Here is a 130600-nt window from a genome sequence, read left to right on the forward strand (position 1 = left end):
TTTGTTCAGTACGGGAACTAGAGAAGCGAAAACATGTGATACAGGCCTTGAGTACGCTTTTCACGGTACGACGAGTGGATAAAATCCAAAATTTTTGGCGAATGCTGGCCATTGTGGATTGAACACCAGCGTGAAGCAAACGTCTATGACAAGAATTGATAAGAGACCGAGTGAGTTTGTGCTTAGCTGGAAGCAAAATTTGATGTTTAAAATCAAATGACATTTTTGACTCTTGAAGTCGTCCGCCAACACGAAGGAGGGAGTCAGAATGAATGAATGGGGTAAGACTTCTGATTCGGCTGTTAGGCAGCAATGGTTTGTTGGCCTTCAATTGACATATGTCCTGATGAAAGGCTTCAATTAAAGAAATGCCTGTATTAGATTTAGCAGAGGCGTCGAAAACTACGCACAATTTTGTAGTTGTCGAGTCGGGCTTGAAAACTGGGTGGTGTGGTATATGAAAACATTTTTCATAAGGCTGACTGTCAGGTACAGGAGACATATGACCAAGAGATTCATACTCGTCCATAAAGGCTACGTATTGAGAACGCAATTCAGCATTAGTAGCAAGTCTTTTTTCCAAAGAATGAAAACGCACAAGTGCTTGATGACGAGATTGACCCAATAAATCGAAATTATCTTTTTTAGGTAGTGCAACCGAGAAGCGGCCGTCTTGTCCTCGTTGTACATTATCAAGATAGTGTTTTTCAATTTGATGCTGCTCCTTAGTTACGCTATCTTTGAGAAGGACTTCCTCAATTTTCCAAAACTTCTCTAATTGTCTGGAAATGTCATGAGTTGACACACAATTTGAGCTAACGGGTTGCTCGCATGAATTGAGAATGTTAGGCGCGATAGCTCCCCAAACAACCCAACCCAGTTTGGTATTTTGAAGAGTGCATTCATCAGCTAACTGAATTTGACCACAAGCTTGGATAGAAGAATAAATAGCAACACTGAGAAGCAGGTCGACTCCCTTAGAAACATGAAATTCAGGGTCAGCTAACTTAACATTGGGTGGAATATTGAAGTTTTGTAAGTTGAGCCCAAATGGAGGAATGCTAGGGGTAATTTTCTCAGTTAATATGCAACTGACTTCCTTCGACCACGTTCGGTCAGGAGAATGTATGAGAACAGCAGCAGTACACACAGGTGCTGAACTGGTACCAGACACAGTGTGAATGGTATTATTAGAATACACAGAGTCAAGGTCCAATTGAGAAGCAAGAGCCTTGGAAATGAAGCAAGCATCACTACCGGTATCAAGCAGTGCGCGACATGAAATAACTTGATTATTTTTACTCAAAATATGCAATTGCGCTGTGGGCATGATGTTAACTCGTTGTAACAAGCTAGGTGAGTTTGAATGCGCACAGTTTGAATTGCTGATGGCTTGTGAACTTGTCGACGAGGTCGGAGTGACAACAGTTGTGACACTCGAAGTGTCAGACACTGAAATTGATGATGCTTGACTGACTGGACGAGTCAAGCTAGGTGTGAACACAGCTGGGCTAGGTATGTCAGACTGCTTTGACTCAGAACAACAACAATTCGATGAGGACTTAGAAGCCTGCTGACGATTTGGTTTACGAGTGTGAGCATTATTTGAAGAAGTATTTTTCCCTACAGTTGGGGAAGATTTACTATTATTGAAATGCAATAATGAGTGATGGGCCTTGCCACAATCTCTGCAAGCACCAAAACATTGGTGATCCTTACTGAAAGGTCGAAGACAGTTTCTACAGAGATTCTTTTGCTGTACAGCGTTTAGACGAGCTGTAGGCGCCATATTGAGAAATGTATTGCAACGAAAGACATTATGATTGGTGTCATTGCAAAACAAGCATCCAGAATACTTGACAAAAGTTGAGGACGTGCTGGGACGAGAATTATTGTTAATTGAATTATGACTAGGCTTACCATTGCCAGACTGGTTGTTGACCAGTCGTTGCGCAGATTGCGCATGACTGCCGAGACCAAAGGAGACATATTGGGAAACCTTGTGCTGTTGCTCCATAAAGGTCCAGAGGTTGTCTAAGGAAGTCTTGTCCTTAACGGAGTTTGACCGCTCCCAATCACGTAAAGTATTGGCATCAAACCTAGAAACTATGAGATGCATGAATAATAGATCCTTTACCTCGATGTCAAGTTCAAGTGACTCTAACGCTGTAATATTCAATTTTTGGTGATCAATAAATGTTCGCCATGATTGTGCAGATTTAGAGTTGAGTGATGGTGGATTCATGATGGCTGAGATATGGCTATCAGCAATGAGTATTACGCTGTTGTAGCGTTGAGTAAGCAAGCTCCATGCTAGCTTAAAATCTCCCGGTGGGGAATTGGCGATCCGATTCAGAGCTTCGCCTGAAAGAGCCTGTTTAAGATACTGATACTTAATGCTAGGTTCTACCGAATCATTGTTTACAATTATACTAGAAAATCCAGCTTTAAAATCGAGCCATTTGTCAAAGTTACCATCGAAGGTCGGAAGAGGTATTTCAGGTAATCGAAAATTACTATTAGTGGGTGCGGGTTGTGCAACAGGAGCTGGCGCAATATTGGCGTCAGTCTGGCCATGTGCTTTTTCAAAGTTATGTATGTGTTTGTTTATGCTAGCTGTTACAGAAAGAAATTCATCTAGGGTAGCAAAATGCTCCTCGTCATTAAAATTATCTGAGTCTAGAGATTCTAGCTTGTCTTTTATTTCAATGTATCTGTCCTTCAAATCTTGGACATCAGTTTGCAATAATTTCAATTCATAATAAGCATCCTCAGAAAGAGGAGCTTCAAAATTAAGTTTCCTTGCATTCCAGCGCAAATGCTTTATCACATCTCGCCGCTCAGCCATGACTGCCTGAAGGGCAGAGTTGCTTCTAGTCTCAGGCATATTCTGAGGTAAGTTAATTTATACAAAGAATCAATTTAAATAACAAAAAAGAGCAATTAATAAAATTGATGCATAAATACAATATGTCTGGGCATCACCGGCGTGCGTCCTCTTCGGTCGGTCAGTGCGCTGTGTTACGTTCAAGCTTGAGTCAGTGGCAACGAGTAAGCCCTGCGCGCAGCCGAGCGAGTAGTCCGCAGCCAGTTCACAGTCCCAGGAATTAGAGCAGGTTGTACCCGACACGAACACAGCGTGTCCTGGAGGGGTTGCCCAATAACTAAAAATGACTCACAGTGAATTAGTATAAGCACTACAATGGTCGTGCACTATGCTATACAAGAAATGTGTATGCAAGTGCGAATTTACAAAAAACGCAACCGAAGGTTGGAATTTTCGCGGTCGACGGTAAGTGTAAGTTATAGAGGTCGTAAAAAACAAACGGAATTTGAACCAAGATGGCCGCAGGCCAAGATCCGGCTGAGGAGGACCACCTTTATGAGTAATTTGGGTGAAATTGAAGCGTAACCTCCAATCTTCTAAGCGGACTGCAATGATTGTGACATTAAGAGTCGTCAAGATCTGAATTGCAACTCTCAATGAGACCACCCAAACTGTCCTCATAAAAGACTCTGGTAAGCAAAAAGGAATGATATTTAAGAGAGTTATTGATCAGCTGTAGTTGAAATTGAATATATGAATTTATAGTACCATCTTGGAACAGGTAGGCTATAGTACCATCTTGGAACAGGTAGGCTAAATGACATACAAGGATTAGAATCATAAAGAATATTATAATGATCATGAATACGTAACAGACCTTCTAAAAAGTGTAATTTGGTTTGTTTTATTACCTTAGAATAGTAAAGCATGTACATACAATGGTGGGTCCACACAGTTGGACAATTATGTTGACAAATAAAAAGAGAATTCAGAATCTTCAAAATACAATGTTTTGAATTTATTGTAGAACTCCTAGTCACAAAAATCATGTAATTAATGAAAATCCAGCTGTTGCATAAACAAACAAATATTGAAAGTTTTCCACAAGACAAGAGAAATTGAAAAGGGACCGCGACGAATAATTGGGACCGCGGAAAAGTCTAACTTTAAATATACGACCTCAAAAAGTAAATATAAAAAATGTAATTTATAAATGTTTCTAAAAACAAATGTAAATGAAAATGGTTGAACAATGAATCGGTAAGTGCACAGAAGCACAGAACAAAATACTTAACTAAGAGGTTAGATGTCTTCACCAGCTGGCTTAAAGAAAACCAGTAGGATTTCTGGAAGGTCTGCGATGCCCATGGGCTGGACACCAGGTAGGCGTCGGCGTCAAATTGGACCAGATACCCGGACAGAACCGGCAACAGGACGGCAGGGAGCCGTGGAACCAAGTACCAGGGCGGCGTCGGCGGCGAACTGCGCTGAATCTTCAGAAGACCGGCAGTGAGACGGCAGGGAGCCGTGCAGAAGTTGAATCCACTCCAAGTGTGACCAGCAGCAGGCAATGATGGTAACAAGGGCGCTGTACTAAGCGTTACAACTCAGTAGGTTTGTTACAGATGGAGATAGAATTGAATCCAAGTCGGTAGGATGATGATTACAGATGTCATCACGGCAGGTGTTGCGCGATAATGCGTAGGCTTGTGCATGGACAAGATGTTGTTAGAGAAAACTAGTAACTCCAGGCAAGTGAATAGATCACAAATGTAAATTGTTGTGGTGATATGAACGAAGCACACAAAAATTCTGATAAACCACAATGGTGATGATGATAGTTCAATGAAGGTGTACACACGGCAGGCGCAATGTAACTTAGCAGCATACAAGTAGATTGATAGCCGCGACCCAATAAAGCAATTTCAAACATGAACAGTTCTAGGTTACAATGAGGTGGCAACTGGTGGCCAAAATAGTGCGCAATAGTCACTGAGAAAAGAAATCACAATGGTGTAGATTTCAAATGATGAGAGGAAATTACAAGGGTTGATGTAATTCCAAGAAGAATTGTCATGGACAAGCTTCTTCAAATCCTAGATGCAGGATAAATTGTAACCTTGCTTAGTAACTAGTTCAATGCAGAAATGTCTGATGCATAAATAATGTTTTTAATGCATTGAGTGTGATGGAACTATATATTTTCTTGATGATTGAAAATTGTCAGGTGCTGACAAAAATGTTCTTGCAAGTGAGAGATTGCAAATAAAGTTCATGATGAAACAAATAACCTAACATGTATCATTGGACACAACTAAAATTGAATACAGAAAATAAAGTTCTTCTGAGCCTTCTTCTAGTAAAAATAGTTCATTCTGGATATTATCGTTGTTGGATCAACAGTTCTTCAGAATTAGAAGCACAAATTTGATAAATGTCGAAATTCGAAGTTGTGGGACAAAGCACATTGCGTGCGAGTAATGTCGTTCAGTTACTTACAAGTTTTTTGACACAAATAATGATGAACGTTGAAAACTAGAATACCACATCGAGAATAGATATTTATGAATCGATGAGACACATTTTCATGCGAATTTGTCACCTTTAGATAAAAAGGGATAAACTTGAAACTTGGAAATACACTTTCTTTTGGCCATTCCATCGAGACGAGCAGGTAGGAAGAAGCCTACAAGGAAGTGTACCAACTGTGAAACAATGAACCCACCAGCAGAAAAAATGGCAAATATAAATGAATAATGCCATAATAGGCTAAAGTAGGACTAATGCTGAACTAAGTATAATAAATCTAATTGATAAATCGATTGAAAATGACAAACTTGACGAATAAAAATTAAAACTATCAAAATCGACAGGGCAAATTGTGAACACAAGCACCAGCGCTCCAAGCGGCAGCAACCAAAACAAGTGGTGACACACAGGCACCAGCGCTCCAGGAGGCAGCAACCAAAACAAGTGGTGACTGCAAATGCCAGATTTAACAATGACAATACTGAATTGTCAATACGTAGAATTAGAAATACAAAAATACAAAATAGATAGCGCTATCTCTCTTTACAATGTTGTCCCGTTGCCAGAATATTTTATTTTTACTTTTGACAGTGACTGTACAAAAGTAAACAAACAATTCTCAGCCGCCATTTTTTTTCTTCATTCTATCAAAATACTTTAGTACACAAGCCGTATAATAGGTTTAAAATGTATTTTTGAAACGATAAAATAATTTTTAGACATCACCATATGAGAAACACAAATAAAAATACCTGAAATGACATTTTAAAAGTTGATAACTAACCATCCTAGACTTCATCCATGCTTCAATTAGCCTACACATATAGGTTAGACTTACTCGTACCGGTATAAATAATATTGAAAGGTTATTTCGAAATTATTTCCATTGAGATTACTTATTTTGAATAGTATTTTTATTTTTATATATCGTTTTTAAAATAAATTGGAATAAAATACCTACCAAGTAACTTAATTTATGTTGTTTTGAAATTCAGATTAGTGTATCACAGCTTTTTAAATTAGCCGCCATTTCAGGTTTTATAAAAATGAAAATCTGATCTCAGTTATTGATGCAAGTTTTTTAATCAAATTATGGAAAAATATTTTTCTTGATCATTTTGACATTAAATTTGTTATTTTATCGAGGAATAATGATAATTATCATTAGATCAAATTTAATGGGATGAATTGAGTAACAGCTGTGTACACTCAGTGGCAAAATGGAGAGACTTGGCAACGTTTTTCTCCTATCTTTCTCCACTGCCATTATAACCTGGACCTCACTATATTACCACAGTATACATACAGTACGGAAACTTGGCTTTACCCTGACGCCAAAATCCGCCATCTTGTTAGGAAGCGCCGCATTGTAATAGTATTGATGGTAGATTCGGACACAGAGAAGGATCCTGTTCTCTGTGATTCGGATTACTTCAATGATCCGGATCAATTGATCTCATTCACTGCCACGAGCCAATCAGAAGACCAAGATTGGAACTTCCCAAGGTCACGTGACGTGTTTAGTATTGGGGTCATGTAAAAAGCATTGGTTAGATAGGCGATTGATTACAAGTTTTCATTCTGTATATTCTGTGATATTACAATGCGGCGCTTCCTAGCAAGATGGCGGATTTTTGCGACAGGGTACTAGCCAAGTTTCCAGCGGCGCGATTTAGGAAGGGCAGGGGGGCCTAGCCCCCCCCCCCCCCAGGAACAGATATATATAATGAAAATGCGGGTCTATATATCTACACGAATCCTTAGAATTTCATACTGATTTAAAACTGTTTTTAAACAGCAGTAGTATAATATCCTCCTACAGTATCAACAATGTAGCAAAATTGCCTTGAAAGTATATGGCTACGGGTATGGAGTAATAAAGAATATATTTTTCTCTGAGGTATAGTTGAAGCTTAAATATAGAATGGGTACAATTATTGATCAGGGCACAATAAGTGAGTTATTGCATAAATTTCAACGTGAGAATAACAAGTTGCAAGATGTCACAGTGAAATCAAAAAAGAGGGCACAATCAGACAATCAAAAATGTACATATACAGAGTTGGTGAGAATTATGGGAACAGCATAATGTTTCTTTAGCTTTCTAAATGAGAGTTATTTTCCAATTAGAATATGATCCCCTATGAAATTGTCATTGTAAAAAAAGTTATCTGTTGCCATGATTTTTAAGAAATCTGTTTCAGTGTATTCGTACTTTGGGGCCTTTCTGTAGGCCTATATTTCTAATAAATATTTCATGATTTGATAGCTAATAAAGTATATGTTTGTATTATTATGTATTATTATATTGATACTTCAACCACATTTGTATAAAACTGGAAAAATGAAGGATATATTAAAACATCTTCGAATCTAAAATTTATGGGGAAAAACCAAGGACCCTCTATCCTTTGGGGGTATCCCCCCCCCCCAGTGACAAGATACCTTTACATGCTTTACTGCATACAAAATTAAAATTACTTTTGACTTGGGAGGGACATGCGCAGCAGAGAAGGCATACAATGGCGGCAAAGGTGCCGTACTGAACCAGTCAGCATTCTCTTATTTCTAGTGAGTATTGAAGCGCTCATTTCAAACTTAAGGAATTTCTCTCTGAAAGCATTCAGTCGACTGACTCTAATCGACAAATTGGCAACTGCGCTTCTACCTATGACTCTATCCATCACTACTGTAATTGGCTGATCTCCCTCCATTTCTCTGCACTGCATATTCCTCTAAGTCAAAAGTGATTTTGTATGGAGTATAGTTTTCCAATGCATGGGCGGGCGGAGGTAGAAGGGAGCCCATTGTTCATGCCTGCACTGCTTTATTAATTATAGAATACCAGCATGACTCAAATTATAGCAGCATAGGATACAACTATAAATTAACTATACTACCTATTACTATTTCTCCTAGTATATCCTATTACTAGGAGAAATAGTAGTATAGTGTAGTATTATAGTACGGTACATTATAAAATACCAGCACACTGGCTCTGGAACCTTACAACTCAAGTAGCTATGCAATAACCTAGGTGATGAAACAACATTCAGTAGAATGCTGAACACGATATTGCCGAAATTGAAATTTTTAGCTTTTTCAAGAAATAACAAGGCAAAATTGAAAGTTCATATATCTAACCGTCAGATGTGATTAGTAAAGCAAGATGAATAAGTACTATACATTTCAAAAAAGAGATAGTAAATGAAACTTTCAAAGTTATATTAACAACAGAGTAACAGGTAGATGTTTACAAACGTCATTTTGGATGCTGAGAGTGTATACAATGTTGAGAAACTAATAAAAATAAACAGTTCACAAAATAATGCAAATGAATAATAATAATGTGGACTAAAAGACTTACAACAATAAAAACCAACATAAATGAACTAATGGCACAGAGTGTGCTAGTGTTGATACTCACAAACTTACAAACCGAAACTGGAACTCGAATGGGCAATGATCTAAATTTAACAGCAAGCAACAACAGTTTCTGCACTTGGCTCCTTAGCGTTGTCTTTTTTCTCTGCTCAATATAGTTCTTTTTCTGTCAAGTAAATTTTCATTTCTTACATTTTTATTTTCTACTCCTCAGCTATTTTTGATGCTTTCACATAGAGAGCATTGGTCTTTTTTCAGGATAATAAAACCAATGTTTAGTCTTTTTCAAGATAAAAAAACCAATGTTGTACTCGGTATTGAAATGTTTCTTATACTTATGCTCCTTTGTGTAATTAACACCATTCTCTATACAACTTGATTTGTACAATCGGTAAATCTCAGAAAGACTCAGGTCGCCGTCTATAGATTCTCTTTGCATGTTATCACAATGATAGTGCCTCTCAATCCTCGCAAATGAGTTGATGTGGTCATGAATACTCCTTTTGTTGATGTTTCTTGTGTCCCCCTCTTAGGTCTTCTACAATTTCAGAAGAGATTGTCTTCTTCTTCACAGTTGTCAAGTAAGTTGTGCTGATGTCACAAACATCATCACCATGTGCTGGTGTAAGTGTTGTGTCACATAACATTTCCTTACACACTTTGATTTTCTGCCAACAACAATGATACGGTATTTATAATTCAATGATCATAGGGAATTGTCTTTTTGTATGTATATTCTGGAACTTCTTGAATCCATAGTTTGTTATAACTTACATGAAGTGAAATAAATATGAAAGCTCTTTTGTATGAAATAAAAGCACGCATCTTTATTATCAACGAAATGATAAATTGGAAACAAGAATCAAATTATCCATTTGATAGGATGGGTATGAGAACAACCACTTCATTGCCTAGCTTCGTTAGACACAAAATCTCGTTTCCGGTTAGCAATTAGCATCAGAGGGAATTAGGAAGTAATCTAGAAGCTTCTGTCTGCCAACTGCATCTATTTTCGATGGACATTTCAATCTGCATTAATTTAGCATCACATCCAGGTTTCAGTTCCAGTTTTCTCACCCATTAGTCTTCCTGATTCTGTTTTATAAGTTTCACCTTGTTCAATTTAATTTTCTTCACATTTCTTGTCCACATGCTCTCATCTCTTACCCTCTTCCTTGAACGTCTCTTTTCAGTTATCTCCTCATCACCTTCAGCAACTAACCCTTCTTCAACAAGTCCATTACCAGTTTGATCATTGATTTAATTGTTAATTTTAATAGGTACGGTACATCTTCTCCATAACCATTTTCTGAACTTGAGTCTGAGCTTAAAAAAAACTAGAATTTGGCTCATAATCCTTACCATTAGTGTCTTTAACAGTAAGTTCTACATGATCCATGAAAGAGTTATATTTTCTGTGTTCAGTATATTACATCTATCCATATCATTTTCTGTGTTCAGTATATTATGTCTATCCATATCATATTTTCTGTTTCAAATAATAATTCACTAGCAAAATCTGTTTCCAAGTTGTCATTTTTCACAACATTATTTTTAAACTAAAAATGTATCTGTGTCTTCATCATAGTAGGAAATATTATCAAGTAGCATTAAATCAGACTTATTGTTTGGTGCAATTATATTTTATCAACATTGGTAGCACAAATTATATTGTCCCATATTGGTTGAATTGTTGTCCCAACATTGGCTTATTGTTTTTACACACGGTTGGCCAACGGCTAACAGTTGGCCCAACCAACAGTTTCCCAACTTAGGGCCAATGTAGATTTAATTGTTAAATCAACAGAGGGCCCTTTGAAATTTTATGGTTGGCCCATTGTCTTTTGCTTCCTTAGATCAAATGCAAAAGAAATGAATTTTCATGTAAATTACCACTTTATTATGAACTCAAATAATAATAGTAGCCTAAATCACAATCATAGCTTATGCTTTATTATGCAAATACAGCACATCCAAGATTTTAAAGGAAAACAATAACAATATGTAATAAAAAAATAACAATAACAAAACAAAAACAATATGTAATATATAATTATTGCTTTTTATAGATCCACAAAATATATACACCAGCAAAAAAGAATGAAAAAGTATCACTGTGGATATTGTAAATGGACAGGCCATGAATTGAAATCAAACCACAATAGACATCAGTAACACAACAACAAAGCATTACTTTGGATATTTAAACTGGACAAGTCATAAGTTAGAACACAGTAAAATACCCATACATAAACAAGAAACAAATGGACTGACAGTTTCAGGGTTCCCACCCTTTTTCACAAGTGAATTTCATGGTTTCAAGTATTGTTATTAAACACGTTAACTGCCATGTCAGTCACCGGTGCCTGACAAACTCACTCTCTGTTCAGGCCATGTCAGCTACTGGTGACTGACAAAAACATACAAATAGCAAACGATCTCTGTGCGCCAGCAGGCACTTTTACAGTGTTGTTCTCTATTAGAGGTGACTGACAAGGCTCCAACCAAGATATATTCTAAATGGCCTGCTAATTTTTTGCCTGTGACAAAATTTATTGAATTTTTTTTATGTTATGGAATGAAACACAATAAAACCACAATATTATCTATAAATGATCTCACTGTTTATTGAATTAATCATTTTATGTAGCCAATAAAAGGTTAAAACAACATTATTGAATGAGTAAAAGGTATTGAAAATTATTATTTATGTTGAAAATTGAAACATTTTATACAGAAATTGTTCATTTCAACACTGAAAGTCACAAATAGCTATAAATTGTAACATTATAATATTGATAGAGACAAATAAATGGAAAATTATCAATAATTATTATGAAACACTTCTAACAAAAATACGAGTACACAATAAAATAACACAATAAAACCACAATATTATTTATAAATGGTCGAACTGTTTCTTGAATTAATCATATTATGTAGCCAATAAAAGGTTGAAACAACATTATTGAATGAGTAAAAGGTGTTGAAAATTATTATTTATGTTGAAAATTGAAACATTTTATACAGAAATTGTTCATTTGAACACTGAAAGTCACAAATAGCTATAAATTGTAACATTATAATATTGATAGAGACAAATAAATGGAAAATTATCAATAATTATTATGAAACACTTCTGACAAAAATGACTGTTTTTATTTGTGCTCAAAATTGAAACACTCCAGACAAAAATGAGGGTTTTTTGGGCACTGTGGACAGTAGGTGACAACTTGCTTGGTCTTCTTTCTTGCATACTCTCTGTCAACTTTCTCAACATTCATTTTATAGCATCGAGAGCAGTATTTTCGCGCCTTTCTTACAGTTCCTTCTTTCTTTTGTAATAAGTGCTTCTGCCTTCTATTTCGTATCGCTGGTTCGCATACCTGAATTGTAGGTGTAGTGAGGTATTTGCACAATTGCTTCCTAAAATCAACTATCCCCATCTTGGACTTAGTCGTTTCTCGGTAGATTATGTACGATTGAGCAAAGATGTGGTCAATAACAACTCTACTGCCATTTTCTATGCCATTTCACAGACTTCCTTAGTGGGCTGGAGTAGGCATTCATTTGATCTGATAGGTCTACAGATCCTTTGGCTTTGTTATAATCAATCACTATTTTAGGTTTTATGATCTCTTTTCCTCTTTTGACAGTTCTTGAAAATCCAATTGAGTGTTTCGTTGACAGTAAACAAACGTCTCTCTTATCCTTCCATTTCATGCAAGTCATACCATCCTCATTCTCTTTAGCTCGAAATTCTCCCTTGTTTAGGCTTCCATTTACAACATCCTTGGGTAAATGTTTTCGGTTTTTTCGTAATGTTCCCACTAAATGAGTTTCTTCTTCCAAGAGCTTTCTTCCTAAATCTACACTGGTATACCAGTTGTCAACGTAGAGGGTATGACCTTTATTGAGGTAGTTGGCCATTAGAGACATAACAACATTGGTGGGTGTTGTAAACTCAGTTTCGTTTTTTTACCAGTGTAAACTTGTATCTTTTGAGTGTACCCTGGATTGGAACACAATTTAAACACCTTGATTCCGTACTTGTGTCTCTTCAATTTGATATATTGGCAAAAGATAATACGTCCTCGAAATGGCACTAAAGACTCATCGATGCACAGATTTTCCCGGGGGTAGTAATGATTTGAAAAGTTCCGATTCAAAGCATCAACAAGATTACGAATTTTGAACAAACGGTCTCCAGCAGGTTGCTCTTCATTGTTAGAGAAGTGGACCAAACGCAGCAAAATTTCAAACCGATTTCGAGCCATCACTGTTTGTGAAAATTGTTGACAAATTAAAGGATCAGTCGACCAATAATCAGCTAGTTTTGGTAATTTCACAATTCCCATATACAATATCAGGCCGAAGAATCTTTCAAATTTGGTCGAAAAATTATTGTTTGAGTGACTTAAGCCCATATTCCAATACACAAAAAATGGCCAATTTCTATAATCGGCCAAAATTTTTCTATATATGGCCATTTTTTGTGTATTGAATAAGGGCTTACAATCAACAATAAATTTTTCATTTTTCGACCAAATTGACTGATGCATGATTTTGGACCGCCTTGACGAGCCGAGAAGAATGAAGTGTAGTACGATGAAATCTGAGCATTGCGTCAAAAGTTATGTGTTTGAAATGTTGATCCTTGAGGTTTCCTTAAGTCGATAAACTCGATAAACATACAGAAAAAAACAGGAGAACCAGCTGGAGTTTGCCTAATGAACCATTGTTATTCTCTGTCAAGGTTGGTTCACTTCCTAAATGCAAGACATTAACGGAAGTCACTTCCAAATCCATATCACCTCAACCTTATCCTCTCCATTGGTGAAATGTTTTGAGTGTTTACTGCAACGTATATACAGTAGCATTCAAAAGGCTAATGACTGCGTCAAACGTTATCTCGCTGTATCAATAAATAAAACCAATCACATTTGAGAACAATCGTTTTGAGATTAACAATCCACATAGTTTATAAAGGAAACAGAAGATGATTGTATCTGATAATAGGTATTGTCAATTTTTTCTGTGCATTCTAAAACTAAATTGTCAAGTTCAATTAGGATATCCTGGTATCTACCTCGATCAAGTTTTTGACACTATTCAAGGTGTTGATCATTATTATTTTACTTTAAACTATTTCGATTGACCTTTCACTACTAGTATAATATATCAGAGAAAACTACTATAATTGAAGTATATATATATATATATATATATATATATTATACTACTACTTCTACAAACTACTGTATTCTGTGATAATACCTGTGAAATAATAGCAGTTATTTTGTTTTGTGATATTTTTCTAACCACCTTTTGGTAAGATTTAGATAACACTTCAGTTGGTTGAGATTATGGACAGAATTACAGGTTTCAAATGAGAACCTGACTTGATATTGTCAAACCCACTTTATTTAAACAATTTGATATACTAAATTCGGTTGTACCTTTACCAATCCCTACAAAATTGAAATCTTTAATATTGAGCTGCTGAATTGGAATATAGTTTGAGTGAAGCCTCACGATTGGCCATTGGCTGTTGATCAGTGGAGTTGAGCTCGAGATTTACTCATTGGCCGAGTAAAAAATAAAATCAGCCAATGACAGTCGAGCTGAAGCTTCATTGTTCAACAGCTAATAGTCACTATATTTATATCTGCTGCTCAACGTTTAAGCTTTCAGTTCACTAGAGATCGACAATAATGTTGTAACAACTGAAACTAGTATATCAAATCGTTGTAATAAATTAGTAGTTATGACAATATCAAGTCGTTTTCATTCAGTACAGAAAATTTTCACAGCAACTTATGACGTTTAAGTTGTTTCCATTCAATATGGATATCTAACACAATCAAAATAACTTTTCACTAAGACTTCTCTTAGAAAATAACTAGACGATCTTTTCAAAGAAGAATGGAAATCGATTGCATTTTTCATTGCATAAATCACTTGATTCTTCTCGGCTCGTCAGGCGGTCCAAAATCCAAATGCATCATAATTCAAATTTGGTCGAAAAATGAAAAAATTATTGTTGAGTGTACTTAAGCCCATATTCCAATACACAAAAAATGGCCAATTTCTATAATCGGCCAAAATTTTCTATATATGGCCATTTTTTGTGTATTGAATAAGGGCTTACACTCAACAATAAATTTTTCATTTTTCGACCAAATTTGACTTATGATGCATGATTTTGGACCGCCTTGACGAGCCGAGAAGAATGAAGTGTAGTACGATGAAATCTGAGCATTGCGTCAAAAGTTATGTGTTTGAAATTTTGATCCTTGAGGTTTCCTTAAGTCGATAAACTCGATAAACATACAGAAAAAACAGGAGAACCAGCTGGAGTTTGCCTAATGAACCATTGTTATTCTCTGTCAAGGTTGGTTTACTTCCTAAATGCAAGACATTAACGGAAGTCACTTCCAAATCCATATCACCTCAACCTTATCCTCTCCATTGGTGAAATGTTTTGAGTGTTTACTGCAACGTATATACAGTAGCATTCAAAAGGCTAATGACTGCGTCAAACGTTATCTCGCTGTATCAATAAATAAAAACAATCACATTTGAGAACAATCGTTTTGAGATTAACAATCCACATAGTTTTATAAAGGAAACAGAAGATGATTGTATCTGATAATAGGTATTGTCAATTTTTTCTGTGCATTCTAAAACTAAATTGTCAAGTTCAATTTAGGATATCCTGGTATCTACCTCGATCAAGTTTTTGACACTATTCAGGTGTTGATCATTATTATTTTAGTTTAAACTATTTCGATTGACCTTTCATTAGCTTATAGATAATATCAGAGAAAACTACTATAATTGAAGTATATATATATATATATATATTATATATATATACTACTACTTCTACAAACTACTGTATTTTGTGATAATACCTGTAAAATAATAGCAGTTATTTGTTTTGTGATATTTTTCTAACCACCTTTTGGTAAGATTCAGATAACACTTTAGTTGGTTGAGATTATGGGCAGAATTTGTACCTTTACCAATCCCTACAAAATTGAAATCTTTAATATTGAGCTGCTGAATTGGAATATAGTTTGAGTGAAGCCTCACGATTGGCCATTGGCTGATGATCAGTGGAGTTTGCGCTCGCATGTGGAGTTTACTCGCATTGGCCGAGTAAACACGAAAATCAGCCAATGACAGTCGAGCTGAAGCTTCATTGTTCAACAGCTAATAGTCACTATATTTATATCTGCTGCTCAATGTTTAAGCTTTCAGTTCACTAGAGATCGACAATAATGTTGTAACAACTGAAACTAGTATATCAAATCGTTGTAATAAATTAGTAGTTATGACAATATCAAGTCGTTTTCATTCAGTACAGAAAATTTTCACAGCAACTTATGACGTTTAAGTCGTTTCCATTCAATATGGATATCTAACACAATCAAAATAACTTTTCACTAAGACTTCTCTTAGAAAATAACTAGACGATCTTTTCAAAGAAGAATGGAAATCGATTGCATTTTTCATTGCATAAATCACTTGATTCTTCTTTCAACAATTCTTCTGTTATTGGGAATAAACGGATAAATCGAAATAAGATTAGCCACTTGCCATGATCATTGGAGAAGATAAGAAACGTCTTTATCAAACTGAACAAAAACAAAAACTCTCAGGAATGCAATTTGATGCAACTATTGAAAAAAACTAGTTGTTCTTAGATGCGCTTTACTTTTTCAATGAGTATAAAATGCAAATTTTTCCAATCCATCAAGATTTTTTCATCTAGGTTTTCAGCTATTAAACCAATTAACAAGCTTGGAATCTCTGGCACGTGTCAATTACATGAACGTTGGGAGAATTTTTATATTAAATGAATTTTAAAAAATAGGATGAACACCAATTAATTCATCAATTATATGGAGCAGAAGATACTTGAAGTCTTTGTCAGGGAAAATAAATGCGAAGACAAGAAACTGGTTTGGTATACGATAATTGCACATAAATGATCACAATCCTAGTAGGATAAACGAGTTTGTGAATCAGATTCCTTAATTGCTATCAGAGTGCAAGGGAATCCCCTATCTCTCATTATTTTCTGAACGGTTGGGAACCAGTTTCATGGGCAAATTGATCCTCAACATTTTGCTCACTTTCCTCTATTAAAATGTAACATTATTCGAGCTGAAAATAATATTTAAACAGAGGAGCATAGTATAATATTTCTCAGCAGTCAAGAGGAATCCTAGTGGGAAATTCACTAGGCCTACTTGTAGGTGATTAGGGTTATTTTCTATTAATAATTTGAACAAGTCATTTTTGATGAATTAAAATAGCAAAAAAGTAAAGAGCCGGCAAGTTTTCTTTACTTACGAAACGAACCGTAATATTGTAATAAATATCTCTATAATATACAACTCTACGAATTGGAGAAAATCATGTCTGCCTACAGATCTTTTGATTTGTATTCTGCACAATATAGACTCAACGTTTCAAGCTGGTAGGTTGTAGATAAAATTATTTATTGTTTAGCCTAGTTATTATTTGGGAAAATTCGGATCCATTTTCAAAATATAACCAATTCCTGTGAGATAAACTTGGAAACGAGATGAAATTTACATTTTTCTAGTTAATTACTTTTTTGTTTTAGCGTTTTTATTATGATTGTAATTCTATTTAAAGAAACATCTTGTAGACTATCTATCTAATTGAATAAATACATGTACATAATATGAACATCTATTACATTCCGTATGCATAATACCCGGAAAAATATATTATTCGTCTCAAAATGTATTCTCAGTATGCAATACTTCAATATATGAATTTATTCGTAGTCTATTCCTCAAAGTCCTTGGATACTGAAGAAGACGAGAACTGTTCTCCATTCTCGCAGAGAGACAAAACATTACCTTCGACCTTCTAAGAATCGATTACATTAAAACTGTGGGTAAAAGTGGAAACAAAGAAGTGAATTGACTATTTTCACTGTCAGGGTTGAAGGCTGTACGCTCCTAGCTCCCTCTTATCAGATTGACTTACACTTACTGTAAGTAGTATTTAACTTTACCTATCGCGGAACAAAATTCATTTACTTTTTATTTATATCCATACAGTACAGTGCCTACAAATGAGCATTGGTTTGAAACTCCTATAATTAACAACAATGAGTCAGAGCATTATAAGTCTTGCGGCTTTTTCCTATGACGTAAGAACTCGTAAGTTTCTCGGTTGAAGGAAAATGTTAACTGTTAATTGAGTAAGCTTAGGTAGACTTGAATTACAATTCGATTAAATTCCTGGATTTGAATTTCTAATGATACTTTGAATTATTATTCTGTTAGGCTACCTATTGTAAAACGTGCTTTTGTACTTAGTTTCAATGTGGCACGATTTCCCAATACAGAATTAACAAGGACGTTGTTTTTTGCATTCAGGAACTTATTCTGTATATTTATTGGATAGAGCAAACAATATAATATCTAGGAAAAAACTGGCTATCGCCTAAAACTTCTTCAATTTATTATTATTATTATTATTATTATTATTATTATTATTATTATTATTATATTATTATTATTAAACGAAAATCCAAATTAAATGCTGTAATTCTTCTATTTCTTAATTTTGATGAGCATTTTCAGTTCATTCACTTATCCAGTAACAGGACTGGACAGTAATAGGCCCGGTAACTAACTTATAGCACAATACGAGAAAGTTCCTGAATATGTCTAAGGGCACTAGCTTTCAGGGAGAGGGCGAGAGGGGGCGCTCAAACATAGAGGGAAAAGCCCAACAAGAAAAAAATTGCCATAACTTTTTGTATTGGCTGGAAAATTAGTGACTGAAGAAATCAGTGTCTAAAAAAATCTTGACTATTAATAAATGAGTTTTCAACAACTCATTTGCAATCAATGTGAGTGAAACTCTCAAAAATGGATTATCAGCTAGTATCTATTTCGTAATTTCTTGCAAAAAACTTGTTTCCTATAAAACACACTAACTAAACTCTTCATCTAATTAGCAGTGTTTATGAGAGATTCGAACTTATAATGGTACTAACGATGTTTCAGTATTACTAGAGTGATAACAATTATTTTTCCTCCACCTACTGTCTAAAGTACTAACTTTACTCGCTGAAACATAATACTAAAGTGTCACTTTTCCGCTCTCGGGAGGAAAAAACAGAAAAACTCCCTAGGGAGTAAAAGTGACTACATTTAAATAACATGGGAAGCATCTCTATATTAAAAACTTGCTTGGTAATAGCTTAGAAGGTCTAAGCTCAGATGAGAAAGCATAATAGAGGTGTATGTCATTGAGTCAACTGGAATCAATACCACAACCAGAAATTTGATCAACTCATGAAATATATGTTTGTACTAGCCGTCAGGCTCGCTTCGCTCGCCATATCCGTCTAGCGAGGGGGCTCCGCCACCTGGACCCCGACTGGATCGTCCGAGAGTGAGATCAGCATGCTCGCTTCGCTCGCCTGCATTTTCATTTGAGCATTTTTATCATATGTTAGAACAATCCTGTCGGGGGTCCAGACTGAACGTCTGGCTAAATGGATATGGCGAGCGAAACGAGCCTGACGGCTAGTAATATAATATTCCCAGGATAGAAGTAGCAGTGCCCAATCAATATTTCCGCGATAAATGCATTCAAATCTTCAAATTGGTGCCAACCTAACAAAGTCAACTCAACTTAATGCCAAACTGACAAAATTATTAATTTAGTTGCCAGTTAACAACTGTTTCGAAGAGGTACTCTATCATGATTATAGTTCTATAGTAACATATGATATGGAAATTTCAATTATAATTAAGAGATTGGGAGAAGAAGAATATACATGCTAAAAGACGAACTTTAAACCCTTAAAAACAACCTTTAGAGTTAAAATATTGCCAAAAGATTTCTTAGTGCGCCTCTAAAGGGCCAACTGAACATACCTACCAAATTTGAACGTTTTTGGTCCGGTAGATTTTTAGTTATGCGAGTGAGTGAGTGAGTGAGTGAGTGAGTGAGTGCCATTTTGCTTTTATATATATATAGATGATATGATATTCTTAATATTAGTAGACGATAAAAATTTATACAATTTTTAAAATATTTTATTCTATTCAAAATACCAACCAACAAATATTTTTGATCTGCAATTCAAATCTGAACCGCGTGATCTGGAGTCATCCATTTTTGGAAGCTTCCCAGCTGATATGATTGTTACAGCTTTTGCCGATAGATAGCGCAATCGGCAGTGGCAATCGGACGACCGGTTTTTAGGTTTTAGATTTTAGGTTATGTTGTTAGGAAACATTGTCACCAATACGTAAGTTACTAGAATGATTTTATTTGCAGTTTCTATAAAAAAATGTAGATGGAGGAAAAATGTTGTGTACATCACGAGCGAAAAATACTTTTTCTCCCTCAGGAAAATTGTTGCCCTCGGCTTCGCATCGGGCTTCAAACTTTTCCTCAGGGAGAAAAAGTCGTACTTTTCACTCTAGATATACAAATAACTATTATTGTGGTACTAGTAGGCAAACCCGCTCCGCTTGCCTTATCAATTTAGCCAGGGTTCTCCGTCACCTGTATCAATCACGAATGCACCAATATGCATTCAGCTCGCCTGAATTTTTCATTTGAAAATGATTCCATTCCGATAAAAAACGAGAAACAATATAGTTTCCCATATCAGGGGAGATGATTGAGATATTATGAAAATTAAAATATTTGTTGTTTTTTTTTATTGAGGTAGACATCATGTGAAGAGCTTACAACATGCATATGCTTCACAGGTCAACTTGAAAAATCTGCTAAAATACTTTAGAAACGTAAAGATAAATTCGTAAGTAGAAGCTATCTAAAACTTTCACGCAGCCCCGCCCCTATGAATCGAATTTGAACTTCTCAAGTTCAGTCGTTCTCAGAATAAATAAAATAACCTCTTATCGTTGAATACACTTCTTAAAAAAATTAAATGATTCACTGTGTAATATACTATCAAGTACCTGTGATATATACCTAAATACCTACCAGAACTTTGTAAACATTACATAAACGTAAAATAAACCATGAAATTGGCGTAAGAGTAGCTGAGTTAGTAGTCGACTCTCCAAAGCCAAGGAGCTGTCCGATTGGTCGATGGGTTGATAAGTCGCCATTTTACGTTCACAGCTCACAACCAATAGGAAGCAAGATACTTGAGAACGTCACATGCATAGCCCTTCCCATATTTGTTGGTGTCTTGAGTTAGTTCTGTCTTTCTTCGCTACGTATATTTTTCTCTAGAATTCACAAAGTGAACAAACTAGTAGCCCATATCATAAAGTAGAGATATTCAGTAGTATATTTGTCCACGCCCAAATATAACGCGGAATAAGATTTTTTTTGTTTCTCACCCAAGCAGGTTCTGTAACATTTGGATCATTATCCACAAAATGTTAATTATCGAAATTATTACACTGTAGACTAAGATTCATTTGAGCATTTTCAAGTGAGTGTTGGAATGTATATGCTTATGCTAAGGGTAGATAAAATGAATGTAATAATTTCTAATGTATGTAGTATGACGTCTTATGATGGATAATCAATTTGATTTGATATATAACTAAACAATTAAGATAATTATGATGCTGCTTCATACTATGGTGTTCAACTAATCAACATGATAGGCCTTTATAGATTAAAAAAAATAATATGTTCTAGGAGGGTATGTGTTTATGTTTATGTTTATGAAGGGACGGATTCAAAGATCCAAAGGTTCAAAGAACCTCACACGTTAACCGAAGCTTATTGTGGAAATTCTCTTGGAAGGTAACTCGAACTCTAAGTCTGGGAGGAAACAATAATTTGTTGAATCAGCCAAGGGGCGCCGAATTACAAAATCCGACCTTGCCAATAGTAACCATTCATTCTACTATTCCACATGTACTCACCCCAAGTGCCAAAGTACATTAATTTTATAAAGTACAGGAAATATTTTTCACAACAGAATTTCTCATAATCGGACCTCTACAGTACTAACTAAGTATAGGATACAGTATTTATTGCTATTGGAGAAACACCACTGAAAATTCAGTGTTGAAATAATTTCTGTAGATAAAATTTGCTTTTTAAATCTCAGACTTCAACTTCCACTCTTCAACCAGTATCGTTTTCCAGCGATTCTATCATTTATATTCTGATGAAGGATAATTCAGTATTTTATTTCAATAATAACAATAATAATAATACTGAGGGTGAAGCCCACATAAGCTCTCAGGCTTTTGCGTGGGTAATGAGTGAGAGGGATGATGATGAGAGATGAAGACTACTAAAATATCGTACGAACAAAAATGGATGTTTGTGTGTGGGGCTTAACTAGGCTTTATTTCGTGTGAAAATTACTCCCCAAAATGATGAATTATAGACGAAATAGATGCTTATGGAATATGAATGGAATAGATTCACGAACAAAAATTTACGTAGGATGTTGGAACAATAAGAGCAATGACATTCAATTCATCAGATTCACAAACACAATAGCGAAAACATACAGCAGTAAGGTGAAGGTTAATCTATTGGAAGTTGACTTCCATTGTGACTTCCGAGATTTCCTGAACGAATTATTGTATTTTTTTAATCATCATTTAATCATTAGTGTCCGACCCTGGCTCCAGATGAGAACGATCAACATACTATTTGATAATGACTCCTGGTTCCTTATGTCCGTGTTACAAAACAAATCACCTACCTCATCGACATAGGTAGAGAGAGATTCAACCCACTAGTTGTGGGTTGAATGCACAACTTGTGCATTCTATTTTCTAGATGCGTATAAATAGTTCTAAATCGTATGTAATTATCCTGAAATAACATTCAAGAATTTCAAATGTGGAGAAAATATAATTTCATACTCATTTCTTCGAAAATATGCGAAATGCCAGTTTCAGAGTCATTAATTTGTTAAAGAATTTATTAGGCTATATTATGCTATTACCAATCGAATTATTGAAGCTAGAGAAGAAGATTATGTTATTATGATAAGAGAGGCATTATTAATGAGCAGCATTCACTCGTGACCAGGAGAAATGAATTATACAAATTTTCATTATTTGTTATTTTCGAGTAAAAATGGACTGAATTTTAGTTGAGTGAAATCATAACCCTATTTCGGGCTTTTAAAATGTTATCTAAATTTGGGAGAGAAATAGTACATGGAGTATCCTTAGTTTTTCTCTCCCAATCAGTGCTTTCTTGTGAAAATAATAAATAAATCCATTTTTTCTGAATGAAAATAGGGCCACATAAGTTCTTGCCGCTTGTTCGTAGGGGAGTGTTGAATAACGAGATCAAACAACCATGCACTCGGCGGGATTCGAACCAGGCACAGCGACAGCAGACTAACTTTGCGAAGCTCCAGACCACTAGACCTCTCGGACTCTCAAGAACTTGATATTTTTCATTCAATTTGATACTGAACTGGATAAGATAAGTATGAATAGAGTAAATCATTCCTCATCACTGGTTTGAACAAACTAACCCTGGAAATAGGTGAAATAGATACGAACCCTTCATCGGAAGACTATTCAATATTTTATCATCGAAAGCTATTTTCACCACATTGTACTTGCCAAATTAGTGGCAGTATTGGGTTATAATATTGCATATTCAATAAATAATTCTCATCATCTCATCATCTTACGTGCAAGGATTATTGCCTATTCCGACTTACAAACTGCTTATACAGTAGTTAGATTGTTCAAAAGATTTATGAAAATTTACATTCATACACAACATGTATTACATTTATTGCCATCTTTTACGTGGCCTTCCAGTTTTGATCTTTTAACTTCTGGTCTATAATTTAATACTTGAAGTGGACGCCTTTCTACAGACGTTTCTTTGTAGACCCCCCCTTTCCAAAGCCCTTCTTCCAAACTCCAATAAATCGACTTGGTAGCGGGTTGGAGATAGATATTAGAAGAATAAATCAGTTTTCAAAACAAGTTTTACTCTAATAGTAAGCGAGTATTAGCATGAAGTATTTTGCATGATTTTAAAGCGCTACGTGGTGGCAATTTTTGAACTAGGGCCTGCGGTGTTTCGCCCCTGCAGTGTTATACTTTGGAACTTTTCTTTTCTAGAATGGCACTTTTTCCATTGACTTAGCTGTGTGCCATTCTTTCTTTATTTTTCTAACTGTCGACCCTCCTTGACCATATTATAACTTCTTTTTTCTAATTAACTTTTGAAATCTTCGGGTGGACAAGACTTATTTTATTAGCTGTGATGAAAGCAACTTGTCTAGGGAAGTAAACCTTATAAAAATCGTGTGAGTTTTAGAGGTTAGAGTTAGAGTGCAGCGAGGAGTCGTCCTTACCATTAAACTTAACCTGCGCAGCGCTCGTAACGCGGCCAGTGGATCAATCTAATCACTGACAAATTTACAAACAGTCTCGGAAATCGGGCCGGAATTTTGGATAATACAAAAGGATTGCTAAAGAAAAAACTATTTGGAATTGCGGATATTTTAAAACTAGCTACGTGGAATGTTAGAGGATTGTAAAATAAATGATTCTCTCCAGTGATTATGATGCACTACAGTGGCATCTCAAAAATCGTACATTAACAAATAGTCATTGTAAGGTATTCAGGCTAATATCACAGAGAAACAACTACGAGTACTTATTTACATACTGAAACATACAGACTGGTTGTCTGTGTTAATACTGAAACGTTTTCCTATCTTCAGAATAATTCAATTTGTGTCATAGGCTACTCTCATAGAACATCAATTATACTGATCACAGATCGTGAAACCACAATTTTTTCAAATTTCTAAATATGTCTCCTGCAGAGGTTATGTAACTTTCACAATACACAACCCGTTATTCCTATGGGAGATCATGACCTTGGTAGGTCAGGTTTCCACAATTATTCTGAATACTACGCCGATTTCCTTCCAGTTGCATTCACAATCTAATTGCGGTTACATAAATGATCTATTTATAGACTTGGGCCCGTGAATATTGGAAAACAATAATTTATTATTTTCAGCATTCAAGACTTGATGCAAATTATTTCGATCCCAACCTGATAATGTTTCCTTTATTGACATCGTGTAACTAGAAAAAACAGACACGATTAATAGAAAAAGTTGGAGAATGATAATTGGAGCATTCTCTGTTATTAGATGAAAGATAGCATTTGGAACTCTTCTCGGGTTTTTTTTGTAAGTTCAGTAACAAAATCATTCATTCCAGTTTTAGTGAGAATAATAATTGAAAATAGATTGGAATACTGGAAAAATAATTGAGTCAATGGATTAAGTTCCCTTATCATCCAATTAGCGCAATCTTCTAATCTCAATAATTCTATTATTTCGAATGAAAATAACGGTGAAAATGAACGTGAGGAACTGATAATACCATAAGCTTGACGCTTTTATTTAACTATACTCTCTATTCTTTATTTTAAGTGTTAAGATGATGATTTTTGTAGGGAAAATCTTTCCCTACTGGTCACGAAATGATTTTTTCTGGTCACGAATGTTTTTTTCAACTGCACTTATTCCACTACAAAGTTCACCTTTAAAGACAATAATTCTTCACATGGAAAGGAGCTTTCCATATTGATCTCTTTTCAGGTATTGTCGAGTTCAATAACAAAATAATTTATTTCAGTTTTAGCCTATCAATTTGTGTCTCATCTATTTTTATTTCCAACTAACCTGGATTTCTGGAAGCTCTGAAGTTCAAAGATTCCGTAGAGTACAAAACGTTTTAGGGCTAAGCAACATGAAGCTCTGTTCTTTATTTACAGTATAGAGATGATGGAGTTTCATAGGGAAAATCATTCCATCCTGGTCACGAACTGTATTTCAATTTGTCTGGTAACAATTTTTTTTTTCAATAACACTTATTCCACTACAAAGTTCACTTTAAAGACAATATTCCTTACATGGAAAGGAGCTTTCCATATTGATCTCTTTTCAAGTATTGTCGAGTTTCGTAACAAAATCAATCATTTCAGTTTCAGCCTATCTATTTTTCTCCAATCTATGTTTATTTCCAACTTTCCTGTCATTTTGAAAGCTCTGAGGTTCAGAGATCCCGTAGAGTACAAAAAGCTTTAGGATCAAGCCACATGAAGCATTTTATCAGTTGCTTTTGCACTGGCGACGGATGAGTCGGGAGGGTAGGAAGGTCTCCGATTGGCTGATTACCGAACGCCAACCCAAACAGCTAATAATCAGCCAATCGGAGACCTTTATGCCCAACCGACTCGTCCGTCGCCAGTGCAAAAACGCCTGATAAACGCTTCATGTGACTTAGCCCTGAGAGATCATAGAAAGCACACAGTAGAGCACAAACTTCCATCCATTGTTTCGTGTTCATCTTTTCTACGCATTGAGACTCAAAACTTTTATCCATGAGATAGTTCACTGAGGTGTAGGATGTGACTGTGTCAACATCACTCTTCAAATCAGTAAACCACCACAAATTCTTGTTCTTCATTCCAGTGGAGGCGTTTTCCAGTCGCATATATAATCCAGATTTAGTGAGCTTGCCATAAATATCGTTCCCTGTCATAGAGTGAACGAAAAATAACCCATTTCAATTTGAATTATTTCAAAAGTAGTGCTGTCACCTTCCAAGAGGAGAAGCTGGCTTTCAAAAGTCGATTAGAAATTGAAAACAGAGTATTTGCAAATTCGCTATGTTTCAAAAGGTTCTTCAGCTCCAATTGAAGACAGGACACGAAATACGTAAATAAAATAATTCGAGTTACGAATGATAAGCCCACATTTAATTTGGACCGACGCAATAGATAATTATTATACCATTGATTCATAAATTTAAAAACTTGAAAATAACAACTCAAAGAACACAAAAATAAATATTTATCATAATACATATAAATCATTCATGCTATCAGAATTCATTGCAATGACGTAATTTTGGAATATCATTCGAGTGTTAAAATATAGGCGAACTCAAATTATACGAAAAGGAAAATGTGAAAACCAGTGCAAGATATGAAACCTAATATGGAAAGAATATATTTATTATAATACCAATGAACCATTCGCATTAGCAAAATTCATTGCAATGACATGCTGCTAAAATCTCATTCAACTGTGTATAATAAGCTCATTTAAAGGATACAAAAAGGAAACTGTGCAGAAATAAGTCGTAGATAGCTGTTTTTCGTATCAACTGACGTCAGATCTGCAGAGGATCAAGTTACTAGACGGCGATGGTGGCATTTCATGCCTTGTCATCTCCAGAAGAAAACCCACGAGCCAATTTCAAGTTTCCAACCTGAAAAACAATCTGCTAAATGCACTGCACAACTCAAGGTCAACCAATAGTCGTTTTTGCGATGAATTACTAATTTATTATACTGCGTTTTCTTCAAATCCAACTATCCTTTTATTTCAGGAGTCTTGTTCAACTTTTTTTTGTTTTAAATCTCAGATTTAGTATTATAGCTGGAAGACTATTTTGCGTTGAATCACGATTTCAGAGTCAATTTGAGCGTGACATTCGGTTCATTGAATTCGCCGTTTTTCTGGCACAATATTAATGGTGTTTTTTCGGCTGCCTGGAATGACAGTTTGAACACCCTTTCCATTGACATCTGACGGCAGAATGATACACTGCGGTCTTTCGTCTTTGTAAACATGTTTACAGTGCTTTGAACTTTTGCAAACTGGGGACACTTTTTGGGCGATTCAACTCGTGGCAAGATGTAAAATAAGGTGTGCACAAATAACATTGTGCTAATCAAGCAATGAGGAAAAGGGAAGGGGACTATTATAATGGAGAAAATAGAGAGGAATAAAGGATGTACAGGGGAAGAAATAAATTAATGGCAGGGAGTGACCAACGAACGAAGGATCGGCAGGAGCTGACAATGGAAGAAACATAGAGAAAAAGAAGAGAGTGGGAAATTCAGTTAGTATTCCATTATTCATTTCAGAACAGCACGGAAAAGAAATACTAGACAAATTATTGGTGTTTGAATGCAATGATAACCATTTTTCTTCAGAAAACATCAATTCATTTATTAGAAAAATCCACACGTTCACAGAACTATTTTTCATGATTTTATCTTTGGTCCACGAACTACAACACCTATTGTGCATGAATTATGTATAATAACTTACTCTCAACCTCTTTTGAATGTCAACCAAAATTATTATTATTTTCCTCAACTCGAGGATTGTTTCTGGAAACTTGTTTCAGACAATCTGAGATCAGGTAACAATGATATGTAAATAATATCACCATTTGTGAAAAACACGAAAGAACATGGCTCCAGATTCTATCACAAGCCACGTGTTTGCCTCACAATTGTCTCTCTCAAAGACTAATTCAATCCCAATTTTAGATTAAATATTTGAGATTGTCATGACTTGATGAATCAGGATCTAGATTCGTGATAATTTTCCTGGTTGTAGCCTATTTCTTTTCAATTGTGGAATGTATTATGTTAAGAACCTGGTATGTAATTCACGTGGAAAAACATGAATCATATAATTATTAGTGAAGCATTCTGTGATGAGAAAACCCGTGTTTCAAGTTACATTTCGGATTTTCCTCACTTCACGATTTTTCAAGTTATCCTTGAACCTCTGCAAGGGGGTCGGCACTCCTTCAAGACACCCACAATACTTGTTAGACAATTATAATTATTTTTTATCAATATTTGCAATTTTCCTGTAAGCTAGGGCGAATACCTGTTATTATATTTCCAGCTTATCATGTATAATGAGATGCCTTTATATCTTAAAAAATAATCCGTCTATGTACGAGTATTAGTATAAGTAATCCATGGTTACAGAAAAATCAGTAAATTGAATTATTCATTTCATCACACTGTTATATTGAATGAGTTGAGTAATTGAAAATTAATATCGAATTGAATTACATTACAGATATTATGGTACTGAGGCAGGGAATAATGTTTTATGAATGGAAGACAAAGAATAGAATAGTAATGAATTAATGAATGAAACTTTTACTGAATAACTCTGATGATAAGAAAGAGTTATAAAAATGATAATAAACGATCAATCAAGCCAAAAAAAATGATTCAGATTACAAAACAATATCGCATTAATTTCAGTTTATCATTATTGATTGAGAATCCAAGAAAAATTAAATCACAAAACCATTATTAATCTGTATAATATCTTCATCAATTCCAATACTATTTTTCATTGCTGTGGAATGTCATAATACCACAGTAAGTTTTCCTTCATCGTCTTTATAGTAAGCACTTCAAAACTTTATAAAAACTTATGCAGAGTGAATAATAATACAATTGACCTTCATATGAATCTTCTATGACGTTTTAGCAAATGATTGGAAAATTCAAATTGAAGTAATAGCCAGTTATGTTAAACAAATACATTGTGAATTTGTTATGTACTTTATAATAATCAAGCAATAATTGTTTCCAAGAAATAAAAGTAATGCTTCTAGAAGTGCTCAGCCGTATTGGAGAATTTCGCAATTTTCTGATCAATCTCCATATTCAAATTGAAATTTGAAGAATTTGAGGTCAAATCTCAGGAAAGTCCCAAATTTTGAGTTGAATGAATCCGATCAAGGATATAAAATTTTATCAAGTACCTCACCTGCTAGTTGCTGATATTCCAGCAGGTTAGAAAAAGGAAGAGAACATTCATCTCTCTTCATAGTTCACAGATTCAATCCACATTTCTTTCAAACTTCAACGGTGTAAAACGCAGATTATTTTTCTATTTTCCCTCCCCAATTCCCATCACCTCTCGATATCCTTACCACTTCCCCTCCATCCATACTTCATTTGAGTAGCAAATAGAAATCCCCCTCCCTCAATTTTCGAAGCGTATCCACATTCTTTTAATAAGTGAACTGACCATACTACATAAATAAAAATGGTACCCGCTGCGATAAACAAGATAACAAAAACTTTCCAACAATACTGAATAGGTCAATGATTGATCGGGAATCTTGGTATCGGAAGAAAACAGAAGAATTTTCGCAAGTCATTCACAAACTATAACGAAATTAACAACAGCATACCTATTTATACAACATTATATACATGATATGTTTGATAAAAGAGTACCCAACTATACATGGGCAACACTATATGTATGGTAAGATGAGTTCTTTTTCACATCACTTGACAAAAATAGCGTGGTCCGTATAATAATCATGTATCGTATATAGTTACGATACATATACATACGTTTTCCATAGGTATAATAGTGTGTATGTTTTCTCATCATGTTGGGTGAGTTTTTACGGAAGCCCAACAAAGGCGAACGCATGAATTTTCTCGGTTATCTTTTTAGTCGTGAATCGCTGCTGATAATAATTGATAGGAAGCGGCGGTCAATCTAGGAGGCAGTGGTCGCTCCAAAACTGTCAGTGTTCCTTGTTTAGTGACATCATTTGTTCCCACTCAAATAATGCTGACAGATTGAAGTGAATTTCACCATGAAGACGGACAATCGACCGTGACCGTGACAGTCATCATCATCATCATCGTCATCGTCAGGATAACCTTGAACTCAACGACCTTCAAAGGTGTCCGACGACAAGAATGAGTAAAAGGACTTTCTGTTGAAAACAAGTGTCTGTTGCTGAAATTGTGTTTCAGTCCACTGATTTCTTTTTCAAGGAGATGTGAGGCAGTGAGGGTGTGAATTTCCAACTTCTATCGATGATTTTCTTTTGTTGGTTCTCATTTTACGTGATGAATGTATAATGATAGAAGTTAATTTTCAATAATTATTTTTTAATTAATTTTAAGGAAAGCTAGAAGGAGAACTCAAGGAAAGTAAGCTCATAAGGAGAAGAACGGTAGAAAAAAAACGGTCATGATTCCTGTTCCCAACGGAGTTCCTTTCTACTGCTGTTTCGAAAATAGCTTCATTAATAATCCTATACTATTAAACGAGCAACTTCTGTTTATATGTTTCGATGTTTAGATGTTTAGATGTTTGTATGTTTGTATTTCACCGGATCTTGAAAACGGCTCTAATAATTCTCACGAAATTCAGAGCATAGTAAGTTTATAATATAAAGATTCGATTGCACTAGGTCTCATGCCTGGGAAAACTCGCTGAAGGACATTAAAAGGATAATTATAATTCATCCTTGGAAAAACAGCTGATAATAATTTTTTTGTCGTCTGTTGGTGATGAAAGTGAGTGAGCGAGTTCATGTGTGTAGGTCTGTGTCAAAATTATGACTCAGCTGTTGACTTTTGCAATCATTCAATCAGGTACTTAGTGCCGGTTGTAAAAAAGCCGGGTTATTTTCAATCCTGATTAATTCCAGTAGATCCATCTTTTTGAAATGGTCTTCTCTGATTTCGTTCACGTGAAGCTAATCAGGATTAATATTTTACAGGCTATTGTGCAACTGGGCCTTTGTGAGGGGAATTTTTGCATTCCTCTGGGAATTAATCTCAATTTACTGTGATTAGATAGAACATTTCTGTATGAATGTTATTATAATTTCTTCTATCGTAATACATTTTTTATGCTTTTGTACTCCAGAGCTAAGCTCGGTCCCCGATATTATTCATTTATTTATACATTGATACATAGGTTACAATATAATTCTCAACTATGAATGATTGGGAAAGGAACAACAGGCTTAAAGCCCAAAACTGTTCCTCTTCCACATTTAGATAGAAATTGTCCAAAAATAGGTTACGTTTACACATCATGATACACAGCCATGATATTTCAAATAATATCTCATGAGATTGAAACGGTTTAATCTTTGCTGATTGCTGGAAGTAAAATTTCATTGTGAAATGAAGTAAATGAATTTCATCAAAATGGAACTCTCTCTTTCTGAGAATTTCCCACAAAAATTGTCTGGGTGGAAATCGGAATGTAATATGAACTACCGGAATCAAGAACTGCCTGTTCAAGATTTAAATTGATGATGAAAATGTGAATAGTGTACAACTGTAGGGTTTTCCTTTTGCTTTTTATCCATTCTCCTCCGTTTTCACTCTTCATGATAACAATCAAAAGTAGCTACTTCTTTCTTGTTCATGGCCCTACTCTCTGCATTGCAGCCAACTTCTCCACTAACTTCAGTTTTCCTGTTATTTTCCAATAATCTTCATCAGCTTTTCCTCACCCTCTTCTTCAGATGATGTAAGAGAGAACTTCAAGTTAGATAAGCTTAGAGAGAGCTTCATCTTTTTTTCCATTAGCTGTATTCACGATAACTTGTGGCTTAATAGTAGTAGATATTCTTCCAAGTTTATGAATATTATTGAATCTTCATTCAAGTCCACATTATTAAATAGTTTTATCGAACAAACCTCGATTCCTATCTTTCTAATTAATATTATACAATTCCCGATTGTATGTCATGACTATTCAATTCATTCCACCCAAGTAGAAAGATCATTCTCCTTAGTGAGGTCAACGTTATAATGGCAGTGTTTGATGAGCACTGGTATTGCTATCCTTGTCTATCATTCAACAAAGCGGATAGCGCTATCTCTTTCTTGCTTTGCTCTGTTGCCAGATCGTCTTTTAACAATGTAGAATTAGTAATTAACAATATATTTCATCTTAATTATGGAAATTCATTATAAAATTATTGAAAAATATATTTCTTGCTTAATAAAATATAATTGATTATTTTAAACGAGAATGAACCATTAATATTGAATCAATAAACCTGTATCAGCTACCGTCTATAGAAGGCATTGACAAGACAGAGGATTGGCAACGTTTTCTCCTATCTTTCTCCACTGCCATTATAACGAGGACCTTACTATACTCTTTCATACGTTTCTCTACTACTCCATGATTCTTCCGTTACTGTCCTGACCAATGCTTCTTCATTTACCTCTCTCGAATGGCCATGAATTGCGATTGATTTTCCATTTTTATTCTATTCAATCAATCATAACTTCTGGGACAGTATCTTATACCATAGGCTAATCAAACAGATCTGTGCTTATACTCACTCCCACTCTACCAACTCCTTAACCTCTTTCTAGTCCTTCTTGCATTGCATTTTATAAGCTCCGGTGTCCACTATTCACAAATGCTTTGCTATAATATTATTCTATCCATCAAATTAATATCATCTGAAAAGATCTCACTCTCACTTTGCACAAATACAGAAAGTTTACTCTGCACAGGATTTCTGCAAATACATGTGTACTTGCTTCTACCATTTTCTAATCCTGAATCATTCAACTAACTAAGAACTGAACATTTTGTGAAGTGAAAACTACAAGACTACCTATCTCGGAGTATGTGTAAGCTTATCTAAATTTGGGAGAGGAATAGCACAAGGTTACCTATTTTTTCTCTCCTTATCGTGTACTTATTGCCTTAATCAATAAAAAATATATAATAAATAAAAATGTATAGTTAACTTTAATGTATAATTTACCCAGTCGTTTCTCCATGATTATTCAGCTGAATCTTCACCTTCCTCTATAATTTCTTAATCTTTCTTACATTGGATTCTTCAGTGCTACTATTTACAAATATTGCTCAGCTATACATTCACTGCGTTCGTACCTGTCCCTAACAATGCATGTAAAGTAGTTGGTATTCTACCATACTTTCATATTATCTGCTTTTCCAAATCACGAATTAATCAATAAACAAATTCAAACAATAACTAATCTAATCATCCAATCATACCATCTCACTTCTACTCTCCCATACCGTTCTGCAATTATCCTTCTTCAAGAAATACTTGGAGCTACATTCTGCACTCACCTGTCTTCCTCCAACTTTTGATCCTTCCTGCATTGCATTCACCGAATTTCAGTCTCTATACTAAGTTATTCTCAACTGTTCAGCCATGATTATTCCACTGCATCTTCACTTGCTCCTACCAATTCTTAATCTTTGTTGCATGGTATTTCATCATGCATACTACATAATATAAAAGAGTATAGTACATAATAGTAAAATAGCAATTAACATAGCACATGCTTTCATTTATTACTAGCAGGTAACCCATGCTCCGCAAGGGTCTATTTTAAAACTTGACCAAGTAGAATCTTGAAGAGTTTGAAGTAGGCCTACAAACATCCTCGTTAAATTAATATGCAAAATTTCAAGTTTATTTTAGTCCAGTAGTTTAGACATGATGATGGGTCAAACATAATTTTCCTATCCCGTACCTGTATAAGTTAGCTCTTTCCTTTATTGACCGAGCGAAGTGAGGTCTAAGATTCAAGTCACACACAGAACTACTAGTTAATATTTAGTTACCAATTTCAATCATCTGTTTCGGAGAGGTAGTCTCTCTATATTATAGCTCTAATAACGGGGCACCGAGCTTCGCTCGTTATTTAGTTATAAGCTACTGATAAACAGAACCAGTTATAAAAATATAAACAGTTATACAGAAATTGCTCACTTAATATAATAGGATATCAACATATTATATACATATAATATGGTATGTACATTGAAATTGAAATTTAAAATTGAAATTTGGGCTTGAAGTCATGGAAGAAAGACCATCGTCTTCTTTCTTCCATGTTGACATCGTCTTCTTTGAGTTGACATGTTTTTATACGAACAAACACAACCCTACTCTCGCTTATTATAAATATAGATGTTCTATTCCAGATTATTTTTGTCATAATAATGTATTTTTGTATAATAAATATATTTATTCAATCCATACTATCCCACTTCCACTCTTCCATATACATTTCTGCATGGTGAAGTTAAATTCTACACTCACCTGTCCCCACCCACTTCTGATCCTTTCTGCATTGCATTTACCGATCTCTACCTTGTTATTCCCATCTATTCAGCCATGATTATTCCAGTGCATATGTACTTGCCCCTACCATCTTCTGATCCTTCCTGCATGGCATCTACCTAGACCCAGGTCGGTGCCAACAGAAGTGAGTTGCCAGATGAGAGTGTCTGTACAAGTGAGAGAGAATGAGTGTGTCAAGAGACGCATCACAGAGGTGGGAGCGACGTCTGGCGGAAGTGGGACGTAAACTATTGAGGCTGTCCGTTCATCCGTTCGTTCATGTTCATGTCAGTCAGTCTTGCAAGAGTCTTGCCGGTGATCGGAAGCGGTACCAACTTCTTGTAAACACTAAACACAGTACACCATCACTATATACAGTACATCGCGCGAACATCTGCAGGTTTACACTGAACCTTGAACCGCGTTGCTCTACAAATCGGTCGACGTTGAATTTTCAAAACGGCCTTCTTCTGTTACACCGGATACAAGAATTGGAGAAACTGCTGTAAGTAAACTATATTTATCTAGATCTATGTATACATTGATCTGTATATAAAGAAACACATTCCAGGTCACTGAACGCATGCTAGATGATATTTTTATTCGGAGTCCATTTAAATGCGTGGCGGCCTAGTGCAGGTGTTTGATCTCGATTTATTTGTTATCGAAAGTTTGGTTGTTGTTGTTGTTCTTTTCGTAGTTACCTGGGTATTAGAGTGAGGTGTTTGTTTTCCAAACATCAATCAAGCTTCTGAACTTGATTCATGCTTTCCTTTGGTGTGATGTTCCTTTCGTGATAAGGATCACGAAACGGCAAAGACCATGGACAACTTTCATTCTATTTTTTGTAGGAATGTTTTTGGAGTTCATATACTGGTCACTGGCTTCTGAATTATGTATTTATTTGTTCTGCTGTCTATTCTCCTTTGATTTTTAACCATTCTTTGATAGTCCAGAAAGTGATTTTCATTAATACTTTCGCGTCCTGGTTTGGTCGCTGACACTGTTTTTGGACATCTTTCATCTTGAAACGAACAGTGAATCAAGAATATGAATTGTATCAGTCACAAGTATTTTTCTTTACACACTTTTTTATGTATTTGAACACGACATGCAGTCAATTTATTAAGTAAATAATTAAAAACTTTTACTTACTGACTGAAGCACTTTCGACCGTCTAGCGATCATTTTCAACAGTTACTAAATTGACTGCATGTCGTGTTCAAATACATAAAAAAGTGTGTTAATACAAAGCAGCTCGGAATGGATCAAGAAACCATCACCTTTATTTTTCTTATTTTTCTTTGTAATAACTTTTTATTTAATGTATCTCATCCTCACAATAAGATTTGGGTGTACATTCAATTATTTACGAATGCTGTTTACTATTATTCATGTACACTATTAGGTAGAATAAAATGGAAATGGGTCTCCAAGGTACATGCCGATTAATGAATGATGAAAAGACAAAAAATGTGAGTTGCAGAAATTAGTGAAATATCCACGTATCCTAGGATATCAGGTTACTGATTTGTTCTCATGGCATTTTGCAGGACCCTTCAATTGCTCTCAATCATTTATGAATTCTAACCATATTTACCACGTGATACTTCTCCCACTCTCCTTTATTATTATCTCTTCGATCATCTATAATCGATATCTCTTACCTCCTCCTCTTATAACTCTCATTAATTCTTATCATCATATTTATTCTGTCTTTCAATTGAGGTGCTTTTTCCAATGTTTTCAATGATTGCAATTTGGCATAGTGAAGAACTGAAGGCAGGACTGATCGTAAATTAACTTACTGTTAGATATATTTATTTTTGGATACTGTATATGTTGGTTATTACAAGATTAAGTAACAAGCCATACTCAATAAACAAGAACAATACAATTATTTTAATTGATTGATGTGATTATATTCACATGATTTATTTGAGTTGTATGCATTCACAGTAAATTAGGAGATTTAGACGTTAAACTGTCGGTCCCGGCTGAAGTATGACAGTCGTGTTGCCCATCGACGGCTTGAATGATATATTCAGGCGAGGTGGAACTTCCGTCAGGAACTCCCCTCCAATAAAAGCCATACGTATATTATTTATATTATTTAGGAGATTGCATTTCAAATATTGCTGAGTATGTATTATTATCATTTAGATGTCGCAAACTAAACATACTACCGTACTATAAATTCAGTTTTTGATTGAAGCTTTCAAAAATTGAAAAACTCAGAACTGCGTAGAATATCTATCAACCCGTATAGTGAAGAATTTCGTTATAAAACTGGCTACTGATAAAATTAATACGAAACGTGTCGTATGGTGACAGCTACGAATGATAATAAAAATATTGATAACGGTTATGGCAATTCAATGATGGTGGTGATGCTTTTAATTGTTGTTGTTGCTGATGAGTTTGATGATGATGATGAATTGAGTGATGTTGCTTGATGGAAATGCTGTTTTTGATTGTTAATGATGATGACACGTTGTTTGATAGCACGGTATACATGAGGCAACCAGTTAGTACCTGATAGAAACAAGTAGAGCGTGCGGGCCAAGATAGCAATCACACAGCCTGCTCGATCATCGGCGTCGAAAGACAGAGGCAGTGAATGTGATGATGATAACTGAATGAAAGTTTAACGGTTGCGAGTTGGATGGTCCAACGCCCAGTGCAGCACTTCCGTTTTGCTGGCCCATGTCCAAATAATCACTTGCATACTGAATACATTCGATTAGTTTGGTGGAATATAACAATATTTGCTCTTTTATCGTGGATGATTCTTGATTAAGTCTATGACTTTTGCGTGGTAGGAGGTTGTGGTGAGGGATGATTCGAATGATAGCAAACCTGTGCAGCGATAGGAGACTGAGATTGTGACGCTCCAGACCACTAGACTATGCCAACTTTGATAAGATATTGGACTTCCGTTTGTTTATCAGGAAATTAGTCTTATTCAATGACAGTATTCTAGATTGTAGAAGAATTGGTTTTGGAGAAATGCTTTCCTACAATCTCTCATATGCATGCATTGATGTAATAGCTGCTAATCACACGATAGATGTGCATTGATGTAAATAGCTGCTAATCACAAGATAGTTTATGTGCATTCATGTAAATAGGTGTTGTAGCCGCTAATCACATCTTAGCATAGATTGTACTTTTCCATGTGTGATTATGAAAGTCTAATACTAATGGGATTCATTGATTGAAACATTAATTGAAGATTAATACTTTAATCGTCTCTGTTCGTGAGGTTTATTGGTAGTCGATCAATTATTGGCAATCCTCATTTCACTTCTAACAAGTCTCAGACAAAGGGATTAGACTCAGACAGATCTATGCACTTTTCTTCAAGCATAGTATAACATCTCAATCCCTGAACACAGCAAAACACAAACATCCCAAGAAAATGATTAAGTTGGATAATGATTTTCAATCATTAAAACAAATCGGTTCAACTCATCATTTTCAAGTTGGCTGGCCAACAACAACATTGTTGTTTTTGTCTCTGAATACTGAAACACGTTGAAACTTGCTTGGTAGTCTGGTACCAAATAAAATGGTTGAGAGTCACAAATTCAAATTATTTATTTGCATTTTCATAAGTTTACAATATTAATTAAAATATGTAAAGAATTTCTGCATTGTCAGATACACATTTTTAAAAATATTCAATTTTATAAATCACAAATTCATAAAATACTTAATAAGACACTAAATAAGTTGAGTAACTATTATAAGGCTACATTTTTGAATCACAGTACCGCGTTGTTTCAAATAGGATTTGTTTTTCCAAATAAAGAAACCCGATGAAAAAATTTGAATATGATCCAAAATCATTCAGCTTAATCATTTTCTTGGGACATTTGTCTTTTGTGCATTAGCATTAAATCAAAGTAGCAAGATTATTATTTTAAAGGTCCTACATTTTAAAGAGGTATATATTTTAGGACGCTGAATTCAAATTTCAGGTTCCTGATCACGATTTAATCAAATTTCAATTATTCACGAGACGGATCTACCCAGCTCGCCGGCGTTGAAATCTATTTCGGCGAAATTTTTCCACTGATGCCAGTTTTGATCGTTTAGTGAATAGCAAATTGGCAATATCCGGCGATTTAGCAATAGCAAATCACTGGTAACCGGTTTATTTAGTTTCGAACATTAGAAATCGGAAGCAAGGCTAACACTTGCTGTCGGTCAGTTACCTGTGTGCACGAAATTAATTAAAAAGAAAATTAATTCACGTGATCATTCGGACGGGTTCTGATGGCTGGCGTATCCAAGCACCTTGCGGCGTTTCATTTGTATTCGATTGTATGTCATAGATGCCGATTATTTATTAATTTACACTGATCCTATACAATACATATTCCATGATAACAGGTTTAACCATAGTGTGGACAAATCGTTCAGTAAATAAATGAATGGATATGTACAACTGTGGAATTCTGATATATAATGTGTGCTCAAATCGTGTAGTAGAAACATAATATGAATGGGTATGTCAAACTCTGATATGAGTATGCCACTAAGCATTTTTAATTGATTTTTGAAACAATATACAAGCTCAAATAGATGTTGTTATCTATTGTATACAGAACACAAGTACTAACACAGTAGATTAAGTTAACAGAAACAAATTTTACTCTTATCTGTTGTCTATAAGACATTGGTCTTACTTATAGGTACTTGGAGTTCCCTGAGAAGCATTGAATTCCAAACACATTACAAATAAGCCAATCTGAGAACTCAGATGAGAATTGGGAAAGTGAACGTTTGGGGTTCAGTGGTTTCGAACCCAAAACCTGTCAATTTATTGTGATCCTTCCATTACTCGTGCACCTTTGAGACCGACCCGAGCTTTAAGAAAAAGCTTATTTTTGTTATGTTCCACTATTATTTCCTTGAATATTTCACACACGATAAGAGGCATTGGCGATTATTATGTTGTTGGAAACAATCAATTATCATGAATCAAATCTTTTTGTCCACAATCAATCTCACTCCAGGTGTTTTGTAAGAATATAATGTTTCCTTACAGATCTCTGAACATTTGCAGGATTGATAAAGATTACTGAATGGGAAAATACCAAAATACTTATGTGCTCTTAAAATAATTCACCCATCATAGGAGACATTGACGATTATCAAGTTGTTATAAACAATTAATTATCATGAATAAAATCTTTTTGACCATAATCAATCTCACTCCAGGTGTTTTGTAAGAATATAAAGTTTTCTTATAGCTCTCTAAAATTTTACAGGATAAATGAAGATGTAGATTATAAGCTGGAAAAACCAAAATAATTTATGATCACGTTGAAAAGGATACATATCCAAATCTCATCCACATCCTCCACATTGTTTCAAACCGGTATTGTTAAATCAGATTTCTACTCATGTTGCTGATGTTCTGGAGAGATTAGGGTAGATGTTCGAGAAGCCAGCACAAGAACAGCTATAAATTTAACGAGAAAGAGCCTCAAAGTAATCAAATTTCGCTCTCCTCAAACATACTAACTCATTCACACACTCTCTCACTCACTCACAAACTCACCTACGCACCCACACCTACCATCATTGCAACAACTGATTTGCTCATTGCGCGAGTGAACGATATTTTGCGTATCCCGCTACTCGGGAACTGGTTCTGTGCTGAATGCGCGCAAATTGCAAACTGGTTCTCCAAGCAGGGACCTCTATTCTGCTGAAAATTTGCGTGTTTTCTATTGGTCGGTAGATCTATGAATTCACTTGTTGAATGGATTTGCGGTCAACGGTCAGTTAATTAAGTAGGGGAATCACAGTCAATTCTCAGAATTCATATTTCACATAAGGAAAATAGCTGGAACTTATCCCACTTTTAAAATTGAGATTTATAATTTTGTATTTATAGGCCTACTCAAAATCACTAACTAACTCAGTCGTCCACTCTTTGGATTTGAATCAAGTTTTTCCTTTGACCATCACTTTTCACTTAACTCTTCACTTAACATTGCAAGAAGGGTCAAATAATAATTATTATTAAACGAAAATCCAAATTAAATGCTGCAAATCACCCTGAAGACTTCTGCAACCTCGAATATTGTCAACAGCATTTGAATGAACGCTATATCTCATTAATTTCCATATGAAGATTCAAATATTTTTTATATCAATACAATCTAATTGTTTCTTGCATAAAACAATATTCACATATAAACACATGGGCTTCACTTACTATACTAGGCTGTTTGTTCCTATGCTGAGAGCCCAGCCATGTAGGGGGCGTTTGACATTGTTATCTGTCTTCGGCATAGCCACACTCTCAAGACTGGGTGCATATACCCACTAAACTGCCTACGGCCGGGACACACATAACCGCACCGAGCTCGCGCCGCGGTACGGCCAAGTGTCGGACGTATGACGTACTACGGTCTACGGCGAGTGAGAAAACAAATGCTTTCAAACGTGTAGTACAATGCTTTCAAACATAAACGCACCGTGTCAGCACCGTCACCGTGTTTGTTACCCGAGCTGTGCCCGCGCCGTCACCGACTATAGTGAGGTCCACGTTATAATGACAGTATTTGATCAACTTTGGTTTTGCTATCCTTGTCTATCATTCGACAAAGCCGGTGGTACTATCCTTTTCTAGGTCCACAACGATGCCAATTATGTTTTTGACAGTGTAGAAATATAATTAACTAATTCAGAGAATCGGCATCGCTATTTTTCTATCTTTATTCACTGCCATTATAACGTGGACCTCACTATAGTTCAGTTTACTTTTTGACTGTGACAGTGCGGGCTCGTTTAACATAGAGAGTGAAAAACTTATTGAAGAGATACGGAATTTTCCAGTTTTGTACGATCAAAGTGACGAGAAATATGGTTGAACGTAAAAATAAGTTAAACCAAAAGTGAATGTATAACCAAATAATAAGTTAAGCCAAAGGAATATAGACATAATATAATAAATAATAAAATAAACAACAAAAAGTATAAAAGAAGGAACCCGTGACTGTGTCTTGAATTTTAAATTTAAAACCAATTACGTTTAGATACATAGCAGAAGATAACAATTTTACTGCTGATACATATTTCCGATACATGATGACTGATTGTGGTATTGTTATGCACCGAAATATATACCAGAACTATGATTCTCATCTTCTGTGTCTGCAGGTAAATATATTAAAATTGAAAAATATAAATTTAAATCGGATGTAAAAAGGTTTTAATAATTAACAATAATTTAACACATTCAGAAATCAGACCACAGTTGCACTACAGAACTGAGACACTGCTTCCGCTCGGCTGTCGCACGGATATGTGTGCTCTCCTACCATCATCACCGTGTCGCGGACGAAGCTCGGCCGTACCTCATAAACGGGCTCGGTGCGGTTATATGTGTCCCGGGCCTTAAAAGTGTTCCCCCAGAATAAGACTGGAATCCTCACAGAGAGAAACTGCTCAAATCTGCTCATGTAATGCGCCATCTGGGGTACAATCTTATCAACAATTCAAGTTTCTGAGGTTGATTCCTAGTTTTCGCCTAGAATTATTTTATGTTGACTGTTGAGAGTGACTCTCATTGACTCTGTATATGTGGCTAATGACGTTCAGTTTTGAAACATTCAATAGTTGAGGGGATAATTTTGAACTATGTTATTTTACATCATACAGTTATCAATATATATCACAAAAGTCTACAAATAGAGAATAGATTCTGTTAAAATACAAATCGTTTTCACGCATTTACCATGTGAGATTTGATTTCTTCATGTCGTTGAGAAAACCTCATACAATCCAACGAGGACTTCAAATACAGTGTTGTAGGAAAGTAGAAGAAATGCCCACTTCAACAACATAACCAGACATTTGAAGCTAGATAAGTAGGTTGGGCTTAATAGGTTGAGTACTTGATCTAATTGCACTAACTCGCAGCCTTCTTGATTATATGTGAGTACAGTAGTCAAGTGTTATTGTAGCAAGTGAATAGTAGAAAGTGTCTGTTGGAAGACAAAGCTCGACCTTCCACCCATTCGGACAGCCGAGGAAAGGACTAGCCAGCCTTTTATTATCATTATCATTATTATTATTATCAGACACAGATTAATCAAGGTCCGTGACTGTGGGTGCGCGTGCCAGTGTCAGCGAGTGATGCAGATATTGTTACTCTGCGCAAAGTGAAAGGAAATCAACCAACGGTTGATTATAAAAATGAACAAAGCTAATATAAGACAGTACGGTGTTGATGACAATGTTGTATGTTCTTATAGAAGATTGAAAGCGCAGATTCACTCGCCCTAACCAGCGATTAAGTATTCGAATTTTCGATAGGGAGAGTGCGTTATTTCTCACTTACAAGAGTACTTGTAGTTCTGTGAACAGTAGACCTCGCGCAGTTATAAACCACTGTCTCCTCTAATAATGTTCATCAGAGTAAATTTTGTCCTTTCCTGTCGTGTCGGCGAGATATCGGTGTATAAACATCTATGCTGCTATCATCAAAAGCTTACCGAGTTGAAATCAGAGAAAATTCGGGAGAAAATACTATGCTACTTCAAGTTATCAATTGCATGCCTCACTGCATGCAATTAATAGTCCACACAACAGCTGTGTTTTCAATAAGTTACATTGATATATTGAATTGCATGCGTCATTGCATTCAATTTATAATCCACTTGACAGCTGATTTATGATGAATAATTCTGTTGTCTGATTTTTACTCTAATATTGGCGTATGAAGGCGGCTCCTTTTTCTTTTATATTACCCTTCGAATGCAAAATTTCCAAAAACCTTGTATATACGTCAACGTGAAATTAAAAAAGGAACATACCTGTCAAATTTCATGAAAATCTATTGCTGCGTTTCGCCGTAAATGCGGAAAATAAATATAAATATAAAAACATAATTATAGACATAAATAAAGAGAAATGCAAAACCGTCGACTTGAATCTTAGACCTCACTTCGCTCGGTCAATAATTTTATCTGGGAATTACATTTTACTACGCCTATGTCCACAACGATTCAAATTTTATTGTTCTGTAAATCTTATCATATTGGGATTGATGCTAAAAACAGTGTTCTGTCTATGAAACCGCTCTTGTTTATTCATTGATTCTTCAACCTGATCTGTTTCTCTGTGAAAGACATGCTTTTCTTTTACGAAGTCAGGATCAAATTATGCAACCAGCTTTACAAGGTTTTGAGTCATCCATATTTCAATTACATTTTTGCATTGAATTGAAAGTTGTCAAGTTATTCATTTCCACAAATAGAGAGCATTATTTTATTAAATTATTCCATGCCTACATAGAGTACTAACAATATTAATTATGTGAGTAAAACATTCATTTATAGATCATCAATAATCAGTATAAATTCTATTCTAATTCAATTAAAGTGATTAATTTTTATTGTAACATTATTAAGCACTCCATTGTCCAGGTAAGGGAGGAAAATCAAGTCATAATCATAACACAATGTAAATTATTAATTTATTTGATTAATAAATGAGTTGTTCAATTAACTCCAATAAATTACGGAAAAAAACACTTTGAAATATTGTTATCTCGCACAATACTACTTTAAGTTCTGAATACTACGAATATGATCATTAGATTTCCAACAAATGTTTGTTCAATTTGATGTGGTATTTCTGCGTTTCTGGAGTATCTTAAGCCTACTCAACATGTCAATGTTTTTTATAGCTCCTATACCTCTTTCATACTAGTCTCCATAATTTGTCAAATGTATCAAATCTCATACTTCTGACTGAATTGATTGATTGACTCAATTGTACTGGAAGAATTCTATCTAAAATCAAATTTCCCCCTTCAACCTGATCAACTCGAATATAATCTCTCCGAGAGAAATTTCGATAGTAATCCTGAAAGAATAATTGTCAATTCAATGATAGCTCATAGTTCTATAATATCTCTATGAGTTTTCTATGAAAACTAATGTTAATCTACCAGGAACTTAAACTAAGTCGGTGCTTGATTATTCAGTATTTACCAGCTCTTCTGCTTGAAAATTGCCAGCTACTTTGAAGAAGAATAGCCGTTAAATTTTTTCTGCTCCTCGTGAGAATATTTAAGCTATTTATTCGAGCCAAGGACGACTTGCAGTCTGATTTAACTGAGAAATTATAATCGGGTGCTGTCATATTACGCAATTCACTCGTATTGTACGAAGAGTATAATACCTGTATCAATATAATAGCTATGTGGCCTGAAGGCTCTGATTATTATTTTATCACAATTCGTGTCCACATGAGAAGTTAAACTAGTCTGTCATTGGATCTGTAAATTACTACTGTCAATATTTCTTAATTTATTGATTCCAAATTAATCTCATTTCTTTTGTTATGATCTGTATTTTTTAATTTATTGATTTCAAATCTTAATGATCAACGTCATTCTTTATCTGACTTTCATGATTCCATTTAAATCATACCACTCCATTTATTATTAGATTTCTTGATTGATTGAAAGTTTGATGTAAAAAGTGAATTTTTGCTCAATAACAAACTCATTGAATTACATGTCGAATTATTTACTTCAAAAAAACAAAAACTATAATTCGTTGAGAGCAATTAAGATCAGTTGTCAATGAAAATTAGCGAGATTATTAAATAAAACTGAATGATGTGTTAGCTTTTTCAAATAGGCTACTCGTTTATTAACATTAAGTTGAATGAAGAGATATAATATAATAATAACAAGATAATACAAAAAGTAGCAATCATAATAATATCAATAAAACAAGGACTTCAATTTGATCATCCTTCAGCTCCTCCATATTGACTCTAAATACTGGGAATCTGCTTCTCTTTCAAGTTTATAGTGCAACTGAGTTGAAAATCGGAATTTGGGCTTTGTATTTTTCATCTTATGCTTCATTATTTCCTATGACAGTAATCATGAAGAATGTTTAAAAATTTCAATTGAAAATGTAAATTCCTCATACTGCACCTAACCCATCAATTCCAAACAAAGATTCAGTAATTCCGATTGTTTGAGGAATTTTCTATGGTATAAAAACATTCTGATTTGATGGGATGACGAATATCTTGGACAGCAATTTCTACAATAATCTATTATCATATCTTATCTAGAGACAATAGGAAGTTCCAATTGAGAGATTTCTCACGTTCTGTCAAGTGACAAACAAATTTTCAATTAGACTCCAAGTTTGACCCTGACTTTGACTGCTATTTTCTCGGCCAATGAGAACTCCTCAAAAACATTACAAAGAATGACCAATAAATTAGGCAATTCATTGCAGCATTTTCTAAGCTTAATAGTTTTTTCTGCAACTATTAAGTAAAAAAAATATTTACAACGCAACGTCCTACAAATGAGTTTTCCACGTTCTGTTTTCGAAAATAATCGAACTTTTTGTTTTTAATGACCTTCCAACTACTGTATTTGAGTTTAAATTGCTGAATTTTCAACAATAGTCAGTTTTCATTCAGTTTAAAGCCGCGTTTACAACAAAGTTACTAACAAAACGTTAATTAGAGATTAGATTGAACATAACTTATCATAATCATGATGAACATATGTGTTTGTCAAGTTCCATTCAATCTAATAAGAACCTATAGAGGAATAGAAAAGAGAAATAGAATCTATAAGGATTAAGTTATTAACATTTTGTTAATAACTTTGGTGTAAACGCAGCTTTAGAAATTGATTTTGGTTCTAGTAGCTTACAACTGGAATATGAGGAGAGGATAATTATTTTTGTCCGAGCAACATTATACTAAAATTCTGATAATTCATAAGAGAAAAACATTACAAAGAATGACCAATAATTTGGCAATTCATTGCTGCATTTTCTAAGCTTAATAGTTTTTTCTGCAACTATTAAGTAAAAAAATATTTACAACGCAACGTCCTACAAATGAGTTTTCCACGTTCTGTTTTCGAAAATAATCGAACTTTTTATTTGAGTGTAAATTGCTGAATTTTCAACAATAGTCAGTTTTTATTCATGTTTATTATTTATTATCATATTTATTATCTGTGCATGTCATTGATGAATAAAACTTTTATCAATTATCCGAATTTTAGTATAATGTTGCTCGGACAAAAATAATTATCCTCTCCTCATATTCCAGTTGTAAGCTACTAGAACCAAAATCAATTTCTAAAGCCGCGTTTACACCAAAGTTACTAACAAAACGTTAATAACTCAAACCTTATAGATTCTATTAGATTGAACATAACTTATCATAAACATGATGAACATATGTGTTTGTCAAGTTCCATTCAATCTAATAAGAATCTTTAGAGGAATAGAAAAGAGAAATAGAATCTATAAGGATTATGTTATTAACATTTTGTTAATAACTTTGGTGTAAACGCAGCTTTAGAAATTGATTTTGGTTCTAGTAGCTTACAACTGGAATATGATGAGATGATAATTATTTTTGTCCGAGCAACATTATACTAAAATTCTGATAATTGATAAGAGTTTTATTCATCAATGACATTCACACATAATATATTATAGAATAATATTGTTCACCAATGAATTTAAAATTGTTTGTTTTATTCTAATTTATATTTTCATAGATTGTGATTTGGTGTGAAAATTGGAATGCTCATAACCTATGAATAATATTTGGACAATTTGAAACTAAAAATAGGAAATTGAGGAGTTTTAGGCAATAGAATAGCCTGTTTTTTCTTTTCCGATCGTTGTATTGTTTGTGCTAACCTAATAAATAAATCAATGAACAAACTCATTGTTCTAAGAGAGCACCCTCTGGCAATGTGTATCTTTGAACAGACTTCTATAATTTATTTTGATTTTTGGCACATTTCTGATGATATATTAAATGCACATTAAGATGATAGCATTCCACGATGTAAAAATTTATTTTCACCTTTTAAGCAATGATAAAAATCCAACTATATTGCACTCTATCAAATTACTGTAAGTAACATCCTGAACTGATTAACTGTTCAATAACTACTTCCGTATATTATTAGTGCTCTATTATGATTATTCAAACATGTATTCCGCTGTTGATAATTGCATGACCTGAATTGCTAACAATGACTTGGAAGCGTTATTTCCGTCAATTACAGGCCAATTGCATACTTGCAACAATGCAACTGCATTTAATATCCTAATATCTCCAGTTGCTAACAGTTTCGAATTCATCGTTCAGTATCAAAAGTGATTCCTAAAAGATGATTGGCTGAAGGTTGTTGGGTTTTCTTGTAAGTTTAAACACAGCAAGGAAAGCAGTAAAAATTATTTTATTGCTTTCATCAATAATTGTTTCATGTTTGGTAGTTAATGTACGTTGGTAATACACTATCCACATCCATTTAAAAATGTGTGTTTCCAGGGAATTGTGATTTTCAAGTATATTCCGTATCAGAATAGTATCGATTGGTCATGAGGAAGAAATCGATTACTGATGGAATAACGACAAAAATCTATTGATACCGTCATTGTCCATGAACTTAAAAACGATTTGAACAGTGAGAAGTGTGAAAAAGCTAGAGTTTGTCCATTAATCAGATGTAGAAATCTAGTTAAATTAACTAATAGCAATGTAGTTAATCTGAACAACCCAATGCAATCTTCATCTTGGATGCCCCGGCCTAGAGGATTATGACAACTTCATATAAGCAACTCTTAATAATATTAATAAGAACAACATGAAACCTTTTTTATTTAAAAATTACAACGAATGGTTTCGACCAAACTCAGGTCATTTTCAAGTTGAAGTTGTCAACTTCAAAAGGGTACTACAAGTTTTCATATTGTTCTTATTAATTTGTAAAAAAAGTACCTAGCTCATTCCAGTAAAGTGTTTTTTTTCTGAATAATATTGTATTTTTTTGTGAAATATTTACTTTTTTGTTCACTTCCAGACTTTTAGCGAGAAATAATTCTATCAGAGGAAGACCAAAAAATAGGGTAGTGGCTATGCTAACGTAAACCACGTGTCGCAACCCAAATGCATCGAGCAGTCTCATTGGACATTGACTTGCATGTGACATTCTCAAGCTGCTTGATTCCTATTGGTAGTGAGCTGTGAAGGTAGAATGACGACTAACCAACCATTGACCAATCAGACAGCTTCTTGGTTTTGGGGCGTGGACTACACTCCTACGTCAATTTCATGTTATTGCCCTGAGGAGTGTATTCAACAATAAGAATGCAATTTATTGAAAGTTTTACAAGAGTAATATCTTCTTCTCAATTCACTAGTTATGCCTGGATATGACAAATCCAATGATAGAAATATTGTATTTACAAATTAGAAATAATCCATACCTAATATTGCTTATTGCCATTCAATCTTGTCCAATGTTTGAGAAGAGAATACAAGTCTTGAAAAATGTTTACAACATTTGACAAGACTTTTGAGTCTTATCATGCCTGAGTATTATTAAAGAAGTTGGAAGAGAAAAAGACCATTGAAAATTTTCAATTATTTTTATTTTAATAATAAAACAATAGGATATTGTCTAAAAATATCACGAATTTTATTAAAACGTTACAAACATGTTTCAATACCTATGATTATCATCTTCAGTGTGATAGTTCAAAACTTAATCATTTTATTTTAATTGCATCATGTAGAAAGAGTGTTTCGATTTGTCAAGTCGTTATGAAGTGAATTCATAATCCATATGCTATTATTTTTTCCTTATTATTGAATTAAATGAAAAACAAAATAATACGTCATCATCCTAAGGAGGAAATCCAGAGATGAATCATACACCGAGCTCTAAAGTAACAGTAAGTTATATACTAGATGAAAACAAATGAGTCATCCCTCTATATTGATCATCATTGTCACAAATTGAGACAATTTTATAAGAAAGATCTTTGTAATCCCACCTCTCCGTGATTGACAAGAATGATTTCAAGAATGTTTTGATGAAATGAATTTAAAACGAACTTAGAATTCAAAACGAACTTCATTATTGGATTGAACCAATTTAAACGGCTCAAGTTCCTTGAGATAGTCCCTTCCTAATCAGCTAATTTCTAATCACAAGTTCTTAACCAAATATTTTCAATACAGAATATTTCATCACCAAAATTTAACATGGATGATAACATGAATGGGCCAAACATCCGAGAACCATCTAGAACTGTGCAGTTGTAATCTATGAGACGTGCTTCTAAGTTAGGTTTCTTGTGATCGCCCCCACCCAGTAGGCCCAATAGTTGTAGGCCAGAGCTGCAGGCTGCAGCCCTGCTTTCTATTTGTTAAAACGGTAGACAAATGCTATTTGAACATCATCAAACAGAGGCGAGTCATCGAACCTTAATTGTAATGTGTGTGATGTAATGGCACAGACAGCGAGCGCAGCGCAGTGCCAATTCACTCCTACTTTCTTTCTCGAATTCTTTTTCACAATTTTTATTCCTCCTCTTCATTTTACATCCATGCTCCTGTTATACAAACTGGATTTTGTGTCCCCACATGATTTCGTATTCCCTTACACCGACAGCTTTTCACGTCATTTCAATGGATTGTGATATGAATGGATTCATTCTGTTTTGAGAAATAAAGTGATAAAAAATAACCCATTTATATGACAATTTGGCAAAAGGACAATTTTGGGCTCAGCATGATGCCCCTTTTCCGATCATTCATAAGATTTGTTTATTTCCAATTTAGAATTGAAGTGAAAAGTATAAGGCTCAACTCACACTTACGCGACTCAGGTCGAGAGAGACTCAACTAGTCGAGAGCATGTGTTTTCAAATGGTGACAGTCGCGGAGACTATAGTGAGGTCCACGTTATAATGACAGTATTTGATCAACTTTGGTTTTGCTATCCTTGCCTATCATTCGAAAAAGCCAAGTACTATCCTTTTATAGATCCACAACGATGTCAATTATGTTTTTACAGTTTAGAAATATAATTAATTAATGCAGAGAATCAGCATCGCTATTCTTCTATCTTTATCCACTGCCATTATAACATGGACCTCACTATAGAATCGACTTACTGGTCTGAGTGTCACCATTTGGAAACACATGCACTCGACTAGAGTCGAGTCTCTTCTCGACCGGAGTCGAGTTGAGCCTTACAGTACGGTGCCACATTATTTCTCAGAACTACAATTTGAATAGCATAAATTTAACAGTATATTATTATACCTTATATCATAATAACTGGTAGACTATATATTTTTATTGAAATCAATTATCTTCGATTTATAGATCGAATCATTTTTAAGCATCAATATAGTTACTTTTAACATATCATAGAACAATCATTATGCTTTTCAATGTTTTCGGTAGAGGCTGAAATCAACGATTGTTTTGAAATCATTTCATTGAAACATTCTTGAAATCATCCTTGTCACAATACAAAGATCTTTCTTCTAAAATTGTCTCAAATTGTGATAATGATGATGATCAATATGAAGGGATGACTAATTTGTTTTCATCTAGTACATAACTCACTGTTTCTTTATAATTCGGCGAATGATGATTCATCTCTGGATTTCCTCCTTATGATAATGACGTATTATTTTTATTTTTATTTAATCCAATAATAAGGGCATATGAATTATGAATTCACTTCATAACGACTTGACAAATCCAAACACTCTTTCTACAGGAGTAAAATGATGCAATTAAAATAAAAAAATTTAATGATTTTCTCCTTAGGATGATGAAGTATCATTTTCATTAATAATTATAATAGAAGTGATCTCAAGGATAATTGGAAAGAATTGAGAGTAGAGAAGATTCTAGTCTCACATGTAATGAATACTACAGTGTGATTAGATACAGAGTAGGGGATACATTGTACTCCCTATCTTGGAAATGTTACACCAAATTGGAAGTTAAATTAAATATAGAGTATAGTGATGAGATTGATGATAATCAGAAAAACATCAAGCGTCTACCACCCTCTGATATCGGTCTGAAATTACTGTAACTTACAAGTCAATATGTAATTTATGTGTTTGTATGTACTGCCATTAACCGTAATGCAAATTCAGGGTGGTTTCATATAGGAAAGAATACTTTAAACAAGTAATATCTTATGATGGTTACACTAGAGCTGAGCAGAAGTCATAGTGTACTGTCAAGTGCGATCATTAGTAATGGATAACTTTCAGTAAGTTAATGAGACTCGAGGATCAAAACTTAATCAAACTTGATCAATATCAATCGAAACTTGAAGATGAATCAATAGAATTAAGAAAAATCTGGTGTGGCGCACTCACACAACTTTCCTTGCCGTTATGAGAATTGATCACCTGACGCTAGTGTTCACGCGCATCTCAAGTACTTATAATCAAAGATCTGAACCAGCTGGTGACAGGACAATAACACTGGAGACACACGAGGTCTGCTATCTCCTCATAGTGAATGATTTAATATAATCAACAGTTGCCAACAGTTTGCAATTGAATAATCACATTTTCTCGAATTTCGAGCTTATTTTAAATTTTAGTTTAATATGTTACTAAACATTAATTGTAGAGATTTCCATGTTTAATCTTTTCTACTTGAAATTTTTTTGTTTAAATTGTATCTTAAGCCTGATAATTGGAAATCTAAAATCCAACTTTGCATAGATGGGGTGGAGCTCCTGAAATGTTTACAGATATGGGACTTGTGGCAGTTGATAGAGCTTATCAATGACTATATTAAGTATAAATTTGATCAAAATCGTTGGAGCCGTTTTTTAGAAAATCGTGAAAAACCCTGTTTTTGACAACATTTTCGCCGCCATCTAAATTGCATTTGATCGAAATTGTTCGTGTCGGATCCTTATATTGTAAGGACTTTAAGTTCCAAATTTCAAATCATTCCGTTAATTGGGAGATGAGATATCGTGTACACAGACGCACATACACTCATAAGGTGCGTACAGATTTACGCGCCGCGAACATGAGCAATTCACTTTTAATCAGCTGATGCCAAGCTTTTTATATATTTATATCTTATACCGTTTCTGTAAAAATACAGATATAGTCAGCTGATTAAAAGTGAATTGCTCATGTTCGCGGCGCGTATATCTGTACGCACCTATACACACACACATACAGACTAATACCATAGAGAAACAATAGCGTAAGTAGATATCCAATGGTATAGGGAATTTGTGTCGCAACTTTTACTGTTATCTCAAGCCGATTACTCTCGATTATTGTAAATTTTTACTGTTTTGTTGGGGTGAGAGTGTATGAACGGCACAATTTGAGAGTCTACCAGCGACACAGAGCTGCATGGGAAAGAACAAAGTGAACTATCGGCTTGGGATAACAGTAAAAGTTGCGACATAAACGCCCTATACCATGGGATATCTACTCATGCTATCGTTTCTCTATGCTAATACCCAAAAACACTTTTTTGGACTCAGGGGACCTTGAAACGTATAGAAATTTAGAAATTGGGGTACCTTAATTTTTTTCGGAAAGCAATACTTTCCTTACCTATGGTAATAGGGCAAGGAAAGTAAAATAGTGATTTATTCACTAGAGAGCCACCTTGGTTCGAAGAGTGACCGGCAGAGTGCGTTGACCGATGGAAGTTCCCATCAACTTTTTCTCTAATTTGCTTTCAAGATATTCGCAGGAGGTAAAGAGAAAGTACGCGTTGTGAGGAAGAACATTATTATTCGCGAAGGAATTCCATCAGCTATCGTATCATCATAATCCACCCACCTTTCAACCGGCATTCTTCGTCGTTCTTTCCAGTGCTCCATCGTATTCTTTCTCTTATGCTCCATCACATCAATGTACTGCTTTGCTTCAATGGTCGTTTCCAACTTCCAAGAGTCAATAACACTTCAATTTACTCATATGGAAAGCGGGAATATTGCAAAAAAGTTGCATGTTTCCTAAGGTTCAATAATCCAATTCGACCTTCCCACACATACATACAAAAATCTATTTCCTCCACAACTTTCTCCAGTTTAGCTCAATTTCGTAACTTCCAATCTTTCTTGAGTGCAGTAGAAGATGACGTTGATCATTTCAGGAAGTATATTACAAATGCTGTTGCTGAATATGTCAACTAGTTCAGTGGATTCTTCATACTTGATGAATCAATAAGGGCCATATTATGCTAACACTACGTTTAACGCTAAGCCACGTTTACTTGTAGATATGGTTCCATTTATCATAATGTGTTTCATACGCGGGGTTTTAACTAACAACTGACATTTCTCCGTTTAAACCGAGTATTGCATATGGGCCTAAGATGATTACGGTGTATTTCATTATGTAGTATTAAAATGTTATCCTACATTTTAATAGAACTTCATGATTTACTTTTTAATTTTTACAATAGTGGGCTACTTTTATCTTGCGTTTAAATTCTGTACGCGTTTCAGGATGCTGAGCCCAATTTTCATCAGGCAAGAAGTACCTTATTGATACTGAAATAGAATTGGGTGAGGATGAAAACTCAAAGGACAAATCAAATATAGTTTTAGGATGGAAACCTTAGAAGAGACATGCATTTCAGTTTAGTTGAGTTTCTTTTTGATTGCTCACGATTTGTGCTAACATAGAATTATACAGTCGATTTCATATTTTTTTATATATATTGTGATTTTCCAACGTGAACGTACGCGTTTCAGGAAAAAATTATATAAAAAATCCATAGTCGTATGAGACGTTCATTGAATGTCGAAAAACGGTTTCCTTCAAACCTTACTTTCTGTCTCACTTTCACCACTTTATAGGGATTGCTGCACGTTCCTTCATTGAGATAAGTATGCCGTTTCACCTCTATTTATTGTGCAAAAATGCTCTCCAGTAAGAGAATATAATATTGTAACACAATAATAATCACATTTCTCCAGCATTGCCATTTATTCTACTTTCAACCAATTGCTTATTATGTTCTCTCATCACTAGGATTCTAAAAGTAGACTAACAAAATTTACCTCAAGTTATTGTACCGATATGCTCTCCAGTGAAAAATAGATAATTTTTACATAATAATAATCATATTTTTTTAGCATTGTCTTTGACCCAACATTTATTTCATTGTTCAATATCATGTTCCTTCATTAGGATTCTAGAGATAGACTACCAAAATACACCATACAAAATAATCCACTTATTCTAGAGAATAATATCAATCTCTTCCCAACACAGGTCCAGGTTCTCGTATCTCATGACTCCAATTCTATAGTATGGAATAGTATAGAATATTATGTATAGTATAGAATGTATAGTATAGAATAGTATGGAATAGTATAGAATGGTGAATACCATTCAGAGATAGCCTAGATTGGTCCACGTTCTAATAATGACTCATGTGTCTAATTGTAGAGATTGATACGAATCTCATCTCATCTCTACCCAGGTCTAGTAGTTTCGTGTCTAGACAGAGACACTGGAAGGTATGCTGACCTCTCAAGTATTTGTTTACAATATTTCCACCAATCCTTCCTCAACTTAACGGCACTATGAGTTCAATCACAACAAACAACTAAATTATCCGTGCAACAACATTCTAAAAAATCGATACCTCCCAAACATGCCGCGAACAGTACAGCACACTCGAAAACAAGCCTAATGCCTGCACGCGAAGGTCGAGACCACACTTTAAATTACAATTCGCCTCCAAAACGATACAATAAATGCGAAGTCACCGACTCAGAAGGAGACTTACGCTACTTTTTGTTAGGCTAAGTAACGTTAGGCCACACGTTACGTTAGGCAGCTACATTGTGTAGACCTAGGCTAGGTGCTCAAGAGTTATGGTTATGACAACACTACTTGCATAGAAGACTACACTTTCAAGGTCAAAGCATGACCTCCAGGCTCACTGCGACGGCTCATTTCAACAGTTTACTGTTAGGAAGAAAACGACAAGTGAAGTGATGCGACAGTCTGATGTAATTCAACATAGCTGCATGCGACAATAATTCAGTAAATTGACAATTAACGCTCAACGAATAATTTTATTAATAATAAATGAATTCTGTTGTGGTGTTTAAAGTGAGTTAAAGCAGAGAGAAGAGGCGAGAAAGAAGAATGGTTTATCTTCAAATCTTAGAAATTAGTCTGGTAGACATATCAAGTTAATAATAGATCTCTGCAATTAAAAAAATTAAAGTTTCTGTTAAAGGTTTTTCAAGCTAATTGCAATTGGAGGAATTAGAGAAGATGTAAATAACAAGATCCAGATTGCGATTGGAGAGCAATTCATGAGCTTTCAACTATTGAACTCCGTAGTCAAGGTGGATAAAATCAAAATCAAATGTAATTTATTCACCAATATTAACAACAGTGCTAATAGAGCAGTAGTACAGTTAATCTGTCGAAATGGGATTCAAAATCGAACGATTGAGCATCAGTAGTTGGCTACTTGTGATAGATCAAGTACAGTAATTGGTTTCAGTGCCGAACTTGAAAATCATCGACCTTGACCTATTTGCAAGGATTGTCCCCTAGCATTGGAACTACTTTTCAACCTCACCTCCATCCGGTTTATTCCAATAAGTATTCAATCCAAAATAATATATTCAAATCAAAATGTTTCTGTAGCTGTTCAAAACAAAGTAAAAAGCAAAAATTCTAGGATTAACTGAAACAGATGAATTAAAATGACTGTTAAATGAAGTACTTCAATTATAATAATAAATTATTCTTGTCAACATAATGTAAAAATAAAATGAGTAGCCTGTCATATTACAGCCACAAAGTAGGAGAACATCCTCTTCTCTGTGTTACAGCATAAATCAAATCATATATCACCTGTATATACTTACAAGAATCTTTTGCATTCAATAACACAATAAATCCTGCTTGGAAATGATGAAGAGTGACAATCAAGTAAAGTATTAATAGAAGGTAACTATTTTCTCTGAATCATGCATTACAATAGAAATATAAATACCATCACATTTATTTTAGTAATTCTATAGTCTATTGATTTCTATTTTCAGCATTGATTGATGCTAGTATACCCAACTCATAATTCAAAACAAATGACAAATAGCAATAATCACGGATATGGAGATAACTATGCCAATTTATTGTTGCCCGTTTAAAGGTAATTGAATCCGCATTTGAACATAGCTCACGTTTTTCGTGAAAGCCTATTCGTCACGATCGAAAGTGCATCGTGGGGTTGAGAGCTTGAGGCAAGCACTAAGCACTAAGCACTAAGCACACCCACTTCGTGATGGGCAGAATGCTACTTTGAACTTTTTTCTAAGTTCTTTTGAGCGTGAATTGTTTTGTCTGGTTTCTCAGCTATTACTGTAGCCTTTTCCACGTTGCAATTTGCAATGATGCATTGTTTTATTGTGAAGTTCTTATTTTCAAGTATGGTATCACTGAATATTAGTGAAAAAACAATAATACTGTGATACTGAATTTTGCAGGCAATGATTGGAAAAGCTTTCTATAATGATAGATAGATAGATAGATAGCCGTTTATTTACACTTTACAATATCAAAAGTGATGTGGACGAAATTGAGGCGGAAAGTGATTTGGTGATTTGAACCTTTTGATCAAAATGTATGAATAAAACATGCATAATACCAATATTAATTATTAATTCATAATACCAATATTATGATTTATATTCATATACCAATATATTATCTAGTACTAAATTCTAAACCTTTTGATCAAAGACTACATTGCATCATCACAGACGAACTTTATCAATCTACGATTAAACTCATAATATAGTGATTGATTTATACCAAACAAAATTTTATTCAAGTTTCAAGTGATTATTGAGTTTAATATTGAATTCTGATCTAGTAGAATTCTATTCTATTCATCAATTCATCTTTTCTATTCATCGATCCAAATCCAAAATTTCTAGTTTTGGACAGAGAATCAACTTGAAAATTCTTGAGAGTGAAATGTAACCTATATCTTTTGGAAATGTTATTGTTTACAAAATTTGGAAAAGAGCAGATTTGGGCTGAGCATGTTGCTTACTCCCATTCACTGCTAAATGATTTGTCATTGTATTAATAAAAACATATCAAATATTTATCATGGATGGAATGTACTAGATGCTAGATAGCCAAAATTATTGATGTGAACTTGTTAACAACAAATTCCTTTATACTTATTTGAACAGACAGAGCTAGAGCTCCGATTCTTTGATAAAATCTATTCAGGAGACATGAAGATAAGATGATGGATAGAAATTTCTAGAGCTCATTGTTGACAGCTGATAAGTGACCCTTTCAAAATAGATTGTTCAAATCACTTGTTGATTGATTAATTGGTTCAAAAAAACAATTTTCTAGAGTTTTGAATCAATAACAACATCATTTTTAAAACTGTGTTACTTTTCTAGAAGTTGTATGATTCTGGATAAATAATTAAATAAATAGATTTTTAGAGTGAACAATCTATTGGTTGTCAGTCAGTCAACAGAGAATTCTAATTTTAGAAAATCGGCTCAATATTTTCATAATTTAAATGCTTTAAGTGATTTTCTTATCTTTTTTCTAAGCTAATTGCGGACTATTGGCTATGCTTTGAAATGTTCATGGTCGTGCCATTATAACAGGAAGCAAACTCACTAGGATTGAAGTAATGAGGTTGATTTGAAGGAATAATTATTTTTTTTAATTACTGAAATTTAGGCCCGATATGCAAAAATAGAAAGTTTAGGACTACACTTCATGCAATTAACCTATATAGAATTCGCAGTTAAAACAGATTTAATTGTTTATAAATAGTTTTCATTAGCAAATTTTTATATGCATATTTTTTATAGTATAGTATTCTTTTGCCATTTCTCGTAGACCTAAATTTATTGTACCAATTATAGTTTTCATAGCATAGTTTTCATAGTATTAATTTGCCATTTTTCAAATCCGTATAATTATTCTACCAATTCCAGGATAAGGGGTAGGTAGGGTAAGATTAACTACACAAGTTCTAGATTTTGTTTAAAAGGGGAAAATTTTCAATATCTTTTATCCCACAAGAGATCGTTGGTTTGATCGAAAAAGCGTGATTGAATTCATCTCAGTCAAGTACAGTTCCAAGATTGTTAAAAAACGGATGCATTTCTAGGCCTTTTTGCAGAAAAATTGGCATTATCTCTTTAGAAACATAGTACTAATGCAGTACCATATTTTCAGAACATACATTCAAAATATACTGATGTGATGGAATATAAGATAGCATCTATTATCATTTTCTCCTCAACGAATGCTTGTGGAAATAGCCTACTGCTCAATTTTGAAGCCAGGTATCCCAGCTATCCATTATTTGTTCTATTCCTTATTCATGCTCCTTGTTTCGTTCCTTTGTTGAAATCATTTTTCTCCATTTTCGCCTGGTTTCTCCACTACTCCTTCTTCATTCTTCACTTCTGAATAATAACATAAAAGTCCACTCCTTGTCCTTTTCTTTTCTGATTCTCAAAACAAAAACGACAGATATTCACAAAAACTTGAAATTAATGTGTTTTGTTGGTTTTGTACTGGAACAAATACTTCACTTCACTATGGAATTCCTCATTGTTTCCATTTATATTTCTCCTCATTCTCTCGTCCTACCTTTTCTCCTTTATTGTGATATTCACTATGTCTCCCAATGTACTTTTCCATCTCCACTGTTCAAGTTCTTCGAATCATCAATTCTTGTTCCTCTTTCCTGACATTTTCACTTAGTTCAGCCACTATTCCTTTCTGTTTCTTCTAGGAATTTGTTACAATCACTACGAGATAATAGTCGCTCGACAGCGTCCACTCAAAGAACCAATTCATTGAATTTTGTTTCATTCATAGAATTTGAACGATATTTGCAGCTTGTGTATTAGAACTAGCTTCCACGAACCAACTACCATAGATAAAAGAAATTCTTTATAAAGTAATATTTAATCTCTGCAACTACCAACTGCAGCAGTATTAATTCCTCAACTAAGGACGAGTATTGTCTTGAGGTAGGCCTTTTCTCCTTGTGCAATTACACGATTTGCAATAAAGTGTATTAGTACAATGACAACGCTACATAGTAATAAAACGGATTTGCGCAACTACTGTTCAACTAACTTACTTCAACATTGATCTCAGCCTCAGGCAGTCAGTCTCACTCCCTCGCTGACAGTGATCCTATATAGTGAGATTCACTTGAATCTGTCAGTCTCACCGCTGATACTAACAGCAGAGAATAGCTATATTCTAAAGTGAGGTCCACGTTATAATGGCAATGGAGAAAGATAGGAGAAAAACGATGCCGATCCTCAGTCTTGTCAATGCCTTCTACAGACAATAGCATAGCTGATACAGGTTTATTGATGTAATATTAACTGTTCATTCTAGTTTAAAATAATCAATTATAAAGCAAGAATTAATCATATTTTTCAATATTTCATGATGAATTCTCATAAGCTGAGATAAAATATTTTGTTAATTATTAATTCTACATTGTTGAAAGACCATCTGGCAACAGAGCAAAGCGAGAAAGAGATAGCTCTATCCGCTTTGTTGAATGAGACAAGGATTGTAATACCATTGCTAATCAAATACTGCCATTATAACGTGAACCTCACAATAGCTATAAAAGTAAAGTAAATTCGTATGGCTTTTGTTGGTGGGAAGTCCTTTGCGGGAAGGTCCCACCGCCTGAATATATAATTTTTTAAGCCGTCAATGGGCCTTACGACTGTCATACTTCAGCCGGGACCGACAGTTTAACGTGCTCATCCGATAACACTGGAGTGATCTGGTTAAAAAACTGTTGGTATGAGAGGGTTTGAACCCGAGATCTTTATGCTGCTACGCAAACACTCTATCCACTAGACCACGGATCACTCCACTTTAGCTATAGAGATCTACAGAATAGTCAGATTTTTTTTTCATGCTAACAGTCAGTGACTGAAATCATAGAGTAGAGATATTTGAGTATATCATTTGTCTCTGCAAGAACAAAGTTAACCTAAGTATCATTTTTGTCCCTGCTGAAACTTAGTCTCTCTCTCCTAAGTATCATTTGTCTCTCATTTCTCTCTTTGTCACTGCTCCTAAATACTGCAATAAAACTCACTTCAAACTGACTGTTTGTCAGTAGAAATCAGCATTTCCCATTCAACCAATGCTGACAGGATTGGGTGAATTTCACTCGGTTTCTCTACTGAGGTGGTGCTGATGAATAAGCAAGACTTCCATAGTCAACTAACACACCAAGTTCTAGTTTGATATTGTAGTAAATCTAAACCAAGAGATTCACTTAGAATAACACAGTTGAAATGAATTGACCTGTTTATTAGTGAATAATATTTTTCTTCTATCTATATTTCCTTGTCTATAATAGACATATTGTTGTGACCAAATTAAAGACAGTTATAAATCAGTACCAGAATCATATTCTATTGAATAGTTCTCTTTAAACACAATCAGTAAAAATTTAGAGATTGAAATTCGCACTGACTGGGTAGAAGGGTTTAGAATGAACAATTAAAACAACAGAAACGACCTAATTTGAGCTTATAGTTCTTTGTAAGAAATGAGAAATGAATGGACGAAGTTTATGGGAGGAAATCAAAGAGGTATGTGAAGAATATAACTAAATGTAACAAGAGACAAATAAATAGACTTACAGATACAAACAAACAGACTTACCAGAGACAAACAAAAACTTACGCTTATCCTTTCTCTATGATGTAACCAAGGTGGTCTGTGAAGGTACATTACTCCACTTTAATTATTATTCAGAAATAAAAATTGATAAGTGAACATATTTCTATAGTCGATACACTTGAAGAGCAATATTTGATAGAAGGACGATCAAAATACACTTCACGAATATTTGGAAAATTTCTTCAACTAACTAATGGAAAAATCAGTGAACTTTTTGCATTCGGAGAATTCAAAGAACTGCGATTTCAAACATTCCAATTATACTCTACGGTAGTTCGAAATAATTGAGCTGAGAGAACAAAACAATATAGGGCGTGGCACTCATCCATCAACTTCTTCCATTGTTTAGTTTTTGTCTGATTGACTGGAATGCATTTTGTCACCTCTATGACATTCATTGCATTGTTGCACTCGTTTGAAAGGCTGTCCCAAAACACAAAGATGAGAGAGCATGTAAACGTGTATATGGTAAAAGCGATAAAACTATCCTCATAATAATACCTATCATGATAACTATCCTCATAAATTGTTTTGATTAATCATCTCCTTGTAATTTTTATCCATTCTTAAACAAATTTTTGCCGACCAGATACTGGATACCGATGCTGTGTATTGATGGGAAAAATCTTTGGAAAAATTCATTGGAATAATACCAATTACATGCTCAAATAACAACCACTTCAAATAATCTAAGCTTGCAAATGAAATCAATCCTATTAAATTCATTGAATCACCTCTACCTCTAAGCGGTGATCATAGATGTTCAATGGATACAATTACCAAAATATCGAATTAAGCCTGGAATAAATTCAATCCTCAGATACACAAACCACCAGACTGGAAGGTCACCGCCCAATCCATGCAGTAGAAAAACTCTTAATTTCTCATTCATCAACTCTTCCATTCATTCTGAACTATTTCTTTCACACTTCGCTAGATCGAGTTTTTGTAGGATCTCGATTGGACGTTACGCCATCAATACCTTGAAAGAGCATCGTTTATCTCTGACAAACGTGGACAATACATGTGATGCATCGTTTCCGTTCCAATCTCCCGATGCACATGCGCTGATGCACTTTGCTCAGTGCACCTGGATGCATTTTGCACATGCGGAAAGCTGTGATGCATTTTGTTGCACATACAGTTGTACTATTACAAAAGTGCATACGTGAATAATTAATGATATTTTCCTTGTCTGGTAATAAGCGGGCTACTTCTCTACAATTGAAAGGTAGGAATGGTCCTTGCAGCAAGACAATGCCGATAACGGTCTAGGTTATTAGTGACGTCATCACTTGTCTCCGTCACGTCGTGACGTCATGACAGCGCGTTGCTAGACGCCTTTCACTGGATCTAGTGCAACTGGTTGGATTGGACATGCATGCATTTGATCGAGAATCACATCGGAATCGGAAAGGTCGCAAGATCGTTGTGATGCCAATTTCTCTGTCCCTGATCAGTACTGATCTTCGATCACAAGTCTCGTCAAAACTTTCAAACTCTCGCATTTCAAAAGACTAGTCCAGAGGTGTAGATCGGAACATTTTCTAAGCTGGGAGCCTCACTGAGTTGTTGGTAAATAAAGATGTGTTCATTTAGTTGAATCCATAATATTATTGTTGGATTGAAAAATTTAGTCTTCATAGTATTATAGTTGAAAGAATTGGGGTAAATGTTCAGTTTTTATGATTATATTATGCTTTTCAATACACATTTTTATCAGAGAAACGACCATGACAATACAGTCTATTTTCTGTTCTCTATAAACTAAGAATTGAACCTAATGTTTGGAATTGGCCTGTATATGTATTGTTCTGGCTCATTAAAATGAATTTGAATTCGAATTAATTTGGGCGAATGCCTGATACTGATAAATATACCCAACACTGCACTGTATGATCGGAAAATTATCAAGTGGATGTTCACGTTTTATGAACGTAGGAAGTAACATATTTAGAGAGTCTCCTGTTGAATTACTTAGAAGCAAACATTTCCCATTCTTGCTGAGCATTTCCCAACTTTCAACTCACTTAACTGTATAATAATGATGATGATAGATAACATTAACTGATCCAACTTACAGATTAATTTTTACTCCCTCTTTTTTCTCAGTACGTCACACATCTTATAAGCATTCATATTCATGCCACCATCCGTACAATATATACAATACACTGTATAATATACCACCCATACAGTATTCATAGAATACCAGAATTGTATCTCGTCTTTTCAATGGGTTTCCCAAACTTTTCTTCTCTGGACTGCTAATCTTGTATTCAACTCTCATATCTAAAAAACGAAATCAATTCTAAAATGGATTTCCCAAGCTTACATTTTTTCAGCTCTCCTGATAATGTATTCTACTCCCATAATTCGAAGTCTGGTAATCACAATCAACTCTTCCATTCCTTCTTTTTGTTCCACATGAATTTCCTCTGCGCCTTCCAGTTACCAGTTATGATATCATTATCGTGTTTTCTACCTTCTACCGGTTCTTTCTTATTTTGATTCGAATCTCGTCTTGTGTCTTCTACCGGTTTTTTATTCGAATGTCTTCTCCAATATTCTGGTTTCATCCAGGCTTGGTGGTTATGATTCTACGTCAACAGTAGACTAATCCCCTATTAAATGTTTATTTTTAGCGATTAGCATTTTCCTTATTTACCTGCAACACAATGTGACGACATTATGTATTCCGTTCAGAGGATCGTTTCCAAGAATTCTGTAAGTTACGCAGGATCGGGTGAGAGTAGCATACCTGCGCAAACCAGATGCGCAGAAAGCGAGTTTCCCACCACGTGGTGTGGTGGTGTTTCTGTTTGTAAATCGGTGTTTGTTGCTGGTCGCCGTCAGTCGGCCACTCGCTTTACGCGCGTTCACAGTCGTTGATTGGCGCTGGTTCAGTCGAGTTGTTGTTTAGAAAAAGCTGAGTTTCTTCGTAAGTAACCGGTTGTATTTGATCGGGTATCTGTTGGTCTATATAGTGGCGGAATCGGTCAGCTACTTGTCAAATCGCTTTCGCATTCAGTGTCCTCTCGAGTAGCTAACTGTGTGGTGAGTTCAATAAGCTGCTTCTAATTTTTTATCTTTATTTTGAAAGAAGTTTTTGTTTATTCGTTTTTATGCTGATGTGACTAATTACTTTCCTTTTCTAGTTTTTTTCTTCAGTTGAATTGAAAAACATCCATAGTTTTCAAATTTTCATTTATTAAAAAAATATTTTAATTTTGTGTGCACAATTTTCTACTTTCTCGGAAAATACTTTTATTACAATTGAAACTGATAGGAATCAATCTGATAAAGATTGGAATATGATAGCCTGTCTCCAATAATCGAGACACTTTGTTTGAAATTAGTGAGGTAAAGTTATTACTTGGCAGTGAAACTTAAAAATTGTTTTTTTTTTTTGTGTTCCAGGTTTACCAATCATACCCACCTCGGATAGAATCCTATTGCTGGTTAGTGACACCAGTCGGCATCCTATCCCAGGTAGCACACCTACGTGTTTCCAACGTTGAAATTTGGTTGTTGAGGTTGAATAACCGTTAGCGGTTGAATTTTTCAACGTTTTAAATGCAACTTTGTTTTCAACGGTTGATCTATCGTTGAAAACGAGCTTCCAATTCCACCACTCACAGCGCTACAGTAAGTAGTCCTTACACAAAAACGGATCTATCAACGACGATCGACTGATCAACGCCATTTCATGTTTGAATTCTCATCACATTGATGAAAGCTGTGAACTCTTTTAGAAGAGTTTACCTATTCCACTTTGACTTGGTAAGTTTATTTAATTTATTATTCTTATTTAAAAGATGATATTGTTTGGTGATTTATTGTCTAAACTTCAAAACAAATATTGTGTGTTGAACATAATTATGTTTACATTTGAGGTTAGGGTTAGGTAAGTTATATTATGTTTTAAATTAGAGGGATCTAATTTAATATAATTATTAAAAATTAATATAATACAATAAGCTTGGTTTTAAGTATTTTACATGTAGCCTACTACTTAACTTCCAAATAAATTACTATTACTTTGATTCCTGCACAAATATTTTCATTATGCTATCTATGTATTGTTTTTGTCACAGGACTGCTTGTGTTGAGAAATTCCATCGAACTTAATATAATAACACTGAACTTAATATAATATAAATCACTTAACATCAAAGTGATTGCTTTTAACAAGTTCAGTAATTAACTCGGTGATCCAAGAAATTGAAAACGGGTGTCTGGAGTTCAGCTCATAAATATTAACATTTTCCAAATATCGTCATTCCATGGTGACAAAATTTAGCTTAAACTTGTTCATTTTAAAATTAAATTTTCAATTAATTTATGCATGTTTACAACCCATATATGTCAAGGATATTTTTGATTAATTTCATTGTGATTTTAAACTTTTGGTCTAGGTTTACAAAATTTAGTAGGCCAATAAAAAATGGTTGAAATATCGGGATACAACTGTTTTTTTTCATAAAACTAAGTATGTACCTACAGTAACTATTAAATTTAACTCATAAATTAAAAAATAATTTTCTACCGTTTTTATATAGAGCCTTATTTGTTTACTTCTATAGGCCTAATGAAAGAGGAGTATTTCAAGTTAAAATTCGTCTATGCTACAAAATTTGGAAACCCAATATTCTTACTTTATTCTTAGTTCTTTTGAATGTTTGAACGAACAGCTGGTGTGACTTTCTCGTCTGACTATTGTATAGTAATGGACTATTTTTATCTAAAAAACAGTCATCACTTCGCCTTGTGATTCAAAATATCAATGTGTGTAACAAAATATCAAATGTATAACATTATTAGATGTGCACTTGAGAAAAATTTCTGTACTTGTTGTTAAAAGCAATTCCCTTTTAACCATGCAACATCTGTATCAAATAATAACTCCTATGTAGTGGCAAAATTTCATCTGCCTTCATATTATAGAATTTCTTATTAAAATTATATTACCTTATGTTTCAGATTCTATCAAAAAATCTTGTGGGTCGACTGTGGGCATTGAGACCCAAATTGAAGACGCTATTAAGGATTGGCTAAAATATGCGGCAGAGTATTTTCAGTGGAGAAAAAACAATCTAATTTCGTCGGTAATTAAAAAGTATTATGAAATGAAAGTGGAAAGTTATTTTGAAAGTCCCTTTCTATTGAAACACTGTAATAGAATATTTGTTTCTCTATTGCATGAATCACAAACTATCATCATACCTGAAAACTAAAATGTAGGCGGGTTTGTACGATGCCAATTGACAAGATAATAATATTGTCTTCTGAAATTTATAGCTGGTGTAAAGTATCAATTGAATCTTTTAATTCTAGAACCATCATCTAGGCATAGCTAAATAAAAACTAATTGACAATTATTATTGTTTTGCCAATTGGCATAGTTTAAACCTGGCATAAATGTCAAGTAAAAATTTAGATATATATTATTTCCTAGAAAGAATTGAGCTATTTTTGCTCACCACAGATAAAATTATCATACTAAAAATTCAAGATTTTTAAACAACTGCTGAATTCTTGAAATAATAGTTTTAATTTATGTTTCTTACAGACATAAAATGTTTTTGAGCTTGGCAGAGTATATTAAATTACCATGGTAATTTGGTTGTAACCATCTTAGTTCTTTAAACAACCTTTCATCATACTATTTTTGTGGATCAAAATTGAAGTAATATGGAAATAGAAAGAAAAATAAAAATCTCAGTATCCTTTTTGAATCATTTAAATAATGATTAATAATAGTGATTAAATAATTCAAAAAGGATACTGAGATTTTTATTTTCCTTTCTATTTCTATAAAAAGTAGCCCTATACAGAAAAGAGATGAATATGGTTTTTATTGTGTGTTTTTAATGTCAACTTACCAATGTACCGCATTGCAGGGTAATATTTCTGTTACATGAAATCATATGTAAATAAATGGAAATATGATTTCGTATTTTCATCTCTTTTCAAATGATTTTAGAAATATTACCATGTAATTGATAAGGTACCGGTTCAAAAGTATGGCTTATTCAACGTCTATTTATAGTTGAAAATAATGGTTGTCACAACGTGCTTTCAACGTCTATTTATGGTTGAAAATAATGGTTGTCACGACGTGCTTTCAACGTCTATTTATAGTTGAAAATAATGGTTGTTACAATGTTTTTTCAACTATTATTCAACGTTGAAAATAACGTGGAAACGGCGGACATTTTCTCGTGTTTTCAACGTTGAATTTAAACGTCTTTTCAACGTTAAGGTATTACGTGTTTCTAACGTTATTTCAACGTTTCTGTGCTACCTGGGATAAATCTTCAAATCAATCACGTGTTCTCGTAATTAGAAATTGGAGAAAACCAGGAGAAAAACTTGAAACTTTTCCCTAAAAACTAGAGACTAGTGAGTGAGATAGTAGATATGTGCAGTGGGTAGGGAAGCCAGTCAATGTTTGCGGGTAGGCACACGTACGCAGTGCAAAAGGCTGAGGAGAGACTCAGGAGAGAAGCAAGAGGAGGAGGAGGCGGCGGAGGAGGTTGTGTGAGTGAGGAGGACCAGAGGAGAATGCAGGAGGTGAGGCTGACCGGCTTTGCGCCCAATGCGGCTGCTGAGGAGAGGCTAGCAGGAGGTGGAGGAGGAGGAGGAGGACATACCAATGTAGGATTTCATGGTGAACCCGACGACAACCTTACCTCAAATAATACAAGTGAGTACAAATTTTTCAGCGAACTTTCTGCATATTTTTGTCGCTTTTTATCCCTTTACTTGCCGTAAACTGTAAAATTTTAGATTATTATTTATTTATTTATTTGAAAATTTACATATTTACATAATTTTATATAAAATTTACATATTGGTCATAGAAATTCAGACTTTATTCAAGTTTCATTATCGATTATGATTAAGCCTCCTCGTTAATTGATTTTCATGACTTGTCAGTGGAAAAGACTGTACAACATAACTGTACAGTTAGCAGTGACTACGAAAGAAAACCATATTCTACAATTCCAAGTTATTCCATTGAAGTAATCTATTTTCGATTCTACATTATTATCTATATTGTTATTACAACATCATTGAATTGATCAAAATTCATTGAGAGGAAAACTGACATTGTTTGAATAAGACTATCCGTTCTCATATCGTAATCCTACAGAATTCGTTGTGATTCTCATATCCAAAGGACTGTTTTATCAATATTTGAAGGTTTATTGATATTTTTGGAGAAGGTCTCAATTTTTGCGTTTAAATGACTTTTATAATTATTTGGAAGTTTATTGATATTTTTGGAGCAGGTACTAAGTTTTGCGTTTTACTCATTTAGTGGAGAGAACAAAGAAATCGCCTTAATACTGTGTAGCCCGATTCTATGAATGGTCATATATCCTAAATCGAAGACATCTTTTGTCTGAGCAAAATTATTCTAATACTTTCAGAATAAGAATTCAAAACATGTTACCACAAGTTTGTTGATACAGAGATGACAGAAGTAATAATATAGTTTTCTTTACTCTGTGGTTGATATGAGGTCTGTCAGTAAGTCTATAAAAGCCTGCGTTGTATTACAACACGTACCTACGATTACAATCAGAACGGATTGAGAATTTTAATAGTAGATTATTGTTTAATATAGGAGATTGCCTAATTTTGCGAATAAGGTTTGCACCCATGCTAGCTGGGGTCAGAGCACAGAAAGGCCATTTGCACTTGGAGCATTGGAATTGTTTCTAATCGAAGGCTGGGTGTCATTGGCTGAACAGTTTTGCTAACTCAACCTTCTCTATGATTTAGCCAAAAACAGTACAATACTATTGAATTTTAACAAAGAAAACATTAATAAACATATCTTGGAAGTATCACATGAGATAATCCATAGACTATATTGACTATCATAGCATTGAATAACCACATAAAATATTAAACATTGTTATGATTGAATGGAATTAATTTCTCAGTTTAATATCAAATACTCTTATGATGAAATAAAACAATATTACGTCAAAATTAATTTGAGGATTTGTAAAAATTCAAGTCATATTCTGACAAATACATTTCAAATTGAATGAAAACGACTTGATATTGTCAAAACCACTAATTTATTGAAACAATTTGAGAAACTAATTTCGGCTGTTACACCGTTATAAATCTCTAGTAAACTGAAAGCTTAAACATTGAGCAACAGAATATAAGGAATAAAGCATACTATAGGTGAAGCTCTAGGATGTTTACCAATTACAGCAAGCTCTATTTGCTGTTTACCAATGAAGATTGGGCTCTACTGTCATTGGCCGAAACAAGATAGTGGATAGACATTGGCTCAGTGATAGTGGAGCATCAATCTTCATTGGTTAACAGCCAACGGCCAATCGAAGAGCTTCAATCAATCAATCAAACTTTTACTGTCAAGAAACATAATAATGTTACAAACAACGTCATTTAACAATAGCCTAAACAAAGACCAACTAATTACGCGACAGTAAAAATAATACTAGATATTACCTCTAGATATTAGGCCTACAGTAATACCAAGTTCAACACTGTTACAATAATATAAGAATAGATCATGGAATATCCAATTGCTTGGTCAATTAGTACGGATGGGACATTCCTTACTGCTGAATAGTTTCGTCGTTATTACGTTGAGCAGTAATTATAAAATACTCCTGTAAAGTAGAATCCAAATATTTTACAATAGATACATAATAACTTTCTCTTATTCATTCAAATGACAAATATTCAATATTTGAATGACAATTTCAAATAGATCTCGTACAAATAGATCCCAAGTCTACTAAACTATTGAATCATCACGTTGAAATGTCTCTCTCATTTTGATACTACTTGGAGATGTATTATGTATTTCTTTCAATCCAACAGTTTATTGTATACTTGAACAGATGAGACATTGTATGTATCATTGATATATTAACCAATCGAATTCATCAATTAATATAATAGGCCTACGTACTGAAATGTATGATATATTTTCTATATCATTGGCTCTTATTACTCAAATATCTATTTGCATATTTATATTCATCGGAAATTCTGTATGATCAACTACAAAAATCCTATTCATTGCAACATTCCTTTACCAATTTCTTGGTTTTCTTAACCAATCGAATTCATCAATCAATATAATAGCCCTACGTACTGAAATTTACTATATCATTGGCTCTATAATTACTCAAAAATCTATTTGCATATTATTCATATCATCGGAAATTCTGTATGACCAACTACAAAAATCCTATTCATTGCAATATTTCTATCTTCAATGGGAAACTTGAAAACGTGAAAAGCTATTGCGATTCAAATTAAAACTTTCCCTGCAAGACTAATCACCTCATCAGTTCAAAGTACGTTAAATTGACGTATCAACCGGTTTCATAGATCAGTTCTAGAGAGTAGAGATTGATTGGAGATGGAAGTGCTAATTTGATAGGTAAACAGACACGTGTGAAAATTCTCTCCAGCAACGTTTAACGATACGTGATACAATCATGAATGGGAAAATTCATGAAATGATGCTAGTCCTGTATAATTTCAATTTGTGAATGAACAATAATGCGTAATCTTGCTAGAGTAATCGTACCACTTTCGTAAAAGCGAGTAAACTGGATTTTCCTGATCCAATTCTCATAGCTTTCCTTTAATGTCTAGCATAATTGAATTTCGTGACTCATCTGATGATGATTCATTGGAAAAAAAATTTAGATTACTGGAATTCGTAAGAGAAACTTTTAAGGAAAGTAATTGAGAAACCCCAGTATTGTTGAATTGATGAAACTATTCTGAACATCATATTGTCATAATATATTCGTATGAATTATTGCATTATTTGTGCTACTACAATTTACTTGATTATTATATGATAACTAGTTCATACCAAATTTCAAAAACAATCAATCTTACTTCTGTTAATAGACAATTTCCAATCTATTAAAAGTAGGTTAAAGTAGTATTATTTGCTCAATGAATATAATTGAAGTATGATGGGATGGAGTAAACCGGGCCTCTCTCTCTCTCTCTCTACCTAGTAGTCTATGTAGCGATTGTTCAGCGACTAGGAAATAATTTCTAGAATGTTATGAAGAAATGGGATAATCCTCCTGGATGATTATACTGTTTCTTTAAACCTCATACCAATTATATATAGTTTTCTAAAAATGTTGGCACTGCAACCTCTTTGGTATCTTGCACGTTTAGCACGCTCCCAAATCAAATTTGAATGCAACCCTACCTCAAAATGATCTGAAGTTTTTGAGAGGTTGCTAAAAAAACTCATTCAAGTTACCATTTGGAAGTAGATGATTTGTTGATGAATTGGTATTGACTTGATTATATTATTGAAATTTCGATCTCTGGCTCTCCACTTCTATTGATATTAATAATATTAATTTATTGTTAGAATTCGATGCTATGGAATGCTAATTATTTGTAATAAATAAGGAATACTCATCTATGGGTGCACGCCCATGCTAAAAAGTACCAAATGCATATAGGATTAAACAATATCATGCAGCTGAAAATACTTTAGTATTATCACCCACTTCATTACTTTATTTTTTCCAAGTAATTTCTTAGCAAACTACGGAAGTCGGCAATTGCCTGTCACGCAACGCTCCGGAATGTCAGGTGTGCGAAACTCAGGTGTGCGTATTCTAGCAGGAAACAAAAAGAATTTAATAGAATTAATCACTAGGCGTTCTCAATAATATCACACTTTGGACTATTGACAACCACTATCTTGAACAGTGGCTTACTTTCAATAAACGGCGTTATTCGACATTAATGTTTGACATAATTAAGGAAATTGGTCTGGATGTAACATTAATGACCCACTTGCATAATCTGGCCAACACTTATGACAATCATGAAAAGCATTAATTATCAGCTGACATCTTCTTCCCAGATTGTCGTGCACTGTAGTTAAATTCAATTTTTGCAATTAAAATCTAAAACAATGAAAAAGTAAAGCGAATTATAGTATTGCGTAATTTGAAGTGGATTTATGTAGTCGACGTCCTTGTCCTTGGAAACTGTGCGAATTTCCCGAACGGATCTTTAACCTGTGTGTGTTTTCCGCTTCTGTAAGCTTTTCCGGCCATCGCATTCGTTACAGAGAATTTACTGTTTTTTCTACTCATCCAAATTTGTTTCCAATTCGATTTTTTATTCAAATGGAGCGTACTAAAACTAAACACATTCAAGGCCGAATTGGATTCTAGTGATAAACATGCTGATTGTTTTGAATAATCCGTCGAATCAATGGAATCCTCTGATGGAAGTCATGGTAACCTCATGTTCTAAGCAGAGGAGAGAGTAAAGAATATTAGGGGCGAGCCATACGAAGCATTTTTTTGACAGACGTTTTCAGACGACTCGGCAGAGAAATAAGCTCTCCGATTGGCTAATTGGGTTGGCGTTCGTGAATCAGCTGATAATCAGCCAATCGGAAAGCTTCATGTCCTGCCGATTCGACTGAAAAAACGCTTCGTATCGCTTGACCCCAATTCTATAGAATGTTTCATTCTATAATCTCTTTACTCTTCATAATACAGTTCTCTCTATACTCTCTGGTTCTGAGAGATCAATGCTTTTGTAAACAAGGATACAAGTGATTCTTAGGAAACACCTTTAATTTCATCGAATTGTTTCAAGATTAAACTTAACAGATGATTGTTTATATGAAAAAGTCCTCTTTATAGATTATTACTGCCAGTTTCATTCAGGTCTTCAGGTGTCTTACAACATCCTACCTTTCAACCCACACAGTGGAAAAGTTTCAACTTTCGACTTATTGTCGTATTGATACAACTTTATTAAATCTCGGTTTGAATCAAATGCACCTATATGTACAATGTTCATGTGAGAATCAAGTGAAAAAACTTCCAACTAAAAATGTATTTCCAATATTCCAATTGAATTGTCCTATAGAACATATTCTTCTACAATTGAAAATTTTGTTTATACTCTTGAAGTGCAACATGGTCCTCATGAAAAGTATCCGATTGAATTCTTTATCTACTTAAATACATTTTCCCTAGGAGCAATGGTTTGTTCTTTTGTAAGAATTCAAATATCGAAATCTCTCCCCGGTCAAAGCCGCTTCTTCTCATTTAAATTCTTCTAATTCGGATTCAGTTCAGATCTGTTTGTACTCCGGACATCTCCGGGCTAAACCGGATAGGTCCGGCAGGGGGTCGATCGTCCGACAGCTGGCGTACATTTTGCAAAAATGCGGGTGAAATAGAAATAAAAATCCGCAGACGAGAAAACAGTCAACCACAATAATTCACAGTTCGCAGATTCAGAGTCAAGGATAACTGGGGAGACAAATATCACTGAACGCAAGATCGCACATGGATAAACGGTCTACATAGCAGTTGCTATATCTATATCTTTCAGCATTTTCCTGCCTCAAGACGTTTATTATATACCTGTATACTGAATAAGTGAGTTTCTTGTAGGTAGAACGGGTTTGAGAGAAACGTCGCGTGCTAATGCATGTGAAGAGGTTGCCTAACCCAAGCATGCATTCACACATGTGAATCCCAGTTATGTATTTATTTATATTTACTGAATACAGAGAAATCTTTGGGATTCCCAGGACATTTTGCACGCCTCTTCGGAGTGGATTGGAAGACTAGTTCACTGATTTGGAGGTTCTTAACTTACAATATAACTGTTATTAACTCTAAAGCGCAGATATTATTTATGCTCTGTATTTGAATCTGAATTCGCCAAGTAATACCGTATGTTACTACTTATAACTTACTCATAATTTTTATCAACTAACATTTCAATGACAATTAGTTAGCTAACAAATCCATCAAATATCAAGTAATTGATGAGCTTACAGAATGAATAATTGATTAAATTATATTTGTCTTGATTAGTCAGGACTCAAGGTCATCTCAGAAATTGACTTAATTAAAATAACGATATTATTCTTATTGAAGTAGCATTGCACTTGAAGATACAAATAAGTTGCAGTACACGACACAGTAACGGTACTGTACTTATACTCAGTTTACTGCACTATGAAATCTTATACTCAGTTTATTTAGTTTTGATATTTCCTTCCTGATTATCGCTGGAATTGTACTATTGATTTCCAATTTGATAGGCTACACTTCAATGGCCATTGATCTTAAAAATGTGCTTTAAGATCGCATTTATTGAAATATTATCTATTCATCTATGAGATAGCAATAAATTTGATGTTATATTACCGTATTCATTATAATCTTGTAAAGTACATTGACCAGATATTTTTGAGTTAGAGGACAAAAAACCCACCCAATTAGTGTTACATTATTAATGCTGATTTGTTGTCGGCCATCTTAGGACATTATTAAAACGGAAATTTCGGGTTGGATTCTGATAATTATTAAGATAATCAATCACAAATAACGGACAGCTATATTTTGTTATTAGATTAGAATCAAATTGCTTAGCATGGGGATAATTATTAATTACGGATATGCATTGTACGATGTGTAGCAATTAGATTCAGGAAAATGGAATAAATCCTGTTTTTATTGCGAATTTTATGCAAATTAGTATGTTAATATAGTGATAATTTATAGTATCTGATAAACTTCAATAATGATAGCTCGCAAAAATACAGGCTTCATATTTGAGCACTATATAAAAGGTGTTTTGCTTGACCTAAAACTGCTTAGCAGTAAGTACCGGCCCTGATCCGGGTGCTTTGGTGCTTTACTGGCGACAATTCAAGTTCAGCGAATGTCGTCACAGACAGGAAGTACCGGAAGCTATTTAGGAAATTTCAATATTTCACGTTGTAAGATAAGCTAGTTGCTGGTGAACTGAAACAAAAAATTCCCACTGCTCCAAATAGGAGTTATAATTTGTGAAGCTTCATTGGAAGCGATTATCAACAATTAACATTTTTTGTCTTCATAACTTTAGTTCCGTAACTATAGTTTTTCAACTTCCTTTATTTTCGCTGCAACTCCTTCTCTATATTGTTGTTGTTATTTATGTAAAATGAGATCAGCAATGAGTTGTTACCTTGTGTATGGAATACTCACTATTTTTCAATTTTATTGACAATTATTTGTAATGCAAAAATTGAGAGAGTTATGGAAGGATCAGTGCTCCAAGTTCCATTTTCCTAGTCTCCATCATTTTTTCAAAGTTTTCCCTCAAATTAGTTCCCAATCCCATAGTTAGCGTTCTCTCTTTTGGTCTGTCTACTGAAGACTGAATATTTTTAGACTTACCGGTATGTAGTTTCAAAAAATGGCTCTAATTTCTTCATCGCTTTTCTAATTCTCTACATTCAGTGTAAAGTCACAATCACAGGACTATTAGCCTAAATTCGCTCATTATTCAGCTACTGTTATTCAAAGCTACTGAATACTCGAAGTCCTGAATACTAAATCTCACTCTCCTGAGTTTTAAATAACTTTTGAAAGTTTCACATTTATAGAAACTGCAAATCGCGAATAATCTTCAAACAAATGACTCATTTTGTAAGAAAATGAACATATTGTAAACAGTTTTGACTGGGAATTGTAAGCATTCACAGTTGCTCACATTTACTGCTCGCTAAAATGATCACCGACTGTGAAAGATTGTCCAATGTTTTCCACATGAACGCTACATTAAAGCTGAATGCTCATGCTTTTTAAAAAGCTTCAAATAAATTATGTTAATGGGTTTAGGCTATTCTTATTGTATCTAAATGTTATGCATTTTTCAAAGCGTTACTTATGGTATTTTCATTTTCTTCCAGTGCTTGTATTTGAATAGTGTTCCTAGTCTCAAGTTTTTACTTAGAAAAAAAGTTAAAAGTATTTTTGGTTGACATTATATAAGGTTTAAAATATTAGGGACAAAATAGGTTCATATACTGAAAATTTTCTTTAATTCATTCTATGTCTTGTCTTCCTCCTCCTCCTCCTCCTCCTCCTCCTCCTTACACTTTTCTCCTATACTATCGTATACAAGTACCATACATGTGAGAAGAGATAATATATAAACGTAGGGTCCGTCGGTACGAGTACATTAGTATAAAATATTGGTAGGCCTAATAATGAAAAACAATGATACGGTAACGGTATTCTTATAATAGAATTTTTGAGAATTTGTAGAAATTTACCTATTTCTATTGTAATTTGAAATACTTTGAATAATGTGGAAGAAATATTTTCTTGAAAATACTGATGGGATATAGTTGAAAAAGTTTACCAATCTATAGCGAATTATGACAATTTTGTTCAGTTGCTTTACAATATAATAGTTTCCTCCTCATAAATGATATAAACTTTATTCAAAAAGTTTTTGAGCGATTCTTCTAATTTAATAACATTATTATTCTCGATGCAAAATAACTTTCTTCTATTAATAAATGTTGAAAAACTCGTTGCTATTTACTGAATGAGTTAACTATTAACTTAATGAGTTATTACGACATAATCATGAATACTTCAGCTGATTATATTACAAATAATGAAGTTGTTGCCAAAGAACTGAAACATGTACTCTTCAATTAAATATCATTTTACACTTTAATTAACACCCAGATCATTGAGTTAGAAGTTAAGATATCCAGTTTCACATCCAATCTTGGTTCTAGTCCGGTGTTCGGCCTGTAATTTCAAACCATTAACATTGAAAAATAATCATTAGAAGAGAAGCAGCCAACTTCTTTCAAACGCGAATATAAATTACGAAAGTGTTTTCATGTGAGTTCATTGATTCCTGTCACCTGAATTTTAATGAGCGTCTACAGATTTTTTGCAAATATAATGTTGTTTTTAATTTATCCAGCAATAATTCATTTCTGGCTACTGAGACAGAATTTTGAGAAGACCTATTTTATCAACCTCTATTTTTGTAAATAACACCAATTTATTCAATGGTGATTATATAAGTATCATAAATCGAAATTGATCATACGATATTGTATAAAACAGGTTGTGCTGAAATTTTGATGAAATCAGAAAAATGTTTATTTTTGCTGACTGAGGCAAAATTTTAGAATGTAGGTAGGTACCGTAATGCGTCAATGAAAAAGTGAATGGAATGCTTTTATTGAATTTGTGGAGTATAATATAATTATTTATTATTTCTAGGCTTTATTGTACAAGCATAGAGGAAAAAAAGATGGAGAGATTTCTCTATTCTTAATCTTAATCTAAATCCATGAATGTAGTATAAGTTAGATTATACTGATTCTAAAGAAGGATAGCGTATAATTAGAGTCTAGTTACGGTACTCAATGTCCATTTTTATTCAAATTTTAATTAAAAATTTGTATATTTATTCCAACTTGAATTATTATTAATTTGAGTACCGTAAAACTGGACATCGAGTAAAACTGTTTTTAATTGGCATATTTCACCTGTTTTATTTTGTTAGAAATTATAAAAGAATCCAGAGTATTTTATACAGTTATTGAAAACATTGGGGGAAAGAAATAGGTACCTAGTTATTGTTGAAAATTCATATTGAAGACGTGAACCTGAATGATACTGTCTATTTCAACAAATGATACCGTAATAATAATTATTTATGACACATTCCTCACTGACACCTCAACAAAAATATAGGTCAAGCTCTGAATGATTCTTCATACTTGATGACAACTGAAGTATTTAACAAGAAATTATTGAAGTCTATTGGCTTTCTGGTCAATTATATTGTCAAATATAGCATTCATTCCAAGGAGACAATTGCCTGCCATTAAATGCCTCAATGTTTAAAAGTACTGAGAAAAGCCATAAGGAAGAAAGCATAGAAATTCATTTCAAACCACGTGGAAAGAAGCTACTGAAAAGACAACGAAAACTAGATTGTTTCAAGTCCAGTGCATTAGAATTTATCTATTTATGTTATATCCGAAGTAACAATTATTCTGCTTGCTTAATGTTAAGCAATAGGTACTTCTTGTACACTTCTTGCAACTCTCCAAGAATAGAAACATTGAGAATTTTATAATATAGGTATTGAATTATCACATCAGCATAAAAAACCAAACATTTATAATTACCAGACACTCATACACAAGTAGAGACAACAAACTGGAGACTTGTGAATGCAAAAATTAATTCCCAAATCATAAATGAAAACTGAAAACATACAATAACATATGTCTATTCCAATATTACGTCCATAAATTATTTTAAAATTGCTAATAGCTTGCTCCATTTCCTGAGACAATTTACAAGAAATGATATGAATGCAACAAGAATAATTATTAGAACTACGTGAAATACAATGGCTTATTAATGGATTCAAGGGTTGTAGAGATCAAAGATGTGGGTCAAAAACATTGGAATAAAATTTAATCATCATATAATCATAGTCCTGACAAAAAATGTTTTTATTGTGTGCAAGAATGATTATAAATTGACATATTGACATATTTCAATATAATATCATATTCAATTATTATGTTCTTCATGATATGATATTTGAATTTGTATATTAATATTTTATTATATATATTCAAGTGTCCCCACACAGGGTAGCCTATAGGGAAAACATTAGAAATTAGGAAACAATACAGTATTGTATTTGCTTTTTGTGATGTATTTGATTGTTTATTTTTTGAATAAAGACTTGAAAGATTTATTGAATTAATGTAAAATTAAACTTGAATTTTAAAAAACACTTTTGAAGTGAAAATACACTTACTTTTGTAGTGACGATCGCTTCGACCTGTTGTTGGTCATCATCAGACTGAGTCACTACAACGATCGTCACTACAAAAGTAAGTGTATTTTCACTTCAAAAGTGTTTTTTTAAAATTCAAGTTCAATTTTAACAGTGAAAAAGTATGGATATACAACATAGTGAATTAATGTAGTAGGTACTGGATTAATATTGTCTCATCATGTCTCACAACATATTTGAGTTAAGTACTGATATCGAAAAATAACTAGAGAATTTATTGTAGCCTATTGGAAATTATCTGAAGCATAATAGGCGATGGATTTTTTCAACTCATTTTCAAAAAGCATACTCAATGTTTGAACAGAGTTCAGCATACCTAATCTATTGAAAATTCCTCTGATTTATCCACTGCTAGAAAACTAGGTTGTTCAATGATAAGGTGTACAGTATGTAATAAAAAAAGTCGATTCAATAATTGAAATCATGACATAAATCTTTACTTATATTACTTTTTCTATGCGGGAGCTTTCTCAATCTCAATATAATAGTCAAAAATAGTGTACTTACATTAAAGCTGCAATAAAATTCAGTGACGGAATACGTTGGTTTAATGTTAGCATGAACCGTATTGTGAAATAAGTTGGGTAATAAAAGTTTAATGACTTTGCTTTACTGTATGAAAATTGTTTTCTTGTATGTTTAAATGTTTGATATCCAATATAAATCATGTCATTTTCATCCAACTTACATGAAAATAAAACTGCTGATATTTTAACCCTCGGCCTGTAAAATATTTTGCAACAAATAAATATTATCATTTACATGTACCTATTATGAAAATCTGCAACCCATTAGAATGTATTGATATTGTTTTCATATTTCTAGTTGAATAAGGCAATAAGATTATAATATTCAGAGAAATAAATAGCGTACAAAATGATTTACATATTTATAGATCAAACAAGTTTTTGAGTTGCTATAAAGCAGAGTGGGTGAGGTGGAATTTTCATAATAAAAGTTTTAGCTTGATTGAATCAATCAATTCAATTGATTCCCAATCTCAATGAATTTCAAAAATGTTCAATAGTTTTTTTTTTAATTTTATGCATAAGTGAAATTCATAGTAACTTAATTCAATATTTCAAGAGTTGCATATAATAAGATATGAAATACCTTTAAATATGGAAAATATTCTAATTCTCATAAAATAAATTTTGAATATCAGGAAACGTGCTTTGGTATTCACAATATTTTTCAGAATTTCATATAATAACTTAAATAAAGTACCTATGAAATACCTTGGAATATGTAAAATACTATGATCTTTATTAAATAAATTCAAATCGTCATGAAATTTACTTAGTATTTGAACCTTAGAATATCTAAACCTTTTTCCAATGATCTCACTTCCCATCCTATTTATTCCTTCAATATTGAAAAAAATCACTTTTACAACATAGGTACCTATAATGGATGAATACTTGACAAGAGTGTCATAGCTTATTTCAAGATAATTGTATTTTTGAGTTTTTATTATTTTACAATTCATATACCGTACTACACTGGTGTAAACTAACATTCATGACACAATAATTATGAAACTATAACTGCGTAAACTATGACAATCTCTCTGAGAAATTGACTTTTTGTATCTTGAATATTAATTAGAACGATTCTATTATTATGAAACTATAACTAAGTCACTATGATAATCTCTCTAAGAAATTGACTTTTTGTAAAGTGAATAAATTGAAACAATTTTAGACAATTGCCGGGGGAAAAAATCTGTGGGACAATGATTTCATCCGACAGGTCTTGTCTTGCTGATTTTGATTCGCTTCAGTGAGTTTATTGTTATTTTCCTTCTCTGGCTGAGAACATTATTTCAGTGCAAGGACAATTAGTTTTGTTTCGCAATAACGCACACTCTGTTCCAAACAACTGGCATTGACAATGAACTACACTTTCTTCATTTCAATAACAGTGAAATTTGGTTTACAATTAATATTAAAAAAAATATTCCACAATGACGTGGAAATATATTCAATGTATGAAATGTGTTTGATTTATGGGTATGGGTATTAATGTACCGTATGTGTTGAATGTTGTGAAATTGAGAAAAATAATAAGCAAATCTATTATTTTGACTGGATTGAACATTAAAACTGTGTTTCAATCATTCAAAATTCAGTTGTCAAGTTTGGAAAAAAATTAGTCCATCAGGTCTAAACCTGTCCAGTTAAACCAAAAAATCCAGTATGGAAGTTGTAATTCTAGGCAACTGAAAATTCTGAAAAAAAGATTTGAATTATTGTGAATTTACAGTTTTGGGCTTCAAGCCTGTTGTTCCTTTCCCAATCATTCATAGTTGAGAATTATATTGTATCTATCAATGTATAAATAAATTTCATATCAAACAAGTTAGAACTGTTGAGGTTTCACTCCAGTAAACACGTATGTGTTTATCCTAAATGAATATTTGTGCAGAATACCTCGACCATTTTAATAAATATTCTATCATTATGGATAACAGATAGTTCACAATGATATTCGACACATTATGTGAAACATTGAATTTGTTTTGTTTCTCATTTTCCCTCAAAAAGAGAATAAGTATGGAATATTTATATCCACTTTGCTTCAAGTTTTCCTTCCCCTATCTAGGCTATATGAGATTATTTGCAACGATATTACATTCATTACCCATTTGTTTTTATTTGTACTTTTTAATCATTTCGAATATTATTACCGTAATGCCATCAAAATCCCAGTTCATTTTTGCAGTAAATTTCATGGTTTTCATTTGACATAGTCATAGAGACTCATTTATATAAATGAAAATTAAAAATCCAAGTACACTTTTAAAATTTATTCATTTATCATTTACAATCAACTTAAGGGCAAAGAAACAGACTACAGTCCAAAACTTCTTTTCATCCCAATTTCATAAAATAAATTGTCCAAATAAAGATTATGTGCGACTTTTGATTGAAAATTGTTCAACCACGACATGTTTCGACTATGTTTAGCCGGGACTTGGATTTCTAATTTTTATTTATATTCAAGAATAGCCTAAAGAAAAAAAGACAAACATTTATTCATCAAATTATTTGAATAACATAATTTGTGTTCCTTCTTTATCAAGTTCATTTCCTTAATACCATATCAAATGTTGATTTAACTCTCTGTTTCCGGTTTCAGAAGACAGACACGTGTGTGTGACGGTTCCGAACGGCGCGGGCGGCGGAGACCCTTCGAAGAAGTCACTCTCGGACAACGACGGGACGGAGAATGACAGAGGGTGCTGGGATTGGGTGGCTGAACGCACCCGACGCAGCCTCACACGGAAGGTGCTGGTGAAGAGGGTGCCTGTGCTGGGGTGGCTGCCTCGCTACAACCCTCCCACAGCTGTTGCCGACCTGTTGGCGGGTATCACGGTCGGGTTCACAGTTATACCGCAAGCCATCGCTTATGCCAATGTTGCCGGACTACCTCCTCAGGTTAGCTACTCTACACTCTATATAATATTTTTATACATTCTAATATTCATATTTTTGAGCACGCCACACACAGACAGTAATAGCGACTATACTTACTGAAACAAGGAAATTCTAATGTCCGAATCTCAAATGTGCGTGGCATTTCCAATTCGTGTTCCCACCTCAGCTAGTTGACGCTTATAGTTGATGCGTTGATGCTACTATTGTCCCTGTGTGCTAGCTGCTTTTTATAAGAATGATTCCCACATAAACATAACCCGAAATTCATAAGATGAAGTATAGCCAGCTGATAAATATAAACACGATCATTTTAGAGAATTGTGTTCTGTTTATCAATAAATAAAAATAACGAGCGAAGCTCAATACCCCGATATTTATTATTATACATAATAGATGTATTCTAGATACCTTGATACATCCTATTACTCATGCGTTAGCCTGGAACTTATGTTTATTTTGATTTTTCACATACTCACTCACTCACTCACTTTTTACTATCAACAGCTGTTTCAGCCAATGATGAATAATCCTTTCAATGTCGTTCAGCGAGTTTTCCCAATGATGAGACCTAGTGCAATCGAATCTTTATATCATAAACCTACTATATTCCAAATTTCGTGAAAATCGTTAGAGCCATTTTCAAGATCCGTTAAAACATAAGTAACCATATATATAAATACAGAAATTGCTCGCTTAATATAATAGGATGTATTATAGGTATATTGGGATGTATTATGATAATGAGGGATACATGGGATCACACCGCAGAGGGCGGGATGGGTTCTTAAAATTTCAGCAATTTTTAGACATGTGCAATAATTGAAGTTTAATCCATGTGCAAGTTGATTAAATCAAGCTAACTTATAATTGCATTTTTTAAATGTGTGTAATTAACTGTAATCGAAAATCAATAAAACTGCTGTTGAGCATATATCTCAGTAATTATATTTGGCATACCGGTAGCCAGCTAGCACTACAAATTGTCACCCGTCCAACGGGAGTAGAAGATGAATGAATTTAAACTTTTCTGAGCTACAACTTATTAATATGACCCAGAGTATTCTCACAAGTTTTCCAATATTTCATATTATTTTCCAGTATTTACAACTACAGTATTATTATCAAAGCAGGATAGAAATTTAAGACTATAAATGGTACTCATTTAAAAAAAAAAATTGAAAATTCTAGTAAATTTATCACTGGGAATAATCTTATATGTTCTTTGTGATAACTTTGCTTTGAGAAATGTTGTGCATTATTTAAATTGACTTGAAGCTGTCCTCAACATTGTTGTGCTGTTTTTTTATTACAATTAAATAGAGTTCTTCTTTAACAATAATTTTATGCAAATGTTCATAAATTATTTTACTGTGGAAATGATACCAATAATTATCGTTACTATTCAGTACATGGATATAATTAAATGTAATGTTCATAGAAAGATATTGCATGTACAGGAGAATAATACAGTAATATTTCCAACTCTGCTTTGACTGTAATATTCAAGCTAATTGAAAATATTTATTATTGAACTTTTCTTGTTTGAAATGTAGTTTCATTTTGCAACAAGTGTCTGTCACATCACAGTGTATCTTACATTTGCATTCTTGATTACTTATTTGCATTTCAAGAGGATTTAAATTCAAGAAGCACTGATCAATTCGTTTCAGAGACGTGTGACCGAAAATAATCAACTAAAATTTTCGACCAGGCCTAATTTGAATTTTTACTCCATATTTCCTTTCATTACAATATTTTCTCACTTTGTTTATGCACAATTAGCCACAAACTGGCCTTTCTGATGAATAATTTATATTGAAAATATTTTTACATACTTTTCAAACTGAAACTTATATCTGTCACTCAAAAATCACATCTTAATTGCTTGACTATGAGAAATGTGAAGTTTGACAATTTTTTTAGTGAATAGAAACTGTATAGACTCTCGCTTTGAATGATCACATCAACAGCACAATAGACGTTGTTTTAACTTTAACATTAAAATTTGCAATATGGCAGGTGTATTGCAATGCAAATGATTCTCTTGATCTCTCAATATGTATGAATAGATTTGTTTCCGTCAAAATTGTGAATTCTGTCGAGTTGCAATCAGGATTGGTTCAACGTTTCAATATTCTGTTTGTGTTGTTCAAAAATGCAGCAATGTGGAAATTAAATTATCTTGAGAATTTCACTGTGTACACTTACAAACATCAGCATGTAAGACTACAGGGCTCAGTAAATACAGCTTAATTTTTGTTTAGTGAATAGAGCTTGATCTTTTTTTTATTACAACCAACCATTTCATGTTCAATCAAATGGAAACTTTCGAAAAATAAATTTTACTATCAATATTGTACAAATATGTATTTGTAATTTTTGGCAATTCAATGACAACAATCAATTGAGTCAGTATCATTGGTTGAGTTTCATAAATATATTTTCCAATCTATCAAACATTCTACTATTCTACTATAGTGAGGTCCACGTTATAATGACAGTGTTTGATTAGCAATGGTATTTCTATCCTTGTCTTTCATTCAACAAAGCGGATAGCACTTTCTCTTTCTCGTTTTGCTCTGTTACCAGATCGTCTTTTAAAAAATGTAGAATTAATAATTAATTAACAAAATCTTTCATCTCAATTATGAAAATTCGTTAAGAATTTTATTATTAAAAAATATTATAATTTCTTGCTTAATAAAATATAGTTGATTATTTTAAACAATTACATCTATAAAACTGTATCAGTTACCGTCTATAGAAGGCATTGACACGACAGAAGATCGGCAACGTTTTTCTCCTATGCCATTATAACGTGGACCTTACTATAGCATTTATAGAAAGTAGTATTATTTAGTTTCAATTCCATCTGGAATAATTTTTCACTCTTATTACTTCGGTCTACATCTTGAATTTATTGATCTTCAATCGATTTCAATGTCTTCTCATCTATTAATATCAACATTTCTCACCACATAATAAAATATATTAAGTTTAATATTGAATTTTAAATCAGTTCATTGTAATAAATATTGAATTAGTTTTTCAGTATTACTGATAATTTTTTTTTTTCTAAAAAAAAAAACAAAAATTTCGTCATGAAACATCCTCAAATTGCTAGATCTCATGTGTAGCCTATATAGAAGTTTCGTTGGATATTTTCGCAAAATTCTTTCCTTTTGCCATTTCGCTCTCTAATAACAAGTCCTAATTTGCAACAAGAGAAAGAAATCAAATTCGTGAGCTAGTTACTTGGAGATCAGCACAGATTGGAGGAAGCAACAATTATTCTAGCATTAGCCCAATACTCAGATGGGTTGGTGTAAGTTGATTTCAGGCCAATTTGATGAGCGAAAGAATTTCAATTGCGCTCTTTAACCTTGAACCTGAACTTGAAGGAAGAGCAGAAAAACGTTGCGGTAATAATCACAGTGATTACATTATCGTGAAGCACAATGCATCTCCGCTTTTTCGCACGGAGTCTTCTCATTAAATTGTTTTGCTTCGTGTTTTATCTGACAGCAAAGGATGTTCCTTCAGATTCACTTTTAACTGTCAGCATCTCTCTTAAATAATAACATAAACCAATGCTTCCCATTCAACCATCTCTTAAAAGTGAAAAGCTTGAAGTAAGTCTTACAATATGTTATAGCTACTTCCAAGGATCACTATATAGGCCTATGGTTCTTCCTTTCACAGTACTGATACCTACTTATACTGTAATTTTTTGTTCAATTTCATTTATTGCCAATTGGAATATTCAAGACATATAAAAACTCTTTATAATATTACTTATCATTAAAAAATTTAAATAAACATGATTTAATCATACATATACTTGAATAAAATTAAAATAAAATACGAAATTTATTTATTCATTTATTCATAATTTTTACAAAGTAGCACTGATTGGGAGAGAAAAACTAAAGATACTCCTTGTACTCAACTACTAAAATACTCAACTTGAGGTGATACACAACAGGCTCATGCCCAAAACTATCCCTTTTCAATTTATACTGACCCAAATAACTTACAAATTTAAGATTCCACCTCTTATCTTAGGCCTATCCCATCTTCATCTTTGGTTCAAGTTCAAAAATGTATGATATTTATTATATTGGACACAAATTTTATAAAGTGGAGAACATAACCTTTTTTTCTGGATTAGTATTGTAAAGGTATCAAATTGGGTAGATAAAAAGCCCTAACAGAAATAATAATAGGTCTAAAAATAAAGTAATTGGCTAATATCGCCAAGCAGATAATAATCAAGATAAGATAGCATCAGCTTGTTCTGGCTAAATGGTACAAGAACTTAAAAAGGATTTGAAGAAAGTTTACTACTCATAAATATATTATTTATAAAATATTTGAAGATTGAGGTTAGGTAGATGTATTCACAGATCGGTGACCTAGAGATCGATCAAACCGAAGAACGTAGAATCTGACCAAAACCCCTTGGCAGAGCTTTATTGCATTCGGATGGTGTGCAATGTGAAAAACACCCGTCCACGTGGCTAATTATTAGTTAGCATGGAATTAATATTAATATATATAATATTAACTAGCATGCAAAGAGCATAAATAAAAAACCAAATAAAATAATTTAATGTATTCAGGAAATAAGAGTTACCAGGCGCATGAATACCTAATAAAATTTGCATGCACCAATAGTAAAACGGCAGTTAATAGGCGGCAACTGTAGGCCGATTCAAAATATTATATATATTTATATAATTGTAGTAGATTTTGTGTAAAAATTTGTGTAATCTATGTTATCAATATGGCTCGAATGCAAAGAAATTATTAATCATATAATCTAAGCAATATTTTGGCATTCTTTGTAAGATCTATTTGAATTTAATGGCGGAGGATTGAGATATTTAAATTTTATGCTAATTTGAAAGTCGGAAAGAGGATCTGTAAAACTTGAGAAGGAAGAACCAGCACTCGCCAGCAGACTCGCCAGCCAGATGCCACCATAAGAGGACCCCAAATATTTTAGAGCGAAGTACCTTATTAATAATTTTGTAAAAGTTAAAGTTAAAGTAAATTATTAAATTTCTTAAAAGACTTCGTGATGCTATTGTGAAGCAGAAGTCATTTTTCATTTTTATTAAATTTATAACCCCTGGAGGAGACGATTCCGGCTACCATATTCCCGGACCGCATGGAGTTGGATCGACATCGGCGGCTTACAAGAAGATTTTCGACACGTGAGTGATTTAATTTGAATTTAGTGATGGGCGCCCTAGTGCTTCGAAATAATCTGATGATCAAAGCTAGCTCGCCGAAAGGGTTATTATAAATTAAGAAATTAATAAGAGTAATACTTGCGCAAGTAAAAATTAGTATTAAAGGTATCTAATTGAAAGAAAAATATATAGATCAATATTTTAGAAATTTCTGTTTAATCAAAGAAGTACGAAATCTAGGCTATTAAAACATATGCATACAATATTTAATTTTTTGCAATACAATTGCGATAATTTATCATAGTTCTAATTCACTAGATGAATGGCTCTACCTATTCCGTCAGGTGCCGAATCTTGCACCCTGAGATAAAAATATATATTCGATACAAATAAATCTACTAAATACTAGAGATTTTAATATATAGATATATTTGGATTATTAGTGGCTAATTTATCAAGCTGATCTTAGAGCACATATTTTTGATTGAATTATCCAAGTCGACAAGTATTAGCAAGTACATGTCACAGCTACGTGCAAAGGAATGCATATGATTTCAAGATAAAGGCACATGGTAATGATTCGTGCCATAAATCTAGAATATAAAGTTAGCCTGTGATATTTTTATTGATTTCAAATATTGTTCTATTTTTATATTATATTTTTTATCGCTCTATATATATTTTTTGCCTCGACTGATCTTTGCATTATTTATGTAATATATGTGTAAAATTTTCATGGTGTGCAATTCATTTTATATTCCTCATCTCTATAGTATAAGTATCATTTATATATATATATTTATTATTATTGAATTACAAGAGTTATTGGAGAAGCCCATATCTAGGCCTATCAAGATTTTTTAAGACTGAATACTATTAGAAAAACCACGCCCTAATTATATTAAATCTCATGCTTTACCGACTGATGCCAAGCAGGAGGCTAATCGTTATTTTATATAAAGAATAACGTGACATAAATACATGTCGTGCCAACGTGGGACTGATGATGAGAGCCAAGCTCATTGAATAATTACTTGAAATTAGGTCAATAACCATAGTGAAAATTATAGATAACTTATACGAGTTGTGAGGAAAACTGGCGAAGGAATATTTGTATTACTTTTTGGGGAAACAAGAGCTTTAAATAGAGAGAAATTATATGTTTTAAAGAAAATTTTATATTATTAGTACTGTGAAAAATTACATGTTTATAGAGAGAGATTATATTTTATAAGCCTAAACTGCTATTACTTTCTAGTCAAAAATATATTAGGTGTTTAAGCCGGTTGGAAAATAAGTCGCAGCCTGTAAACTAGCCAAGAATAAATCAACAAAACATTGAGGGCGCTAGAGCATTGTAAAAAACTTAAGTATAAATACCTGGTTGTAAGAGTATCCAAACACATTACACATCACTGTTCACTGTAAGTCCCGGTTGTGTCTCTTTTTTAAGCATTTTCGCTTATCATTTTTATCACTGTTTAATTAGCATTTATCATATTTGACATAATGAATCACACTCCCGCAAACTCTGAAGTTTCATATATGTACGGCGGTTGCACAGATCCCACTTTGTCGACTCCGAGCACATCAAACCCCACCACGGTAGATGCCAATACGCCACGAGAAAGGGAACCAGGAAGCGTCGGGTCGATAATTTTCGATCCACCAGGTCTGCAACCTCTATCCTCCACTCGAATCGACGCCGCTGACACACCATTGAATCAACGGATAGTAGAGATCAATTTTGAAGGGGGCGAGGAGCAGTCTGCAGAACCCGCATCGCCGGAGGCCGAGTCACACCTGGGCAAACAGAGTATGTTTTCAACCACAGAACTAGATCCGCTTCAAAAGGTAATAATGGAACAAACGAGTAGCACTTTCAACATTATGTTACAAAAAACAATGGATAGTATGATGCAGGAAATTAAAAAGGAGATTGCTACAGTAAAAGAGGAAAATAAACAGACAGTGGAACAGGCATGAAAGAGACACAGGCGCTATAAAATCAGTAGAACAACGGTTGGATAATATTGAAACTAAAGTAGAGAGTCATAGGGAAGAGTTAAAAGCAATGATAACCCTACAAAAAGAAAGTCAAGATAAAGTTACGGCAGGATTATCGGAAAGGTTAGATACGGTTACATGTGAACTCAATGAAAGGATAGACAACTTAAATACACAAATCACTACACCTATTCAGGATATAACAAATAACATTAAGGCCGATTGCCACCAAGAAATCCACAAACAAATTACCGTTGCCAATCAAAACTTAACAACTACAGTTGACAAAAATATTAACAATATTAAAGAAATACAAAACAAACAGATTAATATGTCCACAAAAATGAACCAACTGCAAGGTAGCATCAATCAAAACACTGAAACCTGTAAAGCTTTAAATGGAACTCTACTAATTCAGAAATCCACTCTGACTCAACTAAATCAAGAAATAAACGCAAATAAAATTACACATAATAGTCAATGGCAGATAACACAGGAAAAAATAATAGCATTGGAAAATCATATTCAACAACAACCTCAAGGAATTCAAACAGACAACCTCAACGTACATAGTATATTACAAGGACTAGGAAAATTTGATAACACTGATCGCCATTTGCAACCTCAACCATTCATTGATCAGATAAAATTAGTACAAACTCTTGCACCTACCTCTTGGAATTTTTGGCGTCTCCGTTTGACTAATTTATTGATTGGCGAACCCCTGATGTTTTTTCGGAGTAGAGCCCATGAGTTTACATCATTGGATGAGTTTGTCGCTGTCTTCCTGGAACAGTATTGGAGCAGAAGTAAACAGTTGGACGTGCTAGCGGACATCATATCATGCGATTTCAACCCTAAATTAGACGGTGCATGTACCACTTTCGTCACTGCCCTACAGTTTAAAAATTCTCAATTGAGCGAGCCCATTAATGAATCGGCGTTAGCAAGCATTATTTTAAAGAAGCTACCGTATCAAGTTAGAATGGCACTCGCCACACAACCCATTACTGATTGCAAGCAGCTAATTAATCATTTATATGGCATACAGTCTGCAATGGCAATATCAACCCACCGCTCAGACCAGAGATACGCATCAAATCAGCATAATTCAAAATTTAATCCGCATAACAGCCAAAATTATGAACCGGTATCATATGATCGCTACCGATCTGCTCCCCAATTTGAACGCCGCTATGAGCACAGGCAAAATGGTAATTGGAATAATGAAAAATTTCAAAATCGTACAACCAACCACTATGCCCAGCAGAGCAATCGTAGGAATCACTATGATGGCCGTGATCGATTAAACTCACATAATAATAATACACAAAACAGTTACAACAGAAATTATAAACACCACCTCAACAAGTAAGTACAAACTATACACTAGCACATGCAATAGGTTGAATCAACAAAAAACCCGGAACCCAACACCCAACGACCCGCCACCAGACATACAGAAAACTACAGCTAATAAACCATGACTATATGATACCCCCGATACAGCAAGCACAAACTCAAGTGAAACAAACCAAGAAAAACAAGACATCTCAACATCATACACCACATTCAGAAATGATCTACCGGAGACTTTGTTAGAAGAAAGGAAAAAGAAAGCAGGCTACCGGATATACAAATGCAAGCGTATATCGATATAGAAATATATGGAATGAAGGTTCAAGCATTAGTAGATAGTGGTTCACATGTAGCCTCATACAAACAGACTTATTCCAACGTCTGAAAGAAAAAACAAAATTAGCTACTCTACCGTTAACCAACGTATATGTATCAGGTATCAGTCCAGGACGGCGAATACATATAACTACTCAATGTTTACTGGAAATAAATCTTCAACAACAACGATTCGCATATACATTTCTTGTATTACCTGTTTCCGGTCCGCACATAATAATAGGTACAGATTTTCTACAACACTTCCAGGCCTGTTTAAATTTCCAAACCTCGAAATTTCATGCATTTACCGAAACCGAAGCATACGAAGTCATAGTACCCCTTGATCTGAAGAAACGTACTGAAGGAATCGCTGAGGTACATTTCGCTCACTACATGGAAGGCGTGCCGAGGGAGTGGGGTATCCACGAAATGGAAAATGCTATGGAGTGTATGGAGGTATTAAGCCTAACAACGAAGGACCGAGCACCGTCAAGAGCCGACTTTCTATCCAGAGAAATAGACGCTACATATTGTCAAGATACCAATCTAAGATGTTTTGCCGTAAAAAGTGGAGAAAGCATACCGTATCCTCCCAATATCCAACCACGAATTCATACCGCCATGTTAACACCTGAAAGAATCCGTATCGCCAATATGAAGACCCAAGACTGTCCCGGATCCGTGAACTGATGGAAGAAGGAGCTGCCGAACCGCCCGACTACCTGCGACAGTATACCCGCTACAAAGGATTTATGTTCCACCGACCGGCTAAAAATACTTACGACTGGCGCCTAATTATCCCCGCTAATATGGAAACAGATTTGATAAAAGAAGCTCACGAACGCATTGGACATTTTGGAACTACGAAGACCCTCCACCTACTAAAAGAAAGCTGTTATTTTAAAAGCATGCATAAAAAAGTGGCCAAAATAGTGAAAGCTTGCGATATATGCCAGAAAGCCAAATACCCGCGATACCATATCAGAGGTGAAATGAATCCCATTCTCCCCAGCGCACCATTGGAATTGATATCAGCGGATATATATGGTCCATTGCCCATGGCGCAATACGGAAAAAAATACATATTCGTCCTTACATGTGTTTTTTCAAAATATACCATGCTATTCCCATAGGCAAATTGACCGGAGAAGTTTTGGCCCGATGCATAACGGAAAGATGGACAAGTGAAGTAGGAAAGCCCAAACGAGTACTATCAGACAACGCAACCTATTTTTGTAGCAAGCAGTGGAAAGAAATACTTCACCTGGCTAATATTAAATGGTCGAGGACATCTCTTTACAGCCCCAGCGCTAACCCAGTGGAGCGACGTATGGCAGAAATCTCTCGTTTTATGCGGACGTACTGTAATGAAAAACATCAACAATGGGTTAGGTATATACCATTTTTAGAAGAATGCTATAATAATAGCCTAAATGAAAGCACCGGTCGTACGCCTTATGAGATCATATTCGGTAAAAGGAATAATACATTTATCGAAAAATTAATTGATTTTCCAAGATCAGAAGTGAGTAAGTTAACAAACCCCAATATCCATCATCTGGTAAGGTTAAAGCTAGAGCAGAAGGCAGATAGCAGAAAGAGATTCCACGACCGAGCCTATAAAATATTTCATATAACATTGGAGATGAAGTTTTAGTAAAGAGCCACAGGTTATCAAATGCTTTAGAAAAAGTAACTCGCAAATTCTTTTTAATTTATTCAGGGCCATTCACTATAGTAGCCATATCGCAGCATAACACAGTTCAGTTACAGAGAGTGAGAACACGCACATTGTTTGGTGGGAAAATGTAGCCAATATTAAGCCATATCACAGAATTTGAAATAAATATGATAAGAAGTCAAAGGAAAACAACACTATCAAGCCAATTACTAACCTTCCTTAATAAATTTAAAATTGGTATAGGACCTCGTGGCAACAATCCAATGTTTTAACTCCTTCCAGCCGTTAGAAGCCTGTAATAAAGAAAAGAACAATTTTTAAATATGTAATTAAATTATATACATCAGATAAAAAAGGACACAAGCGGGGATAATAAAATTAAAATTTGTTAATTACCTTTTTAAGAGAAAAAATCGAGCAGTTAGGTTAGTTATGAAAGTCGATAGCAAATTCTGATGTAACATGAAACACTATGAATTGTAGAACAGCGAACAGCTGACCAAAGCCGCCCAAATCAAATGAATGTAATATCTGTTGAACATATGTTTATAAAAGAATTACTGTACCCAAAGAGTTATTTATTATTGTTATTTATTATATTTATTAATGTCGATATTTATTTATATGTTTTTATATTTATTACTTTTAATTATGCCACGTTTGTTACCTGAAAGATTAAAGTGAATACCAATTACCAAACCAAAGAGCCATTAGCAAAGAAAGTATTGTACCTGATGTATAGAAAATTATTTATATTAAGACCTAAGAAATACTATAAGATATAAGCCCAGAAGTTTATGAATCGAAATTATTGTCTAAAAGGAATCATTTATGAGAATTATGAAATGTGTGTAGTAAGTTGGCAGCCCTGCAAGCGGCGAATTCAAAAATTACTGTGTTGTAAATGGTGTCAGGAGGAGTACGTTTAGAAGTTTATATTTATGATATTTTTATGTGTGTTGAGGAGGAGAATTTGTTATTGTTTTTGATAAAGGTATAAAGGAGATGCAGCAAATATGACTGCGAAATGTGATAGAAGTAGGAGAGTATAATTTATAAATAAAGTATAGTGTATATCAGTGTATTTGAAGGGTGGGTTTTCATTAAAAACATTGTGATTCTCAATATTTTGAATTCAAACCCAGGGGCGTGTGTAAAGGTATCAAATTGGGTAGATAAAAAGCCCTAACAGAAATAATAATAGGTCTAAAAATAAAGTAATTGGCTAATATCGCCAAGCAGATAATAATCAAGATAAGATAGCATCAGCTTGTTCTGGCTAAATGGTACAAGAACTTAAAAAGGATTTGAAGAAAGTTTACTACTCATAAATATATTATTTATAAAATATTTGAAGATTGAGGTTAGTAGATGTATTCACAGATCGGTGACCTAGAGATCGATCAAACCGAAGAACGTAGAATCTGACCAAAACCCCTTGGCAGAGCTTTATTGCATTCGGATGGTGTGCAATGTGAAAAAACACCCGTCACGTGGCTAATTATTAGTTAGCATGGAATTAATATTAATATATAATATTAACTAGCATGCAAAGAGCATAAATAAAAAACCAAATAAAATAATTTAATGTATTCAGGAAATAAGAGTTACCAGGCGCATGAATACCTAATAAAATTTGCATGCACCAATAGTAAAACGGCAGTTAATAGGCGGCAACTGTAGGCCAATTCAAAAATATTTATATATATTTATATAATGTAGTAGATTTTGTGTAAAAATTTGTGTAATCTATATTATCAATATGGCTCGAATGCAAAGAAATTATTAATCATATAATCTAAGCAATATTTTGGCATTCTTTGTAAGATCTATTTGAATTAATGGCGGAGGATTGAGATATTTAAATTTTATGCTAATTTGAAAGTCGGAAAGAGGATCTGTAAAACTTGAGAAGGAAGAACCAGCACTCGCCAGCAGACTCGCCAGCCAGATGCCACCATAAGAGGACCCCAAATATTTTAGAGCGAAGTACCTTATTAATAATTTTGTAAAAGTTAAAGTTAAAGTAAATTATTAAATTTCTTAAAAGACTTCGTGATGCTATTGTGAAGCAGAAGTCATTTTTCATTTTTATTAAATTTATAAACCCCTGGAGGAGACGATTCCGGCTACCATATTCCCGGACCGCATGGAGTTGGATCGACATCGGCGGCTTACAAGAAGATTTTCGACACGTGAGTGATTAAATTTGAATTTAGTGATGGGCGCCCTAGTGCTTCGAAATAATCTGATGATCAAAGCTAGCTCGCCGAAAGGGTTATTATAAATTAAGAAATTAATAAGATTAATACTTGCGCAAGTAAAATTAGTATTAAAGGTATTTAATTGAAAGAAAAATATATAGATCAATATTTTAGAAATTTCTGTTTAATCAAAGAAGTACGAAATCTAGGCTATTAAAACATATGCATACAATATTTATTTTTTGCAATACAATTTGCGATAATTTATCATGGTTCTAATTCACTAGATGAATGGCTCTACCTATTCCGTCAGGTGCCGAATCTTGCACCCTGAGATAAAAAATATATATTCGATACAAATAAATCTACTAAATACTAGAGATTTTAATATATAGATATATTTGGATTATTAGTGGCTAATTTATCAAGCTGATCTTAGAGCACATATTTTGATTGAATTATCCAAGTCGACAAGTATTAGCAAGTGCATGTCGCAGCTACATGCCAAAGAATGCATATGATTTCAAGATAAAGGCACATGGTAATGATTCATGCCATAAATCTAGAATATAAAGTTAGCCTGTGATATTTTTATTGATTTCAAATATTGTTCTATTTTTATATTATATTTTTTATCGCTCTATATATATTTTTTGCCTCGACTGATCTTTGCATTATTTGTAATATATGTGTAAAATTTTCATGGTGTGCAATTTATTTTATATTCCTCATCTCTATAGTATAAGTATCATTTATATATATATATTTATTATTATTGAATTACAAGAGTTATTGGAGAAGCCCATATCTAGGCCTATCAAGATTTTTTTTAAGACTGAATACTATTAGAAAACCACGCCCTAATTATATTAAATCTCATGCTTTACCGACTGATGCCAAGCAGGAGGCTAATCGTTATTTTAATATAAAGAATAACGTGACAGTATATATGAATCAAAATCGTGAAGGAACAGTGGGCTGTGTCATAGCCACCTCTAATACAAGGCCCCGGCCTACGATATTGCAACTTCGCAGTGTAGGCCTAGAATCTAATACATGGTTGGTGAAGAAGATTTTAAAAAATACCAGCTGATGTTTTTCACCAATCATGTATTAGATTCTAGGCCTACGCTGCGACGTTGCAATATATAGGCCGGGCCTTGTATTAGAGGTGGCTATGGCTGTGTCTGTTGGTTCTACCCTAATTATTCTTATGAATTGTGTATCTTGAATCAATAAATGAATAATTGGGTATGAATTGATCCAAAATGTATTATTAGGACATATTTTTATTATAACATCGTTATATTGTCTGTTACAGTATGGCCTGTATTCCTCATTCATGGCGTGTTTCGTTTACACGATATTCGGCAGCTGTAAGGACAGTCCAATTGGACCGACGGCCATCATGGCCATCTTGACGAGAGAGAACCTGCACAACATTGGACCTCAGGGCGCCGTCCTGCTCTGCTTCCTCACTGGCTGTGTACAACTCATTATGGGCGTGGCCCAATTAGGTAAGCACTCATCTATGGCTCTGAAACATGGACTCTGATCAAAAAGTTTCCTGTACACGTTTTTTATTGTGTGATTGCTGCTCTTGGTAAATGTGAAATCAGAAAGATGAAAAATAGTAACATGCACTGATCTAAGGCTGTGAAACATGGACTTCGATAAAAAAGAGGGCAATCTAAGGCTGTGATACATGAACTTCTATTGAAAAGGGTTTCTTTCAAGTGATAGCTGCAATTAGTGAATATGATATCAAAACAATGAAAAATGGAAGCATGCACTGATCTAAGGCTGTGAAATATGGACTTCGATAAAAAAGAGGGCTTTATAAGTTTTTATTAATTGATAGCTGCACTTATAGTTATATTGGATATGAAATCGAAAAGATAAACGGAAACATGCACTGATATGTGGCAGTGAAACATGGAATCTTATTTAAAAGGTCTTTTACAATTCTTATTAAGCGATATTTAACTTGGTTAGTATGCAATCAAAAAGAAAATGAAACTTCAGATACTGTTGCTGGTGAGATATTGTGATACCTATCCATAATAAAAACTCTAGGTTGTTGTCAAAAATATCACTTTTTATTTGAAAAAATCACAAACATGCTTGAACACGAATGGTGTCAACTTCAGTGTACATCAGTGTACAGACACTGAAGATGACACCATTGGTGTTGAAACATGTTTGTGATCTTTTTTAATAAATAAGTGATATTTTGACAACAACCTAGAGTTTTCATTAAGAAAATGGAGCATGGAATGAGTAAGCTAAGTGTACGTTTAGAACCCTAAATTCCACGCATGTGTTTGTTGATAGTCAATAAGTTGACTGTTGACAATGGAAACTCAAATTGATATTTTGAATTTTATAACAATATTTTACTATTTCATTCACATCCTTTACAACTTTTCAACTACTGTACTTCATTATGTTCTTCTTCTGTCTTCCTTAAAAAATCTCTTCCTTTACATCAATTCTATACATAAAACATGACAGGGAAAATAAAATTTGACTGCATAAATTAGTATTACAATCAAATAGAAGGGTGAGAGAATCTAAATTTCATAATAATTTTTAATAAAATTAACTTTCTATAAAATTTAATAATACAAGTCTTGACAATGTAATTATTTGAATAATCGTACCGTAACATATATGATTACCGCATCGATATCGCTTGACATTTGATTGCTCTTCTTGCTTAGAAACAATTCAAGACCTTGAAATATCAACCGGAGGCCTTGTCTTCACTTTTCTCTTATCAAGACATTAAGCATGAACGTTTTGCAAACGGTAGGCTAATTTAATTCTTGAAGCTTGAGTTAATGCAAAATTCTAATCACTTATCAACGTCAATATTGAACTCAACATCAAGCTTATCATCTTAGTGATGTTCATAAAGTATTAATTGCATTTTTACTGTAGCTATTGAATAAAATGCACTCATTTTCATCAAGGAATGTGAACTTGATTAACTTTCCACATGCCGTTCAAGGTATAATCATTTCTTCATGGCTGAAAAAGCGAAATCGATCATGTATCATGTACCAGAGTGCAATAATGATTATCGAAGAAAACCATCACTCTTCTTTCATTTCTCATTAACTCTAAATCCCCGCACACACACATCAATTTTTACTTTCCTTGCCCTATTACCATAGGTAAGGGAAGTATTGATTTCCGAAAAAAATTAAGGTACCCCAATTTCTAAATTTCTATACGTTTCAAGGTCCCCTGAGTCCAAAAAAGTGGTTTTTGGGTATTGGTCTGTGTGTGTGTGTGTGTGTGTGTGTGGTGTGTGTGTGTGTGTGTGTGTGTGTGTGTGTGTGTGTGGTGTGTGTGTGTGTGTATGAGTGTATGTGCGTCTGTGTACACGATATCTCATCTCCCAATTAACGGAATGACTTGAAATTTGGAACGTAAGGTCCTTACAATATAAGGATCCGACACGAACAATTTCGATCAAATGCGATTCAAGATGGTGGCTAAAATGTTGTCAAAAACAGGGGTTTTCGCGATTTTCTCGAAAACGTCTCCAACGATTTTGATTAAAATTATACCTGAAATAGTCATCGATAAGCTCTATCAACTGCCACAAGTCCCATATCTGTAAAAATTTCAGGAGTTCCGCCCCATCTATGCAAAGTTGTATTTTAGACTCTTAATTATCAAGCTTCAGATAAAATTTAAACAAAAATTTCGAGTGGAATAGATTGAGCATGAGAATCTCTACAATTAATGTTCAGTAACATTTTCACCTAAAATTAAAAATAAACTCGAAAATCGAGAAAATGTGATTATCAAATTGAAAACTATTGGCAACTGTTGATTCTATTAAATGATTCACTATGAAGAGATAGCAGACCTCGTGTGTCTCCAGCGTTATTACCCTGTCACCAGCTGGCTCTAATAGTAGACTTGAGATGCGCGGGATCACTACCATAGCGTCAGGTGATCAATTTTCATAACGGCAAGGAAAGTTGTGTGAGTGCGCCACACCAGATTTTTAATCGTGCGATATTTTTCCGTCCTTATAAATTCTATTAGATTAAACAGATGATTTCAAACAGATTATGTTTGTCAATTTCGTTTAATCTGATAGTATGAACAAAAATTGATGTATGTGTGCGGGGGCTTAACTGTTATCACATTACTTATTCTCATTCACCTAGATCACACATCATCACCTATTGTATAACTGAAATCGTATCAATCAATTATAACTTTTAACTAATAACTTTCATAGCGCATTGATTTTACAAAATACTCTTATTAAAACACCACATTAAAAAATATTGTGTCGAAACATTTCAACTTAATGGATATTACACTTTTACTTGTTTAGTGTACGATATGAACTGGAAAAGTGATGAAAATCATTTTATTTCATGACCTAAGTTTATTTCACATTTGAAGTACTAGAAAACTGTTGAAATTTACATGCAGCTACTAATAGATAGGTACTGATTGATAAAACTTTAGAAAAATAACTTTATAAATTATAATAATGATAATAGATTGTCTTTGATCATTCCTATCAAAGGACAGACCCTACAGGTCCGAGTTCCAAAACGTTACACCTTTAGATATTTAATGAATAAAGAATATTTATTTTGAATAGACTATATATTACAGTAGAATGTAGGGGTAAAGATTGAACACTTCATTCAAGTTTCATAGCCACACTTAACTTCCATTTCATCTTTGATTCATCATCTCTTCTCTCCATCCACGAAATCATCATGAATGAAAACGTTTGTATCATTATTCATCCCCTCATCTTCACCTTGGCTTAAAATACTTGCGGAAAATTGCATTTGATCTGTAAATAAATAAATAAAATGGATCTTCGGTGATAGATCTACTAGGAAATGCAATGAATATTGAAATAGAAGCAAGTGGTTGTCAATAAATAATGATGTTCAGGTACTGAATGATGAATTGAAAATAATATTAGTAATTACAAGTTGCAATTAAGTTTTAACTGAATACTAATTCAATGATAAATCACATCAGTACCAGTAATTTTCCATCTATTTTCTACTATACAAACAACTGATATAGATTATAATCAGAAAACGAATATCTTTTTATTTTGGAAATTGTTATTTGATGAACAACCTTGAATTTAGATGTAATGAACCGGATCAAGTCAAATCATTAAAAAACACTAAACCTGTGCAAAGAATAGCAGGCAAATGTAAAATAATAATGATGAGCTGCAGAAGAAAATAATTGAAGTTCTCAATTCAGAATGGAACACGAGGTAGAATAATCACGCTAAGAAATAAATTTTATGATTTGCTGAACAATTTTTAGAGAGAGAAGCCGGATTTCGATTGTCATTCATGATTTTTCAGTAATTTTTAGGAGTTTTATTTTTATCAAATAATGCTGTAATGTGAAACCAATAGAATAGAAAACACTGAATCCTGTGAATGAGTTTTTTTATCAAATTTTAGTGATTAATAATAGGCTACTGTGCTGAGTTGTAGAATTGTCAAAGAAATTCTTAATGAACAGGTTACCGTACGATAATTATTCAGCTATAAAATAGGCTAGTTTTGGTTGTTTTTTTTTCTATGTATTAAGCTACATGGACCATGTATCTACATAGTTGCATGATTTTTCATGATTATCATATAAAAATCTGGACACTAAGAATACTTCTTTTTTCATCCTTTTATCTTCTTTGACGTAGGCCTATTAATTTTATTGGTTGTTTGTGAATCATTAATAATTTGAAAGCCAATTTTTGAGTCTTTCTAAAATTATTTTACTAAAACCTATATTTTCATACATTACTTCCTTACATGCTTTAAAAAAGATTTTTTTGACAATATAGTCATTAGACTTGTTCTTAATATAGATATTTTGATCACTGTTTCCATTTAGCCTATATTTGTTACCTACTTTGCCATTGAAGTCTGATTCACAATTTTATTAATTATTCTTCCTTCTTACACGACTTTAAACATGCCTTTTATGCTTTCATGAAAAGTATTTCGTCATTATTGTATGGTTGTTAATTTTTTTATAATTATTTCAGTCATTGCTTTCATGTTTCATTCATAGTTGTTTATTATTTTGCCACTCGTTGAATCTCTTTGAAATAGATAGTTTTATATTTAATCTTAAGTCTTATATATTTTCTAGCATGTCTTTTAACATGCTTTCATGCTAAATTAATAATTTAATAAATAATCAATAATAATTAAATGTATTTTGATATTGCTATTTTTTACATTGTTTAACAGTTATTTTAGTCATAGATCTATAATATCAGAAGTAGTAGGTTACCCACAAAGATCTATAACAAATGTTATAATTGTTCATCTTTTAAAGGGCTTTATGCAATGTACTTTACCTACTATTGCTCTTTGTACCGGTACCTATTTATTGAATAATAAAAACAATTTTGATCTTTGAGATTTCTGCTATATTTCATTAATATTGTTGTTGGTTGTTGGCAGGTTTCCTGATAGACTTCATCTCGGGCCCGGTGTCGGTTGGCTTCACGTCGGCGGCGGCCATCATAATCGCCACGTCGCAGGTGAAGGACCTCTTGGGCCTGAGCTATTCGGCCAGTGACTTCATCCACGCCTGGAATCAGATAGCGCTGCACATCAAGGACACGCAGCCCTGCGACGCACTGCTCGGTCTCTCCTGTATGGCCATTCTGCTGCTACTCAGGGTAACCCATTCAAAATCACCTAGTAGACGATACAGTAATGGGTTGGGCAGTTTAATGACACGATTACAAAAACCACTTCAAAGTTAAAGAAAGTTATTTCCAATCAAAATCACGTAGTACTCGATACAGTAATGGATTGGGCAGTACAATATGGCACGATTAGAAAAATCACTTGAAAGTTGAAGAATTTTGAATGTGTTTAGCATAGCCGCCGACTTTGAGACCGACTTCCCATCCCCAGGCAGAGTCTGTCCCAGGGGGTGCCAGGAGTGGATTAGATTGCATTTTGAAAAGTGCATTTTGTCTTTGCACCCCCTAATATTCTTACAGAAGAAAATATGATCAAAGAGGATAAGTAGGTACTGAAATTTTCCATTCTTACTAAGTTATTCTATTAGTCCAGTCAAATAGTAGTTTTTCAGGAAACAGCCCCGAAAGAATTTTTCTCGACGGTTCTATATGTATTTTGGGGCGCTGAATTCTAATCTGAAATTTGCTGACACGCCAAAGGGCGGCTTCACCCCAAAAACCCCAAAAGTTTTGGAATTTTTTCAATTTTTCCATTTAATCTCGAAAACCTTGAGTTTTTCAAGAAAAATAATTCTTGACAAAATTGAAGAAAATGAAAAGTATCATAATGAAAATGTCGTATTTTGGCTGTAGGACATGATTTTCTATTTTGGGTGTATTCCCCCTCCCCCTCTACTAAATTAAAAAGGATTAAAACAGGATTTCTGAGGAATCCTGTTCAGAATTGATTGTTCTTTCACGTGATGTGTGGTTTTTCATCATTACTAGAAAAAGATTCAGGTTGTATAGGGTGAAAGTGGTGAGTTTGCATAATTTAGAAAACCCCCTTAAAAAATACCCCTTTTTTGAAAATTTGTAGCTCCGGAACCAAAAATGGCAGAGTCCTGCGCGATCACTCAATTTATTGGAAATTTTATTCTCTTTAATTTTATCAAGAATGATTTTTCTTGAGAAACTCAAGGTTTTCGAGATTAAATATGCAAACATTAAAAAAAGTCTGACATTTTGGGGGTTTTGGGGGTGAAGCCGCCAGGCGTGTCAGCAAATATCAGATTCGAATTAAGCACCCCAAAATACATATAGAAACGTCGAGAAAAATTCTTTCGGGGCTGTTTCCTGAAAAACGACCATTTTACTGGACTATATGTCAATAACTAGTCCAAGAAGAACTAATAGCCTTCAGCGATTCATTATAGTGAACTTAAATAATACCTACTTCTGTTATGACATTCATCTGTCCAGAACTCTATTCAAAGTTTTGAGTTTTGATTCATAATCCTTTTCCTGGCCCAATCCTGAATATTTTTTTATACCTTTATAAATCAGCATTTTGGAGAGGGACAGTTTAACCTGTCATCCTTTCCCAATTATTGTGATATGATTGATGCTTTGTGCTTGTATTACAAAATAAATAAATGAATAATATGATACTGTATATCATTTGCTCATTGCAAGTAAATTCAACAGCATATTGAATACTGAGGTGGCAATGGCTATATATTGATAGTTCAACAAGTTAGTGAACCCATCACCAAGTGAAATTTTGAAAACAATAAAAGTTCTTACTATTATATTCTTATATAACTTAAAAGTGAAAAAACACTCACGATCTTTGGTGTGGCGACGCGTTTCGTGCTGGTGTTGCACATTCTCAAGCCAAACAGAAACTAAAGTTTTTAAGCTCATAACCTTAAGGCTGTGCAAAGGCTTAAAATAAACTTTCTACTCGTGATATTTTTCAAAGTATTTCTATTTGTATATCATCAAGCTATCAAAATGGAAACGTTTTCTCAGGAAAACATTTTTTTCCGATCATTACTTTTTGAGATATGAGCGCCTGAAGTTTAAATTTTTGGGACAGAACATTTCAAATTCGATAAAATATAAATCCATGAAATTCAGAGGACGAATTCTTCTTGGTATTCTTGATCTAGTAAAACAAAATTTTTCTGAAAATATCAATTTTTGAAGAAGTTATTCAATTTACCAAAAATAACTCAACTAAAAGTTATATTTGGTTATTTTTAGTAAATTGAATAACTATCTTAGAAATTGATATTTTTAGAAAATTTTTGTTTTACTAGATCAACAATTCTATGAAGAATCTATCCTCTAAATCTCATGGATTTATCTCTTACCGAATTTGAAATGTTCTGTCCCAAAAATTCAAACTTCAGGCGCTCATATCTAAAAAAGTAAAGATCGGAAAAAAATGTTTTCCTGAGAAAACGTTTTCATTTTGATAGCTTGATGATATACAAATCGAAAAACTTTGAAAAATATCACGAGTAGAAAGTTTATTTTTAGCCTTTGCACAGCCTTAAATACTTTAGTTTCTGTTTGGCTTGAGAATGTGCAACACCATCACGAAACGGTCGTCGCCACACCAAATAATGTAAGTGTTTTTTTTTAAGTTTTATATAAGAATACAATAGTAATAATTCCAGTGAAAATAAGATGAATAACCAACAACGAATAAAAGAAAAGTTCCTTATCGTAGCCTATATGCCTCCCGTTTGAAAGAGAAAACGAGAAATACTGGAAACGCAATTTGGTATTTTCATCAATACTACCTTTATACGATGAAAAAAGGAAGAGGAAGATCTCTTCACTAATTTCTCACCTACATAGTACTACTCGTATCTCTCAACTACAACCTCTCAACTAGGAAAAAAATTATTTCATGACGTGGCGAAGTTTGGACATTATAATGTCCACTCTACCACCTAAGCACGAATATTGATATTCTTTATAATATAAACATGTAATAATATTATTGTATTTCGATTGAATGCAGAAAGTGAAGGACATCAACGTGGGTCCAGTGGACACGAAGGACAAGACTTCGACGCAGAAGCGACTGGAGGCGCTGCTCTGGTTCATCTCGACGTCAAGGAACATCCTCGTCGTGGTGGTGTGTGCTCTCATGGCCTACATGTTCGAGCAGCATGGTGCTAAACCGTTTGCACTTTCAGGTTAGTTCCTTAATCAAATCATTTCACATTGTATGTAGTCACTGGGTACAGTAATCGATTCAGAGATTTCATGGAAGCCAGTACATTTGTCATATTTGAGAGGAAGACTTAGTTCTGCGATTTTTGCTAGTAGACATTTGAAATTACTGCTAAAGAAAGAAACGCTGAGACAGGTATATTTTTCAACACTTCATTCCCTCTTGACACTTGGTATTGTTTTCTGGGGGAATTCGAGTGGTGTTATGGAGTTATTCAGACTGCAGAAATGGGCATTGAGAGTGATGACTGGAGAAACAAGAAGAACCAGAGGTCGGCCGATCTTTAAAGAATTAAGAATCCTTCCGTTGCCCAGTCTTCACATTTTCGAGACACTTTGTTCTATAAAGAAACATCAACATGAGTTCAATACAGGAGAGATATTTCACAATTACGAAGCTCGGTACAGGCAAAACTTTAAAGACGAGGTTCATCGAACAACTCTTTATCAGCGGGGAGTGAAAAGCGCTGGTATAAGATTTTTCAATGCTCTACCTGCACATGTCAAGGGAATGAACGGTAAGGATTTTAAAACAGAAATGAAAAATCTGGTGTGGCGCACTCACACAACTTTCCTTGGCGTTATGAAAATTGATCACCTGACGCTAGTGTTCACGCGCATCTCAAGTCTACTATTCTAAGATCTGAGCCAGCTGATGATAGCACAATAACGCTAGAAACACTCGAGGTCTGCTAATTCTTCATAGTGAATGATTTAATAGAATCAACAGTTGCCAACAGTTTGCAATTGAAAAATCACATTTTCTCGAATTTCGAGCTTATTTTCAATTTTAGGTGAAAATGTTACTGGACATTAATTGTAGAGATTTTCATGCTCAATCTTTTCCACTTGAAATTTTTTGATTAAATTGTATCTGGAGCCTGATAATTGGGAATCTAACATTCAACTTTGCATAGATGGGGCGGAGCTCCTGAAATTTTTACAGATATGGGACTTGTGGCAGTTGATAGAGCTTATCAATGACTATTTTTGGTATAAATTTGATCTAAATCGTTGGAGCCGTTTTCGAGAATTCCATTTGATCGAAATTGTTCGTGTCGGATCCTTATAGTGTACTCCTCAAGTTCCAAATATCAAGTCATTCCGTTAATTGGGAGATGAGATAACGTGTACACAGACACTCATACACACGCACACCCACACATACAGACCAATACCCAAAAACCACTTTTTTGGACTCAGGGGACCTTGAAACGTATATAATATTATTAGAAATTGGGGTACCTTAATTTTTTTTCGGAAATCAATACTTTCCTTACCTATGGTAATAGGGCAAGGAAAGTAAAAATGAGCTATTGAATGTCTCCGCATATTCAACTGCGGAATTTAAGGCTCATTGCGAGCAAATAGGACTGATAAGATAAATTTAGACTATTATATATGCATTTAGACTGATTGACGAATCTACATACCCCTTTTAAAGGTGGTCAACAGATGATTTGATAATAATAATAGTTATTATAATAATTGTATCAAATTTAGTTAGTATCACTTCCATCAGGCGAGTTTCATAATCAAATCATTCTACATTGTATCAAATTCAGAATCATTGTATCACTTTCAGAGGAGTTTCTTTATCAAATCATTCTAAATTGTATCAAATTTAGTATCACCGTATAACTTGGGATAAGTTTCTTAATCGAATCATTCTAACATTTAATTTTTCATAATATTCATCAAAACTCGGTTGAGAGAAAGTTTTGGGATCTGCATGTTGTCCTCTATCAATTATATTGTATATCATTTGTGACTGTGTTAATATATAGAATGAATTAATTCATCAATTCTACTTCTGTAGAATATTGAAGGACACTGCATTAATTGTTTTGGAATGACAAATAATCAGTATAATCAGGCTAATGTTCATAGTAATAATGTTCATTATTTCTTTAATGTGTGAATATTTCTTATTTTGTTAATAATGTGAACTATTCCTTCCATGTTTGGGTTTAAAGCATCTAAATTTAAAAATCTACGTTGTGAATATGAACAAGACTTAACCTATTTCGGACTAAGTTATGTGTAACCTTATCTAAATTTGGGAGAGGAATAGCACAAGGTTACCTTTTTTTTCTCTATCATTTTGATGATGTACTTAATTGTATCAATCAATAAAGAATAAAGTATCAAACACAAACTGATACGAACATTCATATTCAACCTAAATTCACTTTACGATATTAAATATTGGGAGAAGAATAGTTTTGGACTTGGAACCTGTAGATTTTCTCTCCAGATATACAGTATATGTGTTCAACTGACTGCAATAATCATTCTATGGAAAAATTCAGACTTATTGTTTAAAGTTTAAGAAAAGAATGCCGGCCAGATAGCCGAGTTATTATTTACTTATTTATTGCAAGATACATATGAGAGCACAAGGATAATATCCCATAATTGCTATCTTAACACATAATAAAAGTAAAAATTGAAAATGCAATATTTTATACAAATATTGAAATAAATAAAACTCAGTTGTCTATGGCGTTTCACCCTTCAGTCTGCTAGTGCTACCTGGTCGCGGGTTCGAATCCCGCCGAATACCATCGATTAGGCATGGACGTTTGATCATCTCATAACTCACCCTCGCACTTCTCATTACCCACGCACAAGCAAAAAGCTCATGTGAGCATCATCCGCAATAAAAAAATAATAATAATGTTAGATTTGTAGCCAGTTGATTCCCTCCAAATATCATCTATTTGTTCAATTGATTGCAATAAACTCGTAAGAGGGAAAATTACAAAAAAGTAATAATTGTCATGCTGATTTGTGTGTATGCCTATATTATCGAGCCAAGACCAAACTGGCGAGGCTATTATTTTGAGCACAATGTGAACACATCAGTGTGTAAAAAATTCTTGTCAACGAAGGTGGGAGTTATTTACCCGCTTCTCATGGTTATTAATAATCAATTTATGGAAAATGCATTCTAATTTCAATCTATTCTAATACTTAACAGTGAAAATTGATTACTACACTTTTGAAATAATTTATTTTTGAGTACAGTATGTAGGCCTATGGTTGAATTTTCACTCGTCATAGCCTATTTAGAACTTGAAATTGAAAATAATATTGTGTGGTGATTTACAGGTGAAATAAAGCCAGGTCTTCCCAGCTTCCAGAGTCCGCCGTTCTCAATAGACAACGGCGAACGCACTGTGGGCTTCCTGGAGTTGTGCTCTAGTCTCGGATCAGCAATCATCGTTCTACCTCTTCTGTCTCTAGTCGAGAATATTTCACTGGCCAAAGTCTTTTGTAAGTTAATTTTTTTTAATTATTAATACAGTACATGTTCGAAATAACATTGCCAATCTCCATACAGTTCAATGCACAAACATATAATTAAACATAACGTAATGCAAGCAATATTCATATTCCATATTTCAATGTTAATTCAAGCTGATAGTCCTATAGTGAGGTCCACGTTATAATGGCAGTGGTGAAAGATAGGAGAAAAACGTTGCCGATCCTCTGTCTAGCCAATGCCTTCTATAGACGGTAGCTGATACAGGTTCATTGATGTAATTTCAATTGTCTATTCTCGATTAAAATAATCAATTATATTTTTCAATAATTTCATAATGAATTTTCATAATTAAGTTGAAATATTTTGTTAATTCTACATTGTTAAAAGACGATCTGGCAACAGAGCAAAGCAAGAAAGAGATAGCGCTATCCGCTTTGTTAAATGATAGACAAGGATAGAAATATTTATTTATTTATTCGTGGACAGAATCACAAATCATATAAATATGATTAGGAAGGAACAACAGGCTTGGCCCAAATCTATTCCATTCCCAAATTTTGATAAATTAATAAAATGTCCCAAAAATAGGTTATGTTTCTACTGTAAAACTTTCAAGTTCAATTATCATTGCTAATCAAACACTGCCATTATAACGTGGACCTCACTATAGTAGTTATAGAAAAAAATAGCATAAGAAAATATGAAAAAATATAAAAGTAAATGATTAAAATAAATGAAGCCATTATAAAGATTAAGTAACATAACCTTATGGGTGTGCACCATTGCGCCACCCTGTAAATAATAAATAATAGTTTATTGTATAGTACAGACTCAGCCTAGTTTTTCCTCCAATGTTATAATTAATTATATTATGATTATAGTGTTTTATACAATAAATGAAATGAATGAAAAATGGATAGTGAATTCAATCATTATATTAAGACTCTTCATTAATATTCACTTCTCCACAGGCTACAAAAGGACTACTTGAGAATAAAAATGTACTATTTATTCTATAAAATAATGTTCACTTATATTTCCTTTTTTATCTAGTTTTTGAATTCCATTTTCAGCTGAAGGCAAAACGATAGACGCGACTCAGGAAATGCTGGCACTGGGGCTGTGCAACTTTGCGTCGTCGTTCTTCGGCTCGATGCCCGTCTCGGGCGCCCTGTCCCGGGGGGCCGTCAACAATGCTAGTGGAGTGCAGACCACATTTGGCGGCATCTACACAGGTGCGAATATCACCTTATTTTCGCGAATATTAATATAAAATCCAAGAGTTTCAATGAAAAATTGCTCATTCATTGTCCAAAATCAAATGGCAATGAGCAAACAAATACAGTGTTTTCAAATATGTTATGAAAAAACTAAAATTAATTTCTGGTCCATTAATGGTTCATTTTTATTCTGAGTGGTCGCAAGAATTGCTTATTTTCACAAATATAACAACTATTGTGTTTAAAAATTGATAGAAATGAGCGAATTGTAACAGTGTTTTCAACGAAGTGATAAAAAGTTCCACATTCCTAATATCGTTATTGTTTTGTGTTTTTTGCAACTTATACCTTCCTATTCGTCCAAAAATTAATAGTAATATGAGCGAAAATGTTAGTGTTCACACAGATGTAATAATAAGCTCTACATTCTTTATCCCCTATGTTTTTTTTATTCTGAATGTCTATTTGCAAGGAAGAATTAGATTCAAAGTGATTTGTCGTTTATTTAAGAGATCTTTACAGTTAAAAACTAGAAGCAGACCTACTCCAAAACTCATGCATTTACTCAATTTTTATCAGAACTAGTTACCGTACTCATTTTTTAATCATAGTTCACATGAATAAAAACACAATATTTAGATATTCAACATGTTGGCTTCTTATCTACTGAATTCACGTAGATAAGCTCTACTTGGAAAGAACTTGGAAAGACAACAAAATAATTGTTTTTTTATTTAATTGAAGAACAATTGAAGGGCCATGGGGAAGACGAACAAAGTCCCAAAAGTAAAAATTTCCAGTATTCCATTTTCAAAGTTTGAAGTCGCTTAAATACCTAAAAACCGGGTATAAAAAAATATCCAATGCTGTGTCTGCTGTAGGCATATTGGAGTATTAAACGATTCTTGTTCATCTCTGATCACAGTAGGCCCTAGTGTTCAAACTCAAACCATGAGTGATTTTTGTAATTTTCAATCCTTAATATACTTTTTGATCCTAAACACTCTATGTTTATATTATTTATTATTTTCTCAACCCATGTTTGATTTTTTCAGGAATAATTGTGATAGTTTCTCTACAATACTTCACACCTTGTTTCTACTACATCCCCAAAGCATCACTGGCAGCCGTCATTATAGCTGCAGTCGTATTCATGGTGGAGTTTCATGTTGTCAAACCAATATGGAGAACAAATAGTAAGTAGCTCACATCAACGTAGAAAAAAACACATTTTTGGACTCGGGGGACCTCGAAACGTATAGAAATTTAGAAATTGGGGTACCTTAATTTTTTTCGGAAAGAAATACTTTTCTTACCTATGGTAATAGGGCAAGGAAAGTAATAAATTCATTTATTGTGAAAAATTCAGTAATTATAGACCTATATCGCTCTAACTGGAATAACTAGAAATCATTTTACAGAGAATTGTCAATCATAAATTAACACTAACTAGAATAATTCGCAAATGTGATGACATATTAATTGTTCCTCTAGTCAAGTACTATAGTAAGGTCCACGTTATAATGGCAGTGTTTGATTAGCAATGGTATTTCTATCCTTGTCTATCATTCAACAAAGCAGAGAGCGCTATCTCTTTCTCGCTTTGCTCTGTTGCCAGATCGTCTTTCAACAATGTAGAATTAATGATTAATTAACAAAATATCTCATCTTAGTCATTGAAATTCATTATGAAATTATTTGGAAATATAATTTCTTTCTTAATAAAATATAATTGATTATTTTAAACGAGAATGAACAGTTAATATTATACATCAATAAACCTGTATCAGCTACCGTCAATAGAAGGAATTGACAAGATAGAGGATCGGCAACGTTGTTCTGCTATCTTTCTCCACTGCCATTATAACGTGGACCTCATTATAGGTAGACATGACGAAAGTGCCATCTTTAGATGAATCTAGGACTTTTCACAATAAATCTACCTCTCAACAATCTCATCTACAAATTACATATTATATTTTTATAACAATCCTTGGTTTTAAGCCATATTTCATTCATTCAGTTTCTATATAAAAATAGAACATAAAATGTATTCAAAATATCAAATTTGTGAAGGTCTTGCATCAAATTTGCAAACTTCTCAAAATTAATGTTCTCAAACTTCTTAACAAAATATTTCATCTTAGTCATTGAAATTCATTATGAAATTATTTGAAAATATAATTTATTTCTTAATAAAATATAATTTATTATTTTAAACGAGAATGAACAGTTAATATTACATCAATAAACCTGTATCAGCTACCGTCTATAGAAGGCATTGACAAGATAGAGGATCGGCAACGTTTTTATCCTATCTTTCTCCACTGCTATTATAACGTGGACCTCGTAGTTTGAGCGATTTCAATTTTTTCATTTATTGCAAAAATTCATGCATCCGTCAAGTACTATCATTCCTGAGAGTTTAATTTTTGGCCATTTTTGTGAAAATCCATTTAATTCATGAAAAATTCAAATCTCCCAGATTTGGTTGATATTTGGGCTATGGATAGAGATTGACCAGATAAGTGTCGTGCTATAATATGAGACTTTTTGCTAAAATACAGGGTGAGTTATTCAGGGTGAGAAAAAGTTTTGAAAATGTCCTATTTGTTTTTGGAATGGAACAATAAATTCTTAATATTCAAAATATTTTATTTTTTCTAGAAATGGATTTGATTCCTGCAGCGGCAACATTCCTGTCGTGTCTGTTGTACAGACTGGAACTGGGAATTGTGATTGGAATCGGCATCAACGTTCTTTTCCTGTTGTACGCCTCAGCTAGGCCCACCATGCATGTCGAAAAGCATAGAGTAAGTTATCCTCCATCTACTCTAAGGCTCAGCTCACACTTAAGCGACTCAAGTCGAGAAGAGACTTGGCAGAAATAGCTAAAAACTGGAAAATGAGCCGAAAATACGAGGTTTTTGGCCCACCTTGTATCTAGCACAAGGAAATTTTGCATGAAGAAATTGGTTCTGTACTTCTCTTATGTGCCCAAATAATATATTAAAAAATCAGAACTACAAAATAAATTGCATGCACCAATGTATATAGTGACTGTACTATAGTTGGTAGTTGTAATTTGTATTCTGAAAATTTCATTTTTAAATTTATTTTTGAAACCTGACGATGGTGTGATCACCGAAATTAGTACCTAGTTGTAATTTGTAATCTTATTCTATTATTTTATTAATTTCAAAGGGTACTACAATTATATTCTATAGAATAATAATTATTGTAGTTTTGACGTGCAGACGGAGAGTTCTTACTTTGCTTAGGTACTCAGCTTTTACTTTTGTTTCCCTTCAAATAGCTTTCAGCTAGACGGTTTGAGTTTGCTCTGGATATTGTTATATTATAATATATTTTTCTTCTGAATAATATTAATTTTGAATTTTTTGTTGTGTTTTTCAGTCGGAGTGGGGCGGTGAGTACCTGATCATTACTCCGGACCGGAGCCTGGCGTTCCCCTCAGTGGAGTATGTGCGTAATGTAGTGAGCAAAGTGGGCGTCAAACAGGGCAGCAGCTCCATTCCTGTGGTCATCGACAGTCGACACGTTCAGTGTGCCGATTTCACTGCCGCCAAGGTAAAACTCAACTCATTTATGAATGAATCAATGAATTAAAGGCGGGTTCCCACTCATCAGTAGCAGTGTTCAGTATATCAGTGAAAATATTATTCCCATGAGTTGTGATGGGACTGTTCATACTCGCTTGTCCGGGATGAGTGGGAATGGTCCCATTAGAATTCATGGGAATAATAACTGTATTCACTGTACCGGCCACGTACACTGAAACTGATATGTGGGAATCCAGCTCAACCGCCATAGGCTACAATAATAACTAGGTATGAAATAATTGTAATAATTATTACATTTCCTCCTAGCTGTTTACCCAGTTATCATGATTTGTAGGAGAAGGTTGACAGCATTTAATATTAGTATTTTTTAATAATTGAATATTTATTATATACTAGCCGTCAGGCTCGCTTCGCTCGCCATATCCGTCTAGCCAGGGGGCTCCGCCCCCTGGACCCCCGACTGGATCGTCCAAGAATGAGATCAGCAGGCTCGCTTCGCTCGCCTGCATTTTTCTTTTGGGCATTTATATCATAATGTTAGGACAATCCAGTCGGGGGTCCAGACTAAACGGCTGGCTAAACGGATATGGCGAGCGAAGCGAGCCTGACCGCTATAGTAATATAATTTTCCCAGGATTGAAGAAGCAGTGCCCAATTTTTCCGCGATAAATGCATTTAAATCTTCAACTTGGTGCCAACCTAACAAAGTCAACTCAACTTAATGCCAACCTGACAAAATTATTAATTTAGTTGCCAGTTAACAACTGTTTCGAAGAGGTACTCTATCTAGATTATAGTTCTATAGTAACATATGATATGGAAATTTCAATTATAATTAACAGATTGGGAGAAGAAGAATATACATGCTAAAAGACATACTTTAAACCCTTAAAAACAACCCTTAGAGTTAAAATATTGCCAAAAGATTTCTTAGTGCGCCTCTAAAGGGCCAACTTAACATACCTATCAAATTTGAACGTTTTTGGTCCGGTAGATTTTTAGTTATGCGAGTGAGTGAGTGAGTGAGTGAGTGAGTGCCATTTCGCTTTTATATATATAGATTCATTAACATTTGAACAGATGCAATCTCTCATTTATTTTCATCTGTAGTTATTTGTACCGTATACAGTTTAATAGACTATTAATTATGTACGGTACGGTACTCTATAATAGACCGAATGAGTTATAGTTGTGAATAAATTATAATTCTTTAGTGAGATTCATTTCAAAATCTCAGCATTGGTTAATTGATATTATTTGTAATGAATACAAACAGTTTGAAGTTGAATCTCACTATGATAACGAATAAATCATAGAAAGGATTAGATTAGAAGAGGAACGTGTCATACTCAAAACTGTTCTTCTACCGAATTTTTATAGTATATATTACACAGTATTGCCCAAATTAAGGGTGAGTTTTCTTATTGGTATTTTCATAGAGATAAGATACCGTTGAATAAAGAGAACGATACAAAAAAACAGTATTTGTTTATGGTATTATTCTGATATATATAAATCACAATGATAATGAGTGAGTCTTATTAGGCTAATTATTTTAAGGATATTCTCATTTGTTATTCATGAAAATTTGTTTTCTTGGATTTTCAGGGAGTATCAGGACTGATTGACGATTTCGTAAAGAGGAACCAGCCTCTACTGTTCTATAATCTGAAACCAACCGTTGTCGATGTCTTCAAAGCAGTTCAACCAGTCAAATTTCTCCACTGTCAGACAGAGACGGAACTATACGATCTATTGAAAGGTACGACAGAGACAGCAATCAAAACTAAGGCTAGGCGCACACCAGTTAGTCAAGACAAGACAACACTTGATCAAACACGTTTAGTTACAATACTTCACATTGTTGCTTATGACGTAACTCACACTGATTAGTCATTGCAATTAGGCATGTCTTCATAAGTAACTATGTGAAGTATTGTGACTGAACGTGTCTGATCATGTCTTGTCTTGTCTTGACTAACCGGTGTGCGCCTAGCCTAACTGTAGTAACTGCAGCTTCAAGTAACAATATTTTCTAAATTTTAAATGATGTTGTGGTTTTTAAATACAAGATAATAGAGTGGATATGATCCTTAATTCAAAACTACGAATAAGTTGGAGTTTATTGAATATTATGTTTTGCTAAGTAGCAATACAATAATATTTTTCAGGACGAAAAAGCTTTGTCTATTGTGAGAGTTCCTTGGATTACTTGAGAAGGCCTTGTAGATTGGTCATTCTTGTCCATGAAAAATTAGTATAAAGCATCATCTAGAATTTATTTAAAAAAAACTTTTGCATTGGTTTCGAATGATTGCTAGAGGCGCACTAGCCCTAATTCACTGAATGTCTACATAATATTGTAGAAGTACAATAACCCAAGTAATTGATGAGATTGTGTTTTACATGTTAAACTGGAACATCTCAAAGGATTTTTTATTCTAACCCAGGTCATACAGCATTGAACATATTCAACACAAATTCCAAAATAAACCAGGCAAATGCTAGTTGTTTGTTGGAACTTTCTGAATTTATTTGGACCATCGATGAAATCTCAAATACTAGCGGGGAATTATCGCGTTATTGAAATTTGAAATATAACTGAAAATAGTGGAAAAATATTGTTTCAAACAAGTTACTACAGTGTTTAGTTACTACAAACAAGTTACTACAGTAACCCCTGAGTTACTACAGTGTGGGGTCGTTCATGTTCCATATGCATTTTTTATTCTCTTGATTAGTATGGTTACAGTGTTAAACAAATATAAGAATTAAACAAAAATAAAACAGCAGAGCTCTGCATGAATAGAAACGTAAATATAAACTATAAATAAAATGCCTCCAATATGAATAGTAAATATGATCAGATCCAGTACTAGAAACTATCAAGTTAAAATTTGAACAATAATGAGAGAGAATGCTAAATAAAACTGTAATTAGATAAAGCTATTGGAAAAACTTGAACAATATCTATCGTGTTATTGGAAAACTTGAACAATTTCTATCGATTTTCCAATCATGCACGAATAATGAGCTAAACATGTTTTTCAATAACATTAAATTTATCAGAAAAAAATTTGATTCTCAATTCTACTACATATTTTTTTCTATTTTTACAGCATACACGACCAAATCGCCAGCAATAATGAGCAGCCAAACAAATAATGTGAGAGGAGGCAAATCCTAAAGGATGTGATTTTCCAATCCAGAGAATCACATCCCACAAAAGTCTTCCCACGAGAGCCTTTTACCTCAAACGGCTATTATTGGATAGCAAATAGCATCATAGATACTCTTCAATCGGTTCAGACAACCCACTTGGACAATCAAGACTGAGTGTAATCTGATAAATGTATCAAGTAAATATAGTTGATGAACTCAATAGTGAACGAGTGTTGTAAATAGTTTATGGTATATTAAGTGAACAAGTTTGAACATTCCTTATGTGAGTAACGTTGATATTGTTGATTGCTGTAGTTCTCGGAAATAGCAGTATTTTGTTAATATGAAAAATATGTGATATATTATTATGATAATACTATCGTCTATTTCTAATTTCGTTATAGTTTGTTGATTAATTCAATAGATAGAGACTTCTATTTTATGTACAGTGGAAAATATAGATGTAAGATTTATAGTAACATTGATGAATTATTTTAATTCAAGAACAAACCAAAGTGATATCTTATAAAATGGTTTTTGGTGCAAGTGAAGCTGACATATTGCTTAAAAAACTGTACAACCTATGTTTACAATAAATACAAATACATTTTGATTCATTAAACAGTTTATTAATTTGAAAATTATTCATGGGAACACAAATCTTTGGTTTCAACTACAGTATAACTTTAGTTTATTTGCCTTAATCTGATGAAATTATTTGGTCGTTTTCAACAATCGGGTTTTCCTCATACCTCGCACACCAGGGGCGCCATTTAGGGGGGGCAGGGGGGGGCCAGGCCCCCCAAGGATCAGATGAATAATGAAAATGCGGGTCTATCTACATGAATCCTTAGAGTCTTATACTGGTTTAATACTTTTTTTAAACAGCAGTAGCCTAGTATAATTCCTTCTACAGTATCAAGAATGTAGCAAAATTGCCTTGAAAGTATGGGTACGGAGTAATAAAGAATATATTTTTCTCTATGGTATAGTTGAAGCTTAAATATAGAATGGGTAAAATTATTGATGAGGGCACAATAAGTGAGTTATTGCATGAATTTCAATGTGAGAATGAACAAGTTGCAAGATGTCACAGTGAAAGCAAAAGAAAGGCACAATCAGACAATCAATAATGTATGTACAGAGTTGGTGTGAATTATGGGAACAGCTTAAATGTTTCTTTAGCTTTCTCACTGAAAGTTATTTTCTAATTGGAATATGATCCCCAATGAAATTGTAGAAATTGTCATTGTAAAAGAAAAATTTGTCTTTTTCCATGATTTTTAAGAATCTGTTTCAGTGTATTCCTAGTTTAGGGCCTCTCTGTAGGCCTATATTATTTCCAATAAATACTTCATGATTAACTAACAATGTAGGCCTATATGCTTGTATTGATACTTCAACCAGATTTGTATAAAACTGGAGAAAATGAAGCATATAATAACATCTTCGAATGTAACATTTATGGGGAAACCCAGGACCCTCTATCCTTTGGGCGTATTCCTTCCCCCCCCCCCTTATACCTCTTGGTTTTTGCCCTCCCTAGCAGTTTGGTGAAATGGCGCCACTGTCGCTCACATAAGCCTAATATATATCTTTTTTATCTCTCACCATTTTGAAAAAAATTAATAATTTCAAAAAGTCCCAAAATTAAAAGCTAAGTGTAATACAGCAATACTATTTTTAAATATAAGAGATGTGAAGAATGTAATGTAAAATTCCATTATTGATAGTGCAGATACAATAAGTTGAAACCAAATTTTATTCTCTGATGAACATATTCATATAAAAATATGAATGAATGTTATGTGGAGGCGATATGAGAGCAAAGACAAATTCATTATAAATATTTATACTGTACTTCATCATTCAAATGAATATTTGATAATAAAGTATTTTAATAGGGCTACTTCAGTTGTTTAATTATTATAGAATTTCTATAATAATTGAATATTTGATAATAAGGGAGTTGGGAGGTGATAGTCACAGAAATGTGTCCTAATGTGATAGGGAGGGGCCCCTATTTCGTCAAAAAGGGGATAGATAGATAGGCTGCCTTTATTTTAACCTGGATGGCTACATACATTTATGCTGAAAATGGTTTTCTTCAATTTCTAAGACGATCTGTCATAAAATACTCGAAAAATGATTTTATTTTTAAATATACCACTGAATATTTTTGTAAATTGTATGATAATTCCAAATTGAAAAAAATTGTCAAGTTCTTCATCTTCTTACAAGGATTAGGCTCTATTGGCCTGTATCGGCATCCATTTCTTTCTTAGGCTTCCTATGCCTATTCGAGGGTTAAGTGAAAGAGGGCCGACTGCGCCCTAACTTCGCCCTCCTAGGTCAAAAATAAAGGCAGTCATTGTATTCTATTCTATGCCTCGCTTTCCTTCGGGTTAGTACTCCCATGCTAATATTGGGAGCCTATTGGATGGCATTCTGAATAAATGAGTAGACCAATTTTCCCGTTCAAGTTCTTACTTCTTCAATAATACGATAGACGGGGAAAGTAGAGATAGCAAGTTACTTGTGGCCAGTGTTTCTTATCACGTCATTTTCACTTAATTTCCATTAAAAATATGTCGGTTGATGTTAAAAATTGGTGTGTAGTGACGTAATAGAAGTCACTGGCCGCCAGTAACTTGCCGTCTTTACTTTCTCTCACTATGAGCCCCGTCAATGTCGCTTCCTCCATAGCTAAACCATTTCATCTTCTATGCCGAGAGAGCTGCTCTTGCTTCGTAGTCCTCGTTGCGTTGCAAGATAATTATGATACTCAAGGATTGGATGAAACTGAATCAACTATTAGCGATTAGATTACATTATAAATCAATTAATGAGATCGCATTCTTTAGATCCAGAGAAAATAATATTGGGCACTAAGTTTTCTACAATTTTCCCTACAAAATAGTGCCACCCACCCATCTTCAGGCCATTTTCATTGAAAGTAAATGAGATTAAAAATTCTTCAGGCTAATAATTTTTTCACTAATTCTTCGGTGATATCAAGTGCAATATTTGACTACAATTTGGTATTTTAGTCATTCTAGATTCAAAATTTCTAGCTCATATATATTTTTGGACAGAACTTTGAACTTCAACTTTCCTCAGTAAGAACATAACCTATTTTTTCGGACATTTTATTATTTATCAAAATTTGGGAACAGAATAGTTTTGGGCTATGCGTGTTGTTCTATCCCGATCATATTCATATGATTTTTAATTGTATCAAAAAATAAATAAATAATACAGTAAAAAACTACCGACGCACTGAAAGTGGATATCATGACATAAAGCTTTGTAAAGCTTTGTAATAGCTTTGTATCAAGCTTTGTAATAGACTTTGTTTCTATATTACACTCATATACATTTTCCAATTCATTTGATAGACCAATATCAGATTCTCTTCAAACTCCTACCCTCACTCCATCCATCAAAAATTAAAATAAGAGCGCAAAAAAGCAGATCTTCACTTGATGGAAGTTGGGCTGTTAGAATTATAAAATTTCAACAATATCCATGACAACAGCCAGTCAGAGAGAGCTTGCACAAGTAGTGTGCATCAAAGTTTCAAAGGAAATTCGGATAGGGTAGGTATAATGATTTTGATTTAAAATGAAATCATCGTATGTAACCATACCTTGCACTACAAGCTTGGAAGTTGCAGTTGGATGAGAAAGAAACACAGGAAGACCGAGAAAGCGGTGGACACCGGATCAGGCTATTTACAAGCCTAGTCCATGATGGATGATGATGAAATCACCTTTCAGGAATCACGATTTCATTGAACATTAGACACAATTTTGAGAGTAAATAGGCTATATCATTTTTGTTACACTTTAACAAAATACCGTACCTACCTAAAATCTGCGAAACAGTGAAGAGTGAATATCGTATGGTAAATTTTATAAAAATGTAGTGTTCATTTATTCAACCGATAAATTAATAATCTTATTGCATCAAGCATCAATGAATGGCATCAGAAAGTCTTCAACAAGGGCGATATAGATAAATATGTAGGTAGTTCACCACGAGAATAGCCCTGGCTGCCATTGAATTAAAAACCAGAGCTCTTCTCCTGATGATACATAGATATTGAGTTGCAACAATTTTTGTTGCAACGCGTTGTGAGAATTGCAACGGAGCAGTTTTGTTTGTAGCCATTGAAGCGAAAAAGGTAGGAGGTATGACTACTACTATTATAGGAACGCGTTACGTTACGTCACCAACTCATTACTGAATTAGCATAAACATACTTATTACTGGATAAGCTAATGACACACGTGTCATGCAGTGTTCCGATCCAACTCAGATCAGATCACGAATTACAACAGCCTAGAATGGTGTATGCCACACATGTCCGTCAAGTGATCTGTCCCACCATCACTCCTCACAAATATCGGACATGAGTTGGATCGGAACTCTGTGTATGACAAGTGTGAATTGTGTCCGCAGCTTTACCCGTTTTTCATTGATTGTTCATTCAGAAATAGTTTTCATCAATTTTGTGTGATCAATACATTTATCAATTCATTTATTTATTCCATTTTATTAAGATCCATGCTTGAATTTCTAAGCTGTATTCAAATTAAACTCTGAAATCTCACAAAGTTTCTTTGTTTTTTTTTCAGTAAAACTGTGGCCGAATTGAAGCTACATTTTCCTAGTTTACAAGATGCTATGAGGTCGTTGCTCAGTCAAGAAATGGAGACTACATTCAAGTATATGTCATTTTAGGATAGATACAGACAATCCGAACTTCTTTACAAGGCAGAAATAGTTTTATAACAGTCAGCCTTTTTTCATAAATACTTTATTATTATTTATAATGATGTCACATTGCCAGAAAACGAGGACATTGAAAATTGGCAATGTTGTTACTCAATAATTTTTTATAAGGAATTTAAATCGCGTTTATTGTTGCATAAAAAATGACGGTGATGATTGATTTATTTCAACGGATTTATATCACTCGGAATATCATTTTTTTCTCTCTCAACTGAAGTCTCAAGAGCTTCCTCTACCATCTAGACAAGTGGTCTATAAATGTGAATGGAATACCAATATCACTACAACTGAAACTTACATTTATCAATTTTAATTAGTTATGCACAGTTTGAATGAAAAATTGAAGCATTTAAAAATGTATTTAATATATTTTATCGAGTTGAGTTCTGCCATACTGAAGAAAGTATATCCTTACGTGAATGCAGTAGGGTACCAATAATAATAGCCTTTTGAACTGTCTGATATATTTACCGAATATCATCGACTGATGTTGAATCCATTACAACTAGGCTACTTTATTTCAAACTTCAAGAAGATCGGCCTCAAACCCTGGTAGTGTGTGGTAGGAATTGCAACTCTGATTTGTGATATTCAATTAGAATGCAGTAAAACGTTCGTCCTGGAGAAATGGTTTAATTTTACAAATCGTCAAGCAAAAAACAAATTGTCCTCAAATTAGAAATTCTGCATATAAACAAGTGAAATTTAATTCATGAGCTGATGTCAATTCATATAGAATCTCTACCAGAGACTGCTAAAACTGTAGATTCATATTATTTCACAGTTCTGTACTGGATGATGCTCAAACTGTAGTGTAATAAAGTAGCAAAAATAAATTAAACTGAAAATAGATTAATACTATCGTTTTGTTATAAGTGCAACAAAGTTGCGATCTCTATACTGTACCGTATATTGAAATTCCAATTGTTTAGGAAATGAAAACTGCAACTTGGAACCATCAGATAGTACAGTCTTTATCATTATTTATTTTAATTCAATTTTAATATTTTTTGTAGGGTGTGGGTCAACAAACTTACCAACTATACAACTCAACTTAAATCCAAATTTTAAATCGGAATTTTTCTTCGCGCCTGTACTTTATATTTTTACCAAACAAGAAGTCTCCGGTTTTCCCTTTCTCCCCTCACTATTAAAAAAATAGTTTCAAAGTTATCAGGATGAGATTGAAATCTTTAGTTAGAGGGAGGAAGAGTATACCCCCTCACCCCTTTCCCATAGTATAGAATATTGAACCTTTCTTACATAATATGTTTTCGTTTGCCTCTGCCTCCCATGGTTCCCTTGCCACTATCACCCCCTCCCCTGGAAAGGGGTGGAAAAGGGGGTTGTTAACCCCCACTCCAGCCCAACCACCCCTGGCAGGATGGAGGGGGCTGAGAGAGAAAAATTAATCAATAACCGGGGTCTGGGCGAAGGGTGAGCCTGAGTCATTCTGTAAAAGGGAGGGGGTAATATTTGAGCAGAGAAAAAAGTCACCCTCCTCATCCCCCTTCTCCCTGACGACTACTTAAATATTGCAAGCCGCTTGAAAAAATGAAACCACCCTACCCTCGAAGAGGACGAAGTTACTAACGTTTCCCACCTTCCCCCAATTGAGAGAGACTGAGAACGAGAGAGAGAAATTAAGATTCGTCTTTTCTCTCATTGAAACTTCATGTGTAGTTGTGAATGTGATATTTAGATAAGTTATGAAAACTTGACACTGCCACAAACACTTATTAACAGGAAAAACGAGAAACTTTTTTCTTAATTTACTAAAGTATGATGGTGAAAACGTGGCAAAACTTTGTTTCAAGAGGAAAAACTAGTTTCTCATTTGAATATTCTGTAAAAAATTGTTCGAAACTATTTTCTTAATTTACTAAAGTATTATGGTGGAAACGTGGCAAAACTTTGTTTCAAGAGAAAAACTAGTTTCAAGAGAAAAACTAGTTTCTCATTTGAATATTCTATAAAAATTGTTCATAAAAATTTCAAGTTTTCTTTTATTCAATACTTAAGTTCAATTTTGTTTATGAAGTTACTTGTTGAGACAACAATATTATGATAAAGATTTTCTTTTTCAAGGACGAAGTCTCATAAACTTTGAAGAGATTTCGACGCATGAACAGGAGACAAATATTGTTATTTTTGTACGTTATTGGCGGTAGTCAATCATTCATTTTATACTACGTTGACTGAGATTTGTTTTAGAAAAACAATAAATCAATCAAACAAACAAAACACTTAACCCTGGTTGCACAAAAGCCTGTTAAATTTTAATTGTGATTAAATGTCAGGAGAACCAATCAGAGAAGACGGAAACGTCTCCTTTACGGAAAAGCCTTCTCTGATTGGTTCTCCTGACATTTAATCATGATTAAAATTCAACAGTTTTTCGTGCAACCGAGCCTTATAAGAAGTAGGCCTTGACTTTAGAAAACCTAGCAGCTACCCACAAATGGGATGTTTTGATCAACCCCAGATGTATGACCAATAATGACTTTACAATAGTGCGATTCAGAACAAACTGTCAGCATTGATGCTATTTATAAATTATAATTCCTATTGCTGACAGAGATTTAAGTTAATTTCATTCTCTTAAGTTATTGTGATATTATTCCAACTCATTTTTTATTGGTATCGTCTCAATGTGTTTTTCATATTTAATTTGCTTCTTTCTTTCAATTTGAATTAGTTTTCTCTCTGACTTACGATTATGTATTTCACTGCAAACAACTTACTTACTTTTTGTGAAATTTTTCTTGATGAGCATCTCAAGCTCCATCAAACACCAAAAATATAATATTTACACATTCAAAGTGAAATACATAGTATATAAAGTCATGAGAAATAACTATGTCTACATAAGGTCACTGCAATTTCTCGAGTTCGAGGCTGAAACATCTATGTATAGAAATCTAATAGGAAATATCTAATAGGAAAATATAATCTAGTATAAGTAATATTCATGATTATTTACATACCAGGACACCAGAGCCCAGCGGTAGTTATTTCATCGTATAAAACCGCATATGATGAGCATAGTTACGATGACCCAAAACTATTGCAATGAGCCTTCTGCTGTTTTCAAATTTTGAAGTTATTTCTTGGATAGTAAGTGGACAATGTTGACTGTTAACAGCTAATGTTAGCAAATGGATTAGAATTTGAATTTTCTATAGAAATAGGTATTTTTACAGCTAATGTTAGCAAATGCATTAGAATTGGAATTTTCTATAGAAATCTGTATTTTTGCAGCTAATGTTAGCCAATGCATTAGAATTGGAATTTTCTATGGAAATCAGTATTTTTACGTGGAAGTGGAGAGATCGATAAACAAGGCTACGATAACGTACCTTATCTTCAAATTCGCAGCCTTCAAACTCAAGTGACATCAAACAGGTGGTTACTAAAAAATTGTTACTGCTCTAGAGACAGCAAGTAAATTATGAAAAATATCATATTTTAAACGACTTATAAACAGGGAATACATACTGTAACCATAGAGAAACAATAGCGTAGTAAGAACATCGACAGTAATCGATAGTAATCGGCTTGAGATAACAGTAAAAGTTGCGACATAGATTCCCTATACCATGGGATATCTACTTACGCTATTGTTTCTCTATGAACGTAGTTACTGGCTGCCACTGCCTTTCATTACGTCACTTTCCATTTAGACATGTGTTTGGGATATGGAAGTTGCTGAAGTGACGTATAAAAATCACTAGCCGCCAATATAGTAACTATATTACCCATGGGTAATATAGTTACTGTAGCCACCAGTAACTTGCCGTCTCTACTTCCCCAATCTATAATACAATAATATATAAGCAGCTTTAATCCTCTTTTTGATACTATTGCCACCATTAGAAGATTTTAGAATTTTCGAGGTTGAGTGGTAGAGAGGCCTTAACAGTCCTAACTCCGCCTTATGAAGAATATTTTCATTTAATATTATATTATACTAGCTAAATAATAATTTGTGTTCAAAAATGATGGAGCGGGCTGTGGGAATACGTTAATAAGATAAATAAACCGGCACATTGTATAACAAGCTAATTTCTCCAAAGCTTCTCCACACAGACTTTGAAAAATATTCAAATCTAGATTAACAAAATAGGCTTAAAAAGATGTTCTTAATCAAATCTTGAAGAAATCTTTCTTTTTGAACTTGCTGACGATCATGCGTGCCCTATGTCCAATGAGCCTACAATAATGAGTTTGCATGAGTGAAATATTCTCTTTCTCTCTGTCGTAAGACCCGGCTAGACAGAGAGCGATCTGCGATCCTATAGGTTTCTATATCTATATAGCTAACCAAGACATGAATATAAAACCCCAATAGCATCGCAGATCGCTCTCTGTGTGACCGGGCCCTAATACGTGAGGAGATGAAATGAACGTAATCGAAACCGAACAAAATAATAGACCGAGCGAAGTGAGGTCTAAGATTCAAGTCGACGGTTTGGCATTTCTCTTAATGTTTATATGTTGCGCATTTACGGCGAAAAGCGGTAATAGATTTTCATGAAATTTGACAGGTATGTTCCTTTTTTAATTGCGCGTCGACGTATATACAAGGTTTTTGGAAATTTTGCATTTCAAGGATAATTGAACGAGCGAAGTGAGGTCTAAGATTCAAGTCGACGGTTTGGCATTTCTCTTAATGTTTAAATGTTTATACGTTGCGCATTTACGGCGAAACGCGGTAATAGATTTTCATGAAATTTGACTGGTATGTTCCTTTTTTAATTGAGCGTCGACGAATGTAGAAGGGTTTTGGAAATTTTGCATTTCAAGGATAATATAAAAGGAAAAAGGAGCCTCCTTCATACGCCAATATTAGAGTAAAAATCAGACTATAGATATTATTCATCATAAATCAGCTGTCTAGTGGACTATTATAATACTACCCGTTCAAAAACATCGAACATCTTGAAATATCTTTCCATCAACGTGTAGACAGTTGCAGCCAGACCTGATAACAGCACTCAGACTCTCACATTCCGGGACGACACGTCACGGTACGATAGGACAGAAAGCCCTATGTTTATTTAGGATTTTTTCTAGACATTTTAAATTGATAAATTATTTTACTGAGCGCGAGGTCTACTGTTCACAGAACTACTAGTTATGTTAGAAGTAGAATCATGGAGAAATGGTAGCATAATCATAATTGGCATTAGTAGCACTGAATCTATATTTTTAATATAGATTTATTCAGATAACTGAAGAATTGTTCTATTCTACCATAGAGGAAGGATATGGCACAAATATTTTCTCTATAGTGGAATATAGAATTTAGTTGTTCAGTATCAGTTGTTTATTCAGCTATCTAGTTGGTGAAAGGTAGCTATTTCTGTACTAGAAAATCATGCAGGCCATTTAAGGCCATAAATTGATAAAACGCAATAGATCTAGAACCAGTAGGTAACCTGGAACTCACCCTTACACACAGACGTATAGTCTTGTAGGGGTATTCTAGTAATAATAATACTATCAATTTTATTGTATAGTGCATTTTAAAGAATAAAGAAGAATAAAGAATAAAGTAGCAAAGCTGATTACAAAAATAATATGTAACCGCGGACGTAACACGTAGCAAACGAGAGTCTGTGTACTGTTCCTCCATTTGAACATGTGCATTTTTACATGGAAGTTACACTCTATGTACGGCTATGTTACAGTCTGGCGTCTGTGGGTCCAGTCTGCGGCATTTTTCCCATTATGTCTCTTTATTTTCTGGTTGAACATGACAGTCAGTTTCAGTCTCAGCCGTACAACAACAAAGCAAAGCTTGGCTTTTGTTGAATTGGTTTGTCCTTGAAACTTTCTCTCTCTCACACTCTCTCAGTCTCTCTCCTCCCACCATGACAGAGAGGGAGAGAGAAAAAGATGGAAAGAGAAGGATAAAAATACTTGCGCTCTCACGCCCAAATTTTCAATCTTATCTCTCTCACACCTTTTTCACTGTTTTCAGGTGTAGCTTTCTCCCAATGTTCAATTACTCGCCTTTTGTCTATTTCTAGGAGAATTTCTACAATAAGAAAAATTCAATAATTGGTATTGGTTTCTTGTAGAGGGGATTAAATTGTTTTCAAATACATCCATAATCAAGAAAATCGTAGAAATCCAACTCTGTAGTCCATACCTACAGCCAGCTTGTTAGAAAAAGAAGAAATAAGTCGGAGAAAAGTAGGAAGAATTTTGCTGTAAATGATTACATTGTTATCGATGTTAAATACGTTGGATGAGAAATTTATCAGAATTTGAGGAAAGGTTTTCAAATTTGACTGCAAGACCTTCACAAATCTTCTATTTTCAATATATATTATGTTCATTTTTATCTCGATAGTCGTTGAATGGAATCTAACTTAAAACCAAGGATGGAATCGTGAATCGAACTTGTAATAAATGTTGAGATTGTTAAGAAGAGGTAGATTTATGGTGGAATGTCCTAGATTCGTCTAAAGATGGTACTTTCGTCATGTCTACCTACTCCTTTATTGATTAAATACGAATATTAATATTGATTTACCGGTACATCATTATTACATGTTATTGATGTATATTTTGATCTATAATGTGTATTCTATATAAAATAAAGAAAGTACTGGATTTCCGTTGTGTACTATAATCTATGAGTTTAATGTGAATTGATGAGTAGCTTTGGAAAATAACCATAACTGAAATTTACCAAGTTACTTCTCTGTTTCCTCCTTCATTTTCTTTAAATAGCACAGTATAACATCAGATAATTATAACATCATGATAGAAGTTGCGAATCGTTCCTTTCACTTTTACCGGGAGGTAAGAAGAAGAAGAAGGATCATCACAGCGAAGAGGACTCTTGAGAATTTTACTCCATTTTCTGTGATAATAGGTACAGTACTGTATGAAAATGTAGACTATAGTGAGGTCCATGTTATAATGGCAGTGTTTGATTAGCAATGGTATTGCTATCCTTGTCTAACTTAGCCTTAATATACGCCTTATATCTTCAGGCTGAATAAATTGATTGGTATCATTCAACAAAGCGGATAGCGATATCTCTTTCTCGCTTTGCTCTGTTGCCAGATCGTCTTTTAACAATGTAGAATCTGATTTTTATCATTGTCCAAATTTTCTTAAAAAACTCAATATTATTCGTTATAAGTGGTAATTGAGTGGAATATTTCTAATCAATTTATTAATTGAAGCCATCTAAATTCAAAATTCATAGTTTTCATGTTTATTTTGGACTAAAATTTTATAAAAATTGTACAAGTAAAATTCTAACCTTATCTTGGACTTTGTCACCTATAAATTTGGAAGAAAAATAGCACAAGGACTATCTTATTATTTTATCTTCCAATGTTATTACATTAGTGTCATTTGCATTGTAAAATTGTAATAAATATAATGAACATAATAGTTCATCTTAATCATGAAATTTCATTATGAAATGATTGGAAAATATTATTTTTTTCTTAATAAAATATAATTGATTATTTTAAACTAGAATGAACCGTTTAAATTGCACCAATAAACCATCAAATCAGCTACAGTCTACAGAAAACATTAACAAGACAGAGGATCGGCAACGTTTTTCTCCTATCTTTCTCCACTGTCATTATAACGTGGACCTCACTTTAGTTCTTGCGTTCTTGAATCATCTCTTTGACATCCTCTCGCTTCCGCTTATTGACAACTCATCAAACAAATCTACATCTTTGAAAGTGAATTTGCTCATTCTGATTTTTATCATTTTCCAACGATCATCTATTTCTCACCGGAATCTTCAGTAACTTTTGGTTCTTATAATGAAAAATTTTATTAGAATGAACTCAAACTACTATGATAGTGAGGTCTACGCTATAAATGGCAGTGGAGAAGGATATGAGAACAACAACACGACTACAGTGAAATTCACTTAAAACTGTCAGCATTTACTTTTTACAGTATTATCGGTACCGTACTGCTTGCATCAATGCTCAAACAAATAATGTTGAGAATTTGTAGTGAATCTCACTGTAAAACTTAAGAGAAAAATTAAAAATTTCCATAAGTTTTACAAACAGCCTCCATCTTATCCTGCTTTGAAAATTTGAAGAAAAATTGAAGATTTCCATGAGATTTACAAACAGCCTCCATCTTATCCTGTTTTGAAAATTTGAAGAAAAATTGAAGATTTCCATGAGATTTACAACAGCCTCCATCCCATCCTGCTTTTCCTCAATCTCACCGAAAATACAGCAACTTCGATTCCATACTTCCATCATTATACAATAGTACCTACAATCTACAATAATGAATGACGAAAGAAACAAAAGCCGCAGAGAAAGATAGTGAAAATACATTGGAGGATAAGACAAAGTGAGACAGAAAGAGAACCAGTCCTCAGAGGTCAGCCAAGGTCAATATTGTGGGCAGGAGGAGGAGGCGGAGAAAGAATAAAAAGAAAATCGAAAGGAAAAGAAGAGAGGAGTTGTGGAAGAAGAGGACGATGGAGCTAGGAGCAGGCAGGCGGAGGTAATGGGGAAGAAGAAAAAGAAAAGTGAGTGGTGAAGAAGAAAACGATGGGGGAGTGGGAGGATGAAAAGGAAATTAAGAGGAAGAAGAAGAGCAAGTAGAAGAAGACGTTGAGTAGGAGAGGCAGTCAAGCGGAGGCAGTAGAACAAAAAGAAGATGAAGAAGAGGAAGTAGAAGAAGAAGAAGAGTAGAGTGAAGGAAGAAAGGAGCGAGCGATCGGTTGTTGAAGAGGCAAGAGCAGAGAGGCAAACACAACCGGGGAACCAGAAAGGCGAGGCAGGGCCTGGTATGGCCGGGTGAATGTGCACTACAAGGACAAAGGGTGGTAGACCTGGGGAGGGAGAGAGGAAACAGGGGGAAGCCCCTGGGCTGGGCTGGTAAAGTCCCAGGCTGGGCTGGCTGTGAGAACGAACAAGAAGGCGGGCGAGTGGGTAAAATAAGACAAAGAAGCATTGACGACGACGAAGAAGAAGAACAAAAAGAGTGGAGGAACAGAACAAGTAGAGGAAGAAGAAGTAGTTACGATGCGACGCTGCCGTCTCGTCCAAAGTAGTGGCAATGCAGCATTGGAGAGGCAGACAGCTCCTACTCTCATCGACCCCTCGCTCAGCGCATACTCCCCACATTACCACACCACTCCTCGCAACCACCCCGCCCCAGCAACACAACAGCAACCCATCTTCGATTACTCGGTCCCTCTTCGTCGTACCTATCCTTGTCTCTTTCACTCGCCTCTCGTCCTGCTTCACCACTGTCGATCCACCCAACAAAATCCTTGCCTATCCTCATCACAGCTCTCAGCCTGCCTCCAGTCCAAACACAAATGCATCTCCCCGTGATAACGCACATACTACAAAATAATTTTTTTTCATAACAAATTATAGAATCACTATTAGCACCCATTTAAATTTAGTGATTCCACAATAAAATAAAAGTATCAAGTAGTGCTGTAGAAAGAAATGATAAATACATGTAATATATATTTTCAATAAGTTACTGACTAGTGTGATGATTGTTGAGATCATAAGGTTTAAATATTTGTCTAAAGAATTGTTTGGATTTACGTATATTTTCAATTTGCAATGAATTGAAATTTGGTTTGAGAGAATATTATTTGAAAAACATGATCAACTTGTATGAAAAATTTTTCATACAAAAATGGGCTACTGTAGTGCAGAAAAATGAAGGAATGTTCAAGAAAATTTAGATATTGATTGATAAGAATTTCCTTGATGAGAAAGGAGTTTGGATCTAAATCGAAGTACTTCAAAAA

The 130600-nt window shown here is 33.9% G+C and overlaps 3 protein-coding genes across 4 annotated transcripts in view; 2 read left to right on the forward strand and 1 right to left on the reverse strand.

Moving 5' to 3' along the window:
- The window catches only part of LOC120352735, an 8681-nt gene extending 3540 nt beyond the window's left edge, over positions 1–5141 (reverse strand). The window contains exon 1 of the mRNA XM_039434724.1: positions 456–5141. Within this exon, the coding sequence (XP_039290658.1) occupies positions 456–2887 (2432 nt within the window). The 5' untranslated portion in view covers positions 2888–5141. The remainder of the gene's footprint in view (positions 1–455) is intronic.
- A 29523-nt stretch (positions 5142–34664) lies between these two features.
- On the forward strand, positions 34665–64584 carry LOC120352736. 2 transcript variants are annotated; one of them, XM_039434725.1, is made up of 2 exons: positions 34665–34999; positions 64518–64584. In XM_039434725.1, the coding sequence occupies exons 1-2, from the start codon at positions 34680–34682 to the stop codon at positions 64543–64545; spliced, it is 348 nt and encodes a 115-aa protein (XP_039290659.1). In that variant the 5' UTR covers positions 34665–34679; the 3' UTR covers positions 64546–64584. The 2 variants fall into 2 exon arrangements, 1 of the variants encoding a protein (XP_039290659.1); XR_005572073.1 differs by lacking the exon at positions 34665–34999 and adding an exon at positions 63788–64154.
- A 2825-nt stretch (positions 64585–67409) lies between these two features.
- Positions 67410–116635, forward strand: LOC111044781 (sodium-independent sulfate anion transporter). The gene is made up of 12 exons (XM_022330014.2): positions 67410–67806; positions 81957–82255; positions 96344–96539; positions 101514–101734; positions 104562–104739; positions 107891–108055; positions 109121–109282; positions 110323–110463; positions 111935–112080; positions 112685–112858; positions 114460–114613; positions 115971–116635. Exons 1-12 carry the CDS (start codon positions 67548–67550, stop codon positions 116036–116038), a joined length of 2163 nt encoding a protein of 720 aa, XP_022185706.2. The 5' UTR covers positions 67410–67547; the 3' UTR covers positions 116039–116635.
- The last annotated feature ends 13965 nt before the right edge of the window (positions 116636–130600 follow it).

The sequence above is a fragment of the Nilaparvata lugens genome, chromosome 8 (genome assembly GCF_014356525.2).
Source record: "Nilaparvata lugens isolate BPH chromosome 8, ASM1435652v1, whole genome shotgun sequence".
In the NCBI taxonomy this organism is placed as follows: domain Eukaryota; kingdom Metazoa; phylum Arthropoda; class Insecta; order Hemiptera; family Delphacidae; genus Nilaparvata; species Nilaparvata lugens.

Bases quoted from the DNA above. Each gene is read 5' to 3' on its own strand.
- LOC120352736 (XM_039434725.1), top strand. From the start codon at position 34,680: ATGAGTGTGTCAAGAGACGCATCACAGAGGTGGGAGCGACGTCTGGCG. The intron at 35,000-64,517 runs GTAAGTAAACTA...TTTGTGTTCCAG, and splicing joins CAAGAATTGGAGAAACTGCT to GTTTACCAATCATACCCACC.
- LOC111044781 (XM_022330014.2), top strand. From the start codon at position 67,548: ATGTTTGCGGGTAGGCACACGTACGCAGTGCAAAAGGCTGAGGAGAGA. The intron at 110,464-111,934 runs GTAAGTAGCTCA...TATTTTTTCTAG, and splicing joins ACCAATATGGAGAACAAATA to AAATGGATTTGATTCCTGCA. The intron at 112,081-112,684 runs GTAAGTTATCCT...TGTGTTTTTCAG, and splicing joins TGCATGTCGAAAAGCATAGA to TCGGAGTGGGGCGGTGAGTA.